This window comes from Gorilla gorilla, chromosome 4 (assembly GCF_029281585.2).
Source record: "Gorilla gorilla gorilla isolate KB3781 chromosome 4, NHGRI_mGorGor1-v2.1_pri, whole genome shotgun sequence".
NCBI classification, from domain to species: Eukaryota; Metazoa; Chordata; class Mammalia; order Primates; family Hominidae; genus Gorilla; species Gorilla gorilla.
Genome location: NC_073228.2, coordinates 129357388 through 129501566, shown reverse-complemented (window position 1 = coordinate 129501566; position 144179 = coordinate 129357388). Strand labels below are relative to the sequence as shown.

General features: G+C 35.6%; 1 long non-coding RNA gene across 1 annotated transcript; it reads right to left on the bottom strand.

Moving 5' to 3' along the window:
* Window positions 1–24533: 24533 nt before the first annotated feature.
* On the bottom strand, window positions 24534–133039 carry LOC109026890 (uncharacterized). Its single transcript, XR_002005943.3, has 4 exons — window positions 132965–133039; window positions 127318–127499; window positions 106711–106778; window positions 24534–25547 (listed from the first exon to the last, which is right to left on the bottom strand). It is a non-coding gene; the product is annotated as an uncharacterized lncRNA (long non-coding RNA).
* Between the last annotated feature and the right edge of the window lie 11140 nt (window positions 133040–144179).

Below are 144179 nucleotides of genomic sequence, written 5' to 3'. Positions count from 1 at the left end.
TAGGATTATATTTTCTTCTCCCTGAGTACAGAATCATAATCCTGCTCTTCCTGTGGCATCGCTAATTCACCGAGTGTTAAGTCAGTCCAATCGTCTCTCTTTTAAAGTAGTTAATTCTGATAGCTAATACTGGTTACTGCTGGGGAAAATGAGTGCCTACATAAAAATATTTTATAGTCAACTAGGCACTCCCAGCAAATAGATGGTGAAAAACAGTAGGAGGAATTTTGTGGTTTTCAAAGCAAAGCTTGCATTTTCTATTAGGATCTAAGTCCAAACTAATTTTTCTAGGCTTACATAATAGTAGTCTTCTATATGCTTCCTCCTCCTACCTTTGAGTTTAGTTTGCTGTTCTTTTCTTGGATTCTTATGGTGCAAGTTTAGATTATTGGTTTGAGATACTTTTCTTTTCAAACATAAACATTCAATGCTATAAATTGTCCTCTAATCAATGTTTTAGTAGTATTCCAAAAATTTTGATAGGTTGTATTTTCATTCAGTTTACAATTTTTATAAATTCTATTGAGATTGCCTCTTGGATCCATGGGTTAAGTGTGTGGATCAATTTTCAAATATTAGAGATTTTCCAAATAACTTTGTTATTTATTTCTAATTTAATTTGACTGTGGCCTGAGAATATACTTTATATGGTTTATACTTTTAAAAATTCTATTGAAGTTAAAGAAAGTATTTTGTATTTCAACCCTTTTAAATTGATTGAGACTAAATCATGTGCACATAAAAAGAATGTATATTCTTCTATTGCTCCTTGTAGTGTTCTGTAAATGTCAGTTAGGTGAAATTGATTGATATAAGTCTTCTGTTTTCTTGCTGATTTTCTTCAGTACTCTCAATTATCAACGTGGAATGGTGAATTCAACTATTATTTTGCATTATCTGTTTCTCTCTTAAATTCATTCAGTTCATGAGTGTATTTGTGTGTATATTCTGTTCACTATTTTAAGTACATATATTTATAATTGTTATAACTTCCTCATTAATATTTTCATTACTCTAAAGTGACCCTCTTTGTCTCTAGTAATATTTTGGCCTTACAGTTTATTTTTTCTGATATTTATGTGGCCATTTCATTTATCTATGTTTACTATTTGCATAGTATAAATGTTTTCATCATTTTATGTTCAACTTATTTGTGTATTTGAATCCAAAGTGTATCTTAATAATTTGCCTAGGAATTATAATATACATCTTTATTTCTTATAATGTCTTGCAATGAAAACTAATTGAATCAAGTAAAACATAGAAAGTTTGATCCAATATAGCTCTATTTCTTCTCCTTTCATTGTGATATTATTGTCACACATATTATATTTAACACAGTATAAGCCCCAAAATACAGATTTATAATTTTTAATGCTATTGACTTTTAAATAACTAAGAGAAGAAAAGAAAAAAAGGTATATCTATGCAGTATTTTACAATTACCTTCCTGTATAATTACATATTCGGTTGCTCTCTGTTTCCTTATGTGGATTGAAGTAACCATCTGATCTCATTGTCTTTCAGCCTGGAGTAATTTTTTAGTATTTTTGGAGAGCAGGTCTGAAAGCAACATATTACCTCTGTCTTTCTTTCTTTGGGAATTTCTCTGTTTCACCTTCATTTTTGAAGTGTAGTTTGCCGATAGAGATATCTTGGTTGACAGTTTTTTTTGTTTTTTTTTTTTTTTCAGAAATATATATATTTTTTATTATACTTTAAGTTCTAGGGTACATGTGCACAACGTGGAGGTTTGTTACATATGTATACGTGTGGCATGTTGGTGTACTGCATCCATTAACTCATCATTTACACTAGGTATTTCTCCTAATGCTATCCCTCCCCCCTCCCCTTACCCCATGACAGACCCTGGTGTGTGATGTTCCACGCACAGGGGTTCTAATTGTTCAATTCCCACCTATGAGCGAGAACATGCAGTGTTTGGTTTTTTGTCCTTGTGACAGTTTGCTGAGAATGATGGTTTCCAGCTTCATCCATGTCCCTACAAAGGGCATGAACTCATGTCCTTTTTTATGGCTGCATGGTATTCCATGGTGTATATGTACCACATTTTCTTAATCCAGTCTATCATTGATGGATATTTGGGTTGGTTCCAAGTCTTTGCTATTGTGAATAGTGCCGCAATAAACATACGTGTGCATGTGTCTTTATAGCAGCATGATTTATAATCCTTTGGGTATATACCCAGTAATGGCATGGCTGGGTCAAATGGTATTTCTAGTTCTAGATCTTTGGGGAATCACCACACTGTCTTCCGCAATGGTTGAACTAGTTTACAGTCCCACCAACAGTGTAAAAGTGTTCCTATTTCTCCATATCCTCTCCAGCACCCGTTGTTTCCTGACTTTTTAATGATCGCCATTCTAACTGGTATGAGATGGTATCTCATTGTAGTTTTGATTTTCATTTCTCTGAGGGCCAGTGATGATGAGCATTTTTTCATGTGTCTTTTGGCTGCATAAATGTCTTCTTTTGAGAAGTGTCTGTTCATATCCTTCACCCACTTTTTGATGGGGTTGTTTGTTTTTTTCTTGTAAATTTGTTTGAGTTCTTTGTAGATTCTGGGTATTAGCCCTTTGTCAGATGAGTAGATTGCAAAAATTTTCTCCCATTCTGTAGGTTGCCTGTTCACTCTGATGGTAGTTTCTTTTGCTGTGCAAAAGCTCTTTGGTTTAATTAGATCCCATTTGTCAATTTTGGCTTTTGTTGCCATTGCTTTTGGTGTTTTAGACATGAAGCCTTTGCCCATGCCTATGTCCTGAATGGTATTGCCTAGGTTTTCTTCTAGAGTTTTTATGGTTTTAGGTCCAAGATTTAAGTCTTTAATCCATCTTGAATTAATTTCTGTATAAGGTGTAAGGAAGGGATCCAGTTTCAGCTTTCTACATATGGCTAGCCAGTTTTGCCAGCACCATTTATTAAATAGGGAATCCTTTCCCCATTTCTTGTTTTTTGTCAGGTTTGTCAAAGATAAGATGGTTGTAGATGTGTGGTATTATTTCTGAGGGTTCTGTTCTGTTCCATTGGTCTATATTTCTGTTTTGGTACCAGTACCATGCTGTTTTGGTTACTGTAGCCTTGCAGTATAGTTTGAAGTCAGATAGCATGATGCCTCCAGCTTTGTTCTTTTGGCTTAGGATTGACTTGGCAATGCGGGCTCTTTTTTGGTTCCATATGAACTTTAAAGTAGTTTTTTCCAATTCTGTGAAGAAAGTCATTGGTAGCTTGATGGTGATGGCATTGAATGTATAAATTACCTTGGGCAGTATGGCCATTTTCACGATATTGATTCTTCCCATCCATGAGCATGGAATGTTCTTCCACTTGTTTGTGTCCTCTTTTATTTCATTGAGCAGTGGTTTGTAGTTCTCCTTGAAGAGGTCCTTCACATCCCTTGTAAGTTGTATTCCTAGGTATTTTATTCTCTTTGAAGCAATTGTGAATGGGAGTTCACTCATGATTTGGCTCTCTATTTGTCTGTTATTGGTGTATAAGAATGCTTGTGATTTTTGCATATTGATTTTGTACCCCGAGACTTTGCTGAAGTTGCTTATCAGCTTAAGGAGATTTTGAGTTGAGACAATGCGGTTTTCTAGATATACAATCATGTTGTCTGCAAACAGGGACAATTTGACTTCCTCTTTTCCTAATTGAATACCCTTCATTTCCTTCTCCTGCCTGATTGCCCTGGCCAGAACTTCCAACACTATGTTGAATAGGAGTGTTGAGAGAGGGCATCCCTGTCTTGTGCCAGTTTTCAAAGGGAACGCTTCCAGTTATTTCCCATTCAGTATGATATTGGATGTGGGTTTGTCATAAACAGCTCTACACCCTCCCAAGATTAAACCAGGAAGAAGTTGAATCCCTGAATAGACCAATAACAGGCTCTGAAATTGAGGCAATAATTAATAGCCTACCAACCAAAAAAAGTCCAGGACCATACAGATTTACAGCCAAATTCTACCAGAGGTGCAAGGAGGAGCTGGTACCATTTCTTCTGAAACTGTTCCAATCAACAGAAAAAGAGGGAATCCTCCCTAACTCATTTTATGAGGCCAGCATCATCCTGATACCAAAGCCTGGCAGAGACACAACCAAAAAAGAGAATTTTAGACCAATATCCCTGATGAACCATCGAAGCAGAAATCCTCAACAAAATACTGGCAAACCGAATCCAGCAGCACATGAAAAAGCTTATCCACCATGATCAAGTGGGCTTCATCCCTGGAATGCAAGGCTGGTTCAACATACACAAATCAATAAACGTAATCCAGCATATAAACAGAACCAAAGACAAAAACCACGATTATGTCAATAGATGCAGAAAAGGCCTTTGACAAAATTCAACAGCCCTTCATGCTAAAAACTCTCAATAAATTAGGTATTGATGGGTGGACAGGTCTTATACACACTTCGTATATGTCTTTCTACTGTCTGCTAGCCTCCATTGCTTCTAATGATAAGTCAGTTTTTAATCCTATTTTGGTTTCCTTGTATGCTGACTTATTTTTCTGTTGTTGCTTTCAAGATATTATCTGTATCTGTGACTTTTAACAGTTTGACTACGTTTTTGCCAGGTGTCATCTTTTTATGTTTATCTTCCCTGGGGTTCATTAAGCTTTGGATGTGTAAATTAATGTTTTAGACCAAATATAAAAATATTTTTTGAATATTTAATCTGTCTCTTTCTTCTCTTCGAGGCTACTGTCATACATATATTGGTATGCTTAGTGGTATTCAGAGGTCTCGGGTTCTGTCCATTTCTCTTCATTCTTTTTACTTTTTCTTCCTCAGAGTGGATAATTTCTATTTATCTATCTTAAAATTCTCCGATTTTTTTTTGCCAGCTTAAATCTTCTGTTTAAGCCGGCCCCTCAAGAAAATTTTTTATTTCAATTATTGTAACTTCAACTGTAGAATTGACATTTGGGTCTTTTTTATTTCTGTCTCTTTATTGATATTTTCTATTTGAGAAATTGTCTTTGTTGTATTTTCCTTTAATTCTTTAAATGTGATTCCTTGAGTTTTGGCTTTCACTTTATTCCAGAATTTTTGTGTCTTTACTGTGCACTAAGCCTCACATTCAGCCAGGGAAGAGTAGATAACTAGAGTTTTTGGGTGCTGCATTGACTTTTTTTTTTTTTTTTTTTGAGATGGAGTCTTGCTCTGTCACCCAGGCTGGAGTGCAGTGGCATGATCTCGGCTCACTGCAAGCTCCACCTCCCGGGTTTGTGCCATTCTCCTGCCTCAGCCTCCAGAGTAGCTGAGACTACATGTGCCCGCCACCGTGCCCCGCTAATTTTTTGTATTTTTAGTAGAGATGGGGTTTCACCATGTTAGCCAGGATGGCTTCGATCTCCTGACCTCGTGATCCACCCACCTCGGCATCCAACTATGAGATAGTGTCAATCAGTTGGACTTGGAGTTTATTTGGCTTTTTAAAACAAACTTTCAACAAATAGTGCTGGGACAATTAGATATCTGCATGTAAAAGATGAATTTGGACCACTGATACACACCAGACAAACAAAAAGACCTAACTCAAATTGAATCATAGACAAAAATGTAAAAGCTACAACTGTCAACACTTAGAAGAAAATTTAGGGGTAAGTTTTCATGAACTTGGGCTAAGGGATGATTTCTTAAATATAATACCAAAAGCATATGTAGTGAATGGTAAAATTTATAAATTTGACTTCATCAAAATTAAAAATCTTTACACTTCCAGAGACTATCAAGAAAATGAAAAGACCATGCCATAAATTGGGAGAAAATATTTGTAAATCGTATATCTGATAAAGGACTTGTGCCCAGGATAAATTCAAAAACTCTTATAACTTAATAAGGAAACAACCTCATATAAAAATGGGAAAGAGATTTAAATAGGCATTTCACCAAAGAAAATATACAAAAGGCCAGTAAGCACATAAAGAGATACTCAACATAATTAATCAGTAGGGAAATGCAAATCAAAACTGTGAAGACATATTTTTTTGCACACTAGAATGGCTTTAATTAGACAAAATATAACAAGTGTTGGCAAGGATATGATGAAACTGCAACCATTATACATTGCTGGTAGGTAGGTAATGCAGAGCAACCAGTAAAGAAAACATTCAATACGACCTGAATGTTGCCTCTTAGCCGCAGAAACAGTCCTGTCCCAACTGCTCCTTTTTGTATCTACTCCTGTCTCTTTCAATCCATAATCAGTAATCTTTTATTATACAAAAACACTTCTGATGATAGTGTCCTCCTTCAAGTTAAAGCTTTTCAGTTTTTTTCCATTGCCCTGAAGATAATGAATAAAATTCTTAAGTGTTTTACAAGGATTTGTAAGATCAGGCCTCTACCTGCTTTTTGTCTTCCATCGGTTGTCTTCTAGTTCTTTCTGCCGCAACTTCCTTTCCTTCCAGTTTCTCAAACATGCTTCTTCCCAACTCAATCCTTTACATGTTATGTGTCCTCTGACTTAAATAACTTCTCTACCCCAGTGAAGTACCTCTTTTACTATTTTCTTATTTCTGCTTAATATTCAGTTCTTCAGGAGAACTCTAATGATGCCATGCATGTTAATTTCACTATAGCCTTCACCTTCTTCTTGTTTATCAGTTTTGACTTTAGACTTATTTGTGTAATTTATTTTATGTATCTCAACCATTAGGCTGAGGATAGAGGCTATGTCTGGTTTGGATCACCATTGTATTTACAATACTGAGATGAGTGCTTCCCACATAGGTATTCAATCAGGATTTGTTGCATAAATGAGTCACTTCAGAGAAGTCCTATATCTCACTCAACATGTCTTAAGCAGAATTAATATAATCTGTCTTTATGATTCCAAATAGTAAGTACCTATTAGATGATTTTGGTAATTCAGAACCTGCCAATAAAGAAAAGCTTCAGTTTTGGCATACAGTTCATTTAAACATTTTAGCCGTTAAAATTTTAGCCAGACAGTTTGGGAATTTATTTGGCATCAGTATAATTCAGAAGATATTTCTAGTGCAGTGATGGCTCTTGATTCTCTGAGGTCTGTAAATGTGAAAGTTCTTGCATGAGTCAGAATACACTAAGTTATGCTGCAATAACAAATTCACCCCAGAATGTCAATCACCTAACACTAAAAAATTTATTTCTCACTCACGCTACATATTTAATGCAGCTTGGTGGAAAGTTCTCTGTTCCATATGGTTCCTCTGAGAAACCCAGATTGATTGAAGAGATTCTGCCATCTGGAACTCTACCAGTGGCTATGGGAGAAGGAGAGAATATGTTAGAAACTAACACCTACTCTTCCATGCTTTGACTTAGGAGTGACACTCATCCTTTCTGCTCATAGCTTATTGGCTAAATCTGGTCATGAGTCATGTAATTGCTAGATGACTAGGAATCTTACAGAGCACATGGATATTGGGTGAACAGTAAATGTCTCTTCCATGGTATTGATTCTGAAAGTAAATTATTCACTCATCCTTAAATTGAGATATTTCAAGTAAATATTTAAGCAAAGTACAACTGAATACATACATTTTTGTGCACATCTGCTCTATGTGCCTGTTTGTGTAATGACCCTGACTGATTCTCTAGCTCATTCTTTCCTCCCAGTGCAAGAGTCTTAAGTGTAGCTAAAACTAAGTTCCAAGTTTGTCTTCAAAGTTTTGCCTGAGATGTTTGAAGAGACATGTTAGAGTAATCATAATGTTATCAATTGTTTGATATCTTGTATTATATTTTCCTGAATTTTCTTATTGAGACATTCTCAAAAATTCTTTTGATTATTCTTAATTTGTGGTTTTTACTTCTATACTGTTGAATGTTTTATTGCTTTGAGATTGTACTGCTATTTTAGCTTTTCATTTTCTATGAATTTTCATTTTGTTTTTTATTCTGTAAGTATTGTGCCAAGGTTGGAGGGTTGTTGAGCAAAGCCAAAGTTACGGGTAACTAGATAGTAGTCTGTTTTGTCCTATGTGATGTCTTCATAATATGGCTTCCTTATTTTAGCTGTGTGACCTTGAAAGTTTTCTTAATTTCTCTGAAAAATTTCTTAACTTTCTAAACTTCTAAGCTTCAACTTCCTTTTCTGTAAAATGTGATTTATGATAACTTTCCTAAGGTTTTGTTTTTTAAATAGATATCAATAACATACATAAAATATGTAATGCAATGCTTAGCACATAATAGACACTAAATAAATATCATTTTCCTATTATCATATGGGTAATTCAAAGTGTGTGGTCATCCTGAAGAACTGGGCTGGAATCCATGCACCATCACTTAGGAAGTGGATAAAAAGGGCAAGTTATTTGATGTTTATAAAAGTCATTTGGGAGCAAAGTTGAATTTTCTTTTCTTCAAAGAAGCAACAAGCAAGACATTTCAGGATATCCAGACTTTGTTTGCCATTCAAAACAATATTATGTAACGTTCCGGTATTTCTATCCTAGTTTTAGCCCTCTGCTTATGGGAAGTCACCTAGCTCTTACTGTGCCACCGACTTTTTAGATGTTGGGGACATTTAAGAGTTTTGCCTGAAACAGGTCACTGCTTTTAAGAAGGGTCTACTGGCCCATTTGTAACGTTTCCTAGGTCAGAATTAAATGGCAGTGATGACCACAGATCACTCATTTTCCTCATTTGAAACAGGTTTAGTGAGCAAGTGTCTCTACGATTTTTAATAATAATATTAAACTACAAAATTTGGCTTTTTCTCAGCAGAGATTTTTTTCCCCCACAGAAAATGTGCAAGCTTTAAACATCTCATTTGCAATAAAGAAATTGAAAATGTATCCCTCAAATAAAGGTGTATATCTTAGTGTGGCTTTTCTTAGAACAAAACACCAGTCACAGTTTATTAAGTTCATTTCTTTCGCATGAGGAATGAAGCAGCATTAGTTGTAAGGTGAGGACAAAGGCCTTTATGGTTGTCAAAGAGGGAGACCTATGGGCAAGTTCCTTAAGTTCTTTAAGCCTCAGTTTTCTTATTTGTAAAATGAAGATAATGATAGTCACATTGTGTGGAGTCAATATGATAATGAGAGAAAAACTCTTCTCTGGTGCCTGGCACGTAGTAGATAATCACTAAATGTTGGTTAAATTTATTAGAAGTAATTGCAGTTAAAAAAATATTATATAGAGTATATATTATATATACAGTATATAGGTTTTTAATGCAATATCATAGTATATAGGCTATTTGATGCAGTATGTCTCATAATCTTAAAACTGTAAATGTCATATTATTTATCTGAGCTCCTTAAAAGTTGATGACCTACTCTGGAAATTTACTGTAAACCAACAGGTGGTGTTAGTGGTAGCTATATCCTACATAACATATATATCATATATAGTATATATATAATATATAATATATATTATAATATAGTATATATATAATATATAATATATATTATAATATAGTATATTATAATATATAATATATATTATAATATAGTATATTATAATATATAATATATATTATAATATAGTATATTATAATATATAATATATATTATAATATAGTATATATTAGATTATATATGATGTATAGTATATATAATATATAATATATTATATATAATATATTATATATAATAATTATATAATATAATATATAATATATATTATATATTTTATATATATCATATTATTATATACAATAATTATATAATATCATATATATTACATAATTATATAATTAATATATCTAATATATAATATATAATAATTATATAATATTATATATTATATATATTATAATTATATAATATAATATACAATATAATATGTATTATATAATTATAATATATTATTGTATAATTATATATTATAATTATATATTATATAATATTATATATAATACATAATATATAACTATATATTATAATTATATATAAATAATTATTTAATATAATATTAATATATTATATATAATATAATATATATTCTATTATATATTATACTAGAATATATATTATATTATATATAACATATAATATAATATATATAATATATACTATACATCATATGATATATACTATATATAATATATACTATATATTATGATATATCCTATATATAATATATACTATATATTATGATATATCATGTATAATGTCATGTATATCATGTATATTATGTATTATATATAATATAATATATATTTTATAATACAGACTATATATTATATTATAGACTATATATTATATTTAATATATATTATATAGACTATATATTACAAATAATATATATTATATATAATATATATTATATAGACCATATATTATAAATAATATATATTATATATAATATATATTATATAGACTATATATTATAAATAATATATATTATATATAATATATAATATAATATATAGTCCATATTATATATATTATATATAATATAGACTATAATATTATATATACTATAATATATAATATATGGACTATTATAGTCCATATTATATATAATATAGTATATATACTATATTATAATATATATTAATATAGTATATATAATATATTATATATAAATGTATAATATACTATATATAATATATATATAATATAATACTATATTATATATAATATGGACTATAACATTATACTATATTATATATAATATGGACTATAATATTATAATATATAATATAGTATGTATACTATATTATATATAGTAGAGTATATATACAATATAGTATGTATACTATACTATAGTATATATAGTATATATAGTATATATACTATGTATATATAGTATATATACTATAGCATATATAGTATATATACTATAGCATATATAGTATATATACTATAGTATATATAGTATATATACTATAGTATATATACTATATATACTATAGTATATATACTATAGTATATGTATATATAGTATATATATACTATAGTATATATAGTATATATACTATAGTATATATACTATATATACTATAGTATATATATACTATATATACATATACTATAGTATATATACTATATATGCTATGTATATATACTATATATACATAGTATATATACTATATATACTATATATATAGTATATATATAGCATATATATACTATATATATAGTATATATACTATAGTATATATAATATAGACTATAATATATATAATATATGATATATTATAATATAGACTATAATATATATATTATATATGATATATTATATATACTATATTATATATTATATATGATATATTATATATTATATATTATATATGATATATTATATAATATATAATATATGATATGATATATTATATATGATATATATTGTATATGATATGATATATTATATGTGATATATATGATATATATTATATATGATATGATATATTATATATTATATATATTATATATGATATTATGTTATATATATAATATATATTATATATGATATGATATATTATATATGATATCTATTATATATGATATGATATATTATATATGATATATATAATATAGATTATAATATAGACTATAATATTATATATTATATATGATATAATATAGACTATAATGTATATATTATATATGATATAATATAGACTATAATATTATATATAGTATATATGATATAATATAGACTATAATATTATATATTATATATGATATAATATAGAGTTTAATATTATATATAATATATGATATATAATATTATATGTATAATATATGATATAATATAGACTATATTATATATAATATATATAATATATAATATAGACTATATTATATATAATATATATAATATATAATATAGACTATATTATATATAATATATATAATATATAATATAGACTATATTATATATAATATATATAATATATAATATAGACTATATTATATATAATATATATAATATATAATATAGACTATATTATATATAATATATATAATATATAATATAGACTATATTATATATAATATATATAATATATAATATAGACTATATTATAGAATATATAATATGGACTATATATTTTAGAATATATAATATAGACTATATATTGTGTGATATATATATTATACATGATATAGCTACCACTAACACCACCTGTTTGTTTACAGTAAATTTCCAGGGTACGTCATCAATTTTTAAGTAGCTCAGAAAAATAATATGACATTTACAGTTTTAAGATTATGAGACATAATGCATTAAATAATTATGTACTTATTTTCTGATCTCACATTAGTTGAATTATAAAGGGTTGACTGTATATGTTTTGATGATATATGTTTGTCATCATGAAAACTCATACAGGTATGTCATACAAGTGTGACAGGTAATAGTATTTAAAAGTTATTGCATAATGTGTGATTTTATTAAATGATGAAATTATTTTTGGAATTCATGTATTAGCATAAATTATATACTTAATAAAAGAGAAGTGATATTGCCACTGCTTCAAAATTGTATTCAGAGCCTATTTGTAAGCTACCTAAGAATTTTCTTAATTTTTACAGATATATCTCATTCTTTGAGCAAAAATATTTAAGTTTGACTTTTAGATGTTTTCAGAATTTTTAAATAAAATATTGAATATTCTGAGGAAGTCTCAGGATGTTTCAAAAGTGGTTTTTGGAGAAGTAAAATTATCAAATAGTCTTAAGCTGAATTTTTTTGAAACAAAAAATTGCCACATTTCAGTGTATTAATTTTGGTGTGTATAAATGTACACATGTATAACAAGTTTTATAGTTAATGTACTAAGATGACATTTTATACTTTATATACGGTTAATGTATTTTGATAAAAGAGAGAAGCTTTCCTTTCAGACTTCTATTAGCAGGATTTAAAATATTAATTTTTACTCTTAACTCAGGTTTGATACAAATAATAAATGAGCAAAAAGAATAAATGATCTTAAGAAATTATTTCTATCTCACATGAATTATTATTCCTGAATTTCTTGAATCTTTTAGCACTCTTTTGTATGTTACAAATTTATATCCAAGTTCTTATTCCTGTTGATGAGATATGAATATTATATATTCCTCAGTGATACACCAGAAATAAGCTATTAAACAAGCCATAACACCAATAAAACATTTACTCTTCTTTCTAAATAAAGAATAAATAACCAGTACTGATAATCCTAATTTTGGAGACATGGTTTTAAATAAATTTTACTCATCCTGCTTTATACTAGAGGATAAAAAGTTGATGTCATATGGACTTCATTAGATTTCAGTGAAGTTTTTTTATTTATGACTTCCTCAGATGCGGTATTTTCCCTTCATAGCAGCTACTATCGCAGAAATTGTTTCTGAAAGTAGATACTGAAAAAGATCTATGGATTTATTTTTAACTAAGATTAAAATGAACCATATATATATATATGTGCTAGATATATATAAAATATCAACAGCCAATTATTTAACCATATCTAACTTAGGCATCTGTTTTTAAAAAAATAAGAAACCATCCCAATTTGACATCAAATAGTATTGAAATATCTGTCCTTCAAGAGAAATATTCAAGATGGGGGATTAAGGGGTGGGAGCAGATTTGATTTTACATCATTTTTTCCATGTGAACATTCTTCTTTTGGCTTACAAATCACTGAAGACAGATACAGTCATCTGTACACTGTTTCAGGAAGATATTTCCTCTCTTCTCTTTCCTATTTACAATTCCACTGGGTTCATAAAATGGTCAGATGCTACAGAGCCATGAACAAACTACAGTGCTTTTAATAGAGCCATTCATCTGCTCCTTTTGAAGGTTAGTGCTTTCTCTCAAGGGAGGGTTCTCAGATAATAAGAGGAAAATGAATGCCAGTTGAGCACCTGTAATCAAATAACTCTTAATTCCCTCAACTCTTGTCAGATATTGAGCTCCTCATATTGTTTCATAGGTGGGCATTTTATAGACCCCCGTGGTGTAATGCAGTTAGTTTCCTTTCCTGCTTCCCTTCCTCTTCCCTGTTCTCTAGCTACCATCCATCATGACTGGGTAAATCCTGTCAGACAGAAAGTCCCAGTCGTTCTAACAGTCAGATACTGCGCCAGCCTGGTCTACACTTGCACCTGTCACTTCCCGGCATTCAGCTTGTGAGGAAGGGAGCCAAAAGAACGTTTATCGAATGGATGCGGGCAATCTGCCTAGCATGTCAACAGGCATGTGGCCTCAGCCGTGGGTCTGGTAGGATGCTACTGGTCCTGAAAAGATTCACAGTCTGCCCCACCCCCGTTCCCCGAAGAAGGACTGATCTATGTAAAATGCTTGCTGCTTCAAACCTAGAGAAAACCATAATTTAGTCCGGACTCTCAAAGACCCAACCTGTCACATGTAACAAAACAAGAGCGGTACGAAGCTCTGAGCTTGAGTCAGCTGGTCCATAACTCATCTTGCTATAAAGTCTGCAGAGGGAATTTGTAGAATGGGGTGAAGTGTTCCGTTTCATTTGTATTGTATCGCTTGGGATCTGAGATGAATTCAGGATGCAGCCACAGACATGCTTGGAATTTCATTGATTTTCTTGTGTTGGTTGGAACTTAGATATGCTTTATGGTTTTTGTAACCTTAACTTTTATTGAATATTTTTCAGGCGTAACACATGGAAACTAATGGTGTTCTACAATTGCTGAAGCAAGTGTAACACTAAAGGTATTGCCTTTTTGGTTCTTTATCAAAATAACTTTTACTCTGAAAAATCCAGTCAGGAAGATATGCAAAAATACAAATCTAAGAATTATAGCATTGTAATGAAGATAATGCTTAAACTTTATTCCAAAACTATGTACAATGAGAAAACTCATTTATCAGTTATGGAAAAATTAATGTTAGTCTTGAAAATGTCTACCTTACTGGTTTGTTACGTGGACAAGTTACAACATTCCCCATCAGAAATATGCTTCCTGTTTTCCTGTTTTTGTCCACTCTGGGCAAGAGAATCAATCTCTCTCTCTCTCTCTCTCTCTCTCTCTCTCTCTCTTTCTCCCCCTACCTCCCTTTCTCCCCCTCTTTCTCCCCCTCTCCCCTCCCTCTCTCTCTCCCCTCCCTCCCCCCTTCCCTCCCTCTCTCTCTCTCCTCCCTCTCTCTCTCCCCTCCCTCTCTCTCTCCCCTCCCTCTCTCTCTCCCCTCCCTCTCTCTCTCTCCTCCCTCTCTCTCTCCCCTCCCTCTCTCTCCCCTCCGTCTCTCTCTCTCCCCTCCCTCTCTCTCTCCCCTCCCTCTCTCTCTCTTTCTCCCTCCCTCCCTATCTATGTACCTATCTTACACACATACACACACACACACATACACACACACACACACACACAGAGTTACTAAGGGCCAGGTACTGTACTAAGCTCTAGATTAATACAGTGAATGAAAAAGATTCCATATCTGTGCTTCTTGCACATGCGGTCAGGTGTTTTCTTAAGTATACTTACCAATGATGGAAAAAGATACACACACACACATATATGCACACTCACTGTTCTCCATACTATTCTCTGCCATGACAGCAATGCATATATTTTACTGTAATTTCTTTCATATAGACCCTCACACCTACATTCTGACATTAATATGCAGTTTATTCTCCTGGTGGACCTGGTATTAATTCTTTGGTAAAACACATAAGGCAATAATATCTTTGCTGTACAGATCCTCTGTATGTTACATACTCTTTATTTCATCACATTTTCCTGGCATGCTCACTTCTTGTTTCAAGGCCCTCTTTGATCTGTGTTTTGTTTTTTGCATTTGTTTAAAGAACTAAGGCTTTGTCATTTAATTGCAAAGAAAGACATTAATTCTTTCAGAACATTAAAAAATGCTAGATAACCGTTGATAGATTCTTACTGCTGCTTTGTGTCTCTAATCCAATGTTTTAGAATTTTTTATTACTCATGAACCATATGATAAGCATATAAATATTTTCCCTCTCTGTGAAAGACACAGCTGGACATTTACCCAGTAGACATTTCCTCCATGTTACTTGCAGACAGATAACTGCTTTTGTTCACCATTTTGAGTGTTCATGTAAGTCTAGAGAAATAGCTACAGGGGACAGTCTTTATTGGTCCTAGCTGATCAGTGGCTGTCTTTGCCACAACAATTCATTGCTCAAGGCGTGATCACGTGGGATGATTCTGGCCAATGAAAAAGTCTGGAAAGATTGTCATCATTTCTAAAAGAGACAAATGAGGGGGTTATTTCTTTTTCTTCGTCTTGACATTGTTATCTGTATGTGGTACCTGGAACTGAAATAGCCATCTGAGGACCTTTAAGTGAACAAGCCTAAAAGAAGTCAAAACTCTGGGGAGCTAAAGAAGACATAGAATCGATGTCTTTGAAAATGTACTTGCTTTTCCAGCCTTAGAATTACCCCACAACCATGTATTTAGTTATGTGAGGTAATACACATACTTACCCTTTGCTTTCTATATTTTCTGTTACGTGTAGCCAAAATATATCTTACTGTACACACCTGTCTTTAAAGAGTTCAAAATATAATGAATGTCATGACTAACATCAAATAAACCTAATTTTGAACTTGAAATATATATATATTCATTATATGTATTCATATATATATATGTATATATGTTTACTTTGATCACACAGTTCTATCAGTGTAAGAACTGAGACTATTTGCTTGCCATGAGCGTTTTCTTCCTAGGTTGTGTGGAAGGTAAACAAGATAGATCACTTCCAATAACACATCTGTGTTCTTTTTTGTTTCCAACTACATGTGTACTACTTTCTATACTCTTCTAGCTCCTGTCCTCTTGGAGAATTATAGCTCTAATATCAGGGATCCAGCTCTGTTGTTTCTAGCCCTGTGGTGATGAGATGAATACTTTCAACTTCCTTCGATAGGAAATCACATTCCCCTAGGAATCGAGCTGAAAACAGGATTTTCATGTTCATCTCCCAAACACTCAACACATATACCTCTTAACTGAACCTGTGTAAGCTGATAGCTTGTGGTGATCACCTTTCCCACCATACAGAAGGACCGAGTAATGAAGCCAAATCAAAGAAGCTGGTATCAAGATGGGGAGTCACAGAGTTCTGTGGATATTTTTGAGCTCATAAATTCATCTGTCTCTAAAGCTCAGTCTACTCATTAGATTTTTGCGGTTACATAGGCTGAGCTCCAGTTATTGTGATAGGCAGAATAATGACTCCTCAAATATGTTCACACCTTAGTTCCCAGATCTGTGAACATATTACATTTTATGGCAAAAGGGACATTGCAAATGTAATTAAGATTAAGCACTTTAAAATAGGGAGATTATCCTGGGTTTTATTTGTGGAACTAATCTCAATCACATGATTGATCCCTTAAAAGCAGAGAACCTTCTCTGACTAGAGTCAGAAGGATTCACACAGCAGAAGGGGCAAGTTAGATTACAAGCATGTGAGAAGGACTTATGACACAATTTCTGAGATGCAGTGACATGCACACAACTCCTTTAGACATAAAGGGTAACCCCTAAATAACAGCCAGCAAAAAAACAAGAACATCAGTTCTACAACTGCAATGAATGTTCTGCCAACAACAGCCTGACTCAGCCCCGATACGACTCTTCTCCAGACTCCTAACCAAAGCCTAGTTGGCTGACCACTTGATTTTAGCCTTGTGAAATCTACAATAGAGAAACCAGTCAAGACAACCTACCCTTTTCTGACCTACAGAAATGTGAGATAGGAAATCTGTTTTGCAGCTGAGTATGGTGACTCACGCCTGTAATCCCAGGACTTTGGGAGTCTGAGGCAGGAGGATCACTTGAGGCCAGGAGTTTGAGACCAGCCTGGCCAACATGGTGAAACCCTCTCTACTGAAAATATGGCATGTGCATGTAGTCCCAGCTACGTGGGAGGCTGAGGCATGAGAATCACTTGAACCTGGGAGGTAGAGGTTGCAGTGAGCTGAGATCGCACCACTGCACTCCAGCCTGGGTGACAGAGCAAGACTCTGTCTCAAAAAAAAAAAAAAAAAATATATATATATATATATATATCAGACATGGTGGTGCCAACCTATAGTCCCACCTACTTGGGAGGCTGAGGCAGGAGGATCACATGAGCCCGGGAGTTCAAAGCTACAGTGAACCAGGATTGTGCCACTGCACTCCAGCCTGTGCTACAGAGCAAGACCAGTCTCTAAAATAAATAAATAAAATTAAATTTTTAAGAAAGTAAATCTGTATTGCTTTAAACTGCTAAATTTGTGGTAATCTGTCACAGCAGCAAAAGACAACTAATATAGCTACTGAGAAGGATTTTGGGCTCTCTAAAACAAAAGTGTCTTGATGAAAATAACGGTATGTTTTGGCCCAAATATTATTGCAATATTGGAAGAAGACATACTGAATTTTCTTTTGAGTATAAAGTAACCATGGTCTTGGAGAAAAATAAATTTTATTCTTAAATATATTTGGGTTTTTAGGATGTTGTGGTTAGTTTTTGTTTGCCTCTTGATGGCAGAAAAGCAAATATCTTGAGAACAAGAACAAGGCCCTGGGTTGAAAATAAGTGAACTCTATTGAGGGTAGAAATAGAAAAAAATAATACATTTGGAGCACTGGTTTGACAATGGGACTGCTGCAGGAATGACTGAGCACATTAATAGGTCAGAGGCGAGTTAATCAGAAGAGACTTACAGGCTCACACACGATGCCTGAGCAGGTGAAAGGCCTGAGGAAAAGAAGGTTGATGAAAAGGGATTGGGCAGAACCAAAGGAAGACAAGACCTCTCAGCCTGATTAAGTGGCTTTGGAGGGAAGATTTTAAACATTGAAGTAAGGGATAAAAATGAAACTCTAGGAAACTGGATTTGTAACCCCAAAGCTGAAAGAAATAAGATCCTGGGAGAAAATTCCAGCTATGTCAAGTTAGCTTTAAATGTAGCAAAACAAAGTGTTGCCAACCAGGGAAGCCCACCTGAGCTTTGAGACTGAGGTTTTCATTGGGGTTAGTCACATAGACACACAGCTACTCAGGCTGTGGCCCTTCAGAGCAAAACTAGGTATTCACCATAAGTCACATAAAGCATCTCATCAAACTGATACTTCTCGGTCCAAAGCCTCAAGCATACAAAAGCATGGTTATAAGGTAGAATATTCCAAGGGCTCGGAGATCATCTCCCAGGAGCTGGCCAGGCCTTTTTTGGAAATGTGGAGCATTTGAGCAACCCAAGCCTGCTAGGTTAGCTCTTTTCTGCAGAGGGCCCTTGCAGTTGTGGATCAGGGCTCTTGGTTTATAAGCGCCTATGAAGTTATACTAAGAGTGATGGGACACTTTATAAGCAAGTTCACCAACATGCTGTGATGGCATCAGGAGACACTGCAGCAAGATCTTTCTCTAAGGGAGCCACATACTAACAGAGGAAGTTCCTTTCTGTACAGAGAAAAAGTGTGCTCCATGGGGCCATAGCCTCTGCCCAGGCTGGAGTCCATAATCCTGACTCTTACCACCAGCCCAGAGCTCAGTTTCTCAAATGCCTCAGATGCCTATGCAAACCCATGCAACAGCCTTAAAAGTCGTGGGAACTTCCTCATCTCTCAGTACTTCCTCTCCTTTTTCATGTAGTGACTCACATAGAATTTGATAATATTTCAAACACGCTGAACAGAAAAGGCCACTCTCAGTCCAAGGAGACCAATTTAAGGTCCTCCAGATGCCTCATCCCAGCCTAGCCAGCCAGGGGCTGAGAGAATTCTTAAGTTATGTATCTGCTAAATATTAGCAGGTTCAGAAGCTATAGCATGTTCTGAGGTTTGCCTCCTATTACTTGATATGCTAAGTCCTATCCCATGAAGAAAAATCACTTATTCTTTCTCTAAACTATGTCCCTTTTTAGCAAACTCATCTTATCTTCCTCGCACAAAGAAGAAAATTCAATTTTTCTCCCATTAGAAAACAATATTTTCCTGCCACTAGATTGATTAAAGAAGTAGTAGATTCCATCTTTGGAATATCCATTCCCCTGGAAAAATTACATGGGCAGAGGTGGGGGATAGAAATAGGCTAAATTGACTTTACTTTGGGGGATTCACGAAGGGTCGTGTGTTTATCTTTGTTCAGAATTAATACTGGGACTACAGCAATATAAGAACCTATTTCTACCATCTTCAAGGAGTTCATATTCTATTGAGGGTGTTGAGGGATAGGAGAAGATAAACAGTTAAAATAAGATATAATGAGTGCTTCTACAGTAGTGACCAAAGGCCAGAGAACCCGGACTGTGACATTCGAGGGCAGGAGGAGAAGAAGGTGTCTTGTTTTAGAAGGGAGAGAGAGTGGAAGAAAGAAAGCCAAGCAAGCTACATGTCCCCCTTCTTCTGTCTGCTTTGTTCAAGCCAAGCCTCCAGCTGAATGGATGGTGCCTGGCCACATTGAGAGGAGATCTTCCTCTCCCAGTCCACTGACTCACATTCATGCAGGGCAGGCAAGCCCCAAGTTGGGGCTTAGTGTGAGAGGGTTCTTTGCTTCACCCAGGAAAGAATTCAAGGTTGCAATGGTAGAAGCAAACAGTTTTATTGAAGTGGCAGTGTTACAGCTCCAGCAGTGTTATAGCTCAGGCAGTGTTACAGCTCCAGGACTGCTCCTGCAGAGCAGGGCTATCCCATAGGCAGTGTGCTGACAGCAGCAGCTCAGGGCAGTTCTGCAGTCGTATTTATACCTACTTTTAATTGTATGCAGATTAAGGGGCAGTTTATGCAGAACTTTTAGGAAACAGGTAATAACTTCTAGGACATCGGGTCATTGACATGGAAAAAGGTGGTAACTCCCAGGGGTTGCCTGGGCAATGGTAAACTGACATGGCACACTGGTGGGCGTGTCTTATGGAAAGCTGCTTCTGCCCCATTCCTGTCTTAGCTAGTCCTCGCTTTGGTCTGGTGTCTGAGCCCCGGGTATGGAGTCAAGTTCTGCCTCCTACCTCAGCATGTCAGACTCTCCTGGCAATATCCTCACAGACACACCCAGAAACGATGCTTTACCAGACATTTTAAGTATCCCTCACTCCTATCAAGCTGACTCCTATTATTAGCCATCACAGATAGTAAGCACAAAACTATTGTATGGGAGGAAAGATATCTATCTTTTCTTTGTCCAAAACAGCAAATTACATTGCACACGGTTAACAAGTTACTTTGGATTCCCTTTCTAGTCCTAGGCTTTGGAGTCTTAACAGCTTGAAAAATATAAGGCTGAGGCATCTTTGAAGATATTTACTGTCTACATGCAGTAGAGAGTCACTTACACTACAGCAACCCAGGACCCTACCCAGCTGAGGAGGAATGCAGCTGTGACCATGATTTATAAGCCTTCCTCCACTTCTCCAAAGCAGCATTCAAAGTTCTGCTCTCAAATTTAGCCTCCTTCAAGTCCAACATGTGTTGGAGCTATTTGCATAGAATGACAAGAGTGGGAAAAGTCAGAAGAAAATGCTGGAATATTATCTCTGGGCTGGCATGCATTTCTAAGTCACAGAGATACATGTGCAAATATGTGCCTTTTAAAATGTCTCTAACTTAATTTAGTTCCTGAGGCCATTTTAGCTGATGATAGAAAACATAATTTTGTCAATTCAGGGTAAGCTTAAGCTTATTCAAACTTATTTAAACATGCATTTAAACTCAGTCAATTCTTCATTTTTAGAATATTTTGCAGAGCTTCTATTAGCAACTTCATATTTTTTTCCCCTTTTTTTTCCTTCTGTCTGTGGTGAGCTCTAAGTTCAGAAAGGAGAGTGGAAGGGGCTTAGACTTAGTGGAGGGGCTGCTCCTAATCACCCTTGGAATCCTTGGACATCTGTTAAGATGTAGCTCACTTCTTTTGTTTCTTATTTTCCTGCTGTAATTCCCACTACTCAATTCTGAGGTTCACACGTTCTGCATTTTACTGATTGATAGCTCAAAATAATATTCTATTAAAAGCAGTATAGATCAAATAAATTAATTTGCCATTGTGACTTCACCCTTCATTTTATGGGATTCCTTCTCACTCCATTGTCAACTCTAGGCCATTTAGCAATGTATCCTCTTGACTGCCTGTATGATATTTCAGTGCCCTCTCTTTTCCAAACCCAGCAGCTGCAGATCTGTAGATTGGAAATACATTGATCCTACTTTCAACCAGGGAAATGGTGGAAAGCATTCCGAGTGAAGACTGTGGTTAGGATGTTCTGGGAGCACAGTCTAGTGTATACAGAGTAGCTTCTGCACTCTGAGTGAAAGCCCTCTAACCTTGCCTCACCGTGTGTTCTTATATTAGAAATTTCTTTTGTCTCTAAGGCATCCAGATGCTCACCATACTGAAGCTCAGCAAACTGCAGCAAATCATGCACCACATAACATTTTTGTCAACAATGGACCACATATACTATGGTGGTCCTATAAGACCATAATGAAGCTTAAAAATTCCTATCACCTAGTGACGTCATAGCTGTCGGATGTCATAATGCAACACATTACTCACATGTTAGTGGTGATGCTGGCGTAAACAAGCTTACTGTACTGCCAGTTGTATAGAAGTATAGCACATACAATTATGTACAGCACATAATGCATGATAATGACAAATGACTATGTTAGTGGTTTATATATTTACTTTTTATCTTTATTTAGAGTAAATTCATTCTACTTACAAAAAGTAAAGTAAACTGTAAAGCAGCCTCAGGAAGGTCCTTCAGAAGGTATTGCAGAAGAAGGCACTGTCATCATACATGAGGACAGCTCATGTGTGTTATTGCCCCTGAAGACCTTTTTTTAAGTGGGACAAGATGTGGAGGTGGAAGATAGCGATACTGATGATTCTATAGGCCTAGACTAATGTGTGTGTTTGTTAGTGTCTTCGTTTTTAATAAAAAAGTTTAAAAACTGAAAAAAGGGTAGAAAAAAGCTTATAGATAGAAGGATAGAAAAATAAGGATAGAAAAAAGCTTAGTTCTAAAGAAATAAAATATTTTTGTACACCTGTACAATATATTTTAAGCTAAATGTTATTACCAGAGTCAAAAGTCAAAAAGTTTTAAAAAATTAAAAAGTTTATAAAGTAAGAAAAAGTTTTAAAACATTTAAAGAGTTTATAAAGTAAGAAAGTTATAGTGAGCTAAGGTTACTTTGTTTTTGAAGAAATAATTTTAAAAATTAGTGTAACCAGATTGTACTATATAGTATTTATAAAGTCTATGGTAGTGCACAGTGAATTCCCAGACCTTCACATTCACTCACCACCCACTCAGTGACTCACTGAGAGCAACTTCTAGTCCTTCAAGCTTCATTCATGTTAGGGGCCTATGGAGATGTACCATTTTTTATCTTTTATACCATATTTTTACTGTACCTTTCCTATGTTTAGATATACAGATACCATCGTGTTATAATTGCCTACAGTATTCAGTACAGGAACATGCTGTGTAGCAGCGGTCCCCAACCTTTCTGGCACCAGGGACAAGTTTTATGGAAGATAGTTTTCCCATGCGGTGGGGTGGGGATGGTTTTGGGATAAAACTGTTCCACCTCATATCATCAGGCATTCGATTCCCATAAAAAGTGTGCAACCTGGATCCCTTGCATGCACAGTTCACAATAGGGTTTGCCCTTCTGTGAGAATCTAATGCTGCCATTGATCTGACAGGAGGCACAGCTCAGGCAGTAATGCTCGCTTGTCCACGGCTCACGTCCCTCTGTGCAGCCTCATTCCTAACAGGCCAAGGACCAGTACTGCTCTGAAGCCTGGGGCTTGGAGACCCTAGAGTACAGCCTATGTGTGTAGTAGGCTGCACCATCTAGGTTTGTGCAAGTACACTTTATGATATTTACACAATAATGAAATGGCCTAACAAATTTTCAGAACGTATTCCCATCATTAAGCAACACATGACTGTACTTACAGCATAAGAGATGAGTAACACAGCTACCATTAGGAAGTTAATAGAACGTGTGGAAAATTAATAGCATGGTAACAGTTTTGTGATTGTGCACTAATAGTAATGCAAGTTGTAATTATGCATTCAATGTGTGTGTGTGTGTGTGTGTGTGTGTGTGTGACAAGCCAAAAGGAATGGGACATGCATTTAAAGGAATTATTCTGAGCAGAAGCTTTCATAAATTTAAGCTAAATTACAAGCTACATGTGCCTAGGCCTTTGAGTGACTCCTCTGGCTATTATATTGCTTTGCTATGTTGGGTACAGGACAGATAGGTAGGATCTGTTTCTAAATGTGCTTTTCTTCACCTAGACCAGGGGTTTTCAAACTTGTTTTGTAAAAGGCCAAACAATAACTAATTTTAGGCTTTGTGAGCCATAATGCCTCTCTGACAACTACTCAATCTGGCCTTTGTAGCACGAAATCAGTCATAGACAATATGTAAATAAATGAGCATGACTATGCTCCCATAAAACTTTATTTACAAGAACAGAGAGCTGGATTTGGCCCAAGAATCATTGTTTGCAGGCTCCTTTCCTAGGTTTGAAAACAAAATCCCAGTTTTTGTCCTGCCCGGTGTGTTTGGGGAAAATGTACCCATGGACAACGCATCTCACTTCTTTATTTTTATTTTTTATTTTACTTTAAGTTCTGAGATGCATGTGCAGAATGTGCAGGTTTGTTACAAAGGTATACATGTGCCATGAACACCTCTCACTTATTAAGGCCAGGTTGCATCCCTCTTATTCCACTCTGTAATCCACACACATAATGTTCAGTACAGAGAAGGCATTTTAGTTCTTTTTTTGAAAATGATGAGCTTTCTTCTCTGTACATCTGTACAAATGAGGACACATTTCTTGTCTCTTCTTGGCAGGTGTCTGTGGTCAAGGGCAAATGTGAGACATATGGACTCCTTCCCAGTGAAGAGGTAACACACAGTGGTATTGACAGCAAGAACATTCTCTATGAAACAGACCAGATTCTAAACATGACACATATTCAAACACTCTATTTGAGTCTTTTCTGAAGTTGACGTTTTTCAAATATGTGTTCTTTGTAGATAACTTAAAGTATTTAGCACCTAAGAATTGTTCTGAATAGTGTTATTTCATACTAATTATGTGTTGCCATTTGGTGGCTTCTTTGGGGAGGGAAAACATGATGTCAACTATTGTTTCATTAACCCTAAAGAACTGGCTTATAGCCTCCTCCAAATTTTATTTTCCCAGCCTTTGTTCCCTCTAATTACCATTGTTACTAATAACACCTTAGAGGGCACACAATAATGTATTTCTGGTACATGTATCCATCCTAAAAATATATGTTTGTAAATTTAGTTGCAAACAATTGATTTTGTTGTCATAGTCAATTATCAATGGGACTAAAGGTCCTGAAAGATTGCAAGACATTTAAATTCCAAAATTTTATTCATAGGAGACACTGATACTTTCCACATGGGGCAAGATGAAAAGTCCTTATTTTCTTCGTTGTGATCCAAATTAAAGCAAAGTTTAATTAAAGTTTCATTAAAGAAAGGTCTTTTGTAGTCCTGGGAAGCATCTTTTTCTTTGAGCCAAATATGTTTTAGAATGGCATGCTTTCATCTCAAGTTTTTAATGTTTTGCTGAGGGAAGAAAGGGAATAGATACACCATTAATAAGGTGTGATGTGGCTCAGCCAAGAGTATAAAGCACCAGGTGTTCTATCAATTCTCATCTAGGCTGAATAGACTGCAGTGCAACACCTATAAGCTTTCTTGACTGACAGTCTTTTCACATGTTGCCACCTGAGTGACTTCTAATCAGGCGCTACTCCTCTGATCAGGCGCTACTCCTCTAATCAGGCTTCCCATTGCATTCTCATCATTTTAACTATTGTTCTTTCACATAAAACCTTTTTGATGCCAATTCTCTTCCCATATTCCTTTCTTTAATATCCCCCTACAACTCCCTCATCCATCTTCTGCAAACAAACACACTCTGCTAGTATTATTCTTCTTGGATACATTACATAACTCTTCTCACTTGCAGCATTTCACACAATCATTGATTTATCTTTTATATTTGGCCTCTGACATTATGGTGTTACTACTGGCAAATGAATTTCAGCGTTTTGCCTGCAATTAGGTGGGGTTTACATCAAAGGGGTATACAATCGGAAATGATTACAAATAAAGCTTACACATCTTCTTAGCTCAGCTTCCTTGGGAAACAGACCCTAAGACAGAAATGTGCATGCAGAGAGGTTACAGAAGAGTTCCCTGGGAGGCAGCATTTATGAGAACATAAGGGAACCAGGACTGGGCAGAGGGAGAAGTTGAATTGCAAGACAACTGAAACTGAGACTTAAGAAGATCCACAGGGAACTCAGGCACAGAGATGACCCTTTAGAGACATATCTCTTACTTTTCATTGAATGCAGAAGAAGGTCATTTCCTTGGGCAGGGGAGTTCTCCTTGGGGAAGAGTAATTCCTAGCACTTTCCCCATTACTTGAGGACAATACCAACCTCAAGATCTGTCGCACCCCTACCCACTGGCCGTTAGGGCTTATAACTTGGGTAAAGTCACTGTATCACCCAGCTAGGATCGTGTGAGCCAAGGGAAAAAAAAAAAAGATGATATTCTAAAGGAGCCACAAGAACTGGCCAGCATGTATAGGAAACAACTCAATTCTGAGGGTCCTTGATTAAGGAGGTCAGATTATAGAATTGCATAGGGGAGAGTTTGTACAGTAGCACTATCCTGAGATATACAAGATACAATATCCTTGGAAATACCCCAGGAGATAGTTAAGTAACAAGATGGCTCCTAAAAGCATTGGAAATTGATGACTTATATTGCATCATTGAAATGCCAGAATTGTCTTGGCAGGCAGTGGAGTAAGGAGTTCAAAGACTCAAGGAAGTGATTATACTAGAATAGATTCTTGAACAACATGGATTTGAACTGTGTGGGTCCACTTACACGCAATTTATTTTTCTGCCTCTGCCTCTGCCTCTGCCACTGCTGGGAGAGCAAGACCAACCTCTCTTCTTCCTCCTCTTCCTTAGCCTACTTAATGTGAAGACCATGAGGATATAGAACTTTACGACGATCCACTTTCACTTAATGAATAGTAAATATATTTTTCCATTCCTTTTGATTTTTCTGAATAATATTTTCTTTTCTGTAGCTTACTTTCTTGTAAGAATACAGTACATAATACATACATAAAATATGTGTTAACTGACTGTTATTGGTAAGGCTTGCAGTCCACAGCAGGCTCTAGTAGTTAAATTATGGGTAGTCAAAATTATGCAAGAATTTTCGCTGCACAGTGGTTGGTGCCTCTAATCCCTGAGTTGTTCAAGGGTCAACTGTATTAGGTAAAGCTGAAAGTCTCATCAAGTGATTATGTTTCATGGAGAGGTCATAACAAATGCACTGGTCAGGGGAGCACAAATATCAATAAAAACTCAGTGATATCTCTCTCCTGTTAGCCAGGGATGACAGTAGGAAAGGCCATTACAGAACATATAGGATACAAACAATAAGGACCAAATGGCAATGCTTGTATGCGGGAAGCCAATACAACTCAATACAAATGAGTTGCAGGTTTGGAATGACAATCAAGGGGACCTGACTTCTGGAGAACCATGGAGATGCAATTATGGAGATGCATTCCTAAAGGCAAAATATACGGGTAGCCAACTTGAATACTACTCATTTTCAGCCATCTGGAAAGAGCAAGAGTGGATGACCCAGAGGTTAGGAACTCTTGTCCTAATAATAATCCATTGTCAAGTTTCTGAATCAAGCTGATTTTCAGACATAGCATCTGAGAAAGGACCCCACGATACAGTGTACACTACAGTGTACACTGTAGTGATCCCTTCAGTCTTTTCGTAGTGAGACCTGCATTCATTTACTCAGGTAACTGTACACTGAGAAGGGACTTAGCCAAAAGTTTCTACAAGTGTTGGGCATAGAAGCCAAGTTAACACTGAAACCTTATGAAGCAAAGTGTCACCATGGCTCTCCAGTAGAGTGGAGACATATGGGAGCCAAGCAATAAAAAAAAGTCTTGACCAACATCTAGATGATAGTGGATCCACTGGGTTGGCTGGCCCATCCATTGGTCATATTCCTAATTTTTGAATGTTCAGTTGAGATTGACATACTTCATAACTGGTTCATCCCCCATATTGGATCCTTGGCCTTCAGTACATGAACTTTCATACTGGGAAAGTGCAAATAGAAGCCTTTAAGACTGCATTCTCTTCCCCCAATCAAAATAATAAATCTAAAACAATATTATGGGGCTGAGCGCAGTGGCTCACACCTATAATTCCAACACTTTGGGAGGCCAAGGCAAGAGGATGACTTCAGGCCAGGAGTTTGAGGCTGCAGCAAACTATGATTGCTTCAATATACTCCAGCCTAGGTGACAGAGCAAGATCCCATCTCTTAAAAAGTTAAAACATAAAAAATAAACAATATTGCATTCCAGAGTAAGGGAATGGCTGACAATAGTGTGCTATCATTAAGGATCTAAAGTCCAACAGAACATTCTAAAATAATGAATATAGTTATTGAACACTAAAAATATGGCTTAGTATGATGGAATAATTTTTAAATGTTATTTATTTAAATGTAAATCAAAATAGCTACTGGGTGTACTGAGTGGTTGTCTTATAGGATAGCATAGATCTAAAGATTCAGAGTGGTGGCCCCCATTTTGTTTCAATTTAAGTTAATGGTTTGGCCACTAAAGAAACATGTTGGATACTGAAGGATGCAGGAGGCCAACACAAACCCAGTTAAGTAGCAGCCTTAATTGCAATTGCTTTTCCAGATGTGTTATTTTTCCAGCACCACTTAACATAACCTCAGGTCTATGGTTTAAAATACTACTTTGGTGAATACTTTTATCTATTTTAATCAGAAAGTGAGATTATAATGTGTATTCACATGAAAGAGGCAACAATGTACAATTATGCATTTACTCCAGAGCTATGAAAACTCCCCTGCCTTCTGCCATAATATAATCCAAAGTGATCAGGACCATCTGGATGTCCTGCAAAATACATTGGTTAACTACATCAATGATATTAGGATAACCTGGCCAGCTAAATTGTAATTGGCTAACATACTGAAGAACTTAGCCTTTTTAGCTTGAGAGCTGAGAGAATGTGAATGAAATGTTATAAAGACTCATGGGCCTACCACATCAGTAAAAAATGTGGGAGTTCCATTGGTCAGGGGCGTGTTGAGATGTCCTCTCCAAAGTAAGAGACAAATTATTACATTATTCATCTCCTACCACAAAGAAGGAAGCACATTATTTGGTGAGCCTCTTTGCATTCTGGAGGGAGAATATTCCTGGAAGTAACTCGGTCATCCTTATAACAGCTGACACCAAATGTTACCAGCTGTAAGTGATGTCCAGGCTGTGGTGAATTCAGTCCTTTTTTCCCTGCCTGAAATGACTCATAGATAAACATTTCTAAAACTAAATATTGAGAATGTTGATGTTTTTGTTTTCTGATTTTTCCATAAACAAATGGAAATTTTCTAGCTAATCTTTCCTTTAAAAAAAATAAGTTAGACTTCCCACAAATGTGATTTTTAAATCTTTTTATCAAACAGGCAAAGCAAGCATAGTACATATAGAAAGAATGAATACAAAAGGAAAGAAGGAAGTAAAGAAAGAAAGGAAGGGTGGGACGCAAAGAAGGAGAGAACCACCAGAAATTTAAAGTGTAAAAAAACTTTATTTTCTCATTTAAATGTGGGTGTTATTGGGAGGGGGTGAGAAGCTGAGGCTCAGAGAGATTAACGAATTTGCTTAATATTCACACAGAGCTAGCATGCAGTAGAACTTGGACTTGAAACCAGATCTATCTCAAGTAAAAGCCTGTGCCCTTAAAGAAGATGCCATGCTGAGTCCTTGATGAAGCATTAAGACTAAATATATCAGCTAATAGACCCTGCTTATAAGTAAGAATTTCAGATTGAGTTAAGAAAAAAGACTTTAATATTAACTGCAATATACTTAACAAAAAGGCACTATTTTTAAGTAGTATTGTTCAAAATTCTCTTACAGAGAAAACTATACAACCGGTAATACTAATTTCACATAAAGTGAAACTAAATACAAACATTAAATAGCCACAAAGATTGCCAAACGATGCTATTAAAATTCACACCTCACCATGAAATATAAGAAAACTTTACAGAATATTTGTCAACTAACCAAGCTGTCAAATATATAATACAAACCTGGAATAACAGGAAATAATTGTTAAAATGCAATTATTATAAAATATTGGTGAGATGGGTGTAAACCAAAGAGTATCGGAGACAAGTCTCAATCAATTTAGAAAGTTTATTTCGCCAAGGTTAAGGAAGTGCCTGTGACATAGCCTCGGGAGGTCCTGAGGACATGTGCCCAAGGTGATTGCGGTACAGCTTGCTTTTATACATTTTAGGGAGACGTAATACATCAACCAATACACGTAAGATTTACATCGGTTTGAACTGGAAGGGCGGGACTTGTTGCCCAGGCTGGTCTTGAACTACTGGGCTCAAGCAATTGGCCAGCCTTGGCCTCCCAAGGTCTTATGATTATAGGTGTGAGCCATTGCACCCAACCATGTGTTTTTATGAATACCAGATTTGGTCTGACTTTTGTTTTCCTTGTATCTCTATACCTCACATCAAAATAACTGCGGGGAAGGCCTACGGCACTTACCTATCTCTTTCTGTGAAAGGATATGCTATCTGCCATACAGAATATGATAAAAGGAAATGAACAAAGTGGCTTTGGTCACTTCCCAACAGACTATTTATATCCAGAGTGGTCTGGTGTGATACTGCAGTGAGAAATTATATCTCTACTTCTGTAATATTTTTTATAAAAACAAAGTCCAGTAATTTAGAATCAAAGTACTTTTTCACTTGGATGTTGAATGATTTGCACTATCCAGTTCTTTTTTAGAATTACCCATTAGTCACAGGGACATTTTCCAAATTTTTAACACAGTTATTCTATACTTTATGCTATTAGTACAAAGATGATAATATATGTTTAATGTTTAGTGACACTATAATCATATTTTCTCATGTGAATTAAACCTTCTCTTCCAACATATTTCCAAATCTTGTGTTAGTTTCTGATATCCTTAGAAGTTTCCTTAGGTATCAAATCTAATCCACCTTGTAAAATTTTGAGATCTCAACCATTCAAGTTTGTATGGATATCTGTATTTTGTATATTCCTAATCTTTATTCCTTGAGTCAGTAGTGATTCCATTTGCTAGTCTACAATTTATGCATTAAAAATAGTATTGGATTAAACTGCAAAGTAAGGTTATTTTTTTCATGCTTTGTCTGCCTTTAGTCCATGTAAAACATCAGTTGTATCTCATTTTTGTTATACTCAAAGTCCCTTGAAGTCTTGTATTTTTGCAACTGTTCATACTAAGCATAGTTTCTTTTTCTAAAATGACCTTGTTAAAGCCATTGTTATGGAGGCATTCTGTGACTAAGATTCCGTTATACGACTGAGCTGGCTGATGGCTGAAGTTTGAGCAGACGCAGCTGGTTGTTGCAGCTGTGGGTCACAGCACGCTACATCAGACCAAATGTTCATTTTGTAGACACTGCTGAAATCTTGCACTGATGGAAGTCCCATTGACTTTGAACAAAATGTACCCAAGTGCCTCTTCAATGAGCATTCTACAATAGTGAACAAAAACCCAGCACTCGACATTTCTATGCTGTAGAAAGTAGTTATAACTAAAGTTTAAATTGGAAGGTTAAAGCTTGTGCACCAATGTAATAGTCACATCAGACAGGAATACAATCTTCCTTTTCAGAAACTAAAAGGTACTTAACATCTATGTAGAAAAGAATGAGAATCAGCTAGGATAAAATTTTATTGCTGTTTATTTTCCAAAAAAAAAAAAAAAAAAGCTTCTCTGAAGGTCCCCTAACCAATTAGTTTCATCAAAGGATGCAGCAATTATTTTTCCCAATACTCAAATTCCAATGTTTCCTTTTTATGAACACTTCAAGTGACATGTGCTTGAAAAGACACCTGTAAACAGAAATTGTATGTATCCAGCCCAATTTTACCAAACATTTATAACTGTGAAGTTAGAGAAACAGTTTTCTAGGGTTGTGAAGTTAAAAGTGAAGAGGCAAGCAGAGAAAAGTACAAGCCAAGGCAATGGTCATCTTTGTCATGTCTTTTCCTTCTCTAGAGTCTGACAGCATCCTCTTCATCACTCCTATTTTGCTACCTCCATCAAAGAAAGAACAAAGTGTGAACTGAGAGACCCTAGAAAGAGTGTTGAGATGGGTAGAAGGGCATACACCTTCCCAGATGAAAATGTCAAAGGAAACAAATATCTTTCAACATTTCTTCTCTTACTCTGTGGTGTTTTCTGGGCCAGTTTCCTCTCTGATACCATCTACTTACTCTATTTCTCTTTGCTTCAGCCACATTTGTCTTCCTGCTTTTCGTTGAATAAGTCATGTATATTCCCGCCTCAGGGCCTTTGCCTTGATTTTTTTGCCTAACTGGCCCTCCATATACCTATATAGATTGTCCCCTCAACTCTTTGTTAAGTCTTTGCCAAGAAGTCAGCTTCTCAATGAGACTATCCTGGCCACCCTCTCTTTAATACCACAACATGCTTCCACCCGCGCTCCCTCATATTGCTACCCTTGGAGCCATGTTCTACTCGCCCTCCTTCTGTATGCACACATTGTCTTCAAATTTTGCTTATCTATTATGCCAGTTTTCTTTCTCTACCTATGCATATGTGAGTTTCATGATGGCAAGGACTTTTGTCTGTTTAGATATTTAGCACCTGGATTGTTGCTAAGAACATGGCAGACGATCAATTTGTAATTGCTAAATGAATTGATAAATGGGATCCAGAGCCTTTCTCCCAATTATCTGTTGATCAAGCATACTTTTCTTGCTGGGTCCAATGGTTCTAATCATAACTGCACAAAATTCCTGCTTACTTAGTCATCCAAGAGAACAGCACTTTCCTTCATTAAATTTAAAATATCTATAATGTAAAATACATCATAAAATGTTTTCTTATAAATGCTTTTGAAGATGTCTGATACAGCATTTATTACTTTAAACTCTAAGTACCTCTATTAATTTTTAATTTTCATTTCTGAATTACTTAACCCCAAAATATTTAGCAAATTCTTATGTACTCTCCTGCAAATTTAAGACATGTTATCATTTTGACATTTTTGCATCATAAAATGGTAAAGTCTCTGGTATATTTCTACATTCCCATTTCAAGCTCTTTTCTCCCCAGTAGCAACTATTGTCCTAAATTTAGAGTTTTTAAAAAATATCTTAAAATGATTCTATACTTTCACTACATAGGTAGCCATAAAAATATATAGTATTTATAGTTACCATTTTTATATATACTGTCATCTGGTACATAATCTTTGATGAAATACTCATTTAGTATTATAGTTTGGACTTTTTCATTTTAATTACTTTAATATATTCCTCTTGATTAATCATTGGTAGTTTATTCATTCTTCGTTAATAAATAATTGTGTTCATTCCAATTTTCCACTTCGAATATGTACTAAAATTATCCTTCTTACACAAGATTCATTGTGTACTTGTGTTGGATTTTCCACATTGAATATATCTAGAAGTGGAATTGCTGAGTACTGTGGTTTATACATGTTTATTTAATTCAATAGGAATTGTCAAATTTCTCGCTGCTGCAGCTGTACATTCCCATCAGCAGTCAGACACTTTCAGTTTTGCCAGTGGGGTAAATATGAAATGGTATTTCCTTATTTAAATTTGTAGTGAGAACCAGTGAGCGTGAGCAACTCTTTGTATGGTTATTGGCATATCCAGGTTTCTTCTTCTATAAATTACCTCTCCATATAATTTCCATTTTTCTATTGGATTCTTTATATTGATTTATAGAAATTGTTTGTGTATTATGAATACTAGCTCTATGTCAGTTGAATTGCACATAACATTTTCTAGTGTGTGATTTGTCTTTAAACTTGGTTCATAGTGTTTTTTGTCATGAAGTTTTTTAAATTTTAACATCTAATATAAAATAATCTATTCTGTAGGTTTCCAACTTATATATCTTGTTTAAAAATATTTACTTTAACAAAGTAAAATTTCTTAATACTTTGTTATTAAAGTGAGTATGTAAAGTCCTGGTTTGAAATTGGGGAGAAAGCTGAATTATATATTCTATATCATATGCTGAATATATTTTCTAAAATGTAATTTTCTTATCTTTTTTTCCTGTGAAGAGTGGCATCAATATTTATAAGGCAATTATTATTTAAAATATTTTAAGAGCTTTTTCTCATCTGAAGTTAAGTTTAGAAAAATTCAGCAGTAAAGAAATTTGATAAAAACAAGAATTAATGGAGAGAATTTGTGAGTACAATGGAGAAAGTCAGTTGACCATCACTAAGTGACATTAAAGTCACTTGCTTCCTTTAAAAAGTACATGTGTATTTTGAATCTGCTTTTGTTGAGTGCCTACTTTTATGGCTCAGTGATCAGACTAATATTCAAATAAAAAATATGTGAAACCAAATTCATCAGGCATACATTTATATTTTTAAGCTTGAAATGGAATGCCTTAAACAAGTATGGCCTAACAGTATTAAAAATTAATCTTCTTTGTCCTAACTTTATCTTACCTTTGGATCAAGAAAAAACAAAATGAAAACAAAACAAAAACCAATAGTACTTTATAAAAACATATTTATGTTCATTTATGCAAACTAATAGTTGTTTGGTCAAGCAGTGTCTGACAATATCTTTATTTCTTCCATTCAGTAATTGCTGGACCAGGAAAGACCTTCATATGGGGCACGTTATTGCTTAATTAATTTAGCATTAAAGCATGACAGGGTGTGTTTTAGTGTCTATTAATGAACGCCTTGGGTGTCTTCAGCTGCTCGAGGCATATATTAATAGCCCAGCAAAGCATGCCCTGGAGTCGCTTACTGTCATTTTAATATGGTTATTTAATTTGAAATTTTATCTTTAAACCTGATTTTCCAGTGAATCTATACTCTCTATTCTTCCACCATTATAAAATAGTTCTTACAGTTTGGGTTTTCATATTAAGTTATTATTCAAGGGGAGAAAAGACAGCAGGACCATTTGACCTCCATTTGGTGAATGTAACATATAATTATAAACTTGCTGTGTAAATACAATAGAATAATAAAGAAAAGCTTTCTTCACCACATATATGTTTTTGGAAAACTTATCTAATGAGTAGTTATTTTCCACTCAGTAGCATTGAGTTTTCCATCACCGACAATATTTACTGTACTTTTGTTACCCCTTGCATTAATAATAGAAATAAAAAATGTGATAAATTGGCTCTTCCCTTCTTCTTTCTAAAATGCTACTTGTGATTGAATAATGGGAATATGGCATAACTGAAAAAATGGAATGAAAGCATGTGAAGAGAGTAACTCAAAATGTCATAAGTCACTAAACTGCACTGATGACCCCTTGTCAGGAGCAGCAACTACTCCATACCTCCAACCCCTCCCATCCTTGCTCAGACTGTGCCTTTTATGCTTGAAGTCCCTCATTTGACTTTACCTGGGGTCATCACCTTTGAGGAGGAAGCCCCACCTCCACTAGTCTTTGTGGCCTCCAGACCTATATCAAAAGTCAGATCACACAGAATGCTCTAGGAGGCCAATTACAAACTTGGGAGGAGACAGCTTGCACATCAAAATGCTTGTATGATTTCTCTTCTGAATATCAGCAAATTTAAAAAATGTGTACGACAAGTAATGCTTAGGAGGTCAGATGAGGAAAAAAGGAACATGACTTTTATTAGTTTGAAGTTTTTGAAAAGTAGAGAGACTGTGGCATCAGTGTCCTGGATAGAGAGTTGGAAGTGATTTGCTTGAGAGATAAATGGGTGAAGATTTCCACCGCAAGCCCACTTAGCTCACTTGGTTGATCTATGCAGAAGACACATGGGTCTGGGACAATGACAGAGATTATCATGGGCTTCATTATGTGATATCTTCATTGAAGCTGTTATTACATGTGTGGGCAAATTAGTACAGGCCCTAGTAACTGTTATGCTGCTGCTGAGCTGAGAAATGTTTTTCCCCTCTTTATGCCAATAAACAAAGAGCACTAGAAGCTGTTTGCTTTTACCTGACAGACTATTTACCTTCATCAACTTGCATCAAGGCTGCAACAGCTATACTGATATGTTTACAGAACAGAGAGAGAGTAGTGAGTATGCTAGAAGCCTCAAAAGATAACATGAATGCCAGAGAGTAGAAAAGAAATTACTTTAAAATACAGGGTTCTGATAACTCGGTGATATTTCTGGACTCTATTAATCTATGGTATGTCAAAATAGATCCTTTAAAGTGAAAACTACATTGCTGTATCTTATACCCCCTACCTTTCAAGCAAACAAACCAAAGAATGCTTGGTAGACCTCTTTGATGTTTGGGAACAGCTTATACTTGATAGGAGAATAGAGTTTAAGAAAGGCCTCCTGCTGGTCCTGCCTGCAAGGCAAACAAAATGAGAGCACTGTCATTTATGAACCAGTGGACTCAATTGCTGGGAGTGTTTCTAGTGGATTAGGAAGCTGTCAAAACTGGTGGTAAGACACAGTCAGAGAATTACAAGGAAGACCCTAGGATTTTAGAGCAAAGCCATGATCCTTCACCTAAAAACTCTTTTCCGTTTGAGAAACAGCTCCTAGTTTTGCCCTGGACACACATCAACTGAATGCCTGATCATGGAACAACATTTGACCATGTAACCTGAGATGTTCATTTTAAACCTGCCAGGAAACTCTAAGTTAGAAGACTGGCAACATCTTATCATTCATTATAGGTGGTATATCACCTATAATGTGTGTGTATGTATATCTATCTATCTATATCTCTATCTATCTATATATATAAAACATGGTTTGGAAGCATGAATAAACAGTGTGAGCCTTCCACTGGGCACACCTCTGTCATAAAGCCATCCCTGCTCCAGTCAACACCCATGGCTTCTTGGATAGTTTCCATGGCCTGAAGGGTATGCCACTTGATGTGGTTTGGCTGTGTCCCCACCCAAATCTCATCTTGAATTGTAGCTCCCACAATCCCCATGTGTCGTGGGAGGGACCTGGTGGAGGTGGAGGTAATTGAATCATGGGGATGGCTTTTTCTCATGCTGTTCTTGTGATGGTCTCATGAGATTTGATGGTTTTATAAAGGGCAGTTCCCCTGCACATCCTCTCTTGCCTGCCACCATATAAGATGTCCCTTTGCTCCACCTTCAGCTTCTGCCAAGATTATAAGGCCTCCCCCACCATGTGGAACTATGAGTCCACTAAACTTCTTTTTCTTTATAAATTACCCAGTCTCAAGTATTTCTTCATAGCCATATGAAAATGGACTAATACACCATTTAAACCCGGATTTTACAAAATGTTATGCTATATGCTGACATCAGCCAGAAGTGCACTGTTGTGACCTTTGTAGCTGTTTAGGGCTGAAGAACACTGGAAAGATTAATCCTTCAGGTGGTCATAAATCAAAATGGTGCATCTCATTGTTCACTTTGTTTGGCAAAAGAATGTCTGCTTCAGACCAGAAGCAACAGCGGTTAATTGTGTAATTGCGGAAAGAGTAAGATTTCCAGCAGAGTGGGAGTTTGGGTTTTGTTTAGAAGCAAAGAGGATTGAGTAAGAGTTATCTTGTTGAACTTCTCAGAAGTTAAAAATGTGTGTTTTCCATGTATGAATGAACATGGCAAGGCTCCACTGTAAAGGAGATTTTCTTTTCTCAGGTAGACAACATGATCTACTACATGGATGTCAGTGTGCCACCTTCTCTGGCAAGGAAGCCGCCTTAATGCTTTTTCAAAGGGATAATGAACAACATGGTCACAGTATAAAGGAGTAAAATTTTTCATTGGCTTGCCAATGTCCACTTACTGTGCCAAGGCTAATCGACTGTCAATCACAGGGGACCAGTTTGTTAGCACTGTGACCAATCCAGAGACCTGATATGGTCCCATACTTTACATGAGTCAGGAAACCATATGGTGATCATTTTAGTATAATTAATTATTCTTCTTCTGGAATAGACAAATATCTGTATTTAGATTCCCTTTCCTTGTCTGCCATGTTTCTGCCAATAACCTCACCTCTGGGATTTTTTAAACTAATTTATTATTAAATGTTTTACTTATCACAATCTATACAATATTTGGACTCATGGAAAGATAAAATGTCTACTGATGCCTTAATTTTTGCAACTACTAGAAGACCTTATGAGATTGGCATCCACTTTACAGAATTTGTTCTAGAACAAGCCAATGGCCAATATTTTGTGACTTTTCTCCCATGACCAGAAAACATAAATCCGGGCAACAATGGGACAGAAGTGAGAGTGGCTTCTTCATTCTTGCAGTTAATGATTTGCTTCCCAAATTTTTGCACCACATTTCCTTTTCCCTAGACTCTGCTGGTTTAGAGGTGTTAGGACCCAATGTCTGAATGTTTCCACCAGGGGATATAACGATAGTTCTGTTGAATTAGAAGCTAAGGTCATTATAGTTACTTCATGTCACTGAATAAATCAGCAAAAAGAGTTTCTCTCTGCTTACTGGGATTATTTCTTAGTTATCAAAAGAAATAGAATTGCTGTTATGTAATGGTAGCAGAGAGGAGTATCGTATTGGTGCAGGAATTGCTTACTCTATAGAAGCCTATAGAATATTGATAGAGACAGATTCCTTATTAATGAAGTATTGAGCAACCTCACCAGGCAAAGAACCTGAATCTGCTGAGATCATTCTGAAGGAAAGCAAACGTAGTGTAGAAGGGATAGTGGAAGAAGGAAGTTTTTATTACCATCTATGACCTCATAACAATTACAGAAACAAAAACTGTAGAATCAGTCAGTATTTTCTTTACTGCTGTGATGTTTCAACCCTTTCTTTTTTTGTTGTTGCTCTCAGTGTCTTATTTAGGATATCTTGGAGAGGATTTATATGAAAATTTAGCTCCCAGGTTAGAGTCTATTGGAAAGAATGCTAAATACATTAAATGATGAGAATTTTGATTATTCCTCTGGAGTGGAGGACAAGCACATTTGTGTTAAGCAGTAGCACTTTGTTTTTGTTGGAGTGTGATATGGTTAGGCTTTGTGTCCTCACCCAAATCTCATCCTGAATTGTAATTCCCATAATCCCTATAAACCGCACGTGACAAGGGAGAGACCAGGTGGAGGTAATTGAATCATGGGAGTGGTTTCCCACATGCTGTTCTCCTGATAGTGAGTGAGTTCTCACGAGATCTGATGGTTTTATCAGGGGCTCTTCTCCCTTTGTTTGTACTTCTCTTTCCTGCTGCCTTGTGAAGATGGTGCCTTGCTTCCCCTTTGCCTTCCACCATGATTGTAAGTTTCCTCAGGCTTCCCCAGCCATGCTGAACTGTGAGTCAATTAAACCTCTTTCCTTTATAAATTACCCAATCTTGGCCAGTTTTTTATAGGAGTTTGAAAATGGACTAATACAGGGTATTTAATGTATTTGTCTCTTTGGGCTGCTGTAATAAAGCACCATAAATGGGGTAGATTATAGACAACAGAAGTTTATTTCTCTTCATTCTAGAGTATGGGAAGTCCAAGATCAGCATGCCAGTATGGTTGGGTTCTGGTGAGGGCTCATTCCTCAAAGAGAGTGTCTGCTTGCTATGTCCCTATGTGGGGCATCTCTCTAGAGTCTCTTTTATAAGGGCATTAATCCTGTTTATGAAGGCCATGACCTCATGGCCTAATCAACTCTCAAAGGCCCTACATCTCAATATCATCATGTTGGGGGTTAGGATTTCAATGTAGAAATTTGGGGAGGCCACTTCCCCAAAGTGGATGTTTATTCAGACCACAGCATTTTAGACTCAAAAATGGAATATTTTAATGTTTTCAGAACGACAGCATGGACTATAGTTGACATTTGTCACATAGCCCATTTAACTAACTTTCCTATTTTAGGTGAAGTACTTTCCCTGTAAGTGCTGAAACAGAAGAGTTCCCTGATTCCTCTCGCAGGACGTCCAACAGGGATGTGGCTTGCCTGTTTGGTTGCCCCACTGCTCAAACCCCCTTACGAGAAGAGGAGCATGCAGATGGGCAGATATAGAGGCCGGGGTTAGGGCTTTGGGTTCTGGCCCTGCGTTAGTGTCTGTCTAGAGATGGGTGCTGGCAACCCCAGTGTTACGAAGCTACAAAGCTCTTTCAGCTTGGCCACCCGCAGACGGCTGGAGTGTTAACCAGCTCAATGGACCTTCTGCTTTTTCACAAGGGTAAAGGACCAGGGGACAGCTTTCTGTATCCCGAGCTCTCTTTCAGCATCCAGGAAAAATCGGGTCACACACGGACTTGAAGGATGTATGCGAGGTTTTATTGAGTGGTGGAAATGGCTTTCAGCGAGATGGATGGGGAGCTGGAAGGGAAGGTGATCTTCTTCTGGAGCCGGGCTGCCCAGCGGCCGGACTCCTCTCTGGCCCCAGCCGAACTCCTCTCGGCATCTGAATGTCCCTCCTCTTCCCTCTTTCTCTGCCACGTTGTTCCACTGTCCGTCTGCTTGCTTTCCTCATCTCCTCAACTGCTGGTCTGCTTCTGGAGCTTGGGGTTTGGGGTTTATATGCGTGCAGGATAGAGGGCATGGTGGGCCAAAAGGCAACTTTTGGGGTGCAAAAACAGGAATGCCTGTTCTCATTTAGGGCTGCAGGTATCCAGGGTTTGAGCGTGTGGCCTTTGCCAGGGAACTGCCCTCTTCTACCCGGTATTTCCTTGCCTCCTGTCCATATCAGTAGCACCTCCCCAAGTATGAAGCCCAAGAACCACCTTTCCTGGCTTCTTTGGCCCTTGTGACCAAATCCTTTCAGTGAAGATGGTTCTTATGCTTCTTACTATAAATTCATTATTCCTACCTATTAAGTTAATGTTTTTAACACTTCATATTTGATATATTACACTGGAAATAATCTATCAGGCTAAGGGAAGTGAAAGAAATATCTATCATGCTAAGGGAAGTGAAAGAAAGGGTTAGCTTTTATTAAAGCCTTAAAAGAAGAGCAAACTTCCTAGGGGTGAGCAAGGTGAGAAGCCCCAAGAGAAACCTAAAACTCACAGGAAAGGAAGACTTGGTCACAGCAACTGGATACTTCTTGGATGCATAGATTCTTTTCACTGCTTACACATTGGAGATCCTGAACTATAAGGAAGAGGATTGTTCTGTTACGCTTTCTCTTAAAATCAAGACAAACTTCTATGTCAGATTTTTCTAAGTGGAACTTCTATTTCTTAAGTAACAATATACTATTATTGTTAGACCCAGACATCTCCAAAGTGATCGAAGTCCTATAGTGAGAATTATATTGAGGATTTTTTTCTTCCAAAGATATTTTGCTTTCCAGAGAGTTTTCAAAGCTGCTCTGATTGTATTTGGAAAAGACCACAGAGTGTGAATACGTAGGTGTTTGCTTTTGAGTTACAGCAAGAAATAGTCTGGGATTTTAAAGTCCCGTGCAAAACAATTTCACAGGCTCTTGAATGTGACATGAACATGAATGTAACAAATCCTTTATTATTACTCTTTCTTCACTTACTTGACACAATTATTCAAATTGTTTAGAAAAAATGTATAATATTTCAGAATGCTTTAAGAATTCCGTGTTCTCCTGAAGGTTGATCTACTTTATTCATTTTGAAGATGATCTACTTTATTCATTTATTCTATTTTGGAATGGTTAATATTCAAATACTGTGTCAGGCTTTACATTAGAATATAGTCATTTTTCCAAAAAAAAGTGATTTTGGTATATTTATTTAGAAATCTAAAATATAATCTAGCCATGATATTGTATAAAGTGAGCAAGTTTTGGAGGTTGCTAGAATCAAAGTTGAAGGTGAGCTAATTGTTTTCCCAAACATAAAACTTTTTCAAAGTTAATTATAGAGGAAAAATTACCAACAATACCAATAGATTGTCAGAGTAAAAATCTGAGTTGCTCTGCTTTTGAACACTAGGAGGGCAAAATACTGGGTGGTTTGAAAAGAGAAATGTGAATGAGAAGGTACAAAAATGAATGTTAAGTTAATCTCTTGTTTTTACCTAGCATGTGGGGGTTGCAAAAGGTGCAGTCTGTGTCTTTATTTTCTTTAGATTAAAATGGTTTTTCTCAAAGGTCTCTCTCTCTCTCCCTCTATTTGTTCCTCTCCATTCCTGGCTCCTTCTCTCTCCTCTGGCAAACCAAAGTTTGAAGTTAAGTTTGAGTGGAGCCAAGAAATTTCTGGCTTAGGACACATTTGGCTTAGAATGAAGATTCCCATTCAACCCTTGGATCCGAAAATGACAGCTCAAACAAAACTAACACCACTTCAGCCTAAACCACATGATTGTGTTCCTCTTTAGGGGTCTGACTTTCTAGTTCACAGTGGGCAGGACAAAGTGTTATTAACATGAGCATGCAGAGAAGGGATAAATACCCATCTTGTGGTAATTTATGGACTGATCCAGTAGGGTAAGTGCAAATAGTTTGGCCTAACTACCTCCTTTTGTTATGGATAGCACCCCTTGGTAAATACAAATTTTATTTTTACTTAGAGCCCATTACAAGCCATATGGGAATCTTACCAATGCTACATGCCAGTAATGTTGGTTTAAATGCCTGTAAAGTTTCCCTAGATGATCAGACTTCTATTACGTCATTACATCGATGTCCTTGGAAGAATGTTTAGAGAACCAATGCAGAGGAAAGGGTAGGGAAGCTCTCAGGAGAGCTTCATTGTAAATATAACTCTCTCTTCTTTATAATAGACTGAATACTGAGGATAACATAGGAACTGACACACACATTATGTAATAAATTATTTTCATTTTGTCTCTTTGGCACGATTTTGGTAACTCCTTCTGTGTCTGCTCAAGCATCAGTTCCCCATATGTTGGAGGTGTCTATGCGTTTATTAGTCAGATTGGGTTGGCTGCGATTTGCAGTGTTTACCTTCACAATAGCCGTGTTCACTATATATTTCTTGAACGGGAACTTGCTCACTGCTTCCCATTTGCCTTCAATCATTAGCAGATGCAGAACAGTCAGATGATTTCCTTTTAACTGGCCTAAGGGATTAAAGGAATTCAGAGGAATTCTAAACCGAGTGGTAACTCTGTGTTGCCTGACTTCACTTCTTGAACCTTAAGCCTAAGAGGCTCGGGTAACATAAGTTGACTCTTCTAAAGTGTTTGCTTCCTTTCCTTTGTTTATCTTTTAAGCTTCAACCTTCACTTACTTGTTTATTCTTACACATTCATGCTATGAGTGAATTGGTGTTGGAAGAAGTACAGCATAAGAAATTAATCTTGGTATTTCTATTAATGCTTCTTCTGACATTTTTCAAAAGACTACAGCATTGCATAGCAGACAAGTTCTTGGAGTCAAGAGAGCCAGGATCAGGTTCTGGCTCTGCACCCAGCCCACAGATGACTGAAGGCTGAGAGTGCCCTCTTAGTCTCTGGTTCCTCGTCAACAGACAATGGCTTTTAGACATCATGACCATGACCTCCCTGTCTGTGGTTACCGTCTCCAACTTCTACCTTTTGAAGTTACCTTAATTTCAATTCTGTAGATATGCACATAGATGCATGTACACATACACACATATATTAGGTCCCAAAATAGATCTGAGAATCTAGAAACAGAAAGGAGAAAACAACACTGTAAGGAGCATATGATGAAGCAGAAACTAATGAAAATGAAAAGACTGGTCATGTTGAACATGAAAATTTGGGAAAACAGAAAAAGGAGAAAAGCAAGGCAGGACCTGGAAAATACAGAAGCAAATTATAAGGAAAATAAATACAATCTTAAACCTCACTTTTCTCCACTTTTTTCCTCTAACAGGGAAATTCTATATAGATATTTTTATGGATTTATCTCTAAGTTAGACCCCGAGGTCTAGTTCTGGCCAAGAAAATATTCCCTGCTGAAGACAGAGGCCACATTTCTTTGTGGCTGAGAGTGACTGATTAAACACAGAATGTGTTGGGGCTCCTAAGACTTAGATCATTCACTCAATATATTTTCCAAAAGAAACTCTAGAATGAGGTAAGTGTTGAATTAGGATTACTGTCAGAATCCCGCAATTATTGCAAAATAGGCTTTTGTGAAATAGGATTGGGCCAGCACCCAACCTTGTCATTTTGCCAAACAAATTGGCCATTCACTTTGAAAGCTCTCTATACTTATAAAAGAACTACTAATGATATATTTCCTATTCATTTTCTTTTAATTCTTATATGATTGCCTGTTAAATATTATTTGAGGTCCAGAGCTATTTCAGATGGTTTATAAGTCTTATTTTAAGAGAAAGAAAACTATGTCCTGCAGTTTGGACATTAGTTATAGGATCAGTGTGGATTGTAAGTCCAAATGTATAAACTTTTGAAAAAAAGTTTCAAATGTCCAGAGCTCTATTATGCAGTATTTCTAAGCAAAATTGTTATGGTAGTCTAGAAAACTCTTAAAAAAACAAACACTTACTGATGCAATAAAATATTATCTCTAGTATGTTTCTTATTTTCATTTTGCAAAAAGGAAAAACAAAAAACTCAATTAAAAATGCATGCAGTTTTGAGCAGCAGTCATGCAGCTTACTGAATGAAGCTTTTTTATTTCTGACAACTTTATGAAACAGGTTAACATTGAACACCACGTCTAACTTCTAATATTCAAGGGTGCCACAGTCTAGTTGCTTAAACATGCCCTTTCTCATTTCGTTAATTACAATGCAGAGACTGACCAGGTGTGAAAACTGGAACACTGGGTATCTCCATCAGTTTATGTATTCATTTGGTTTGTTACTATAAACTGCTGGCTGACATTGTCACACAGTTCCTCTTTCTCTCACAAGTGTGGCTATCTTGCTTTCACCATTGTACAACTGGATTCAGTAGAAACAAAATAGCCCAATAAAACAGATGAACTCTGCTTCTTCTTTCCTTGCCCTGCCCTTTTGGCAGACAGCCAAAATTTTTTCTGTGCCAGTATTATTTTGGGTTAGAACTTTTTTTCAATGACATAAAATTCATTAGAATGACAATCTGTACAAATAAATATTTTACTGAAATACTTTACCTATTACTATGAATTTATACATGGCAGGCACTCAGAACAGTTTCTGGCACACAATATGCTCTCAATAACATTAGCTGTTCTTGTTGTATTTTATTACTATTAACATGATTCTTTCTATCTCCCCAGACCTTATTCCTTCCAATGAGGAAAGCTAGCTGGAAATCGGTCTGCCAAACCCATAAAAGAGAGGTGAGAAGGAGGGTATATATAGCAGAGAGTGAACATGAGTTCATGGGACATTCTCAATTGCATATAACATTTTTTGAGCACTTTCTATGTGCTCTTTATATATTTTATCATAGACTTCTCTCAAAATCTCAAAGAAGTAGTTATTATTATTCTTGTTTTAAAGATGAGGAAATTGAGGTTGAGAAAGGTTAAATTGCCTTGGTTGCAGTCTAGAAATTTGAAGAGCTGGAGTCCAGGTCAAAAGTTTTCAAAACCCATGCTCATAACTACTCTTCTAGACTGCCTCCTTGTTCTGTGCCTTCAAGATGTACTCTATGTTCTCAGCCTGTAATTGAACTAGCATGATGCCTGGGACATCATAGGTCCTCAATGAATTTGTGTCAAATTGGTTTGGTCCCTATGATGCAGTGATCCTCAATCTTTTTGGCACCAGTAACCTGTTTTATGGAAGTCAATATTTCCACGGATGGGGTGGAGGGATGGTTTTGGGATGATTCAAGCACATTATATTTATTATGTACCTAATTTCTTTTATTATTACATTGTCATATATAATGAAATAATTATACAACTCACCATAATGTAGAATCAGTAGAAACCCTGAGCTTGTTTTCGTGCAACTAGATAGTCCCATCTGGGGTTGATGGGAGATAGTGACAGATCATCAGGCATTAGATTCTCATAAGTAACCTGCAAACTAGATCCCTCTCATGCACAGTTTACAGTAGTGTTTGAGCTCCTATGAGAATCTAATGCCACCAGTGCTCTGACAGGAGGTGGAGCCCAGGCGGTAATGAGAGCGATGGGAAGTGCCTGTAAATACAGATGAAGCTTCACTCGCTTGCCCACCACTGACCTCCTGCTGTGTATCCTGGTTCCTGGGGATTGGGGACCCCTGCTATGATGTATGTGGTTCTGTATTTATTGTTTTGTGAAACACAGTGAGCTGTAATAATAGATATGATTTATATGATGGTCACCGTATGCCAGTTACTGAGTCTTTCCATTTACACACATTTTCTCATTTATTTCCTGTAATAACACACTTATAGAAGAGGCATTGTTGGCCAGACAGAATGGCTCACGCCTGTAATCTCAGCACTTTGGGAAGCCAAGGTGGGTGGATCACTTGAGGTCAGGAGTTCTGCCTGAGCAACTTGTCAAAATCCTGTCTGTATAAAAAATACAAAAAAGAGCCAGGTATGTTGGTGCGTACCTGTAGTCCCAGCTACTCGAGGGGCTGAGGTGGGAGGTTGGCTTGAGCACAGGAGGCAGAGGTTGCAGTGAGCTGAGATTGCTACACTGTACTCCAGCCTGGGTGACAGAGCCAGGCCCTGTCTCAATAAATAAATGAATAAATAAATAAATAAATAAATAAATAAATAAGACATCATTATGCCAATATTGTACGTGAAGAATCGGAGATTCCAAATACTTATACAATGTCCCATAATAAATAACAGAGCCAGGATGGAACCTGGTTCCTGGGAATTGGGGACCCCTGCTATGATGTATGTGGTTCTGTATTTATTGTTTTATGAAACACAGGGAACTGTAATAATAGCTATGATAACAGAGCCAGAATGGAACCGGGGCCTGTCTGATGGCCATGCTCTCCCTGTTCTATGACATCATGCTGCCCAATAGAGCTGGCTTCTGTTGTTAGGGATCCTGGAATGTCAAAGACCTCATTGCCTTTGTATCTTCAGCAAACAGGATGGTGCTTTATACCTGTAGGATTTTAATAAATATTCGCCCATTCATTCACTTCAACAAACAGACTGTTTTCTCATGCTCGTGTCTCTGCTTTCATCTGTAGCATTCTCTACTCTTTACTGATCCCATTGCCTCCTGCCTGGCGTGCCTTTCCCATAATTCTTATTTACCTAGGCCTTTCCATTCTCCTACTTTACATTCATAATTTACCAGCTGCACAAAAGCTTCCCAGGCCACGACAATCCAAAACGATTTCCTCCTCTGAAGTTTGAGAGCCCTTATTCTCTACTCTACTTACTTGGTACTTATTACTAACTTTGGCTGGCTATTTTCCAAGTTTTATAAGCTTTTTTGCCTCCACACTAGTTACAAGCTCCTCCAGGGCCGGAACTATTTTATATAAATGTGTGCTTAACATAGTCACCAAATTAGTGCTTTTTACATAGTGAGTTTTCAGTTTACTACAAAGACAGCTTTATTACCTGTTCCATTTCTGTGGGAAGGAAAATCATTTGGTTCATATTGCTGTTCAGTTAACTCAGGTGCAAAATGAAATTTCCATTCTACAGAAGAACACATTCAAAGTTAGGCTGTGTGTATATATGTGTGTGTGTGTGTGTGTAAATATTCCAAGCATACATAGGTTAGAAAAATGTGAACCAAAATTATAGAATTATTAGAAAAAGCTTGTGATGAATGCCACATTGTCAGGACAGATTAATACTTAGTGATATGGGGAGAGGGGTGTGATAATAGCCCCAGTGATATGAAACTTGGGTCTGTATGACAGCATTTACTATGCCAGCAATCGCAATGGATAATTCACTGCCACATATGGTGAGAATGTGCTAAAAGTGACTTGTTAATCTACAGGGCAAATTTCCAATTGGGAGTGGGCAAAGCCTTGACTCATACCATGTCATACATTGCTGAAGAGTTTCTTTTTAGGGTAGCCTCAAACCACTATTAGTAAAATTACGTTAAATTCAGAAAAAATAAATGTGTCATCTTGATTGTTGCCCAAGCTCTATGCCATTAGTCTTTGTGTATTATTTTCTAGGGTTGGTGCCATTTACTTTGATTTATCTAGTCATTTTCTCTAGGAATCCTGCTCAAAACCAAGAGAAAGGGCATGTTTCTGAAATGGTTAATTCATCCATTTTTCTAGTTACCTTCTAGTGGAGTCTACTCCTGACAACTTTTTTAGATCATTTCTATTCTTTTATCCTGTAGCATCCTTCTTTCTGCTCTTATCACAAAGTCCTCCTACTAGAAAGCAGTAATTGTGCTGATTGACACCTTTACAAGGGGTTGAAGATTTTGTTTTGGTTTTGTTTAATTGGGATACTTTAATATAGAGTATATCGAAGTCTAGTATATAAAAAAGTGGATTAAAGTTTTTACATGCAGAAAAGCCTAATTTTGTATAAAGATGATCTATTTCACATATATCATCAATGCTTAAATATTATTAAAAGACAAATGCTGGCTTAGAAGGATCAAACATCACTTCCAAGTTTAAAACACAACGTTCTTATAATGCTGTTTGCAATATGTCATCATATACATACATTTCAATGATTCAGCTGCTTCCTTAGTTTAAATTAGCAATGGTTCCCCATCACCGTTATCCTCTTACTTGGCTCAACCCCCACTAACACCAAAAAAGTAGGAGATGTGATTGTTTTGTATGATGATGTATGCTCAAAATATTTCCTAAAGGTGGTAGGAAAGGTGTCTTCTCCCTCTCTTGCATTTTTCCCAGCCATTGTATTTCATGTTGCTTTGGGTCTGGAAAGCTGCTCTATTTCCAGATTAATATGTAAGTAGGGTACGGGACACCGTTTTTGGTTTTCCATTGCATTTTTATTATTTCTTAGATAATCTCTTGTAGTAGAAGTAGCTTCCAGGATCTTTATGCATCAAAAGCCTTAGAACCAGTAAGTACATTTGCATTTCAGTTCTTCAATAGTAAAATCATGGTGTGTTGTGCATTTAGAAAACACCAAAAATACATGAGTCTTTCTGATCTATTTTCCTTCCACATAAATCTAATGCCATTTGACCAGAAATGAAGAGAAAGACTGGAGCGACTTCAAAATATCTTTTGCAGAAAGTATGGAAGGATTAATAGAGAAAGACAGTACATTCCATTTAGCTTTCTCATGGTTTTTTTTTTTTTTTTTGTAAATTTACCCCAAATTATAGTTATAATGAAACATCACAATGCTATTATGTTAGAAAGAAGCTATTATTTCCATCCTTGCTGTGAAACCTCAGGGAAATTTACATCTTCTAAACATAAAAACCTTTCTGGTATTTTTTCAGCTATAGAAGAATAAATAATAAGAGTCACAAAAAAGATATTTGAAGTCTTTGTCAGACTAGTAAATCATTTGTCAGTAGAAAATATAATTGTGGCCATGAACTTGACCAAAGAAAGAAAAATATTAAAACCTCTCTGCTGCGACTGAATTAAGGAAGGACCAGTACTTGCAAGAGTTAACTGTTGCTCACAACCTTCCTTCAGATTGATCCACTGATCTGAAGCTCAGCCTCCTTCAACACAGCTCCTAGCTTTTGCTTTGCCAGTCTCTGCCCAGATATACCAGCTTTGGACAAAAATCAAGATTACAGAAAGCTAAAGGGAATGTGAGAGATAAGAATCCTAAAGTGACAAGGTCTTCCTTGGAGATGTTAATTGTCAACACATTCAGGAATATCATAGAAAAGGAGCCGATCCTTTGCCAGTGTGTAGCTCTATCTTCTACCTAGTGCCAGTCTTAATATTAAACATATAGACAGGCTTTAAAATCTTTTCCTTTCCTTTTGTTAAATTGGGATTTTTTTCAATGGACTGGCAAAAGAGAGCTGTCTAATTTTAGTAGCATAAAGGAAACTCCTTTGTGGCTGCTTTATGCTGAATTTTACTTCCTGAACTTGTGTGGGTTCCTGTGCATGAAAAGGGGCATATTTTATGTACCTCCAAAAACAGAATATGGGAGAGGAAGAGAGTGCCAGGGGAATAGATTCTGGAGACAGAACTAAACTAAAATGGCTTTGTCCTATTTTTTTTTTTTTAACAAAACTCAAGGCAAATAACCCTACTATTGGATTATTTTTAAAGAGACTAAACCTCAACTGAATTACATTAAAAAAAATCATCTCAATAGCCCAGCTAAAAATCTAAGGGTGTTGAGTGCATCAAGCTCTTGGGAAGCTTTGTCTCACAGTTCCAAAAGCATGTTCTTGGTGCTGAGGGGCAAGGTTTGCACTAGGATCTCATACCCTACACTGCAGCATCACAGCTGCCCCAGGCTTTGTCTCATCTTTTTGCTCTGTTCTCCTTAAGTCAGAAATAAAAGGAAGAGATGATGAAGCCTGTCCCCATGAGGCTGGTGTGAGGCGAGAGCGGGAAGGTAGAGGTGCAGGGGAGGAAGGACTTTATGCTGCAGCCAGTCAGCGCCAGAAAATGCCATTTATGTGGATCCAGTGCTCACTGAGGAAGCAGAAATAAAAGCCTCTGATGTGATGTGGCGCCGCCCCTCTCCTGCTGCACTCTCGCTCATTACAGCTCTTTCTTTAAACTGCTGGGTAGACAGCTGGCAGCCAGTGCCTCAGAGGAGGCAGGAGTAAGGGAGCATATAAATTACTGTTGCATTTTACAGCTAAGATAAACTCAAACTGCAGGGTTATAGCCTGAAATGACATCAAGGGGAAGCTCCAGCAGGCCTCTCAAAAGAACAAGGAATGGAAAATGGATAGAAAGAGTTATTCAGGGAATATGGGATCATGGAGAAGGAAAAAAAAAATCTAAACAAGTTGTGTAAAATCTGCTGCTTTAGTGAGTCTTAAAGAGCTTATGTCAGCTTAATTCTGTGTGGTAGCATAATGTAAATCTATGGGAAATGGGGCTGTAGGTATATCTATTCCATTTCTGCAGATTGCCAAACATGGCAATAAATGTCAAGTGATTATTTATTTGATCATTAGAAACTTCATTAGATTTTGATTTGATGCTCTACAACCTCCCCCCTCTCCACCACCACTAAAAAGAGAGCTCAATTTTGAAATTCAATCCAGCTAGTTTGATTGGGGAAAAAAATGTTATGAAATAAAATCTAGCAAATACCAACATGTAGATGACAACATTCTGCATAAATATAGAAACTCCTCTCCAACAAGTTTACAGCAATTTGCTCAAGCGATGAAAGATAGATTTTGGCAACAGTGGTAAAATTTTTGGAAGTCTTTTTAACATTTTATTAGATGAAAGGCTGTTTTTGAGGTGAGCTCAAACTCCCTGGCTACAGACAGAGTCTGATTCTATGTTCTTGGCTTAACAGCCTTAGCATATAATGTATTTGAACTTTCACTCAGCTTTCTTGAACTTGATTTATTTGCCATCATATCACCTGGGAAAAAAGTCTGTGGGTCCTCAGTTGGCCTAGGTAATTTGGGACTCAGCTGGTTGATGCCTATGTGTTTGTTTCACCCTAGCTCAAAGCATAGAACCTGAGCCTTATTATCTTCATAAAATGGGGTCTTTTTACTGTAGTGAGCAATGTCAGATATACTGTTTATAGCTGACTTTTTCATTGTGATTTTAGTTTCTCCGGTGCATTTCACACTACGGTTTTCCTAAGAATTATGTATAACATGGAAAACAAAGAGAGGATGAGAGAGAAAGTGCTGCAACTGGCTTTCTTCCTCAGGGAACAGTACTTGGATGTCAAAAGATTCACCAAATAGGCATTGGACTGACTTTCATAAAACCAGGGATATAAGCACAGTGTGAGGTGTGTATTATTGCCACAGAGCACATGCTAGAAAGCAGCATAAAGAGACAAGCTTTCTCTCTCTGCCTGAAACTCTCTTGGAACCTTCTGGGAGTGCACATTCTAAATCAAGAATCAAAACGTTTTCCCAGCACAACTGCAAATTGAAAATAGGCACTTGAACACAGGCAGAGATGTAGAGGAAGAATGACTTTGAAATGCCTACAATGCACCCCGAGCCACCCTGGGTCTTTCTGTAGACATAAGGAGTATTCATCTACGGTAAAGTGTATGTAGCACTTGGTAGAAACAAATGACAGCTGACAAAAAGATCCATTAGATGCCTGAACTTGCCCCTTGCCAGCACAGAGTATTTTTTCTTTTCCTATTTTTCCAGAATAAAGAGAGGGCAAGACATGTTTATTTCAAGAAGTGCCCCATAGCCATAGATTTTTGTTTCTGTTTTCCTCTAGCACTTTCTAGTATATTGTAATTGAAACAACAGCCTAAAAGCATTTCTTTTATTAATCTTAGTAGTGTAAAACATTGAAGAAAACAAACTTAGGAATATATTATTGTGCTGCATGGTTAACAACAACAACCACAACCACAACTTGCAGCTAAGGAAGTCATTCCCCTTTTGGGGGAAGTCTCTATCATAAAAAAAAAAATTCATTGCTGTGTATCAGTCAATAACACTTCCTGGGCATATTCCTGATGAATAACTCTGTACTAGGTGCAGCTGGCAAGCTGAAAAAGCAACACCCTTCAAAGGTCTGGGGTCCAGTTAGAAAAACTGGTCAACCTAGGGAGGGAAGGTGAATGTACCAACACACTCTTTGCTGAAAAGAGAAATAAAAGTTAAAGGATGAGCTTGAGGCCTCTGAGGCCTTTGTGAGTAAAGAATGAGCAGCTAGGTGAGTGGTTTCTCCTTTATGCAGGAGCGTTTGAAAGGATCTGCAGAGTATGCTGGTAGAGAAAAGGAGAGAGGGAATAAAATGTCTACGGCCCAGAGAAAGGCATGCTCTGGATGAAGAACTGGGAACGGGCTTAGATTTTGTTGCTTACAGATTATCTGTGAGAGAAGTGAGCAATACCAGTGAGTTCAGCTATGAGAAAAGAGAGTCAAGGGTCTTGGCAGAATATCTGGATAATCAGGTTGAAGAATATAAATTCGATAGGCGAGGCAATAGGAAGCAATTACGCATTTGCGTGCAAATGCAAGAGTGGCATGTCTAGAGAGATTATTCTCTTGCTGTAGGAGTGTGGGGCAGGGATTGTGAATCATTGAACTGGGCTTTTTAGGACACAGATGTGCTGCTACATCTACGTATTTTATTCTAGGTGATTTGTCGATGAATAGGTAGTGACCCTTACATTCAATCTTGTGGGGGTGAGAGCTGTGGACTTAACTAACACAGAAGATAAGTGACAGAGGGGCAGGGGCGAGAGCAGAGGGTGGTTGAGTGCTGGGAGAAACAGATTTGACAGTTACTCAGAGAACCCTGGGGCTTGGATGTGGAAAAGCAGTTCCTCACTTCTAGGATTCTGCTGCTTGGGTACAAAGATGAAGAGAGCAGCGTGATAGGAATGGTTAGGGGTTTTCAGTGTAACATACACCCACAAATAGAAACAGCTACGTAGCCTATATGGCCAAACAAGAATGGAAGCATGACTGGGTGCCAAACACAGTGGAGCCTGCCAGAGATAAAATTTTTATACATGTGTCTCTCTATGTGTGCTTTCCCTTTTTAGCCAGCCAGATTGCTGCCTGATTCTAGGTGATGGCAAAGAAAGAAAATCACCATAAGACAAATGTTCCTTGTCCAGTGAAAGGTCACTAGGTCACTTATTTATGTAAATATAGAGCAAGAAGGCATCATTGTCCTGGGAAAATAGCCTAACAAGAAACAGAATATTTAAGGTCACATGGATAACATATATCAGGCTAGGATTCACATGCCAGATTGACTGCCTCCAAAACCCAGGGCTTCTCCTTGTTTTAATCCTTATTCAGTAATATTTACTGAGCACCCTCTAGGTCCCCAGGCACTATCTTGGGTATAGAATTTTAGTATTCTATAGAATACTAGAGAAACTTTATCTTTGCCAAATGCAGATATACAAAAGGATATCTCTTCATTTATTGATATGAATGCTAGCATTCTTTTATTTTTATTATACTTTAAGTTTTAGGGTACATGTGCACAATGTGCAGGTTTGTTACATATGTATACATGTTGCCATGTTTGTGTGCTCCACCCATTAACTCATCATTTACATTAGGTATATCTCCTAATGCTATCCCTCCCCCCTACCCCCACACCACAACAGGCCCTGGGGTGTGATGTTCCCCTTCCTGTTTCCAAGTGTTCTCGTTGTTCAATTCCCACCTATGAGTGAGAACATGCAGTGTTTGTTTTTTTTGTCCTTGTGATAGTTTGCTGAGAATGATGGTTCCCAGCTTCATCCATGTCCCTACAAAGGACATGACCTCATCATTTTTTATGGCTGCATAATATTCCATGGTGTATATGTGCCACATTTGCTTAATCCAGTCTATCATTGTTGGACATTTCGGTTGGTTCCAGGTCTTTGCTATTGTGAATAGTGCCGCAATAAACATATGCGTGCGTGTGTCTTTATAGCAGCATGATTTATAATCCTTTGGGTATATACCCAGTAATGGGATGGCTGGGTCAAATGGTATTTCTAGTTCTAGATCCCTGAGGAATCGCCACACTGACTTCCACAATGGTTGAACTAGTTTACAGTCCCACCAACAGTGTAAAAGTGTTCCTATTTCTCCACGTCCTCTCCAGCACCTGCTGTTTCCTGACTTTTTAATGATCGCCATTCTAACTGGTGTGAGATGGTATCTCATTGTGGTTTTGATTTGCATTTCTCTGATGGCCAGTGATGATGAGCATTTTTTCATGTGTCTGTTGGCTGCATAAATGTCTTCTTTTGAGAAGTGTCTGTTCATATCCTTGGCCCACTTTTTGATGGGGTTGGTTTTTTCTTGTAAATTTGTTTGAGTTCTTTGTAGATTCTGGATATTAGCCCTTTGTCAGATGAGTAGATTGCAAAAATTTTCTCCCGTTCTGTAGGTTGCCTGTTCACTCTGATGGTAGTTTCTTTTGTTGTGCAAAAGCTCTTTAGTTTAATTAGATCCCATTTGTCAATTTTGGCTTTTGTTGCCATTGCTTTTGGTGTTTTAGACACTAAGTCCTTCCCCATGCCTATGTCCTGAATGGCATTGCCTAGGTTTTCTTCTAGGGTTTTTATGGTTTTAGGTCTAACATTTAAGTTTTTAATCCATCTTGAATTAATTTTTGTATAAGGTGTAAGGAAGGGGTCCAGTTTTAGCTTTCCACATATGGCTAGCCAGTTTTCCCAGCACCATTTATTAAATAGGGAATCCTTTCCTCATTGCTTGTTTTTGTCAGGTTTGTCAAAGATCAGATAGTTGTAGATACATGGCATTATTTCTGAGGTGTCTGTTCTGTTCCATTGATCTATATCTCTGTTTTGGTACCAGTACCATGCTGTTTTGGTTACTGTAGCCTTGTAGTATAGTTTGAAGTCAGGTAGCATGATGCCTCCAGCTTTGTTCTTTTGGCTTAGGATTGGCTTGGCAGTGCAGGCTCTTTTTTGGTTCCATATGAACTTTAAAGTAGTTTTTTCCAATTCTGTGAAGAAAGTCATTGGTAGCTTGATGGGGATGGCATTTAATGTATAAATTACCTTGGGCAGTATGGCCATTTTCACGATATTGATTCTTCCTATCCACGAGCGTGGAATGTTCTTCCATTTGTTTGTGTCGTCTTTTACTTCGTTGAGCAGTGGTTTGTGGTTCTCCTTGAAGAGGTCCTTCATATCCCTTGTAAGTTGGATTCCTAGGTATTTTATTCTCTTTGAAGCAATTGTGAATGGGAGTTCACTCAAAATTTGGCTCTCTATTTGTCTGTTATTGGTGTATAAGAATGCTTGTGATTTTTGCACATTGATTTTGTATCCTGAGGCTTTGCTGAATTTGCTTATCAGTTTAAGGAGATTTTGGGCTGAGACGATGGGATTTTCTAGATATACAATCATGTCATCTGCAAACAGGGACAATTTGACTTCCTCTTTTCCTAATTGAATACCCTTTATTTTCTTCTCCTGCTTGATTGCCCTGGCCAGAACTTCCAACACTGTGTTGAATAGGAGTGATGAGAGAGGGCATCCCTGTCTTGTGCCAGTTTTCAAAGGGAATGCTTCTAGTTTGTGCCCATTCAGTATGATATTGGCTGTGGGCTTGTCATAAGTAGCTCTTATTATTTTGAGATATGTCCCATCAATACCTAATTTATTAAGAGTATTTTAGCATGAAGGGCTGTTGAATTTTGTCAAAGGCCTTTTCTGCATCTATTGAGATAATCATGTGGTTTTTGTCATTGGTTCTGTTTATATGCTGGATTATGTTTATAGATTTGGGTATGTTGAACCAGCCTTGCATCCCAGGGATGAAGCCCACTTGATCTTGGTGGATGAGCTTTTTCATATGTTGCTCGATTTGGTTTGCCAGTATTTTATTGAGGATTTTTGCATTGATGTTCATCAGGGATATTGGTCTAAAATTCTCTTTTTTGGTTGTGTCTCTGCCAGGCTTTGGTATCAGGATGATGCTGGCCTCATAAAATGAGTTAGGGAGGCTATTCCCTCTTTTTCTATTGATCGGAATAGTTTCAGAAGGAATGGTACCAGCTCCTCCTCGTACCTCTGGTAGAATTCGGCTGTGAATCCATCTGGTTCTGGACTTTTCTTGGTTGGTAAGCTATTAATTATTGTCTCAATTTCAGAGCCTGTTATTGGTCTATTTAGAGGTTCAACTTCTTCCTGGTTAAGTCTTGGGAGGGTGTATGTGTCCAGGAATTTATCCATTTCTTCTAGATTTTCTAGTTTATTTGCATAGGTGTGTTTATAGTATTCTCTGATGGTAGTTTGTATTTCTGTGGGATCAGTGGTGATATCCCCTTTATCATTTATTATTACATCTATTTGATTCTTCTTCTCTTTTCTTCTTTATTAGTCTTGCTAGCAGTCTATCAATTTTGTTGATCTTTTCAAAAATCCAGTTCCTGGATTCATTGATTTTTTTGAAGGGTTTTTTGTGTCTGTATTTCCTTCAGTTCTGCTCTGATCTTAGTTATTTCTTGCCTTCTGCTAGCTTTTGAATGTGTTTGCTCTTGCTTCTCTAGTTCTTTTAATTGTGATGTTAGGGTGTCAATTTTAGATCTTTCCTGCTTTCTCTTGTGGGCATTTAGTGCTATACATTTCCCTCTGCACACTGCTTTGAATGTGTCCCAGAGATTCTGGTATGTTGTGTCTTTGTTCTCGTTGGTTTCAAAGAACATCTTTATTTCTGCCTTCATTTAGTTATGTACCCAATAGTCATTCAGGAGCAGGTTGTTCAGTTTCCATGTATTTGAGCAGTTTTGAGTGAGTTTCTTAATCCTGAGTTCTAGTTTGATTGCACTGTGATCTGAGAGACAGTTTGTTATAACTTCTCTTCTTTTACATTTGCAGAAGAGTGCTTTACTTCCAACTCTGTGGTCAATTTTGGAATAAGTGCAGTGTGGTGCTGAGAAGAATGTATATTCTGTTGATTTGGGGTGGAGAGTTCTGTAGATGTCTATTAGGTCTGCTTGGTGCAGAGCTGAGTTCACTTCCTGGATATCCTTGTTAACTTTCTGTCTTGTGGATCTGTCTAATGTTGACATTGGGGTGTTAAAGTCTCCCATTATTATTGTGTGGGAGTCTAAGTCTCTTTGTAGGTCTCTAAGGACTTGCTTTATGAATCTGGGTGTTCCTGTATTGGGTGCATATATATTTAGGATAGTTAGCTCTTCTTGTTGATTGATCCCTTTACCATTATGTAATGGTCTTCTTTGTCTCTTTTGGTCTTTGTTGGTTTAAAGTCTGTTTTATCAGAGACTAGGATTGCAACCCCTACCTTTTTTTGTTTTCCATTTGCTTGGTAGATCTTCCTCCATCCCTTTATTTTGAGCCTATGTGTGTCACTGCACGTGAGATGGCTTTGTTTACCTACTCAAGCCTCAGCTATGGTGGGCGCCCCTCCCCCAGCCTGGCTGCCGCCTTGCAGTTTGATCTCAGACTGCTGTGCTAGCAATGAGCAAGGCTCCGTGGGCTCAGGACCCTCCGAACCATGCACAGGATATAATCTCCTGGTGTGCCGTTTGCTAAGACCACTGGAAAAGTGCAGTATTAGGGTGGGAATGACCCGATTTTCCAGTTGCTACCTGTCACCCCTTTTCTTGGCTAGAAAAGGGAATTCCCTGACCCCTTGCACTTCCTGGGTGAGGCGATGCCTTGCCCTGCTTCGGCTCATGCTCAGTGCACTGCACCCACTGCCCTGCACCCACTGTCCAACAGTCCCCAGTGAGATGAACCCAGTACCTCAGTTGGAAATGCAGAAATCATCTCTCTTCTGCGTCGCTCACGCTGGGAGCTGTAGACTGGAGCTGTTCCTATTTGGCCACTTGGAACCGCCTGAATGCTAGTATTCTATACCCAACATAGTGCCTGGTGACCAAGCAGGTGCATCTATAGAGATAGAAGATGTGGCCTGAAAGAGCTGCAGCTGCAGCACTCGTACGTCCACTAAACTTCCCAGATTGTGTTTCATAGCTCTTTCAAATTTTATCCCAAAGGATCATATTTGAAATTGTATCTTGCTGTTTTGCATGGTTTTTCATAACTTATAATCACAGGAATAAAATTTCTTCTATAGATGCTTTAACACATAGCACTTAAAATCAATTACATATTCAATAAACAGTAATTTTTAAGAACTTTCAACTGGCTGATCACGGAGCTAGATACCACGCCATGGTAGGATCCAAAGGAGACTGAAACACACTCTGACCTTCAAGCTGTTCTCTGTCTAGGGAGGAAGATAGCAGTGACAGAGTTCTGATAGCTAAAAGTAGATATTTGGCAAGAGCCAATCGTAATCCAGAAAGACACAGTCCCAAACACCATAATCCTGAACATAGAAATGCTGAAAGATCAAAATCCCCAAAATATAATTCTAGAAAAAATAATTTAAAAGATTATTTTTAAAATGCTTATTTACATTTTTAAAAGGGTATTTTTTTGGGGAAACATAGAAACATGATAGAATACTTCAGAGGCTACTTTACAAAATAAAATAGGTGATAGTAACATACACATTTTTGTAAGCATAAAAACTCAGGTATACTAACAAGTCGTGTGAGTATAGGAGTTATAAGCAGACAAACTATATTCACGAAGCAATAGGTCAGGCCAAGCGTGGTGGCTCACGTCTATAATCCCAACACTTTGGGAGGCCGAGGAAGGTGGATCACTTGAGGTCAGCAGTTTGAGACCAGCTTGGCCAACATGGCGAAACCCCGTCTCTATTAAAAATACAAAAATTAGCTGGGCATGGTGGTGGGTGCCTGTAATCCCAGCTGTTAGGGAGGCTGAGGCAGGAGAATCACTTGAACCTGGGAGGCGGAGGTTGCAGTGAGCCGAGATTGCGCCACTGCACTCCAGCTAGGTGGCAGAGTGAGACTTCATCTCAAAAAAAGAAAAAAAGAAAAAACGTAAGTCAAACAGTAAAGTGTATAAACACATACCATTATGGTCATTAACTGCGTGCACTCAGCTTTGTAAGTGCAGTCCTCTGAAATGCTTTGATGGACCACCTAAGTCTTTTGATGAGATCAATTTAAAAAATCAAGATGGGTCACTACCACATCACCACTGCACAAGTCATCCAAAGAACTGAGATCTTGAGAAATTTTATCTTTCACAAACAGATATACAAAAGGATATCTCTTCATTTATTGAAGAAATTTCAGTGATTTTATATACACACACAGCGCTTGCACACAAAATCAACATTGTGATGATGCACTTTTTTTTTTTTTGAGACGGAGTCTTGCTCCGTTGCCCAGGTTGGAGTGCAGTGGCGCGATCTCAGCTCACTGCAAGCTCCGCCTCCCGGGTTCATGCCATTCTCCTGCCTCAGCCTCTGGAGTAGCTGGGACTACAGGCGCCCGCCACCACGCCCGGCTAATTTTTTGTATTTTTAGTAGAGACGGGGTTTCACCGTGTTAGCCAGGATGGTCTCGATCTCCTGACCTCGTGATCCGCCCTCCTCAGCCTCCCAAAGTGCTGGGATTACAGGCGTGAGCCACCGTGCCCAGCCTGATGATGCACTTTCGTAGAGTCAAAAAGTGCATAAAATGAGTTAGAACTCTGTGAAAATCTGTATACAACTTATACCTCCAGTATTGGAAATAATTCTAAGATCACACAGAAGAAAAAATTGTAAAAAAAAAAAATAATAATAATGGTGACAATTTAAAATATGGGAAAAAACTTTCAAAAAGAAAAAGAACAAAAAACTAAAACAAACAAAAAACCAAAACAAGAAAAACTAAAAAGAAAACCTGACATATGAAAAAGTGTATTACAGAGGGAGATTATGGGCAATTGCACGGAGATAGTCCATAAGAGCTGGTCGACCTTCATGATCATTAACTATAATTTGAAGTCTTACATCATGATGAATAGCTACTTTTTTTCTTTTAGGACATCGCTGTCCTCAGAGAAGAGTTTACATTCATTTCCTATGTGTCTCTGCTATTTTTGATAGTCTTCTGTGATTAGATATACAAGAACTTGAATGTCCCCTGTTAAGTTTTTTCATTTCTTGTGCCTTGTTTCTATGTTGTTTTGGGTACATGGAAATCCATTCCACATGAAATCATATGCAGATCACAGATTTGACAGAAACAATACAAGTGGTTAAACAGCAACATCGTTGGGCAAGTGTCTTTCTACTCTATGGTGCACATTATTTTTGAACCACTCAGTAACTTCTCTAGCTGCTTCAGGTAAATGCAACTTTAGCTCATTGAAACCTCCTGTAATGTCATCAGGTAGAAAAAATGTCAATGCAGACAAATGACCTATTTTTAAACTGAAGCTTTTTTCATTGTTGTATTGCATGGCCAATCTACTCATCTGAATTTTCCTCCAGATGCGTTGTGCTGAATCAAAAACAAAAAAAAAAGAATAGACTTTATTGGTAACACCTTGTAATTAACTTTTAGAAGCCTTGATCACACCTAATTTCAAATCTGTTACTATGATTTGGAATGCAATTGAAATCCATTCTCTTTGCATACAAATAATAACAAGGTAATATTTCTGCCTAACATGATGCAACTATTCTGTGATTGTGATGTTCTGGATTTTAGACATTAGGATTTTGATCTTTCAGAATTTCAGCATTCAGGATTATGATGCTCAGGACTGTATCTTTTGGGATTATGGTTTAAACTCCCTAACAAGATAATGTATTTTGATTGACTTTAAAAAAACTGCTTTATTGATTATAATTGAAGTTATGGGTAATGGGTACATGGATGGTCATTATACCATAACCTTATCTGATGTGTAGGTTTGGAAATTTATATTAAATCTATATCTATATATTTATCTATATCTGTATTTTTAGCCATATAGAGGAATTACTGAACAGAAAACAAAGTCTGTAATGGGCCTGGGAGCAGGCCCTAACTGGTGTGCCCCTTGGTTGAAAGCTATGTGTTGAAATGACAGCGTGATAACATTGGAGCGTGATCCTCAAGCACAAAACAGATTTCATTTTCTGAAAACAGCACTGGAGCAGGGCTCCTGTCACATACACTCTGAGCCAGAGCATCATGTTAGACGAAGGCAGCACTGTGGATTCAGCCCTCCCAGGCTGTTTCGTGAGCTGGAGCAGCATGGCCCCTCCCTATGACATGCATTCTCCCATAGACAGACTCAGCTCCTGCCCAGCTCCTGGTCACCTAGCATTTGAGCTTATTTGGAAAGTTTATATATGGCAGTTCAGCTCTTCCTTCCCCCATACCTTGGTATGACTCACACCAAAGCATCTCATTTCTACCATCAAATAAATCAGCCTAGTCTACAAGGATGTGACTGGAAAAAGAATTAACTGAGCCTTATCTGGAAGGATGCAAAGGCTGCATCCAGGAGCCTGTGGAACCAATCAGAGCAGAGGACATAGCCCTGCCTTAGTGCTCTACACCAATCTTCATGGATAGCTCCATTGGTTCATATTGCCTGTCCATTTACAAACTATTTAGGGTGACATTTAAGTTAACTGAGTAAAGGGCATCATATTCCACTGAAGGGATTTATGGCCAAGAAAGATTCTAAGAAAGCTACATGAATGAAGGGAAGGGAAAAGCTTACATACCTTTGTTGAAAGACTAAGTTAAAAATGTATCTTTCCTGGAGGTCTTTATCATCCAAGCTAGAAATGATTTTTTCTTTGTCTTCCCCTTTCCCTTTCTAGCACAAATATTCCATCCATTGGAACTACAACTCCTAAAATTTTAGTTATTATCGGGACTTCTTAGCCATCCCACCTCCCCTGTGTTGATTGTAAGTTCTTGGTTGCAGAGGTGTAGATTAAACTACTTTGTAAATGCCATGGTCCATAAATAATATGTTCTCAGTTTTTGTTATGAACAAGGCACTGTGCTAAGCACTTTTACATACATGAACTCACCTAATTCTCACAAACTCCTCAGAAATATATTTGATATTATTGTTTCCATTGTACAGATGAGAGGATCGATGCACTAAGCATATAATAAACTGTCCAAAGTCACAGGATTTGAACCCTTGTATTCTACCTTCAGAGCAAGCACACGTAAAGACGATGTTTTCTGCTCTTCTCACAACATGTGCGCACAGCATGGCTTCAATAAATATTGATAACAAACTGAATGAAAGCAGGATGAGTCATGGGTCTGAACAAGGCTCTAAGGTGGGGCTGTGGTGGCATGGATGATGAGTACCTTTATTAAGTTTCAATGTCAGAGCCAAAGTTCTTTCCTCCCTTCCTATCCTCAGATCCCTATCCGTATTTTACAGATTAGTGGTTGTAATGTTTTAGTATAAAGGCCCTATTGGCCAGGCGCGGTGGCTCACGCCTCTAATCCCAGCACTTTGGGAGGCTGAGACAGGCAGATCACCAGGTCAGGAGTTCGAGACCAGCCTGGCCAACATGGTGAGACCCTGTCTCTACTAAAAATACAAAAAATTAGCTGGGCGTGGTGGTGAGGGCCTGTATTCCCAGCTACTTGGGAGGCTGAGGCAGGAGAATTGCTTGAACTTGGGAGGCGGAGGTTGCAGTAAGCTGAGATTGTGCCATTGCACTCCAGCCTGGGCAATTCTGGTATCAATTTCAATTAGGCATTTCTGAAGGTGGTTAATTTGGTACAAAATTATTCTAGCACTTCTTTTTCCCCCTGATTTCTACAACTCTCAAATTCATGAAGCTGCTATGCAGTGATCCAAATAAGAGCAGGATACTTTTAGTTCTATAATCCTACAAAATTAGGCTTTTCATTCAACCACAATTGTAGGTTAGGTCCCTTCTCTTTTTATCAAGCCTTTTCTTTCTTATATAAAGAAGTCATATTTCTGAGTGACTTCTGGATTCAGCTGTTTTTCATGCTAGTATAAAAGCAAAATGGCCATATTTTTGAAGTAATTGCAAAACTACTAAATCAACAACCTATACAGTATATTAATGTATTATAGTTGTTGCTCTGTTCTGTCTTAGCAACTGAAGCATTGGCTTCTTGTTGGAAAGCTCTTCTCCTTTGTTCTGTTTTTAAAGAGCCCAGGTTTTCACTTTTGTATAGCAAGGGAAGAGACCAACAGACCCTGATGGTGCGGGTGGGTAAGGCAGGCCTCTATCCTTAAATGGCTGTTCTTTCAGTCTGAGACATGTAATAGACAGACCTAAAAATGTTATTGTACTTTATTTCTTTCATTCTCAGGGCAGAGGAACTAACAATTTGGGATAGTTCCTCTTAAGTCCTACATTCCAAACCCTACTGCCTCCTGTGTTCCTGAACCATCAATTATAACCTGACTCTTTAGTATCTTTGTGACTTTCTTCTTTCATTGATGATTTCATCTCAGACTACAAACGTTTTCAAATCTTTCTCATCCTAAAATTTCTTCCCCTGAATGTATCCTTCCCTTTCCCATTGCCATCAACTTCTATCTTCACATCAGTCTGTTTCAATTGCTCCTCACCCCTGTATAATTTGGCTTTCACTGGGTTAACAAATGCCAGCAAAAGGCTTGGATGGAGGAAAAGCCCCGGTGTGGACTCCACTTGGGAAAATCCGTTCTAAAGAAACAGAAGGAAGTCAGTACCACTGGGATATGTGGCAAGATCAGAAACATGTACCAGGATAGGCACAGGTGCAAGTCATTATATCCGTACCATGAGAGGAATAGTTACTGATGATAATCTCTGAGAACAAGGGAGGGTCATGTTAGAATTGTTGGAAGGAAGCTTAACTGCACCTCTAGGTCCAGCACGGTGTAGCTTGACCTATCTTAAGCACCTCATGTGGACCAGGTATATTTAATCAACATCAGTTTTTCACAAGTACAATATGAATATTAGAGAAAAAGGTATACTGGGAACACTCAGGCATTAACAAAAATTTCATTCTTTATCTTTAGTTTCTCAGGCTATTACAACATGGGCCAAACACATTTCTGAAGTCAGAGGTGGGAAACAGATTCAACTTAAGTATAATAATATTATATTATATACCCAAATGCCTCTGGGATTTATGATAACAAGCCCTTAGACTGGCTACAAGATTTATTCTGCAACTTATTTTCAACTTCAATTTATTCATTCTTCTGCCTGCACTTTCTGCTCCTGAATACACGCCTGTTGAAGCTTTCATTTCTTGTTTTTTTCATTTGACTATTTCTCTTCAATCTGTTTAACTGGCATAATTCTTAAATATTAGTAAAACTAGAAGAATAAATAGCACTTTCTGACATATGTAACTTAAGAGATAGGAAGGTAGCAACAGTTATTCACTGGACACTCAAAAAATGAAAGAGCTATATGTACACACCAAACTCATAAAGAGAATTGAAGAAGACTAGACTTGGAATGCTTATTTTCACCCTGAATTATTTCATCTAAGTCCCACAGGGTGTATTATTTTAGACTAAATAACTCAGATGTGCAGAAATGTTTTGCTGGAAGAGGAGGAAGTATTCCTAAGAGAAGACCAAACCTTTTGGGAAGCAAGTTCTATATTTTAAAAGACAGCTATAATCCATGTAGCATATTTAGGGGAGACTCTCTTGGAAAGAATGTTGAGCAAAGTTAGGAATGGGGGTGTCATCTTGAGAATACACTTCATGAAAAGTTTAGCTTCTAGACTGCTTTTCCCTTGAACAATGATGGATTCAAAATCTTTTCTTCATATGTTGTGAACTTGTTGTGTCCTTGAATGCCTCAGTAAAGCCTGATATACTCATATGTCTGTGTAAATAATAAGTGTAGAAGACACATGAAGGAACCCAAGAGAGTTGGAGGAGTCAGCATTGTCGATGAGTCAAATCCATGTCCTTCCTCTTTTCAGACTCAGTGGAGGAGCAGAGCAGAGTTAACACATTTCTCATTAGCATGGACTTGCTTTTTGTATTGTACTCCCTTCTCTGCCAATATGTGCTCCTGGGTAGTCTATTATAGGCTTGGCATGAATGGTTACCACTGTGTTGCTGACTCCCAAATCCTCAGTCAGTCCAGAACTTACCCCCAACCTCAAGCTGATCCCATTTCCACCTGCACGCACTCTCTCAATGTGCTTCAGGCCAATCTCTTTACCATATCTCTGCCACTCCACTAGCTTCCTCCCTAAAAGCAGTCTTGTTTACAGAGTAACTTGAGAAAAATCCAGACTCCTTTGTCTGTTATCTACATGACTCAATACTTTCAATTTCATTTCTAACATATTTTCCAATTTCATTCCTTCCCTTGCCTCTCATTCTCATTGGCCTCATTCATTCTGGAGAACTTAGTCAATTCTTCTCAATTCTTTTGTCATCTGCTTCCTAACCTCTTTCCATTGGCATTGTATTTCCAACACATGATTCAACTTACGTATAATAAAAAATAAGAAAAATACATAACAGTTTAAAATTTTCATGTCTTAGCAAGTTTCACCAACCACCTCTTTTAGTTTCATCCACCCTTCCTCCTCCATTTCAGCAATAAGTCCTATATTCCAGCACTCTGATGCACTAGCTATTCGTCTAATATAACCCATTCTATTTTGCGCCATGATTTTGTATGCACGATTCTTCTAACCAAAAATGCCTCTTCTTCCTTTCCCCTTTTGTCCAAATGTCAAGTTCTTAATCGTTCCACAAAACCAAATTCAAATGATAGTCCTCAGAAGCAACCTCTCTCACTATCAGACCTCCTCGGAAATGCCCTCCTTGGTTTCTCAAGCTTTTTGCACACTATGTTTACTATAACATTTTTGAGGGGGGGGAAGTATATACTTTTTAATCTAAGGGATTTTTTGTGCTTATGCTATCTTTAGAATTTGTATCTCTACAACCTAGCTCATAATACCTTGCACATCATAGGTGCCTAATAATTGTTGAGTAGCCAAAGAGAGTAAATTTAGGGCCATGTCATCAGGTGTGGTTACTAAGAGTGGAATTCAAACCATGGGTAAAGACATTTGTTGCTGAATAAAGAAAAATTGTCACCTCATTCAATGACAAGGATTATATACATGTGCATAAATGTTCTCTCCCTAAGATAGTTTTTCACTAGCCCATTAGGACAGACATATAGAATATCTGTCCAACAGAGATCTCTAATTTTTGTTTAGAATTTTGTGCATTTTTAATTCACACACAAGAACTGAATTTTTCATCAAGGTTGCTCATGGAGTCTTCAATGATACATTCCTGACACTTGCCTTCAGCAAGTAATGATTCATCTCCCTGGATCTCACTCTGAGTCTGTAGTAGATCTGGAGAATATTCTGAAGTTTCTTTTTTATCCAGCAAGACTGGCTGAGACTGGATATGAAAGCTGTCTAAATACTCTAATCTATTCCCAACCCACAGAAATGCAGGCTCCACACTCTCTCTGTTCACCGTCATGAATCATGATGCTGACAAGTAAGTCTGATTCATAACATTAAACACAAGCTGATAGGAGTAACTTCTTCCTGAATCCATTGGGAAAGGGCATGGGTGTTCTTCCACAGATGTGAGCTTCTGCTGCCAATGTAAATGTAAAGCTGGAAGAGAATGAAAGATAGCCAATCTTCGTTTCATTTTTCCTGGGATATACAAGATTCGTTTCTTGCCATGAGAGGTCCCTATCCGATTTTCTTTAAAGTTGCTTGCTGCCTTCTGGAAATTCCATTGTGCCATTGCTATAAAGTCTGTTAATATTCTATCATTGAGTTGTTATTACCATGGCCTTCATTATAATGAATAATAATGTGCTGCAGTTACATGGCACCTTTCTTCTTGGATCATCCTGCTTAGCCTCATAAAACAAATTAATCAAGTTACACCTTTAAGGAAAGCATTAAGCTACTTCATTGTAAGAGCAAATTGTCTTTGTTTGCTCTGACTGCAGTTGTGTACAGTTTTCTGAATGGGCATGTTAGAATACTCTATCAGGGAAATTTCAAATAGGCCATTATTTAAACTGACTGGTTTCCCCCCAAAATTTTTTAAAGTCTTTTGAAAATACTACGTGAAGAAACAGATATATTCTTCTAGAGCACAACAAAGAGATCAGTGCATATGTGTGTGCTTGCATATATGTGTGTGTGTGTGTGTGGATGTGTAAACAAATGTAAAGACACTCTTTATGCAGTGCACATTTTAAATGTCTGTCAAAAAGAGTACTGGTAATATTGGAGTGGCCTTGTTCCCCCTGTTTCGAATACTTGCAGGAGCCTGTACAGAAGCCACAGGCAGGAGCTATTCCCAACAAGACCTCGTAATATGACTCTTTCCCACTTCCTGCTTTCTCCTCCAACATACATAACTGTTATGATTCCATTCTCCGCAGAGAGAAATAAGAAGAAAAATAATTATTGTATTTAATTTGCATATGAGGAAATTTCTAATAATATCTCATTGCTGGACTTAGATTTAAATTTTGTGGGTATTTTTCCCCCAGGTGAGTTTTAGGTGTACTACCCCACCTCTCAAATTGATCTTTCAAATGTTCTACATCTGAGATAAGAAAATGATAAGGAGATAAAGACAGAATTTCTCTGTATCTAGAGCTATCTTTAGTGCCATCCATCTGCCATCTATAATCTTGAGATGTGTGCAGGTTTAGCACTGGAATTCACATCAATGAAGTCAGATCTGGCAATAGATTATTGTTATATTGGAGACTCTCCATGTACAGCCAGGCCTTTTGGCTGTGTAGCTTTTGGCTTAGGGTCTCTGTGTGTCTAGAAGCAAGCAAGAATAGTCTTCTTAAAAATAACAGCCATAACCATGAAGTGCATTACATGTTATCTAAGAATATCACAATGTTTCCTCATAGAAAAGAGAGAGAGAGTTGATTGAGTTTTATTTAAGAAGTGATTCATAATTCAGAGAGAGTGAGATCGACAGTCACAATAGTCACTTCTAATTGCCATATGTAATTTGGGTACTCTTGTTTCAAATTAATTGCAACTCACTGTGGTAGGGTGAATAATGTCCTCTAAAAAAATGTCCCTGTCCTAATCCCCCCAAACCTGTGAATATGTTATCTTACATGGTACAAGGGATTTCACAGGTGGGACTGAGCTAAAGATTTTTAGAAGAGGAGATGATCTTGGATTATCTGACCCAATGTGGTTATAAGGGTCCTTCCTCTTATAAAGGAGGAAGGAAGATCAGAATTTAAAAACAGAAGGCAATGTGACTATGGAAGCAGACAAAAATTGACTTTTTTTTTGGAGACCGAATCTCACTCTCTTGCCCAGGTTGGAGTGCAGTGGCGCGATCTTGACTTGCTGCAACCTCCACCTCCCGAGTTCAAGTGATTCTCCTGCTTCAGCCTCTCGAGTAGCTAGGATTACAGGTGCACACCACCATGCCTAGCTAATTTTTGTATTTTTAGTAGAGATGGGGTTTTACCATGTTGGCCAGGCTGGTCAAGAACTCCTGACCTCAAGTGATCCACTTGCCTCGGCCTTCCAAAGTGCTGGGATTACAGGTGTGAGCCACCATGCTTGGCCAGAAACGGACTTTTAAAAGTACTACCCTGCTGGCTTTGAAGATGGAGTAAGGAGCCACAAACCAAAGAATGTGGTTGGATTTCAGATGCTGGAAAAGGAAAGGAAACAGGTTTTGCCTTAGAGTCTGCAGAAGGAATGCAGGCTTGCCAACACCTTGATTTTAGCCAGTGAAAGCCATTTTGGACTTGTGATTTCTAAGGCTGTAAGATGATACATTTGTGTTGTTTAAGCTACCTATTCTGTTACAGTAGTGATAGGAGACTAATAAGTTTACTAATGATGATGAAGAGAAGTGTAGAGGTTAAGATCACACACTCTAGAGTGGGCCTGGCTAGGTTAGTGTCTTGGCTCAGCCGTTTATTAATTGTGTGACTGGGAGCAATTTCTTTATGTTCTTGTGACTCAGTTTTCTTTTCTTTAAAATGGGCACACCTATATCACATCGAATGCAGTAAAGACTCAATTAATAAGTTCATTTAAATAGCTGAGAATAGTGCCTGTTACAAAACCAATGTTAGCCACATCAGAAAAAAGAAAAAATAGCAAGAGTTAATCAGTGCATAGTTCAGGGGAATTTTGTCTCAGATAATAATTAGTGACAGGAATTTAAAGCTAGTCTTTCTTGGTCTCCATCTATTTGTATGAATGATATAGGTGCTAGTTCAGCGTATCTCTCAGTTTCCTATTCACTCTGATTCTCTGCTCATGTTGTGCTGAGATTACTACCTACTTCTGCTCAGTTCTTCAGTTTATTATATAGGGGTGGTTTGGATTCTGAGCTCTAAAATATAAACTGAAATAAGATATCCATCCAGAGATTTTATAAAGTTTATTAATACCCATATATACTGGTTTTAAATTCATTTTCTCAAAATCTTTTGTCTTTTATACAATATCACTTTAAAAATAACCCTTGATATTTATGCCATTTATTGATTTAATGAGGAAAAGAGAAAAAGTATTAAAGGCAATAAAAGCAAAAGAGTTCAGTTACCTACGAGTGCCTCTTTGGGGGGCTTATTGTTAGAAAATGCATGGTTTCTTAAAATGTTAAATGTCCTATGTCATGGACTTCAGAAAACTGGGTGGTAAAAAACAAAAAACAAACAAACAAAAAACCTAAAATATATCCTAGGCATGTTTAGAGAAAATGTTCAGAATCCTGAGTTGAAGATGGAAGAATGAAAGACAACCAATCATCTGAACAAAACCACTTTATAATTGCTTTATTAGTCTAAAAAAATGGAGACATAAAACAAAAAATAATCAAATGGGCATAAAGCGATCTTTTGTTTGCAGGACGGTAGATCATCCTGATTGGTGAGAGAAGAAAAAAGAATGAGAAGCATCAATCTTTTTTTCCTAAAAATTTCAAAGATGCTTTATTTTTATTTATTTTTAATTTTTAAATTATTTCAATAGTTTTTGGGGAAAAGGTGGTGTTTAGTTACATACATAAGTGATGATTCCTGAGATTTTGGTGAAGCCATCACGTAAGCAGTGTACACTGTATCCAATGTGTAGTCTTTTATCCCTAACCCGCCTCCCAACCATCCCCCCGACTCCCAAGGCTCCGTTTAGTTTGCCATTCCTGAGTTACTTCACTTAGAATAATGGCCTCAAACTCCATCCAGGTTGCTGCAAATACTATTTAATTGCTAACAAATTACCCATGTATTTGGTAGTAGTAAATATCTCCTCACTACCACCACCTCTAAACAAAACAGTCAAGGACAAGAATTAGGCTATGAAAGCTCATGGAAGAATGATGGCAATTAAACTGGACACAGAAGCAAAGTTCTGAGGAACTGAACACCCAGATAGGCACAGACCTTTCAACGAAGAGCCAGTGAATCCCAAGTCATTCTAGAAAATATGGAATGATTTCTCTGGATGTTACAGAAAACATCTAGACAGAAGGGACTTCATTTAATTTTCTATAATGTATTTGCTTTATGATTTCTTTGGAAGAATCTTTTTATCGGAAAGATCACTGAAATAAGTAATTTTACTTATTTCAACAAGTCAGTATTTGCACAGAATTATACTATAACTGATATTGAAGTAACCTAATTATTTACTCTGGTTTATTCCCAAAAGTCATACTCAATTTGTTCTATTGTCATGAGAAATTTCAGAGAAAGAAAAGATATAATAAAATTTTTATTCATTCACTGACAACCTATTTGTGCAGTATATAGTGTCAGGCACTGTGCTGAGCACTGGAAAGTCTTAGAATAATTCCTTTTAATAACGAATGGAAAAATCTAGCAAATATCACAAAAGTTCAATTTGTTTACTATTTGAGATTGTAGCAAGGCACCTGTATGGAAAGGCTAAGATAAAACAACAGAGTTTCCAAGCTGAGGACAATAAAAGGTGGTGAAACAGTTAGAAAAGTTTTGGAGACAGGCAGCCAGAACAGCTCAAAGATTTTGAAAAGGTCTTTTCAGGTATGAAATTACGAAATCCCACAAAATCGTACGGATACCATGGGTCACTACATTTCTTGGATTTCCACGATTATAGTTTATCTTATTTTTAATGTATGCTCTTCTCATTGAATGATTAGGAGTCAAAAATATTGACAGCATTGTCATATTTGTATTAATATTCCTCTAAGAGAAATAGTCATTTAGAAAATGTTCTAGCTGCTGCAAAGTGAATTTGAAAAAAGAAATACCCACTGAGATCCCCAAACCTTGTGTCAAATAAAAAAGAGCCATCAATGTGTTTACTGCTCCACTTGGCGCTACTCATCAGTGTGCTTCTCCTGCAGGATGGTCAGAGTAGTTAATTGAGAGCCAGGGGAACTCTATTCTACAGAGCAGGGAGCAGTTTACAGTGAATGCAGGGTGAGGTAGCTTATGGCCAGTGCTAACACATTAATCCCAAATCAGTTAACTAGCAGAGTTTAAAGAAAGAACAACAACATCCACATTGGGCTTTAAATAATCGATGACAGCAGCTAAACTATTAAAGAAAAATCTCTCTTTTTTTTCTAGGAAGTCTATATGCCTATAATTGCTGAGCTTATTTTCTCTCTGATTGGATACAGGTTCTCCCAAGAATATTTTCTTTCCCCTGAGACATGAAGAGGAAACTCCCATGACATATTTTTGATGGAAGTGATAGAAAAATAATATGCTTTAAATAGATTGCCAAATTAACTGAATCAACTTCAAAAAAAATCATGCCCAAAATTTTGCTGTGCCTGTAGGTACAAACAGGAGAGAAACATAAATTGATAATGAATTTTTTTGCCGAGGGTCATTGGGAGTGAGGATGGGATTAGGAGGGAGTTTGCAGTGACAGAGACTTTGGGATAAAAAGGAAATGCTTTTTAAATCAAATCAAAAGACAAACGGGTTTTTGAAAATCAGTGATTACAAATAATTTTACAAAAGAATTGAGTGATATTTATTTACAAACTTGTGAATCATTTCCCCTGATGAAAGAATGATCTTTCTAACCTTCTATCTAACTCTAACCTTCAGAAGAGTGGTATTCACAGAATTAGTTCTAACTGAGCTGTGAAACAGTGCATAATGCAGAGGACACTTATGAATCAATTTTTTCCTATTCCCTCTTTTTCGTGTGCATTACAGAAGTACATCTCTAACAGTTTCCATAGAAACAGTTAAAGTTAGACTTTTGAAAACGTAATGGTAGGGGGCAGAAGACCAAGTACATGGAGAGCAAGGAGCAAGTGAATGACTAGTGAATGGGTTAAAATAAAGGATGTAATATTTAAGTGCTGAATGAGAAACACAAACATTTCATAGATGCAACATTATGATAGGTTTTACAAATTTGATGAGTAAATGTTTGTACATGACACAGTTGCAAGTCAAAAGTCTGAGCATTCAATTCTAATCCTAAAAATATATACATGTATTTACATACCTTTACACAATGTCTTATGATTCCATAGTAGTCTTTTAGTGATCACATGCCTTATTCATGTACAAAGGTAGAACTGAAAGTAGTGATGCATTTGTTCATTTAATAAACATGTATAATATGCCTGTTGTATACCAGGCTCTCATCAGTGTGTTCGGAATACATTAGTAAACAAAGCAGAAAAGATCCCTTTGTAGAGCTTATATTGGGGTGGGGGATTGCAGACAGTAAATGATGTCAGAATATTATAAACCAATATTTTCTGTGGGGGTAGGGGGAAGAAGATTTGAGCAGGATAAAAGATCTGGGGATTTAGGTTTCAATTTGGAGGGGGGTGGTGAAAGGAAGCCTTGTTGACAGTATGAGTAAAGACTCGAAGGTGGTGAGGAAGTACACCATTGATATATTTGAGGGCTATCCCTCTGGGCAGAAGGAGCAGCTAGAAGAGGGCCTGCTTACTTCTGAGGCAGCAAGAAGGCTAGTGTGGCTTCAAAGGAGTAAGCAGGGTAGAGGTTTTAGGTCAGATATGTAGCTGTCAGCCAGATCATTAGAGTTTTTAGGCCATTAAACGATTTTGGCATTTCCTCTGAGTGAAGCAGGAAGCCATCAGATCATTGGGTCACAAAGTGTGGTCTCTGGACCAGCATCATTAGTATCAGCTGAGAAATTATTAGAAATATGAAATTTGCAGGCCCTATCCTAGACCAACATTTCTGGAAGTAGAACCTAGTCATCTGTGTTTTAATAAGTACTCCAAGTGATTCTTATGCATGTTCAATTAGGAGAAGTACTGACCTAGATGATTCCAAGCAAAAGAATGTCATGATCTAACTTGATCATTTGTCATAATAAGCTGCACTGAAAATTTTATATGATTATTTTTATAACATGGTAGAGATAATTCTGACCTTATTCAGGCCCTATGACTGAACAATATAATCATTAGTTTTTTCCATTGGAATTAATAAGCATTTCATTGCCAGGCTAGAAGTACTTGAAACTGTAAAAGACTTCTATGTATTGATCATAAGTAGAGTGGCCATGTGATTTATATTCCAAGTTTGGGCATGCTGGAGAATAAAATGGGGGCTAAAAATATTTAACAGTTATAGTTTATCTACAGCACGGTATAAATTGGAATTTCCCTGGGCAAACCAGCACATATGAGACCACATGTCACTCATTTATTCTATAAAATATCTCAGGCTATTTTGCAGAACTTTCTTCTAAAAAGAGATCTAGTCACCAAGGGAGACTTTTATAAACTGAAAAGAAGAGAAAGAGGAAAATGACACTAAGTGTAGCTTCCCAGTCCAGAAACATTTGTGTCTCACAAGCAATACCCAGCTTGAAATTGACAGGAAGGATATCTCACTTGAAAGTATAGTCAACTTACTAAACATAATCTGAAGTGATTTAAAGTGAAGTTGGAGCTAGAATAGGATTTTTACGGAAGCCCGACCTTTGGTCTTGCTCATTTCATTACCAAGTAGTTTACTGCTGACATTTAGTCTGGGCCAAAGTTTGTCTCTACGCATTTTGAAGTCATGCCATTTCATCAAATGGCATTTTGCTTTTGATTAAGGTGCTATAGCATTAGTTGCCTTATGAAGTTAATAGTATTTAAATATTTTATATTGACAAGCTATTTTTCAAAAATATGACTATGTAAAGATAATATCTAATTTAATCTAAAATATTTAAATGAGGAACCTCTCAAGAGTGAAATGTTGCTGTTATCAAGGGTGGGCTGAGATGCATTCCAAACAGACCCCACCACAGACATAAAATGGGAGAAGATGAACCGCAGAGCCTAGGATTAGTGTTGCTCTGGGCCTCTCACATGCTGTGTCCTTCTTATGACACTGTGGAATGTTTCAGGCCTCAGCAGAGCTAGCTTCAATATGGTTTGAACCACAATTACAAAGCTAAAGATGACAATCATCACTGTTACAAATGTTTTCAAAGAAAAATGTAAACTAGATAAAAATAAAAACACATCATTTAAGCTTGAAAAGAGATTAAGATTTGAATCTAATGCTTCTCAAATGAGTTCGCAGATCACCTGCATAATGGTCACCTGGGGATCACATGAAATACACAGAAACACCAGCTTCTTTGCTTGCCAGACCTGCTGAATCAGAATCACTGGGTGGAGGCTTAGAGAACTGCATTTTTAATAAACACCCCAGGTGATTTTTATTTTTATTTATTTATTTTTGAGACGAGTCTTGCTCTGTCCCCCAGGCTGGAGTGCAGTGGCGCGGTCTTGGCTCACTGCAACCTCTGCTCCCGAGTTCACGCCGTTCTCCTGCCTCAGCCTCCTGAGTAGCTGGGACTACAGGTGCCCGCCACCACACCCGGCTAATTTTTTTTTAAGTAGAGACAGGGTTTCACCGTGTTAGCCAGGATGGTCTCGATCTCCTGACCTCGTGATCCTCCCGCCTCAGCCTCCCAAAGTGCTGGGATTACAGGCGTGAGCCACTGTGCCCGGCCCACCCCAGGTGATTTTTATGCACACTAAAGTCAGAGGACCACTACGATATGAACAGAGTCCAAAAAGAAAATAATTATTCAGAGCTAATAAAGGTGAAGATAAGAACAATTAGGCAAAGATAATTTCCTATGTTTAATATATTTTTTGTTTGAATTACTGTAAATTAAGGAGAATGAGAGAATAAAGAGATAAAACAAAGCCCAGAGGAATCACTGCGGCAAGTCAAAGGAAATGTTTAAATACTTGAGAAGCAGCCAGATAATTACTGGGGAGTGGGAGGTAGGGGGAACCTGCTTGGATATCCCTTGGGACTAGCTTCACGTTGCTAATTTACAATCACATGCTGTATCTGTCACTTTTACAAATCAATGGGGATGCCCACTTTTTAACAGCATGGAGTTACTCGCAATGGTTGCTGGTGTTGGTCATACAGAGGGGACTTTTCATGATGCAAGAAAGAATCTTGGCGACACACATTAACACACACACACACACACACACACCCTTTTATGTCACTTCCAATTTACTTTATCTTAAACTGTCAGCAAGGAGAACTTATGCCTATACTAATAATTAGAGGTTTGCGTTTAAGCCAAAAATAATAAACCCCGTGGGTAGCTCTGCAGACAGCTGGGTTGCAGTAAGTAGAGCCAGAAGAAAAGACATGACTCTTTGTTATTTGCAGCAATTTTATAATATTTAGGGAAGGGAAATGGTAGAAGAATAGATTTTATGTCTTTGTTTACAAAAGGCATTTAGAGAAAATGATCGAGATTGTCATTAAACATGATTTTTACTATAAACAGCAGAAAAAAATGAAAAATTATTAGGATAAAAATCATCAGTTTCAGCCATCTGGGAATCTCATTGTGCTGAAGAAATAGGACCTAAGACTTTTTTTTTTCTTTTAAAAAACAAATGAAGAAATAAAGATGCTGCTTCTGTAAACTTCATTCTGATTAAAAAGGAAAAGTATTGATGATGAGAAATAGGTAAGTACTGTGGAGATTGTCATTTTGAAGAAAATAAATACTTGCTTAAGCCAGACATGGAACTAAGATTTTTTTTTAAAAGTAGATTTCAAAAGTACTTAAAGGAAAAATACAGCAGTTTTGTCCTTTGTATGAGCCTTAAAAGGGAACATTGCTCAAGGGGTGTGGTAGAAAAAATGAACTTCAGTTTATACAATCTATGTTCAAATGGAAAAGAAAGGACTTCTAAAGGAACTGATTTAACTGTGCAGGAAGCTTTCTCAAAAGCTTGGAATATAAAAAGACATGTAGAAGAGGTAGAAGGAGGGGCAGAGAGCCAGGAATGAAAACAGAAGCACAGCCTGGACTTAGAAGTACAGTGTCAGAAAGGTTAGAGGACAGAGGGCTGAGGCTTGCAGAAACAGTTGAAGAAAGGAAAAGGCTTTGCAAGCCATGTTCAGAGACAGACTATGAACAAAGGAGGGCCAAGATCATTGCCCAGGGAAAATGGCACAATGAACAGATGACAGGAAAGCTTACCAGATTATCAATTGATTAATCTTTCTATTCCCTAGGGCTAGCACAGTGCCTATCACCTATCAAGTGTGTCACACAAGTTGAGTAAATAAATAGATAAAAAGTTCAGGTAGTAAGAATGAATTTGAAAATTGAAGACTGGCAGGATAAACATAGCTTTTAAAGAGGAAATTTCAATACCAAGACAGGAAGTAAAATTAATAAAGAGAATTGGTTTTTTAAAATTAACATCTCACTTCAGTCTAAGAAGGATGACATGCCAAAAGGAAGCAAGAATCTGCAGATCTGATGTTAGAACTGTCATTAATAATGTTCAGGATCAAAGTGTAGAAGTTTCAAAGGTGCAATCAGAGTACTGATCCAAAATTTCAAAAGGGGAAAATAGATGGATTTGGGAAATTTCAGAACAGTGATCTGATTATTTCTGTCATAGTTCTATAATGTCTTATGAAGCAGAGAACTTGGAGTGATTTAGATAAACAATGATGTTTACAGCCTACTGAAAAAGAAAAGTGTAATAAAAAACTAATAGAATTTATTTTTCATAGGGTTAACTAGTCTATTTATCAAGAAAATACTATACTCGTGATTTCAGCAGCGCATCCTGCAAAATTTCTCCTTTATTATATTTTTCTTTTATTTTAGAGAAAATATGGAAAAAGATTAACTTGGTGATGGTATAAACAAATGGGTTCATAAATTTCCAGACATACCCCAAGAGGACCAAAATAGAGTGAAACATTTCCAAACTGTTCTGTAAGACTCTGTGATTGGCCTTGTATTGTTCAATATTTTGACCAATGACTTGAATTAAAAAACACAATAAGGAAGTAGTTATAAAGTTTGAATATATAACAAAGCTAGAAACAAAAATATCATGCTGCCAGTCAAAGCAAAATGGTGTATACTCATCTATTCCTGCTCCTCACCCCTAAGTGCAACTATAATCCTTGGAGACAACACAAGAGACAACCAGAGGAGAATTCTGAAAGGTGATACGACAGGCTGTATAATGTGCCCCTAGAGATATCCACATCCTAATCTCTGGGATGTGTTATCTTACATGCCAAAAGAAACTTTGCAGATGTGATTAAGAATCTTGAGATGCAGAGTATGATGAATTATTTGGGAGGCTCAATATAATCACAAGGGTCCTTATAAGAGGGAGGTAGGAGGAACAGAGTTAAAAAGGGAAGGCTATGTCATGATGGAAGCAAAGAGAATTTGAAGATGATATGCTACTTATGGCTTTGATATGGAGAAAGGAGCTACAAGCCAAAGAATACAGCAATCAGAAATTCTTTTGAAATAAATGAAAAATTAGAAAATCTTGGGAAAAATGTTATTTAAAAAAAGCCAAATGGATATTATAGAACTGAAAAATACAATAATAGAAATAAAAATAGTAAAGTGGAGATGACAAAAGATTTAATCAATGAAATGGAGGAAAAATCCACAAGAAAATGGAAAAATACACACATACAAATACATATATTTATATAAATAATATGTATACGTGTGTGCGTATATACATACATATATATGCGTATATTTATAAAGAGTGAATAGAGCCCTCAGGGACCAGAGGAAGGACAATGATAGATCTGACATTTGTAATGTCTGCATCCAGAATAAGTGGAGAAAGAGAGTGAGGCTAAAAGAATATTTAAAGAGATAATAGCTAAAATTTTCCCAAAGTTGGTAGAAGAGGTAAACCCATAGATCTAAGAAGAAAAGTGATCTCCAAATAAGATAAAATCAAATAAAACAATGCCAAGACCAAATATAATTAAACTTCTGAGAACTGCAAAGAAAAGTTATTAAAAGCAACTATAGAGAAACGACACATTACCTACGGAGGAACATTATCTTTAATGCTGGTGGATTTCTCATCTGAAACCATGGAGACCAGAAGGGAGTGGTATATTTTTCAAGGGCTAACAAAAAAAATAAATAACAACTGTCAACTATGAATTCTACATCCAGTAGAACTATATTTTATAAAAGAAGGATAAATAAAGTCAATCTCAGATGAAGAAAAATTAAAAGTTTTTAACAGAATGGCTTAAGGGAGTTTTTTAAACAGAAAAGAAAAAAGTATTAAAAATCTATTTTGAAACATCGGTAAGAAAGAACAATTTATAAAAGCAGAAATGTGGGTAAATAGAAGAATCTGTTCTTTTCATGAATTTTCTAAGTCATATGTGAAGATTAAAACCAAAATTATATCACCACATGATACATAGCATAGTAATATTTAAAAGTAGGGATGTAGAGGGAACTAAAAGGAAGTAAGCTTTCTACAATTCACTCAATGTTAAAAGGTTGGTTATAGAAGAATGATGATGTAGTAGTATACAAGGAAACCACAAAGAAAATTATACAAAGCAACACATTCAATAATACTATAACAAATAAAGTTAAAAATCCTAAAACAGTTAATGTAATCCATAACAAGAAAAGAAAATCAAAAATAAGAACAAGAAATAGGAAACAAACAAAAATCAAAGAATAAAATCACAGAGTTAAGCCCTAACATGCCAATAATAATCTTATATGTAAATGGTCTCAGTTAATCAATTGAAAGGTAGAGATTTGCAAAATGTATTAAGAAAAAGACAACATAACTATATCCTATTTGTATGAAACATGTTTTATTTTCAATAATATAAAGAGGTGGAAAGTAAAAGAATGGAAACATGGAAACATTATTTTTTTAAAAAGAGTGACTATATTAAATAAAGTAACAAAACACTTGGTAACTAAACAAAACACTTATAACACATGCGTCAAAAAAGAAGTCTCAAAGGAAATAAAACATTTTCTTGATTTTCTTGTCTTGTTATGGGTTACGTGAATTGTTTTAGGATTTTACCTTTGTTTATAGTATTATTGAATGTGTTGCTTTGTATAACTTTCGTCATGATTTCTTTGCATGCTATATCATCAATCTTCTATAACCAACTTTTTAACATTGAGTGAATTGTGGAAAGCTTACTTCCTTTTAGTTCCCTCTACAAAACTAAAAAACATGAAAATACAACATATCAAAATATGTGGGATGCAGCTAAAGCAATGCTGAGATAAATTTATAGTACTACATGCTTACAGAATAAAAGTAAAACCGTCTCAAATCAATAACCTAAATTCCTAACTCAAGAAACTAGAAAAAGAAGGGCAAAATAAATTCTAAACAAGAAGAAAAAATAAATGGAAAGTTAAAAAGCAGAAATCTATAAAATTGAAAATAGAAAAATAATAGAAAAATCAATGAAATAGAAAGCTGATTCCTCAAAAAAAAATCAACAAAAATAAGCTTCTAGCAAGACTGAAAAAATAAGAGGTACCACAAATCACCAACATCAGAAATAAAAGAAAGGATATTATTAGAGATCCTGAAGCCATTAAAAGGATAGAAGAAAATATTATAAACAAGTTTATGCTCATAAATTCAATGATTTAGAAGAAATGAGATAATCTTTCAAACACCTAAAACTACCAAAACTCAACCAGGATAAAAGGAAGAATCTGAGTAGTCCTATAACCATTGAATAAATTTAATTTGTAATTAAAAGCTCATAGAATACTATAGAAATTTCCAGGCCCATATAATGTCACTGTATAATTCTACCAAACATCCAAAGAACTAACAAAAACTTTTTACATTCTCCTCAGAAAATAGGAGAGGAGGGGACACATCCCAATTTATTTTATAAGGCCAGTATTACCCTGATACCCAAACCAGGCAAAGATAGTACAGTAAAAGAAGAGTAGAATCTCATAAACTTAGACACAAATATTCTCAGCAAATGCAGACAGTCCCTAACTTATGGTGCCTTGACTTGCGATTTTTTTAACTTTAGGATGGCGCAAAAGTGATACCCATTTAGTATACTTCTCCACTTAACAATAGATTTACATCTTGATAAACCCATCATAACTTGGATTTTTTTTGAAATATTGTAAGTTGAATTAAAATGCTTTTAACTTACAAAGGGTTTATCAGGAAATAACTTCATCATAAGTGTAGGGATATCTGAAATAGCAAATTGAATCTAATGAGGTTTAGAACATATTACCCCAAATTATTGCACCACAGCATTCGAGAAAACAGCAGAAGCACTAAGACTCCTCTTGTCTTCCCCTTGCCTTTCTTTCCTGATGCAGGCCATAAAACCTAGGAACGTCACTATGACCTTTTCTCTTCTGAAGACCCTCATGTGACAGGTTTCCTGGCCTGTACCCAGTGAAAAGCAATGTCACAAAGGAATGCCAAGAAAACCTGAACAAATGGGTCTTGCTAAGTTCCCCCAGTTTATTACCATTAGATCATACCCTTTTATCCTCCAATCATACTTCTACACAGCTATACATACAAATACACAGATTTCCTTATTTCTTTGGGTCTTTACTTCTGAAGACTCCTATGTCACATGAAATTTGTATGAAATAAATTTGTATGCTTTTCTCTTGCTAATCTGCCTTTTATTATGGGTGTCTCAGCCATGAACCATAACATAACCTTGTTATGAGAGAGGAAAAAATATTACTTCTCTCCTACAAATTCAAAAATGTATAATATTAAAAAAAGATTCACAACCTGGCCAAGTGGAATTTATTCCAAGTATATAAGGCAGGTCCAAAATCCAAAAATCAATCACTATAATCTACAGCAATAAGCTAAAAAAGAAAAATGTGATAATATCAACTGACATAGATAAAACATTTAGAACAACCAACAGTCATCCGTGACAAAAACTGCAAGTTAGTAACACAGTGAAACTACCTCAACTTGATAAAAGACTTCTACAAAGAGCCTAACTAACATCATGTCTAATGGTGAAAGACTAAATGCTTTTTCCTAAGACATAGACATGGCAAGAAAAATAAATATAAGGCATACAGATTAGAATGGCAGGAATAAAACTATTCCTACTTGAAGATGACAGAATTATCTATGTAGAAAACCCCAAGAAATCTACAAAAAAACCCCAAACCTCTTAGAACTAATAAGTGAGTCCAGCAAAGTGTCAAGTCACAATACATAATATCAACACATAAAAATTAATTATGCTTTTATATGTTAATGAACACAAGGAAACAGAAATTTAAAACAACACCATTTACAATATCTCCCCCCAATAATTATACATCTAATAAAAAAGGCACACGATCAATATCTGCAAAATTACAAAATGCAAGATTACAAAATGATGAAGAAGACCAAAATAAATGGAGAGACTACCAATGTTCATGGACTGGAAGACTTAGTATAGTAAAGATCTCAATTCTTCCTAAATTGAGCTACAGTTTTCAGGCAATTCCTGTAAAATCCCAGCAAGGCTTTTTATAGATACTGATATGCTAATTTTAAAACCTCTATGAAAAGACATGGGCCATCAAATAGCTAAAACATCTTGAAAAAGAAGAACAAAATGAGAGGAGTCCTCCAAATTGAGACCTACATATAGCTACAGTACTCAACACAGTGTGGTACTGGCAGAAGCACAGACAAATAAATCAATTTAGCAGAATAGAGAACCCAAAAATAGACTTTCACAAATATGACCCACTAATTTTTAAAGAAGAACATGGTAATTCAGTAGAAGAGAAATAGACTTCTGCTAGAACAACTGGAACATCAATAGGTAAAAAATAAACAAAGACCTAAAAATGAACCTCACATCTTATAAATAAATTAACTCATAATGGGCCACATGCTTAAATGTAAAAGGTAAAATTAAAACTAAAACTTTTGGGGAAAAAAAGGAACAGCAGGAGAAAAATCTTCAAGACCTAGGAGTAGGCAAATAATTCTTAGACTTTACACAAAAGCACTACCCATAAAGTTAACATTTATAAGTTGAATGTTATCAAAGTTAAAACAGTTTGCTTGAATAAGATCTCATCAAGAAGATGAAAAGACAAGCTACATAATGGGAGAAAATATTTGCAAACCAAACAACTGACCAAGGAATCATATCTAGAATATATAAAGACTCTGAAAACTCAAAAATAAAAATACCAAACGTCCAGTTAGAAAATAAAGATAGAAGAGAAGTCCATCAAACAGGATATACAGATTACAAATAAGCAGATGAAAGGATACTTTGGAAATGCAAATTAAAGCCACAATGAGGTATCTTTGCACACCTCTAAAAATGGCTAAAATAAAATATAGCAATGACACAGAATGTTGGTGATATATATAGAAACTGCGCCAATCTTACATTGTTTATAAAGATGTAAAATGTTACATCCACTCTGGAAAACAGTTTGAAGTTTTCTATCATACCGTATGTGCAAGTATCACACAGCACAGCAAAGCAACTGATCTCTGGGACATTTATCACAGGGAAATAAAATCATTCTCACATGAAAACCTGTACACAAATGTTCATAACACCTTTATTGAAAATAGCCCCAAACTTGAAGCAACCCAGATGTCTCGGAACAAGTGAATCGGTAAATTAATTGTGGTACATCTGTAGCATGGAATATATGGAATATTAGTAATAAAAAAGCAGTTAACTATTAATACATCCAACAACGATCTTGAGAGAATTATGATCTGTGTAAAGAGCCCATTGTGAAAGTTATGTTGATTCCATTTATATAACAAATTTGTGATGGCAAATTGTAGAAATGGGAAACAGATTAATTATTATGAAGGGTTAGGAATGGTGGAAGGAGGTGGGTATTGCTATTAAAAGGAATTATGAGGTATCTTTTTGGTGATGAAACTACTTTTTATCTTGACTGTACCAATGTCAATATTATGGTTGTAATATTGTAGTATAGTTTTACATGATCTTATGTTTGGGGAAAATTTGCTATGAAGTATACAGAATGTCTCATTTCTTAAAACTACATGTGAATTTATCTGGAAATACAGAGTTTAATTTTTAAAAAAGACATTGTGAGAAACAGAACAAAAAAATAACTTTCATAGATAGAATCAATATTCAGCATTCTCCTGGTAATGAATTCTTTCAGCTTTTATCTTTTAGAATTTTTTTTTCTCCTTTGTTTTTGAAAGATATTTTTGCTGAAAATAGAATGCTGGGTTGACTTTTTGTTTTGTCCCTCACTTTAAAGATGTCACTCTATTGTCTTCTGATATGTACCCTTTTTGATGAGAAACATTGTTCCTTTGTAAAGTTTTTTTTTTCTCTCCAAATGCCTTAATAACTGTCTCTTTCTCTTTGATTTTGGTTTTCAGCTGTTTAAATATGATGCATCAAGGTGTGGTTCTTTTTGTTATTTTTTTCTGCACCACTTGAGCAATTTATAAAACCTGAGCTAAAATCAGGTTTTTGGGAATAAGTCCTTCACTTAACTACAGAAGTCAGTTACAGAGAAGTACCTCCAGCTGGCAGAATAAAAACCTCTGAAAACATTTTTCTCCATAAAAACACCAAGAACAGTGGTAAATAGTCAAAATAAACATTTTCTGAACTCTTTAATCAGTCTTACAACAATGTGAGAGCATTTATTCAAGAAATATGGCTGAATCTTGGTATGAATAGTAAGATAATAGTAGATAAACTCGCCTTATATCCATCCTTGTCTTTCCAGCTTAGTGGAAGCCTTGAAAATTATCAGCCTTACAACTATGACAGCTATGAAAACCAGTAGCAGCCACTGTCAGGACAAAACTTGTTTGAAGGTCCCCTAAAATACTTGTCACTAAAAAATTACATGATAGCTCTCTGTAAAAACCCAATTTGCAGGGCTTGTATTTGTTTGACCTGACCAGAATTCACCCAATGTGAAAAGCCCTATCCGTAGGGTGTTTGTTAAAAATAATAAGCAACATTTGTTTAACTTTGAAGTTTTCAACAACTCAGTGGCCTGGGGGGCATTAACAGTTTTTTACAAACAAGGGACTAGTAAAATAATAGAAAACGAAAATCTGTCCACTGGGACTTTGAAAAGCTTATGCATATTTGGGGGGATCTAAAAAGCCACATGCTTGTGCAGGAATCTGCAAATTGTAGGGTAAGACCTGAATTTAAGATGCAATATCACATGCTGCCTTGACAGGCCTAGCTATGAGTTCCCCTCCTCTCATCAGGTATGCTCCCCACCAAACAGCAGGAAAGACTCCCTACCCACCAACTTGCCCTATCATCTGGACCAGCCGCACCTCACTCAGTTCTCAACCTAACCAATTTCACTTCCTTACCAGCCTGCTAAATCATTCAAACAAGCCAATCACAGCCTCCTGTGGGAACCAGAGGTCACCCCAACCACTTGTTATTGCAAAGCTCAGCTCCCAAAGTCCCTGCTTGTTCACTCTATCCAAGTGCAAGCCTGTGTGGCCCTGCATGGTGAGAGGTGTCCTCTCCTGCACATGGCATACGTGGCACTAATAAATTGCTGTCAATCTCATCTGGCCAGTGTCAGCTGTCATGTTTTCAGCCATCTTGTGCTATTTATTGGGGGTGACCCCTTCCTCACCAGATGGATGAATGGAAGGTGATCCAGAACACAGATACTCAGGGAAAGACATGAGAAGGCAGAAATTTCTTACGTCTGGCTCACCTTGAGGTTCTGCATAAGCACAAAGCGAAGGCGAAGCCAGCATTGTAAATTGACAGTGCCCTTTAACGAAGGGGAGGCATTGATTCAAAGCATTTAAGGAAATACCTGCCCAATCATTAGCTGACCATTAAGCTAACCAAGCAGATAGTTTGGTGACCACACACAAATTTGAAAATTAGACTTCACAAAATTAGTCCAGAAAAGTCACTAGACAAAGAGCAACAACAATAAAACACAGAAACCACCACAACAAACCTTGAAAAGGTGGAGAGAATTTGATTTCCAGAATTGTCACATTATAGTACTTAAAATGTCCAGTTTTTGACAAGAAAAGAAACAAAAGACTATATCCCATATGCAAAAAAAAAAAAAAAAAGTTAAAAAAAAACTGTCCTGAGGATGCCTAGATGTTGGGGATAGAAACAAATAACAAAATGGTTTAAATTGATCATATCAAAAAAACTTTAAGTTTGGACTAAACATTCCTAATAAGTGTCAGAGATTTTCAGACTGAATAAAATAGGATAATTATATGTTGTCTGAAGAGATACACATTAATTACAAAGATGTAAGAAGGTTGAAAATTTAAAATAGTCAAACCAAAAGCATAGAGAAAAAACAAAGATGTAGTTAAATACATAGAAGCTACTAACAAGATAGAAGATTTTAGTCCACTGATATCAATAATTACATGAAATGTAGGGAGTCTAAACACCAATTAAGACAGAAACTCTGATTAGATTTACAAAGTAAGATCCAATTATATGCTATCCACAAAGATTGACTTTAAAGTCAGATACGAGAAAATAAGCATATGTATGGCACAACCACTAATAAAAGCTGGAGTGGCTATATTAATATCAGATAAAATAGACTTTAAAACAATATTAGGGATAAAGAGAGACAATACATAAAGATTAAGTGGTTAAATCCTAGACATGCATGCACAAAGCAACAAAGCTGCAAATACATGAAACAAAACTGATAGAACTAAAAAGAAAAACAAACAAATTGACAGACTTCACTGGCGATAACACTCCTTTCTTAGTAATCATTAGACCAAGTCCACAGACAAGCAGTAAGGATTTAAAAAAGATCTGAACAATACATCATCCAACTTGATTTAATTGATATTTATGAAACATTTCACCTAACAGCAGAATATACATTCCTTTCAAATGCACATGGAACATCCACCAAAATTGACCATATTCTGGGCCACAGATAAGGTTATCAAATGTTTTAAAAATGGAAATTCCACAAAATATGCCCTCTGGCCACAGTAAAATTAAATTGACAATCAGTAAGAAAAAATATATTAAAAATTATCAAATATTTGGAGATAACACACAGACTTCTAAATAATTATAGACAAAATGTAACAATGAAAATTAGAAAAAAATTAAATGAATAAGACAAAAACAATAACAATTTGTGAAAGACAGTTAATATATGGCTTATGTTTTATGAAAGTTTATGAGAAGAATGATCTCAAATCAATGACCTACATCTTCACATTAAGAAACTAAAAAAAAAAAAAAAGGTAAACTCAAAGAAAATGAAATGTAATAATAAATATTACAGAGGAAACAAAATTCAAAGCGGAAAACAAAAAGAAAAATCATATAAATGTGATAAAGTTTGAATGTTTGTTCACTTAAGGGATCCTCCTGCCTCAGCCTCCCAAGCAGCAGACCACAGGTGTGTGCCACCATGCCTGACTAATTTTGTTAATTTTTTGTAGAGATTGGGGTCTCACCATGTTTCCCAGGCTGTTTTCAAACTTCTGGGCTCAAGCAGTCTTCCCGCCTCAGCCTCCCAAAGTGTTGGGATTATAGGTTTGAACGACTGCACCTGGCCAAAAATTCTTTAAGGACATAAAATAGAAGAAATCACTTTAGGACTCATATTTTTTAAAATCAAAATTATCTTGACAATAAATCTGGACATTCCAAAAAAAACTTACAGACAAACCTTATTTATGAAAATAGACACAAATCTTCAACACAGTAAATCTAATACAGTAATATATAAAAAGACCTTTATTATAGTGAGGAAATTTTCTCTATACTTATTTTGTTGAGAGTTTTTAATCACAAAAGAAGTTAAACTTCATCAAATATTTTCTCTCCATCTATTGAGATGATCATGTGGTTTTTATCTTTAATTCTGTTCATGTGGTATGTCACCTCGTTTGATTTGCATATGTTAAACCAACCTTGCATTCCAGGAATAAATCTCACTTGGTCATGGGGCATTGTTGAATTTGGTTTGCTAGTATTTTATTGAGGATTTTTGCATCTATGTTCATCAGAGATATTGGCCCGTAGTTTTCTTTCCCTGTGGCATCTTTGTCTGGCTTTGATGTCAGGCTGATGCAGGCTTCATAAAATGAACTTGAAAATATTCCCTCTACTTCTATTTTTCAGGAAGAGAAGAGGATTGGAAAGCTTGGTATTGATTCTTCGAGTGTTTGGTAGAATTCAGTCATGAAGTCATCTGATCTGGTTCTAGGTTTTCTTTGTTGGGAGGTTTTGGATAACTACTTCAGTCTCCATTTGTTATTTATCTGCTCAGGCTTCCTATTTCTTCTTGATTCAGTCTTGGTAGATGTGATGTTGTGAAGTGTATTTTTGGTCTTCAATCTCATTTCATGGCATACAATATACTCTTTTCCTAAAATCCTTAGAATCTCCAAAGAGATGTCTTTTTGTACACTTATGATTAACTAATGGCTGGCAGCCTCCAAGTAGCTTCAGGATGGGGCTGGTCACCAGAAAGACCAAGGCATGATTAGAGGATTTGGACTTTCAACTATACCTCCCAGCCTCCAGCGAGGGCAGAGGGCCTGAAAATTAAGTTGATCATCAGTGGTCAATGATTTAGTCAATCATGCCTACATAATGAAGCCTTCATAAAAACCCAAAAGGACAGGGTTGGGGTGGGAGGGCTTCCGGATAGCTGCACATGCAGAGGCTTTCAGGAATGTGAACAAAAACTCATCCACATGCCAGGAGGGTGGTGCACCACAACTCCACAGGGACAGAAGTTTCTGTGCTCAGGACACTTCCAGACCTTACCCTATGTATCTCATCATCTGGCTGTTTATTTGTAATATCCTTTATGATAAACCGGTAAACATAAGTACATGTTTAATTTCTGCTAGCTGCTCTAGCAAATTAATTGAATTGAGAGAAGAGATTGTGGGAACCCCAACTTGAAATCAGTCATCAGAAGTCCCAGAGGCCCAGATTTGAAACTGATGGGAAAGTGCGGGGTTGGGAGGGTGGTGGTTCTTGAGGGACCAAGCCCTCTTCCTGTGGGATCTGATACTTTCTCCAGATAGACAGTGTCAGAACTGAACTGGAGGACATTCAGCTGGTGCCCATTGCAGACCTGCTTTCTTGCTTGGTGTATGGGAAGAAATCCCCAAACCTTTGGTCACAGAAAGCTTCTGTATTTCTTATTGTTGTATTGTAAGAGCAGAGGAAAAAAATGGTTTGAGTTCATTTGGTTTTCTACTCTGTAGGTTTTATGTTTTAAGAAATTATTCATTTCTTCTCTGTTACATGCCATTTGTTGGCACGTAATTGTTTATAATAGTCTTTTATGATTATGTTTATTTCTGAGGCTTCCATTGCAATATCACTAATTTCTGGCTACTTATTAGAGTCTTCTCTCTTTTTCTTAGTCCTGCTAAGGGTTTCTCAATTTTGTTTATTCAAAAATCAACTCAGTTTTGTTGATTTTTAAATAGTTTTTCAATTCTCTATTTGATTTGCTTTTGCTTCAGTTTTTATTATTTCTTTCCTCCTGCTAACTTTGAATTTAGTTTTTTCTAGTTCTTTTATATATGTTGCTTAATTAAGATCTTTGTTCTCTTTTTAGTGTAGATTTTTTTATCATAAACTTTCCTCTTAGTACTGTTGTTGCTGCACCCCGTAAGTATTTGTAAGCTGTGTTTTTGTTTTTATCTTGAGGTTTTTAAAATTCTCTTTTGATTTTCTTTTTGACCCGTGGTTTTTCAGGAATGTGTCATTTAGTTTCCACATATTTGGGAGTTTTCCTATTCTCCTGCTGTTGATTTCTGGTTTCATTCCATTGTGGTTGGAAAAGATACTTGGTATGATTTCAAACCTATTAAATGTGTTAAGACTTGTTTTGTGACCTAACATATGATCTATCCTGGAGAATGTTCTGTGTGCGCTGAAGAAGAATACACATTCTTCTGCTGTTGGGTGAAAAGTTTTGTATATGTCTATTAAATCCATTTAATCTACAGTGTTGTTCATGTCAACTCTTTATTGATTTTCTGTTTCACTGTTCTATCATTACCGAGAGTAGAGCATCAAAGTCTCCTACTGCTATTGTATTTCTGTCAATTTCTCCTTTCAGATCAGTCCATATTTGCTTTATACAGCTAGTCAGTCTGCCATTGGGTGCACATATACTTACAGTTATATCTTTTTGTTGAATTGACCCTTTAGTCATTATGTAAAGACCTTTCAGACAGAGATAAAAATATTGTAGGATCTCACTTGTATGTGGTATCTAAAATAAGTCAAATACATTGAAACAGAAAGTAGAACAGTGGTTAGCAGTGTGAGGGCAGAGGAGGAAATGGAGGGATATAGGTCAAAGAGTATAAACTTGCAGTTATATAAGGTGAATAAGTCTGGAGATCTAATGTAGAGCATGAGGACTATAGTTAGTATTATATGGTACACAGAAAATTTGCAAAGAAAATAGACTTTAGATGTTCTTGACACAAAAAAGCAACTATGTGAGGTTATTAATATATTAATTTGCCTGACTGTAGTAATCATTTCACTTCATATAATAAAACATGTTGACATCTAAAATTTATACAATTAAATGAATGAATGAACCAGGGGGTCTATTTGAAAAATGGAAAGTTTTGTTTGACATTTGAAAATTAAAGTAATTCACGATGTCAGCGTACTAAAGAAGTAAAACCAAATAATCTTCAAAATAAATGCAGGAGAAGCATCTGAAAAATTTTTTTTTTTTGAGATGGAGTCTCATCTCACTTGGTTGCCCAGGATGGAGTAAAGTGGCATGACCTCGGCTCACTGCAACCTCTGCCTCTCAGGTTTAAGCAATTCTTCTGCCTCAGCCTCCCAAGTAGCTGGGATTACAGGCACCCACCACCATGCCCGGCTAATTTTTGTATTTTTAGTAAAGATGGGGTATCAACATGTTGGCCAGTCTGGTCTCGAACTCCTGACCTCAGGTGATCCAGCCACCTCAGCCTCCCAAAGAACTGGAATTACAGGCATCAGCCAGTGCGCCTGGACTAAAAAAATTTAATATCCACTTATAATTTAAAAAGAAAACCTCTCAGCAAACTTGAATTAAAGGTAACATCCTCACTTTAATATAGAACATTGACAAAGAACTTACATCTAACTTGAAACTTTCTGCTGAATGACTGAATGCTTTCTGCCAAAATTTTGGAACAAGGCAAGAAAGTCCATTCTCACCACTCTTATTTAGCACAACACTGGAGAGTTTGGCCAGTGTAATAGGCAAAATATAAAACAAAACAAAACAAAACAAAACACACACAAAAAAGTGAAAGATAGGCAAATGGGAAAGGAAAAAAGAAAATGATCTCTTTTTGCCAACAACATAATTGTATATATAAGTAATCCAGAGAATCTACAAAAGACTCCTAGAACTAATAGATGAGGTTAGCAAGCCCAAGGATACAAGTTTAATATTCAGAAATAAATTATTATATACACTAACAACAATTGAAAATTAAAATTTTAAAAACACCATTTAAAATATCATAAATAAGAATACTTAACATATATTTAAAAATATGTGCAAAATGTGTATGCTTAAAATTTCAAAACAGTGATGACAGAAATCAAATAAGACCTAAACAACTGGAGAGATGAAAAGTGTTCAGGGATTGAAATACTTAAATTTTTCATTTTTTTTCTATTTTATTTTATTTATTTTGAATTTTAAGTTCTAGGATTCATGTCCAGAACATGCAGGTTTGTTACATAGGTATACACGTGCCATGGTGGTTTGCTGCACCTATCAACCTGTCATCTAAGTTTGAACCCACATGCATTAGGTATTTGTCCTAATGGTCTCCCTCGCCTTGCTCCTCCGTGACCTGACAGGCCCTGGTATGTGATATTCCCTCTCTGTGTTCATGTGTTCTCATTGTTCAACTCCCACTTATGAGTGAGAACATGTGGTATTTGGTTTTCTGTTCTGTGTTAGTTTGCTGAGAATGATGGCTTCCAGCTTAATCCATGTCCCTGCAAAGGACATGAACTCATTCTTTTTTATGGCTGCATAGTATTCCATGGTCATATGTGCCATATTTCTTTATCCAGTCTATCATTGATGGGCATTTGGGTTGGTTCCAAGTCTTTGTTATTGTACATAGTGCTGCAATAAACATACATGTGCATGCGTCTTTATAGTAGAATGATATATAATCCTTTGGGTATATACCCAGTAATGGGTTTGCTGGGTCAGATGGTATTTCTGGTTCTACATCCTGGAGGAATCGCCACACTGTCTTCCACAATGGTTGAACTAATTTAAACTCCCACCAACAGTGTAAAAGCATTCCTATTTTTCCATATCCTCACCAGCATCTGTTGTTTCCTTTTTAATAATTGCCATTCTAACTGGCTTGAAATGGTATCTCACTGTGGTTTTGATTTTCATTTCTCTAATGATCAGTAATGATGAGCTTTTCTTCATATGTTTGTTGGCCACATAAACGCCATCTTTTGAGATGCGTCTGTTCATTTCCTTCACCCACTTTTTGATGGGATTGTTTGTTTTTTCTTGTAAATTTGTTTAAGTTCCTTGTAGATTCTGGATATTAGACCTTTGTCAGATGGATAGATTGCAAACATTTTCTCCCATTCTGTAGGTTGCCTGTTCACTCTGATGACAGTTTCTTTTGCTGTGCAGAAGCTGTTTAGTTTAATTAGATCCCATTTGTCAATTTTGGCTTTTGTTGCAATTGCTTTTGGTGTTTTAATCATGAAGTCTTTGCCCATGCCTGTGTGCTGAATGGTATTGCCTAGGTTTTCTTCTAGGGTTTTTATGGTTTTATTAAAGACATATAAGCCTTTAATTCATCTTGAGTTAATTTTTGTAAAAGATATAAGGAAGCAGTCCAGTTTCTGTTTTCTGCATAAGGCTAGCTAGTTTTCCCAGCACCATTTATAAAATAGGGAATCCTTTCCTCACTGCTTGTTTTTGTCAGGTTTGTCAAAGATCAGATGGTTGTAGATGTGTGGTATTATTTCTCTGGTCTCTGTTCTGTTCCACTGGTCTATATATCTGTTTTGGTACCAGTACCATGCTGTTTTGGTTACTGTAGTCTTGTAGTATAGTTTGAAGTCAGGTATTGTGATACCTCCAGCTTTGTTCTTTTTGATTAGGATTGTCTTGGGTATACGGGCTCTTTTTTGCTTCCATATGAAATTTAAAGTAGTTTTTTCTAGTTTTATAAAGAAAGTCTATGGTAGTTTGATGGGAATAGCATTGAATCTATAAATTACTTTGGGCAGTGTGGCCATTTTCATGATATTGATTCTTCCTATCCATCAGCATGAAATGTTTTTCCATTTGTTTGTGTCATCTCTTATTTCCTGGAGCAGTGGTTTGTAGTTCTCCTTGAGGACATCCTTCTCGTCCCTTGTAAGTTGTATTCTTAAATATTTTATTCTCTTTGTAGCAATTGTGAATGGGAGTTCACTCATGATTTGGCTGTCTGCTGGTCTATTATTGGTGTATAGGAATCCTTGTGATTTTTGCACATTGATTTTGTACCCTGAGACTTTGCTTAAGTTGCTTATCAGCTTAAGGAGTTTTTGAGCTGAGACAATGGGGTTTTCTAAATATATAACAATGTCATCTGCAAACAAAGAAAATTTGACTTCCTGTCTTCCTATTTGAATACCCTTTATTTCTTTCTGTTGCCTGATTGCCTATTTCTTTCTGTGGCCAGAACTTTGAATACTATTTTGAATAGAAGTGGTGAAAGAGGGCATCCTTGTCTTACACTGATTTTCAAAGGGAATGATTCCAGCTTTTGCACATTCAGTATGATATTGGCTATGGGTTTGTCATAAATAGTTCTTATTATTTTGAGATATGTTCAATCAATACCCAGTTTATTGAGAGTTTTTAGCATTAAGGGGTGTTGAATTTTACTGAAGGCCTTTTCTGCATCTATGAGATAATCATGGTTTTTGTCATTGGTTCTGTTTATGTGATGGATTATGTTTATTGATTTGCATATGTTGAATCAGCCTTGCCTCCCAGGGATGAAACCGACTTGATCATGGTGGATAAGCGTTTTGACGTGCTGCTGGATTCTGTTTGCCAGTATTTTATGAAATACTCAATATTTTTAAGATGTCACTTATTTCCAAATTGGTATAAGATGTGACATAACTCTAAACAATTGATAAGCTTATTCTAAAATGTACTGTATATGAAAATGCCAAGGAAATAGCATAGCCAAATCAATGCTGAAAAAGTTAAAACAAAGATGATTCACATTCTCTAATCTCAAAACTTACTAAAAAGCTACAATAACCAAGACAATGTGTTATCAGTGGAAGAATAGACACACATAGATAAAGAAACAGAATAGTGTGGAAGTAAATGCCCACATATATGGTCAATTGAGTTTTTACAAATGTACAAAGGCAATTCATGGAGAAAGGCTCTGTTTTCAACAAATGGAGTGATTCAACATAACTACATGCAACAAATAGAACATTGGCCTGTGCCTCATGTCTCATGGCACAGAAAACTAAAAATGGATAAAAACATAAATCTAAAACTTAAAACCATAAAATTCTTAGGAAAAAATACAAGAAAAAATCTTAATGCCCTTTACTTAAGTGAAAATTTCTCATATGTGATAAGAACAAAGAAACAAACAAACAAAAACCACAGTCTGTAAAAGGAAACATTGATAGTTGGACTTTAACTGATAATCAGACTTTAACAGAATTTAAAATGTCTGCTTTAGGAAAAACACTATTAAGATACTGAAAATTTAAAACATAGATGGGGTTAAAATGTTTTAATGTTTTGTATCAAGAAAATATAAAGGAAACAAAAATGCAATACAAACTGAGCAACCAATTTGAACAGATATTTCACCAAAGAGGACATGTAGATAGCAATTAAAGCATAAAAAGATGTTCAGCATTAGTCAATTAGAAAAATGATATTAAAACTATAATGAGATAACTCTATATACCTATTGAAATAACTAAAAATTTTAAAAAATAATTAAACTGACTGTACCAAGTGGTGATGTAGCTGCAGAGCAACTGGGATCCTTAAACATTGTTGGTGGGAATGCAAAATGCTTTAGTCACTTTGGAAAACAGTTTGGCAGTTTCTCATATAGTTAAACATATGCTTACCACACAACCTATAATCAAGTCCTAGGCATTTATCCAAGAGGAATAAAAACTTATGTTCACATAAAGTCCTGTATGCACATGTTTATAGTGGCTTTATTCATAATTGGCAAAAACTGAACACAACGCAAATGTCCTTCAACAGGTGAATGGATAACTATTACATGGAAAACTGCTCAGCAAAAATAAAGGACAAATTACTGATATATGTGCTGATATGGGTGAATTGCAACTGCATTTTTCTAAATGAAAGAAGTCAGACACGAAAGGATACATACGATGTGATTCCATTTACATAACATTCTGCAAAAGACAAAAATATGAGGACCGAAGACTTCTCAGTAGTCTCCAGAGTCTAAGGAAAGGTTTACTACAGAGGACCTTAAGACACTTTATTGAGTGATTGAGATATCCCATATCTTAATTATGGTAGTGGTTACATAATTCTTTGCATTTGTCAAACTCACAGATTAAAGTTTATTGAATGTAAATTACATTCAATAGACAAGACCCAACTGACAACATCAAATATTGGAGATATAGAACTCTCATTTATTGCTGTTGGGAATGTAAAATGTTATAACCCTTCAAAGAAAAGTTTTGACAGTTTATCTTCAAGCTGAACATACATTTATCCTTTAACCAATCACTTATGCTCTTGGCTATATATTCAAGAGAAATGCTGAGAATATAAAAACTCAAATATCCACAATAGGAAAATGTGATAAATTAACACAATGGACTGCTCCTCAGCAATAAACAGAATGAACTACTGATACACACAACATGGATGAATCTCACAGACATTTTTGATGGGTGAAAGAAGCCTGATACAACAGAGTACATATTCTTTAACTCTTTTTATATGAAATTCTAGAAGAGGCAAAATAATTCCATTGTTTAAAAAAATCAGACAAGTGATTGTCTTGGGAGGTGAGGATTGACCAGAGAACACTTGGGGTCTTTGTAGGGAGACACAATGTTCTATATGATGATAGAGGAGTGAGGTTACTAAGGTATATCTATTTTTTAATATTGTGCAGCTAACATTTGTGTATTTCAAAGTACATAAATTTCACTTCAGGAAGTATTATAAAATAACTGAGAGTCAGGTTTTAAAGTGTATAAAACTAACAATGATATAAGAATGGCAGCATGATGATTATTGGAGAAACTGGGTGATGAGAACATGGGTATTCACTTGTAATGCATTATATTATTCTACTTATTTTGCATATGTTTGCATTATTCTACTTACTTTGCCATAATAAAAAATTTAGAAAACTTGATAGAACTGGACACGTTGAAGAAGAGAAATAGGAGGAGGGAGAGAAAGAAAAGAAAGAGCGAGGGAGGTGGAGGAGAAAGATCATCTTGACTGCTGTAATGAGTGTAGAATTTGCAGTTATAAGGGTGGAAAGAAAGTGGAGTTACATTAAGTAATAAGAAAACTGAGAATAGATCATTGGATTTAGCCAAGTGGAAATTATCATGTATCTTAGCAAGAGCAGATTCAAAGCAGGAAAAGCAAAAACCTGATTGGAGAGAGAGGATGGAAGAAGAATTACAAACAAATTCAGACAGTCTTAGAATCATAATATTTTTGGTCTCCAAAGTGTTTTAGTCACTTCGTTTTGTAGGTATGTAATAAAAAACCCTAAGATATTGACTAGAAAACAATGGCCAGTTAGTGGGAAAAAGGAAACTGACACATTTACTCACCATTTAAAAATCCTTCATTCATACAAGCTTGCCTCCTTTTCAGAAAAAATAGTAAATTACTTTTATTTATTATTAGTTAAAAACCAGAATTTCTATTTGAAATAAAATATTTTCCCCTTAAGAAGAAGCCAGACGTTAAATAGTATTATCTTAACATTTCCAAATTCCCTTTTCCATTACCACTTTATTTTTCAGAGAAATGGCAGTTGATTTGCCCGTCAGCCACCATTATACAAATAATGTCTTCAGCTATTCTTTGAACTATGCATGTTAGCAGCAAAAGTACAAATTCATTTTTGTATTTTGGTCACTCTGTTTTTCATGGACCTAAACTCACAAAACAATATTATCTCTGATTCTCAAATCTTTTGCTCAGAGTGAAATGTATTTTATTCTGGAATAATACAAATTGAACTTATCTTTTTCCTCAAATTCAAAGTGTTCCAAAGGTATCCTCCTCCTTGCCTCATTCTCATTTTTGAGGTTCTGCAGAGAATATAGGCAAGTGAATGACAGCAAACTTTTATCTATGTATCACCCCAGCTCAGCATGATCTCATAGAAGAATGGAAAGAGTAATCCGCAGTGGTCAAGGAGCTAAAGACTGAACTTGATCCATAATTAAACAACACATTCACATGGCTGAGCAAAGAGCTTGCAGCTATTGCTCATCTCAGATGTACTTTTACAAGGCTTCTCTCCTTTGAAAGCTTTTTTTAAAAAAACATTTCTTTGGTAAGTAGTCTAAATTATTCACTGCTTCCAATATTAATTTTTGTTAGGCATTCCTGTGGTGTATTTTATACAATGGGATAGAATCATTTTATGCAGATTTTTAATTAAGGCTAGTCAAAGCCACTATGCTAATAATAATAAATAGACACATACCACACATATACACTGTGTAGTTCTGGCTCATTAGCTAAAATATGTAGCAAATAGCAATCAAAGCATCATTTCTTTGAACATTTACATTAATTATACTATATACAACATATAATATTTATTCCAGGGGTGTGTAAAGGATTTTAAGATGAAAAAGTATAATTACGGTAATTATGATTTGGGAGCTTTTCTTTTTTGAATATTTCCTTTGGAGGTTTGTGTGCTATAAAAAAAATATTAAGTAAGAAAAGACTCTGGGAATGAACAAACACTTTGTTTTTAATAATCCTCATCGTATTCAATGCTGCTGCCATATTAGCATATTGTCATTTCTGCTTTTTACTTTTAAAAAAAGATCGATTTGCATAATTATGTAGAGTGCAATCTCTCTTTCAGGTTGTTCTTGGGTATGGAGTACTTAGCATTGCTTATCACTATGGGAGATAAGCCTCTGTAGATATTCATGACTTTTTGGAGCTGAAAAGAAAATAAATGTGTGTGTTTTTCTCTCTTTTTTTCTAGTTTCTTTATGAAGAGAAAAACTTTGGCATATTAGAATAATGAATATAAAATTGTCTTCTTTCTGAAATGCCATATGTGCCATATAAAAATACATGTGTATATATAGGTTTAAATTTTTGTTGTGATGAGAAATAGGCATATAAAATTATGACCTCTACATTTCTCAAATTCTGTTCAGGTACATAAATGAGATATGAATACATAATAAAGAATAGAAAAAAAACTAGTCTAATAGTGGACTAGTTTCCGATGATCCTTAACTAACACATACACACAAAAGCACACTCATACAAACACGAACACACTCACACTCACACGCAAGCCTGCACCTACATATGATGAATTGCTCGCACAGAAGAAGATATTTCTTAAATGTGCAATAAATATTTTGAATGAAACTGTTCATTTACATAAAATGTAGTATAAGTATTTTGTGCCCTTTATAAAAAATATCTACTCATATGTTTAAAAAGCCGGAAAAAGAAAAAGTAAAATGGAAAGTTACAGAAAAGATGACAAAAATTTACTGTAAATCTCATCAACCATCACTCAACAAACAGCCTAAAAAATAGGTTAGACAATGAAATAGTATCATGTAAAGTATTGTGAACTTAAGCTTAATTTTACTTGACTTTGATGAAAAGGAAACTGAGCTGAGACCTAAGAATTACTGAAGCTTGTGTGTGTTGCATACACATATATGTATGCAAGATGTAGCTTTTAAAGCCAGCTTTTTATTGGGAATAATAACATTTGGGTTGTTTTTATTTTAACAAGCTTTCTCTGTATACTAAAAGATAATACACAATAATTGAGAAGGCCGGAGGACCAGGTTTATGGCTAATAGCCAATGAAAAATACACAGAACCATATCAAGTTCCAATGTGATTAAGAAGTGAGTACCAGCACTGCTGTCATTCACATCTGAAATGTCAGAAATACTACTTGATAACCTTGTAAGTAAAAGCTGGACATATCTCTGGCCATCATTCTAAGACAAAACAAACCAACCCAACAATAACAGTGACAATAACAACACAGCTAAATACAGCTGGGTGTGTTCCATTCCTTGCTTTGGAGTAGAAGACTCACAGAAAAGCTTCTGTTTAGTAAGTCCTGGGCCATGTGCCTGCACTCTAGCTGCCAGGTGGCTAGAAAAGCAAGGCTTCTGCATTCCACCTCCAGGAAGATAGGATTCAGAATGTGGGAACTTATGCTATCATTGGAATGTGAAGGATTGGGCTGTCATATATGACAGTTATCCATTCCATGTCTCTTGTTCCCTGATCTGATAATTCCCTTTTTCATGTTTTACTTTGTCCTTTTTGTGGAGCATATCCAATAATAGTTACTGAGAAAGTGTACATGAGAGGTAAAATTTTGAGCACTTGTATGTCTAAAAAGAGTTATTTTTAACTATATATTTCAAATTTGAAAAATATTTGACTCCCTGCTAGAACTATGAGGAAAATATCACTCATACTTCCTCCCACATTGTTCTTTTAATCTCCACTTTTAATTATATTGTCATCTTAACATTTCCAAAAGTGTAACATGCACCTTTGATTGCATAACTGTGAATACTTCAGTTCTCTCATCTTCAATGTTAGTATAAGTGGATTCAACTCTCCCTGAGCCTTGTTTTCAACAGTTTCTATTTTTCTACATTTTAAAAATTTTCTGTCATTTCCTGTTTGGCATTTTTTATTATATAAGAGTGAGAAGTTATACCTTTTACCTTAAATATGAAGGACAACTTCCTCAGATATAAATTTGTGGTAATAGTTAACTTTTTAAAGAAACGTGTAGACACCTCTACACTATTTCTGCAACTGAATATTTCTTTGGAGACCTCTAAAGACCACTTGATATTCCTCTTTGTATATGACTTGCTTGTTCATTCATTAATGAATGTCCATACGATTCTTCCTTTATCCTTAAAGACCAGGGAATTTACCAAAATGCATGCACTTATATCAATCCCTCTGTATCCATTTTTCCTGCAACATCATGAGACTCAATCTGCAGAGTTAAGCCTGACATATTTCAGAGAAGTTTACCCTAACTGCATACTTGAATTTTGTAATGTTTTTTTCTGTTCTTAGAAACACAAGTTATATATAGTTCAATATCCTTTGCTGTATCCATAATTTTCTCCATAGTCATGTTCGTGTTTTGTTTTTTACTGTTTTATTTATGTAATTTGTTACACTCTGTCTAATACACTTTTGATTTTGTTTTCAGTGATACTTATTTTATGCATTATTTTTAAAGTGACTTTTAGAACCATCATATTTTTTATTCACTTGCATTTCTTTCCTAAGATCTATAGGCTCATTTTTCAACCATTTCTGTCTATTATATCCCTTTCTTTGAACATGTATAACTCTTTTCCCACTGTTTAAAGTATTATCTCATCTATAGCTTATTTCTATTTTTCTGACTTTACCTGTGTTTCTTTAATTCTTTTAATGATATTGCTCCTTCATTTTTCTTTTTAAGTGCTTCATAATTTTCCTTTTTATCCTCTATAACAAACATGTTTTAATGAGTGGTTTTTATGCTAGAGCTTTTGTGTTTATTACCTGTTGAGAGACATGTCTGGATGGCTCTAGAGGCTCATTTCCTTCTAACTTTTGATGTCTTAGCTGAGAGTTCAGTAGACTGAACTGGCCTTCAGAGAGCCAAGGCCTTTGGCTCGTGTCAGCATTCCTGACATGTAAGACCATTTCCAGGGCTTTTGGTTTGCATGACTTGGACTTTACTATGCATATTCCCTAGTGAAGTTTCCGGACCTAGAGATAATTTGATATATTTCTTATTGTTTAGTAAAGTGATCAGGAAACACTATAACCACAAACCATGAACCACACCCAGTCTGCTGCCTGTTTTTACATGGTACCTGAGCTAAGAATGGTTTTTATATTTTTATATGGTTTTAAAAAATGCAAAGAAGAATGATAATTCTTGAAATATGAAAGTTATATGGAATTCAAATTTTAGTATCCATATGTAAAGTTTATTTGAAACACAGCCACGCCCGACTTTTTATGTATTGTCTATGACTGCTTTTGTGCTACCACAGCAGAGTTGAGTAGTTGCAACAGAGCAGAGGCCATATGGCCAGTGAAGGCTCTCTCCATATAAAATATATGCTATCTGACCCTTGACCTTAAAACGTGTCCTTTCCTGACTTAGAGAAACAAGGTGTTCTGTAGTCTCCATCTTAGGCACATCCATAAACACATACCATAGTGTTAGGTACTCAGCCTCGGAGTGCTCAGTTGCATGTCCAGTGTGCTGATCAGGTCACACCCTCTCTCTTAGAACCTTGGTTTTAATGTATACAGAATATCTATGCCCATCCTATGGTAGAGAAAAATGGGACTTTGGGGGCTACAATCACCCTGCTATTTCTCCAGCTGTAAAATTTTCCTTAATAAATGCTATGTTATATTAGGACTGTGTGGCACTTGATGTGTGCCTATGACCTTCTTGCATGACATTACTTATCTTTGAATGTTAATAGCTGCTAATGGAAAGATACGTGGGGTCAAAGTGGGCATGGAGTGGGCTAGGGATCAGGAAGAATTTGAAAATCTGAAGAAGTCTGCAGCCTCTATTTTGATGTTGGGATTTTTTGGTACACTTTTTTTTTGATCTTTTATTTCTAGCTTCCTCACTATTCTGAGATACCAAAATGGATCTCTACTGGGATGATTTTTCATTTTTAGAGACAACCCTAGATCTCATCTAATAATTAATCTAGTTAATCCTGATGATTTTTTGTGTCATCTAACTTTGAGGAAGTCTATACACTGTCTGTGATCCCTCATTTTGATTATCATTTAACAATATTTGGCAAGTGATCTTAATTTTTTTTCTTAAAAATTTGCTTCTTTCCCTTGTGATAGAATATCTTCTTCTTTATTTAGTTGTTTTTTGTTGTGGTGAAAGTTGAAGAAGCAGAGGGAGGAAAAATGTTCTTCTGCCTTTATAAACTAGAAATTCCAGTTTGTTTTTATACCCTTAAGTATTTTTAGAATCATGTATAATTGATCTTGCTCTCTGCTCCTGAATTTAATTTCTGTTCTGACATTAAACTACTAATGTTTTCAGCTGTGCAGAAAAAAATCACTAAAATTTATTTAAACTTAATGATTTGATATTCTTAGGAGTATCCTTTCAATTTGAATACAAGACTTATGCTAATAAAAGTGAACAGCAAAGTCCTTCGTTAATACAACATCCATTATTTCTTCCACAAAAAAAGTTGACTTTTAAATAAACCAGAATCATAATTATAAAATACTTCTCTCAATTCCTCAAAATCAGCTACCAAGAAGTTGCTTTCATTTATTCTTTCATGCGAAGTTAACTTATTCTAGTTTTGCAGGTTGCATTATTTTTTGGGAAGATTGGATGTGCCCTCCCAAATACCCCTTAGAAATTGCTTGTGTGAAATTTTCATGTGAACAATTTCTGAATAAAATTTATTATGAATTCTCAGTTAGACAAGGGTATCGGGATTTTTTCTTCTTATTTGAAAAAAATAATTTTGTTGATGAAATGTTTTAGGGGTAGTCATCCGAGACAAAAGGAATAAAATGCTTGGGAATGTCAACTATATGTAGGACAACAATTTGAAAACCATAAAATAGAGTGCTCCTTTAGGAAAACTGCTTCAACCTCAATCACAATATACAAAGCTGTATATATCCAAGTTATAGTAGCAGCATACTCGAAAGTTAGGAAAATTCCACCTTTAGAAATTTATGTATTCTTGAGTACAAGGAAGAATCAAAATATTGACAAAAGGATGTGAGCCATGCTTGGAAATTTTTAAAAATTGTTTTAACACTGTTTAGGAGCCTTTAATGTCTAATAAATATCATTTTCTAAGAAAAGAAAATGTTTACATTTTAAATATGAAAAATCAAAACTTTTGGTCAGCTGTTAATTATTCTAATTTTCAGTTAAATAGAATTTGTGTGTATAAAGGAGAAATTATTCATAGATGATACAACACAAAAAAACCTCTTATGACTATTTTTAAAAAGCCAATGTTTATTGGATTCTTTTATTCCCAACACTTTAATGAGTAAGAATGTTGAAATAAATTATTTTTTCCCTACCCTTGTAGTGGTAAATCATTATAATGAAATAAAAAATAATGCATACTACAAAGATATTAAAAAAAATTCTGCATTCCTACGGATACAATTTTAAAGTGATTCTTGATGTACTCTTACAATGCTACTTCTTTAATGTAGTTTTTCTTCTGGTATGGATAGCATTATAACTTATACTCCATTATTAGCTACCATAATCAACAATTTCTTAATATACCTAGGAACTGTTTCCATAATTTAAAGCTAGGATTTTAAATATTTCCGTACATTTCAAAAAGTTTTATACTCTTTTATGTGTTGAGTTAATACAAACATAAGTTAACCTCTTGTTGATATGATGTGTGATTCCTGGGATATATTGCTTAAACGAACACCCTACTTTGCTTATTTGTCAAGAACTACTACATAAACACTATGCCATTTCTAGGTCATAAAGGTTCCATTATCTTCATTTACATTTCATTCTCCTATGTAACTCACTTATGTATCATTATGAATATGCAGAGATGATGTTTTCTATCTAAGAATCAATCCCTACAGAGAAAACATGAGAGAGGGAATGAAAGAGAAGATAATGTATTCATTTGATGGTAATAATTAAAGTACTATTAATAAACTATCCCATCCCCAACGTAGGAAGAAATATTGAAATAGTCGTGTTGCTATTTAACTGTCCATAACTGAGAGGGAAAAAGTATTTGCACAATTGAGAACAAAAATGCATGTAAATACTTCCAAGTTCTGATAAATACTATAATTCTATTAAAGCAAAATTATGCTCTTTGGGGTCCCAAAACTTTCTTTTCCCCACTATAAGACAGAATGTATCATATGAGGCAGTTCCCTAAAAGGCACTTTTGAATCTCATTCATAGCAATAAATCTATAGCCATCAATTCTTTGGACTTATCGACAAAATATTAAATTCCTGGATTGAACAACTTTCAACTTCAAATATAGTGAATTACCATTCGGCAGAAGATTTTTCCCTTCTTGGATTAAAAAAAAAAGTCTAAATCTTCTGTTTGAAGGCATCATAGAAATGCTCAGGCAACCAAGCATTAGAGAGCCAAGATTATAGGTTTAAAGGAATCGAAGACTGGGAAACTCACATTGTGCTGGCCACTTTTCTCATAGTGGTACCTGTTGATACTTGGCAAAGATGGAAAGGCTAAAGACATGCGAATGGGCCCACAGATAAGAATCTGAGCAGCCAGCCATACCTCTGGCAACTTCACAGGGCTAGGGAGACAAAAATTAGAGTCTAAAGTCTAGGACTCCCAATATAGTTAGGACTTAAGGGACTAAGGGCCAGAGGGAAGGAAGATGTGGAGAACTAAGCTTCATACTTGTGGTTTTCCTCAAAATACATTTTCCAAATATATAAATCTCACAGGGAAAATTGCTGAGAAGGTAAGCAGAAAGCTTTTGAAAAGGTGAATGAGATTTCTGTAGTCTCATCATGCTGAAAAGAAATATATTGATTAGAATCTTCCAAGTAGAAGGGACCCTAGTAAACAACCCAGGATCTCAGTTGAAATCCAGAGTACTATGTAATACACAAGGGGATAATGTGAACCAATGATAGACACAGTTTTTACAAAAAATATAATCTAGCCTGGTGCCAACATAGCCCCTGGTTTGATTGAGGTAAACTGACCTCACTTTATCTATCTAATCATCAAGATCCTCAATAATTTTTCATGTACAATATCTCATATTCAATCAGAATTTACCAGGTATGCAAAAAACAAAAACAAGGTCAAAAGCAAAAATGGAAAAAATAATAGAAAAATACACAGAGATGATCTTTACCACCAGCATAACCTCAACACTAAAATCTGATGAGATATTACTTTGAGTTACTTGATGTTACTCAAAATTATAGGGCATTTCATGGCTGCAAAAAAATCTAAACAAAATATCTCATGTCAAAGGTAGTCATTCTAATAATGTAAGATTGATTTAACATCACAATACCATTAGTGTAATTTGCCACATAATGAAATGAGAGAAAAGATGCAGAAAATATGATTTGAGGAAATTGACTATCCATTCAAGATAGAAACTCTTAGCAAACTTGAAACAAAAAGAAACATCTTTAATCTGATTAAAAAAAAAAAAAACTTACAGCAAACATTATACTTCACTGTGCACTATTAAAACCTTCCCCTAAGACCAGAAACAAGACAAGAATGCCTGGCATTATCATTTCTCTTTACATTTTAGTGTAAGTTTTAGCCAAGCAGCAAAATTCCCACATGTTGTAGGAGAGACCTGGTGGGAGATAATCGAATCATGGGGGTAGTTTCTCCCATACTGTTCTCATGGCAGTAATTAAGTCTCACGAGATCTGATGGTTTTATTAGGGGTTTCCCCTTTCGCTTGGGTCTCATTTTCTCTTGTCTGCCGCCACGTAAGACTTGCCTATTGCCTTCTGCCATGACTGTGAGGCAGCCCCAGCCATGTGGAACTGTGAGTCCATTAAACCTCTTTTTCTTTATAGATTACCCAGTTTCAGGTGTGTCTTTATCAGCAGCATGAAAATTGACTATATATTGTTATTCAGAGATGACATTATCTTCCTGGGAACAATTTCTCCACAATGTCAGAGCAACAAAAAAACCAAACCAGGCCAAATATGGAAAAAAATGGTTTTAATGAGTCAACAGAGAGGAAATTTCAAAAGAGAAATGTTAACTGTAAAAAAAACAAAAATGAAAATGCTAGAACTGAAAAGTATAATAAATGAATAAAAATGTTTAGAGTATGATCTTAACAAAGTATAGATGGTAAATGTTAGTGAACTTAAGGGCAGATAGATCTTCTCTAATCTGATGATCATTTCTTTTTGACAAAAATTTTTAAAATAATCAGAAATATGGGAGAAGTAACAAATGATGTAAAATATGTAACATGAGGATAAATAACCAATACTTGATGTCTTTCTGAAGAACACTATGCCTGCTAAATCAATATGTCAGTGTCTCAGTGCCTTCTACCAACTATTCTGAAGTTTCATCAGAAGAGAAAGAAATTGATAACCCAGTTGTTGTAGCATCCTTATCACCCAGCAATAGATTTTAGTTTAATGTCTCAAGCTTCAAGTCCAGTGGACTTTCAACTCTGTAAATTAATGGTGAGCACCTACACAACCATTCTGTTTTTCACTTTCAGTACAGTATTCAATAAATTACATGAAATATTTAAAAATTATTTAAGATTTATTAGAAAATAGGCTTGACGTTCGATGATTTTGCCCAACTGTAGGCTAATGTAAGTGTTCTGAGCATGTTTAAGATAGGCTAAGCTATGATGTTCTGTAGTTTAGATCTATTAAATGCATTTTGAACTTAAAATATTTTCAAGTTACAATGAGTTTATCAGAACATAACCTCAACATTAAGTCAGAGAGGATCTGTATTTCTTTGTTCTGTGCTGCTAAAACAAAACTGCAGACTAGGTAATGTATAATGACTAGAAATATATTGGCTCACAGTTCTGGAGGTTGGGAAGTTTGGTATCAATGTGCCAGCATCTGGCAAGGGCCTTCTTACCATGTCATCACATGGTGGGAGGTGGATGTCCATTCTTGCCACTTCTCTTGAAAATTGTACTGGAGGTCCTAGAAAGTATAGTAAAAAAAAGAAAAAAATAATAAAAGTTAGAAACTTAGAAAAGAAGAAATAAAGCAGTCTCTATTCAGAAATGATATATGTGCAGAGAAAATCCTTAAAAATTACCAGAAAACCCTACTAGAAAAAATAAGTAAATTTAGTAAAAATCACAGAACAAACACTAATATACAATGATCAATAGTATTTACATTTACTAGCAAGAAATAATGGGGATGAAGTTATGAAATAAAATTGAAACTCAAAAAGAAATATCATGTCTAGTAGCACTAAAGTCCAAAATATTTTGGAACAAATTTAACAAAAATATGCAGAATTTTTATACTGAAAACTGGAAACATTTCTCAGAGAACTTACATAAGACATAAATAAATGCTGAGATTTACTTTGTTCAAGAGTTTATTAGAAGATTCAACATTGTTAACTAATTCATTCTCCCACAAAAAGTCTATGTAGATTTAACAGAGTCCCAATCAAAATGTAAGCAGACATATTTGTAGAATTTGTAAAAGCATAGGACATAGAAGAGCCAACAATGTTTTGAAAGTGAATAAAGTTAAAACAATCACATTTTCTAATTTGAAGATCTCTATAAAGCTAAAGTTAAAGTAATCTTGATAAGTATTATTGGTACAAAGACATAGAGTGTCAGTGGAGCAGAATAGAATCCAGAAGTAAAGCCATGTATGTATGGTTCATTAAATTTTAACCAAGCACCAATAAGTTAATGAGATAAAATGAGTCTTTTCCATAAATGATGCTGGAATGTCTGTATAGCCATATGAAAAAAAAAATAAAACATGTACCCCTATCTCATACTCTACATAAATATTAATTTGAAATAGGTCATTGGTGAATAGATTATTTATTTTTATTACCTAAAAAAAAGGTAAAACTGTAACATTCTAGAGGAAAATGCAGGGGAAAATCTTCATAGATTGGAGTATGCAAAGATTTTTTTTGGGGGGGGTAAGAAAAAGCACTAAGCAAAAAAGAAAATTTAAATTGAACTTCCTCAAAATTAAAATCCTCTGTTTCTTCAAAAGCCTGCTAAAGAAAACCCAAAGGCCATTTACAACCTGGGAAGATATATTTACATGTGCATGTATCCAACAAGGACTTCTATGCAGATGATATGAAGAATTCTTACAAGTCAATAATATAAAGGCAAACAACCCAATAAAAGAGGGCCAAAGGTTGAAAAGAACATCTCACAAGAGAAGATTAACAAATCACCAGTAGAATGTTTAAAGTCACTTTGAAAATGTTCAGCATAATTACTCATGAAGAAATGCAAATTAAAACCATAACAAAACACAAATTTGCACAATTGGAATGGCTAACATTAAAAAATTGTCAATATCAAATGTTGGCAGGAGTGTGGAGTACTTATGACTCATATATTGCTGTTGAGTGTCTAAAATGTTATAATCACTTTGTATAATCACTTTGGAAAAGAGGCTAGAATTTTCTTGTAAAATTAAATATACCCTTGTCATATGATACACTTAATGAAGATAACCACACAAAGACTTGCATGTGAATGTTCATAACAGCATTATTGTTAACACAAAAAAATTTGAAACAACTTTAAAGTTCATCAATAGGTGAGTGGATGATAAACAACTTGCAGTATGTATCTATATAATGGAAAACTACTCAGCTATATGAAGAAATGAATTACTGATATGCATAAAAACATAGATTAACTAAAAACTTTATTTCTAATAAAAGAAGTAAATACGAAAGAGTACATACTGTATGATTAAATTTATGTAAAGTCTAACATTAAGCAACACTATTCTACATTGACATAAATCAAGTCATGGCTTCCTGCAGTGAGTGTTGAGGGCATTGACTAAAAAGGGGCACAAAGGAATTTTCGAGAGTGATAGATATGTTCCCTGTTTGTATTGATATGATGATCACACAGATGTATAAATTTGTTATCAACATCACTTTAAATGCATACATTTTATTGTGTCTAAATTGTACTTCATTAAAATTGATTGAGAATTACATTTCAAAAATTACAATAATTGAACTGACAAAACATACTGGCTAAAAATTGTTCAAGTGACATTATCAAGTGTTGGTGACCATGTGGGGCAGTTTGAATTCTCCTACAAAGCTGGTGAGTAAATTGATAAAATCACTCCAGAAAAGAATTTCACAGTATTTACTTTACCCAGTCTTTTTCATACCCTAAGACCCAGTAGTTCTACTTCAAAGTGAATGCCCCCCAAAATGCACAAGAATGTTTACAGCAGGACTGTTTGTAAAAGCCAAAAAGTGTAAACAATCCAAAAGTTCATGTATAGAAGAATGGATAAACAAATTACAATGGAATGGTGTTACACAGCATTGAAAATAAGCCATTGGTACACATACTGTGGATAAATCTCAAAAAAAAAATCAGTATTTAGTTGAAGAAGCCAAATCCTCCCAGAAGAGAATATACTATGTAATTCTGTGACGCAATGATATGCTGTTAGAAGTCATGATAATGGTTTACTTGGTGGAGATGGTGACTGATAGTGACATGGAGGGATTCGTGCTGATAATATTCAAGTTTTGGGTCTTGGTCACCTAGTATGTTCACTTTGTGAAAATTAGTGAAGTTTTATTGTTGTATTCATGTACTTATCTATGTTACATTTCAATAAAAATCTTAGAGTATCTATCAAATGAATGAAAAGTAAAATGTTCAATCTTCTAGCTGTTGCCTCTATATTTCTGCAAATTCTATTATGTTTAGGAGAGACCCATTAGCCCTGGGACCTTCAAGAAGTCATAGAACTTATGGAATTCCTTCTTTGTAATCAATGCTGCACTGGGGAGAAAATTTAAAACAAAGCAAAACAAAACAAAAGACAAACTTTATTCCAAAGATGTTAACGAATTTTATTGGAAGACAAAACCGACTTAAGTTTTGTCTTTCAAAAAAAAAAATAAAAAAGACAAACCTTATTCCCAAGATAGTAACAGATTTTTTGAAAGACAAAAGCTGACTTAAGTATCTTTAACAATTGTCAGTGGTGTCCAAAAACGCAGCAAAAGGAAATACCATATTTAAATGAGACTATATGTACTTCCCAAGGAGCAAATAACAATAGCCAACATGATTTCAACTTTACATTTTAGAAAATAACCTCAAAGGTACTTGGTAGTTAAATCTTCCAACCAGTGTTTATTATCCACAACATTATGACAAGTTAGGAGCATGCCCAGTGAAAACATTGGGACTTGAAGTACTGAGTGACTTCACACCCACTCATACACACATATAAACATGCATATGCACACACAAATGTAAGTAATGCATAGGGTTCTCAGTGTCAAAAAATAGCATATCAATTTTTAAAAGTTAGAGTAATACCATCATCTTATTCCCTTTTCTGTTTGTTGCAAGCATTTTCTGGATATTAATAATTTGAGGGAAAATCTTGTAATAATCTCCACTACATGCTAATTCTTACCGTTAAATCTTAGCCTTCACAGTAGCCCAAATCCAGCATAACTCAAATGTTAACTTTGATGTAAATATTATGCTTTTCAATAAAGCTTTATGATACTTCTAATTAACCATATGTGCAGCTTAGTTAGTGGCTACAGACTTACTTTATGGACTTGATCGTAATGAAAACTCAGATGCTGCTGTTTGTTTATTAAGTTGATATTTGCAGAAACACTTTTTGAGGCACTCAAAAGACTAACTGCAAAGGTTTATAGATTTGATTTACACCCACCTACACCTCCAAAGGGATGTGATGCAGCTACAAACTTGAGTACAGTATAAATCTGGAAAATCTTCCAACCAGCTCTGTGTAATATTAGCTCCACAGGAGGATAAAAAGTATAACAAAGGAGAGAAAAGACATCTCTTTTAAATTTTATATTTAAAATTAGTCCATAGGTTGAATTGGCTACCCTGATTTCTTTAGCATAGCTCTTCATAATGAAATGTACATTGTTACTCTACAATGGGTACAGGACATGTTATGTTTCTCATATATACTTGGTCACTGAAAACTTTTTATTTTTTTTTTAACTTTTAGGCTCGGGGACACGTGAAGCTTTGTTACATAGGTAAACTCATGTCACTTGGGTTCACTGAACAGATTATTTCATCACCCAGGTATTTAGTTCAGTATCCAATAGTTACCATTTCTGCTCCTCTCCCTCCTCTCACCCTATACCCTGAAGTAGACCTCAGTGTCAGTTGTTTCCTTCTTTGTGTTCATGAGTTCTCATTACTTTGCTCCCACTTATATGTGAGAACATATGGTATTTGGATTTCTGTTCCTGCATTATTCTGCTAAGGATAATAGCCTCCAGCTCCATCCATGTTCCCTCAAAATACATTATCTCATTCGTTTTTATGGCTGTATAGTCTTCCATGGTGTATATGTACCACATTTACTTTATCCAATCTGTCATTGATGGGCATTTAGGTTGATTCCATATCTTTGCTATTGTGACTAGTGCTGCAATGAACATTTGCATGCATGTGACTTTATGATAGAATGATTTATATTCCTCTGGGTATATACCCAGTAATGGGATTGCTGAGATGAATGGTAGTTCTGCTTTTAGCTCTTGGAGGAATCACCATACTGCTTTCCACAATGACTGAACTAATTTACACTCGCCCCAACAGTGTATAAGTGTTCCCTTTTCTCTGCAACCTTACCAACATCTGTTATTTTTTTGACTTTTTAATAGTCATTCTGACTGTTGTGAGATGGTATCTCATTGTGGTTTTGATTTGCATTTCTCTAATGATCAGTGAAGTGGTTCAAGTGATTATCCTGCCTCAGCCTCCCAAGTAGATGGGATTACAGGAATGTGCCACCATGCCTGGCTAATTTTGTATTTTTAGTAGAGATGGGGTTTCACCATGTTGTCCCAACTGACCCCAAACTCCTGACCTCAGGTGATCCATCTGCCTTGGCCTCCCAAAGTGCTGGGATTATAGGTGAGAGCCACTGCACCTAGCCAATAATTATACATATTTATGAGGTACATGTGATATTTTGATACATGCATACAATGTGTAATGATCAAATCAAGATATTTAGAATATCCATCACCTCAAAAGTTTATCATGTTTGGTTGGGAATGTTTCAAATTTTCTTTTCTAGCTATCTATCTTGAAATATACAATAAATTATTGTTAACTATAGTCACCTTATTATGCTATCAAACACTAGAACTTACTTCTTCTATCTAACTGTATATCTGTACCCATTAGCCAGCCTTTCTTCATTCTCTCCCCACAACTTCCCAGTGGTGGTAAATTCTCAGTCTCAAGTAACTATCATTCTACTCTCTACTTTCATGAGATCAACATTCTTAGTTCCCACATATGAGTGAGAACGTGCAATGTTTGTCGTCCTTTGCTTGGCTTATTTACTAAAAATGACCTCTAGTTCCATCCATGTTGCTGCAAATAAACTACTTTTAATTTTAAATGCAGCTACTCTTGGATCTCTTCTGATGTCTGGTCAGGACTGCAACTAACAGGCAAAATAGGGCTGGTCTTCCAGAGCTGTTCTCAAGAGGCCTACCATTGTATGGTATGGCAGAGGAGAAAATAAATGTAGCTTTTGAAACCTTTTGACTTTGTGGTACCCAGGCTTTCTTCTCCAGACCTCTGCCACTACCACCAAGTAGCTCTTCAGTCAAGATCTTGGTGCCCAGGACACAAAGCTGTGCCTTCTCTCATCAGTCTTAAGTTGGCTTTCATTTTAATCCTCAGCTTTACTGTCTTCTCTTTTTCTCAAGGCACTGTGACTGTATGATTTAGTGAGTGTCATTGGACAAACATATGTGGAAGAGGCCACAGTGTGTAAATGGTATCAAAAGTACTAGCAGAGAGCATTAAAGCAATTACCTGGGATATGAAATTACAAGTGTTAAGGCAGTTTGAGGTCAGTGAAAATCTCCATCATATTTCAAAGGCTTTGGGGCTTACTATTGCTCTGTGGGAGTATTGTGATAATAAAAACATAATATAAGCCTAAGGACCTTTAAATGCTATTAATTAGATTCACCATAAAAGGCTTGTGAAATTAGAATTATTGTGCCCTCAATTATAATTTAATTACATTAAGATGACACAATTTTGTTTTACAGTGAAGGTTCCAGACAGTCAATAGAAAGCAATGCTTTTCCACATACAAAAATTTGTTGTATAAAAATCTGTTAGGAAGGTATGACATTCTGTATGAAGGAATAAATCTGATTATATGCACTACACACAATCACATGCAGAGACAGAAATGTTTTTGACCTGTGAAGGGACATGTGAAATCAGATTGTTATCCTTTTTCTAAGAAAGCTTTTTATGTAGTTAAATATAAAAAAGTGAATAATATAATTTTAATGTGATTAATTACAACTTACAAACATAAAATTCATTATAAAAGCAAAAGGTAAAAATTATAACTCCTCAGTGATTACCTTCTAAAACTGTTAATAAACATTTCCAATACGGGCTTCTGTTCAGAAAATCTTTTGATTGCTTAAAAATTGTCACAGCTTTAAAAAAATGCTCTATGGCTGATGCTTTGGTAATCTTTACACTTGTCAGCTTTAGTTAGAAATAATAGAGCAAACTAAGGTACTATATAAGTGTGATAGCATAAAGGGAATGCTAGAACAATAAAAACATCCTAAATATCAAAAGAGGTACTCAGTTTTGGAAGGAAGGAAGCAGAGAGAGAGAGAAGGAAGAAAGAAAGAAAAAGAAGAGAGGAGGAAAAGAAAAGATGAAGAGGAGGAAGAAAGGAAGGAAGGAGAAAGAAGGAAAGAAAGAAGCAAAAGAAAAAAGAGAAAGAAGAAGGAAGGGAAGGAAGAAGAAAGGCAACAAAGAAAGGGAAAGAGAGAGAGAAGGAAGGAAGGACTTATTTATAAAAATTTCACATGTGACAAAAAGTTATATCTCCAGTCAGCAGGAAGAAGATGGGCTTTTAAATGAGTGATGGTGGAACACTGCATAGCTGTTTGGAAAGAGATGAAACTGCCTGAGTGCCTCATGTCTTACATCTTAAATTACGAATGGACCAAGATATAAAAAATAAAGGTTAAACCCTAAAAACTACAGCAACATTTGAGTGCATATATTTATAATCTGGAGTGAATATATTTCTCACTAGAATATATAAAATTTAGAAGCAAAAGGAAAGATTAATACATTCTACATCTATTTTAAAAAATAGTTTTTGTATGGCAAAGGAAACCAGTGAAGTTAAAAGCAAATACCAAGCAGATAAAAATATTTGCAACATATGTCACAAAGGGCTAATGTCTCTAATACACCATGAGCTCCTAGAGATTGTGAAGAGGAAAGCCAAGAAACTAGTAAAAAATTGTGCAAACATTTTGAACAGGCAATTCATAGGAGACAAAATAAAAATGGCTATTAAACATATGACAATGTTTTCAACCTGACATATAATAAGCAAAAATAAATTCAAACTTTATTGGAATACCATTTCTCACATATTAGATTAGCAGATATCCAAGAATTTGACAATATACTTGGCTAATGAGACTACAGAGTGACACACACACTCATGAATTTCTGGTCAAAATGCAAAACATTACCACCCCTCTGTAAATCTGGCAAAATCTAGCAAATTTGCATATGGGTTTATTCTTTAATACAAAACTCACTTATATGACCATATCTCAAAAATACACCAGAAAAACTACTAAGGAACTAGGTTGTTAATTGCAGTATTATTTGCAGTAGCAAAATACAGTAAATATCCTCAACATCTTTTAAGAGGATACTGTTTAAGTAAATCATGCTATGTTCTTACAGTGGGATACTATGTAGTCATACAAGGAAATATGGATGGTTTCTATGTAACTGCTCTCCAGAATATATCATTAAGTGATAAGAACAAGAGGCAGAAAGTGGGGAGAATACAAATATACAAATAGTCTGTATAGCTGTATCGTCAGTATGTCCTATGAATATGATAACCAGACATATTGTCCTCCTAATACTATATGTTATGAAGAACAGAGAACCGCCAATGAAATATGATATGCTTGTCCAACATGAACCTGAATTCAATCAAGCCTTTAGTACTAATATCCAGTGCATATTAAATGCCTAGAATAGAAAGCTACAAAATTATTGACCTGATTTCTTCAAAACCTAATATAAAAAACATTAAGAGAAAATCCCATTATAGATTATGGAGATCCAAGAGTCATAAGAACCTTGTTTGAATCTCAATTAGAACAAACCAGTTGAAGACATTTTAAGACAATTAGTGAAATTTTAATATGAAACATTTCTTAATTTGTCTTGAAAGATGTAACATAAACTGCAGTTACATGAGAAAATGTCCCTAAATTTAGAGATGCATGCTAAAGAACAAAGGGTAGAAATGACATGATGAATGAAATTTGCTTTAAAATACTTCAGTCAAAAATATGGACTAATTAAAACAAGTAGAGCAACAACAAACAAACAAAACCATTATTCAGTATTTAGGATCCAAATACAGAGAAACAGAACCTTGCAACATTTCCCTAATCCTTGATCACACAGATTTCATAGGAAAAATTTTTGAATGCCATCTGTTGAGAAACAATTTTTCCACTTATTGGAAGCTTTCAGGGAATGCAGAGCTAGAAAATTCTTTCTTGCAACACTTTGCTTGCTTTGTTGGGATCTCCTAAACAGAAATGTTCTATTTGCCTGTATGAAGTTGTGCTCTCAAAGTGACTGCAAACTCAAGAGAGCTGGCCTCTGGAGCCACTGAAATAGAGTTCCATTTCCCACTTGCTTATCACTTCTCTAACTGAGATGATTTCATTTGAAACAAATGTTTCATGTGAAAAGAAACTAAGAGGTAAAATTAAGGAAGTGAGGATAAAAGAGGAAATTTGTCAAATAATAAACAGCAGAAGTCTAATTAACTCCACGAGATTTTGGCCTTGCTTACTCTATTCCTTTTACTGTGAAAATGAAATAATGAACTCTGTGTGTGGAACATTACCAAAAAAGAGTAGAGACTAGGTCAGTTCTGTTAATTGCTGTAAATTGCCTTATTCTTTCAGTAGCTAAGCAAAGGGGTCTCTTAGCAGTTTGAGTTAAGAGAAGAGAATGATAACCTAACAAACACTGAACTAGGGACGTGTGCCCTCCTAACGAGGCCACGTTACTTACACAGGAAACTCCACTCTTATTGTTATGTAGATGTCCTCCGCACTGCATTTCCCCAAAACACCCCTCAACATGTATATGCCCTGTGGGGACAGGGTCTCTCTCCTGGAGGATTTTCCATGATGACGCACACAATTTTGAACCAATTCACAGAATTAGTTCAGAAAAGTCACTATACATATCCAAATGTATTATACATTTATAAATGTGAGAGTTGAAAATATAAAACCTCTGGAAGACCATGTAAAAAAAACCCTCTTTGTTCTTGTTTTAGCAAATATTAATATTTCTTAGGTAGGACTCAAAATTCAGAAATGATAAAATAATTGATAAAACTTCATCAAAATTAAAATCATATGCTCTTCAAAATATAATGTTAAGGCAGATCAACATGCAGGCCACAAACTAGATGAAAATATTTGTAAAACCTACATCTAGTTAATAACTTTGTTTTTAGTGACCAATTCTCACTTTGTTGCCCAGGCTGGTCTCCCAAGGTGCTGGGATTACAGGCATGAGCCACCGCGCCCGGCCATGTGTGATACTTTTAGGGTAGCCCTAGAAAACTAATATATAACCCAACAACAAAATGGCCACATCCGAAGAATTATACAAATGCCAAATAAGCACATAGAAAGAGGCTCAAAATTAGTAGTCATTATAGAAACGTAAATTAAAACCGTACTGAGAAACTACCATATGTTCACCAGAATAATGAAAATTTAAGCATGTTATTAAAGATGTGGTGTTAATAGAATTCCCATATATTGCTGGTTAGAATGCCAGATTTTACAACCTCTTGGAAAAACAATGTGATAGTGTTCTATAAGTTAAATAGATCTATAACTTATATCCCAGAAATACCACTTTTTTTGTATTTACCTAAAAGGATTATTCATATGTATATATGTATATATATCCATTCAAAATCCTCTCAAATGCAGCTTTACTTATAAAAAGCTAAAACTGAAAACAACTGCAACAACTGAAAAACCTGCAAACTTTCCGTAACTGCTGTATGAATGTACGGATGTGTGAGATATCCATACAACAAAACAATGCTCAGCAGTGAAAAGGAATGAACTAGGAATTCGTGCAACAACATGGATGATTATTAAATGCATTCGGCTAAATAGAATACCCAGACACAAAGCCAGCATGCTCTATGATTTGCTTTTTGTGAATATCCATAAAAGGCAAAACGATAGTGGCAGAAAACAGAACAGAGTGGACAGTGGATAGAACTGACAGCAAAGGGACACGAGGGAACTTTTTTAGGGTGACAAAAGTGATCAATATCATGACTATAGTAGGAGATCCATGACCCTAAATATTTGTCAAAGCACATAAAAATGTACAAAGTTGGTGAATTTTATTCTATATAAATTATACCTTAGTAAGAATTACGAAAATAGCATAATCCCATTTTTATATAATCATGTACATATTCCTATCTACCTACCTATCTAATATTTCAGGTTTATGTGCTGAGAGAGATGTCTGAATAAAGTATATGCAGGGTTAATAGTCATTTCTGGATAGCATAGTTTGAGGACTTATTTTTTTAACTGTATATATTTTGCTGCATTATTTGAATTCTTCCTAATATATCTTTTCATAAAAAACAATACTCTTTTGGAACAAATGTAAAAAAATTGCTAATGATATTTATATATATTGTGCTAAAATATACCTTTAAAAATTTTGTACTCAAATGCCAGACAATCAGACAAGGGAGCATATGATACATGATATTCAATCTAGGCATTAGTGAGTTAGGAAGCATTTACTTTCCAATCTTCTTGGTAAGATCTGGTCACTGTTATATGAATTATTTTATTTCAGCATATATTGGTAACATTATCTGATGTTATCAAAATAGAAATGCTTTCGAGCATTACTCACAGAATAAATTTATCTCTGATACCATTATTGTACTTGCAACTTTAATCCAAAAGTAGATCATATCTCATCATCTCCTTTAGTATTTCATCAATGTATTGTGTTTTTAAAGAGATTCCATGGTGAAATGCATTTGGGTAGCTCTATTTTAGAAAATAGAGCCCATGTCCTGAAATATACAATATCACTAGTGTAAAACCTTTCAGTGTTACTCAATTTTCCAAATAGTAGCCTATAAAAATTGGGAGTAGCCACACTTGAAATCTACCCTCTTAGATCCTGCGATATAACAGATATTAAAAGTTCTTCCAAAGGTTATCACGTTTATTAAGGTATTCTCTTCCAATCTCTCTCTCTCTTTGTATCTCTCTCTCTCTGTCTCTCTCTCTCTCACACACACACACACACACACAATTTCCATTATCTCACTCAAATCCTACTTGCAGCCAAATGACTTATTCAATATCTTTAGTGGGAAATATTATCCATTGTGCAGGTTTAGGTTTCTTTAATGGCTTTTCAAAATTATGTTTTCTGTTTCCCTTCAATTACTCTATTTGGTCAAACTTTGTTATTAACCATAGCATTGTATTCATTTATTTCTTTCATCTTCCACCAATTCCTCCATTTAAGAGCTTTATAGATTTAGATCTTGTCATAAAAGGTTTTAATAGAGACTATTTTCTAAGATAGCTTGTGATATGGTTTGGCTGTGTCCCAACCCAAATCTCATATTTAATTCCCACGTGTTGTGGGAGGAACCCAGTGGGTGGTAACTGAATCATGGATACAGGTCTTTCCCATGCTGTTCTCATAATAGTGAATATGTCTCATGAGATCTGATGGTTTTAAAAAGGGAGTTTCCCTTCACAAGCTCTCTTCTCTTGTCTGCTGCCATGTGAGATGTGCCTTTCACCTTCCTCCATGATTGTGAGGCCTCCCCAGCCACATGGAACTGTAAGTCCATTAAACCTCTTTATTTTGTAAATTGCCCAGTCTCGGGCATGCCCTTATTAGCAGCATGAAAACAAACTAATACAGCTTGCTATCAATTTTTAACATGTGAAAATTTTTTTTTAAAAACTTGGATGTGACTACTTTGTTTTTAAATTATTTTACAATGTTTTTTTACTTTGAAAACTGAGAATAATGCTAAGATATCTATAAGAAGTTATAAGCGTTAACTAAAAATCAGTCCCTTGAAAATGAGATCACAGAATCAACAGTGTGTGTTTTACACCATGGAATACTATGCAGCCATAAAAAAGCATGAGTTCATGTCCTTTGGAGGGACATGGATGAAGCCGGAAACCATCATTCTCAGTAAACTAACACGGGAACAGAAAACCAAACACCACATGTTCTCACTCATAAGTGGGAGTTGAACAATGAGAACTATGGACACAGGGAGGGGAACATCACACACCAGGGCCTGTCTGGGGGTGGAGGGAAAGGGGAGGGAGAGTATTAGGACAAATACCTAATGCATGAGGTGCTTAAAACCTAGATGACAGGTTGATAGGTGCAGCAAACCACCATGGCACATGTATACCTATGTAACAAACCTTCATGTTCAGCACATGTATCCCAGAACTTAAAGTAAAATTTAAAAAAATGAAAAAACAGAATCAATAGTGTGTGTTGAACAGTAGTGTATATAAAATACATGTTCATGCACATATATACATATATGACCCCATTATATATGTGCACTAAACACTAAAGAGACTTAAAATACAATTACATAAATATGGGATATAGGTGTATCTAAGTTATAACGAAATCTGTGCTTTAGTAAGAACATTTCACATATTTGTGCTTTGTATGTAAGTATATCCCCATGAGGTTATATGTTACTGAAATAGAAATACTGATTTGAGTAGCATATTTACACACTAATAAATTGCCTATATTTCCCTTGTCTATCTTTATACAATAGTCCCTCTCTTGTCTGCAGGGCATACATTCCAAGACTCCCAGTGGATTCCTGAAACTGCATATGGTACCAAACCCTATACATATTATATTTTTTAAATCTGATAACTGTGACTAATGTGTGGGGATCATCTAAATGTAGATACACTGGTCAAGGGAAGATTCACGTTCTGGGCGGGATGGGGCACGGCATGGGGTGAAATTTTAGCTCCACCCAGAATGGTGCACAATTTAAAACTTATGAATTATTTATTTCTGAAATTTTCCATTTAAGAATTTTGGACTATGGTTGACTGCAGAAGTTGAAACCACAGAAAATGAAACCAGGAGTAAATGGACTGGGGAGGGGGGGCTACTGTACATAGGAATACATTATCCATTTCTTAATCGGGTCCTAAGTGTACTCCTCTGCTTAACGTTTTAATTGGGAAGAATTCTAGGTTTGCTTTCGGGGCTCAGGGATTCTCACATATTAATTCTCCTTTAGCCTTTCGCCTTATTTCAGTGCCTCTGACTGATGAAGTGGACAGTCATGTAGCTTGGGGCTTGCTTGCTTCGGGGGAACAACTTCTGAAAGTGGAGGTGACACAATTTTGTGTTCCAGAGTATTTATATTTTGAAGAGAAAGCAGGCCATTAATGCTAAACACACAAACAAAGACGTTTTGTGGCATTGCAGATCCTGTAAAACCTATACAGAGATTTTGTGTGTGTGTCTAAGAGAGACCTTTTAGTCAGCCATCCAAATACTGTAGTGGTGTCTCGAACCACTACTGACTGGAAAACTTGCCCATGTTAAAACTTTGCAATTGTAAAAAGTAGAATGTGGTAATTCACTGCTTAATTAAAAGTAGTAATCTCTAGCCATACACTCACACATGGCAAAACAATAGATGCCACCTTCTACCACCAGATATCATGTGAAATGTATTCATGAATCCGTATATCCATACAAACTATGGAGATTTTTTCATAAAAGCAACAACGTTAGCATAAAGCAATCCGTGTATCAAGCATGAAAGGTTTTCACTGAATATGCAAAAAGACAAATGATAGAACTGGAAAATGAGATACGCAGGTTAAACTAGTGTGTCTTTGGAGCTGGCTGCATATGTAAAGCTTTCAACAGAATAATATTACACTTTACTGACAATGAAATGTCCATTACATAGAAGAATAATCATTATCATTAAGTGAATTTCCTGCTGAGTACATTTTTCACTGTGAGCAGGCTCATCTCTTGGGACATTTGCAAGGTAGCCTCTGTAAAATTGTTTAGATCAAAGAAAGTAAGAGCACTGGTTGTTTGATTTAGTTGTCAAATAAGAAAATAACTTGAAGAGAGATTTTAAAGCAAGCTGAGGTGGATTTTTTTACTGGTTCTTTAGGACAAAATTACGTACTTCTTTCTCATATTTTCATTGAAGTAATCTAAAGGATAAATGCATACATGTTGAAATTTTATTTGAAATAATCAAATCCTATTATAGGTGACACATTCCCATCATCCTTATATGCAGAGATATCTACGTATCAAAGTAACTGCTCAGGATGTCACATTGGTCAAAGGAAAATTAGAAAAATCTATTGTAAAGTACGCATTTCTTTTAATAATATTTAAACTATGAATAGAAGCCAGTTTTTAAAATTTAGTCACGGAAAGTTTAATTTTTCTAAGTTGTGGGTATTTGATGTTGATTTCACACCTTTTGTTTGTTTCTACCTTTCCTGAGATTTTCATACATACTTCATATAAAGACCTCTCAAAATACCTTTATTTCAGGCTCCAGTTTTAAAATTTGGCTTTGAATTAGCAATGTTAAATAATTACGGGAACAAAAATCATTCAGAATTTGCTTATTCCTCAGCTTCACTTTTCCTTGATAAAAATCTAATTTGAAGAGTAAGGAATGTTTATATCTGGTCGAAGAGAAAATTCATGAATACTATGGATTCATAACATCATATTCCAAACATATATTTTCTGAAGAAAAAGCATTATAATAATAATAAACATAATAAGTTAACATTTTATGAGTAATTATTATGTCCAAGGCTAATTTTAATTAAGTCCTCACAACCATCATGTAAGGTACTATTTTATCTCTGTTTTTCAAAAACGGGAATTGAAGCCCAGAAGAATTAGGTAATTTTCTGATAAACAGAGAAGCCAGGGTTCAAATTCAGACAGTCTGATTCCGGAGCCCATATTTATACCATTACCCTCTGCTGTCTTACTGTGAATGAGCAGCCAAACCATCGCATACACAGGGAGAGGAAATGTTTGCTGAGTATATACTTGCACTGATTGGGTGTGTGAGCGGAATTCTTTGATCTTGACCTATGTTGGTTTTTCTTATTTGTGTTGTATAAAGGAATTGGAAGGAAAGTAGATGTGAACAAGCCAAACAGTTTTCCTAGAATAGGTGGCTCTTAAAATCCAATTTTCTATATTTAACCAAATTGCTTTGTTTTGTCACATAACTTTTTCTTTAAGGACAATATTAATAGCAATAGCTAATAATGAGTGTTCTTAATCTGTAACAGGTGGTAAGCTCAGTGCTTTATAATCATATCCATGTTTACTATGCAGGGCTCCAAGGCCCACCTATATTTCCAAATGTGCCGTATCTTCTTTCAAGATGAAGTATATTTTCTAAGAACCAAGATTGAATCTAGAAAACCAAGTAGATCTATTGTGTGTATGTGATGGAGGTAGAGGGTTGGAGTGTAAAACAATTGGTAATTAATGCATAACCCAATTAATTTGGTTAAAAGATCATCAGTATGACCAGCTCAGGAAACAGTTCATTTTATTATTTCAATCAGCAATTGAATTAGATCCGTTCTGCAATTACCTAATCAATTTCTCAGCAGTAGACTGCATAATAGCCAAAAACTATCAGCCACTTAGCTAGAGCTATATTGATAGGTATTATTTTAATTACACATCACTAGCTCATTTCCCAGGATGTAAACTGTGCTTTTTTGTAACTATCATAAAATATATATGTTCTAGTATCCAAAATATGAATCCATGATTTAATAATTTCCAAGTCTTATTTGCAAAATAAAAGTCAGTGTATTTCCTAATTATTCATTCTAATCAACTGTCGATTTTAGTACACCAAGCGGTGTTAGTGATTATACTTTCAATATGGTCCACTATTATTCCATATCTTCTCTCATAAGAATGGCTGTGTTTCAGTTTTCTATCAAGTTTTATTGTACTTTGCATTTCCACTATATTCGTTGCCTTAGAATTAGATTTTCATGAATATCACTGAATTTTATATTTAGATCTTCAAACAGTAGAATAATTCACTGCATTAAAAAAATTCCTAAAATTAAAACACAGTAGACAGAATATAACACTTCATTGTGCCTAAAATTAAACATCTTTAATTTTAATAGATCATTTGTTGCAATGCTAGTTCTGTATTGAGTCCCACTCTTTATACACACAAGGTTTTTAATAAATAAATATTCAGAGGACATTTAATCTGCTATATCAGAGACATTTCACATCCTCAAGAAGAACCACATCATAAAGATAGCTATTCATATGCCAAAGAGACAGGAAAGGTTCTCAAGGAGTTACCTAATCCATAGTTTTACAATTTAAACCTGAGTAGAAAAATACTAGTGGTGTAACATTTCCTTCTCCTGTTCTTTTAAATCACTGAGAACAGTATCATTTGGTAACATACAGAGTAACTATCCCCTTTATCTTAGGAATGCTCTGCACAATTCTCATATATCTCTGTATTTAAATTCAATATTCACATTAATCTCAACAGAGACCTAAAATCCCGTCTTCTACCAAATTCTCACTGTCTAGCAAATATTCCAGAGAAAATTATTGCCTCTCTACAATCTGCCATCAAACTGCTTTTCCAGGCTTCTCTCACATCTACTGTTACTCTAAATGAGCCCTGACCCATATTTTCCCTAGTACACACTATACACTCACATAGTCCCCAGGCCTGAAGACATTTCCTCTTAGCTCAGTCTGCTAAAATCAAGACGGTTTCTATTTTACCTCCTTTGTAAAGACTTCCTTTATCACACCATATCCAGAAGTGGCATGCCATTTCTGCTTTTCTCTGGCATTGTGCATCTCCTGCATATTACTGATCATGTACAATGCCATTCGAGTACAATTTGATTGAATATGTAAACTGTAAAACACGTAGAAGGTAAATGACAAATGTTTGTTGAAAGCATAACTGGGGGGCCGGGACAAACCAGCCTAAGGGAGGCCACCATTCCTTGAAGGTACATTCTTGCCATCAGGAATGATAATTCCTTTTGTAAGACAGAGTGTAATTCTGAGTAGAATAAGAATGGCTCCCATATTGCCCAGTAAAGACCAGTGTGGTTACATGGTCAGAGCCTACCTCAGCATTGACTTTTACTAAGAGTACCTCAGTTTAGTTTTCAGGATGGTGTGTCTTAAATTGTGGACTATGGACATCTTTCATCAGAATCCACCTGAATGCTTGTTGGAAATGAGGCTTTTTGACTTTGCGAAAGTAGACCCCAGGAATTTAAGATTCTAACAAGTACCCAACATGTACCCAGTTGATTCTTATCCTAATTTAAAGTTTGAGAATCATGATTCCAGTCCAACATTTAGCTTGGTAGATGTTAATAAGGAGTAATTTTTTAAAGGCTCTCTGGTGAGAGATATTTAAGAAACTCTATGTTAGAAGTAGTTAAAAGGGTTTACAGCAGAGCTTTTTAGAGCTTTTAGTAGCTATGTGTTGTGAATATTCACAAGGGGAGCATAGTTTATTGTGATTTTCTATGGTAGGAAGCATCCTCTCCAACCGGTTTCTGGGAAAATAAGCCTCAGGAATTTGGCTCCAGCAGATGCTTTTCAATCCAGAGTCAGCTGTATGTGATTTGTTGGACCAATGAAATTGATCCATCAAAGGGGATGAAATGGACCCCTAATGATCTCTTAATGTTAGTATGGAGATAGGATGAGAGAGAAAGGCTTTGGAGAATGAGAGACACTCTCTTCTTTTAGGTAGTCTCTTTCTGCTCATTTCTTAATAATGCTATTTGCTTTTCTTTTTTATCTTACTTTTGAGGCATTCTATCTAACTTTTAATTTCAGCAATACTGAGTGTAAGTGGTGTGTATTTGCGTGTGTACTTATATATATAAGAGGGGAGAGAGAGGGATTAAAAAACTATATACTCCTCATAATCCTAATAATATTGGAGTATAGCTTTTTACATAGAAAACTGGACTTAATATTCCTGCTTTGTTACTATGCATATGAGTCAAAATTGCATAACTGTTTGCCTCTAAAATAAAAAACTAGCAAGACCTCATGACATACACAGAAAAGTGGAATAAATGTAGTTCCTAAAAATGTCAGAATAAAAATTTATAATCTGATGATTTACAGTTCATTCCATGGTTTTAGTGTGTAAAGGATAAAGATACCTAGTGGAAACAGATGAATTGGGTCAAGTAAGATTGGAACCCATTAAAATTCTAGCCTGAACCTTGGAGGTCTGGAGAAGCTTGGCCACCCGAGTGATATATTATATAGGCCATTATTTGCCTCTGAGTTTCCTAATTTTTTCATCTGACCGAGAAAATGGAAGCCTCAAAAATTCCCCCCTAAAGCCCCTCATTTTGGAATCCGTGTTGGAACACTTAAGAAGGGATTGAAAATCACTGAGTAGTATTTGCCTATTTGAGGTTTAAAACAAATCCTTAATGCAAAGAATTTTGAATAAATCAGATTCTTAAATTTATCCCAAAACTCACTTTGTCATATGTTGCCTAACCTCTACAGGTATGTTTCAATTCAAGATCATCACTTCATCATTAAAACAAAGGCATCAAAATGAGCCTGCATTCACTAAGTATTCAAAGAGGGAAATCTGCATCCTTTTCACTTGTTTGGAACAACTAATTTCAAAAGATGCAGTATATTTATGTGCACAAAGCAGTATCCCCCTAATTATAATTTATTTTTGCCTATTCAAGAAAAACACAACAGATGTATTTCTACCAACTCTTGGATGGTCACATGGCAAAAGAACAATTGCATGAATTGCTTCAAATAGATCTTCAAGCATTCCGACATAAATACTTGTTCAGCATATCCTTGTTGCCATATTATAGCATTTAACCCTAATGCTATCTTTGTTGGGAATGCAGATGATGAACAAAATGGTTTACATTCTACTCAGATCTCTTTCCTCTGTGATCAGTAAGTATCAGAAACAGAATCATCTACAGATAGCAGAGCAATTGCATTTTAAATGTCACATAGCTGCCTTTATTATTCCAGCTGGCGTGTGGAAAGAAAGGTCCCTCTGTTAATGAGACTAACACTGCCAGTCCCATTATAATAGATTTAAGCAAATAAATAACATGTTTGCCATTTCTGCTCTTGTTTTTCAAGCACTATTTTTGTCACTGATCTCATTGCTACAGACATTTCAGTGGAATAACTATAATTGTTGCAGGGCTTAGGAAATGAAAATTACACATGGAGTCCCTATTTATTTTAGATAATTTAGCATATTAATCCAAATTGTCCTCAAAGCCTGTCCTCCCCAGGGGTCTTGCTCACACTTGCCATTAATGCTAACATGACAGAAAGATACAATGGGTTAGGTTCAGTGGTTCACTAATGTGTGGCAATACCTACTGCACACTTGACAAGAGAGAAATAATAGCCATGTTACTTCAAAAGGCACAAAGTCTCCTGCAAGCCAGAAAAGGGATAGTACAAGATCCATCCAAATTATTGCCAAAATTGATTCAAAATTAGGACCACTGATCTCTGGTGTTATGTAATTCAGAGAAATTTAAAGTCCACCAGGAAAAAGTTCCCCTCTGTATTGAGAGACCGTAAATATCATTTTATGGAAAAGTCATGCTTTTCTAAATTCTTCAGTAAGTCAGGATGTTTAGACACTGACTCTGTGGCTAAATGGGCAAGCCACACTATATGATCCATTCAATCTTACTCCTTTCCAATTTAGCCACTCTCATCTAGGCACTGCATGGTCACATTATAGTTCTTTGACATATTGAGCTTTCTTTTCACTATCTACAGGTTTTCTGTGGGTGACCTAATGAGAAGCACATGTTTTAAATATCATCTTGTACTGATGACTCCCAAATCTAGAGTTCTAGCCGTACCTGTTCCTATAACTCCAAATCCAAATATCCAACTGCTTAGTTGATTTTGCTACATGAATGCTTAAAATACATCTCGAATGAGTGTCAAATGAGTCAAAACACAGCTCTTTATTTACACATTACCAAAACTTCTCTTTACTCACCATTCCTAAATTGGTAAATAACTTATATCCACCCACTTGTTCAAAGCAAGTCTCAGAAGAATCCTAGGCTTCTCTATTTTCTTTCTTCATGACTTCCCAACACCCACACAAACATATCAGCAACACACAGACCTGTTTGTTCTTTCTCCATCCTATCCCTCAGTCTGTTCGCTTTTCTTACCTCCACTACTAACAATGTGGTACCAGCTACAGTCTTCTTTTACCTGGACTCCTTCAAATAGCTCTTGTCCAGTTCCTCCCTTCCTCTCTTCTCTCCCCTTCCTTCTCTCTCCTCTCTTCTCCCCTTCCTTTCAAGAACAGAGAGCTCCTGTAGATCATTTTATAATCAATGAAGCCAGTCTCCTAAACTGTTTTGAACAGAAAAAATAATAGTGGAAAAGGCATAGTAACATTTTTATCTTACAGATAGCTATTAAAGCTCAGAGAATAAGAAGTGTTTTGTACACACAGTGATTTAAATGTAGAGTTAGAGAATGCATCAATATGTTTCTTGAGGTACAGTTCAGTGAACCTGGAAACTCTTCTATATAACATAATAACAAGCATAAACTTTGTTAATTCTAAGTATTTTTAAGTCCGTTCTAATATAATGATCAGATAGCTAAGTATAATATTATATGGCTAAGTCATATATCATTTTATTTTGGTTTAGCAAGGATATAAGCACTCCATAATTCTAAATATTTAAGGGCTTTCAGAGTTATTCGTCTATCTTAAGACAGAGAAATACATACTTTCAGTTATCTTTATTGCTCAATAATTTAAAGAACTAATGCAACTTAGAATTACTTAATTTTAAGAAGGAAACTAATATTATTTCATCTACTTGGGACCAGGAAAATGTCAAATTGGTTTACAATCCATAAGTAAATAGCCTTGAGGAGATCATTTTGCACTCCAAATACTAAGTTTTTTCTAAATGTATTATCTATTTTACTTTGTTGTGGTTATTATGTTGTTTTGAGGTATTTGTTCTGGAGCTTTTTTTTTTTTTGGTAGGAAGAGGCAGGAGATACAGAAATAGTGACATTTGTGCACATTCCAAAGCTGAGAAGTAAAATCAATATTACTCAAGAAGCAACTCTGAACATGTTTATCTCAGTGTATTTCCTTCTAAGCTTCAGTAATGAGCCTCTAAAATTGTTATAGTATACACAGATAATAATCAGTGAGTTTTTTCACATAGCTTCTGGAAAAACTGCTTTGTGTTCCAGTTTTAATTAGTGTATTATTATCCATTGCTAATTTGAGGGGTTTAGTCTAGAATTAGTGCACAGCTGCAGAGAATGCAAGCACATGAATTGCTGGATTAGCTGGAGTTCAAACAAAGGGGAAGGAGTAAATGAGGGGAGATGCAACAAACCGTATCCCCCAAATAAATTCCAAAATTTCCCAGCTATTACCTATAATTTAAAAGTAAATTCCTCGATGGGAAGGAAGCTGTGTTTCTAAATCTGGATTGTTTTATAATAACAAAATATAGAATTACCTCTTTCTTGGTTTTTTTTGAAAGATTTAAGACATTCAGAAAACTAAAGAGAATAACTTAACACAGACTCACTTACCTACTATCAAGATTTAACAAATGTCAAAATGTTGCCATATTTGCTTTACATTTTTCTAAAAGCAATAAAATTCTGCAGAAGCAGTTAGGCCCCTTTGGAGTCCTCCTAAGCCTGCTCTTCACCCCATTCTCTTCTCCCTTATCCCAGAGGTAACCAGAAATCCAGAGTTGGTACAAGTACTCCCCACCTAGGTGTTTATATTTTGCCAGATGTTTATAGATTTACAACACATACAGTTTTTCTTCATGTTTACACCTTACATAAATGATAACATGCTATATATATTATACTACTGCATCTTATTTTTTTATCCAATCTTATGTTTGGATGATTTCTCAGTTATGAAACATATACAATTGAGTTTGTTCATTTTAACAGCTGTAATAAAAATCATGTTTTTTTAGTGTACATGTGCTGTGATAGGAATCATTTATAGCAGAGTTTCTCAAGCATGGCAGTGCCACCCCAGGAGCATTTGGAAAGGCAAGAAGCATTCTTTCGATGACAAAGTATTAGTTTTCTAGGGCTGCCATGACAAAGTGCTACAACTGGGGTAGATTAAAGAATAGAAATTTATTTTCTCCCAATTCTAGAGGCTAGAAGTTCGAGATCAAGGTGTCTACAGGATTGGTTTCTTTCAAGGCCTCTCTCTGTGGCTGTAGAGGCTGTCTTCTCTGTGTCTTCACATGGTCTTCCCTCTGTAATATGTCTGTGCCTGTCTCCTCCTCTTATAAGGACACCAGTCATGTTGGATCAGACCTTACCCTAATGACCTTAGTTTAACTTAATACCTCTTAAAGACCCTATTCTCCAAATACAGTCATATTCTGAGGTACTGGGGGTTACAACTTCACCATATGAATTAGGGGATAGGGACACAATGGACCCCACAACACAGGTTGCTACTGGATAGAGGGGCAGGGGCCAAGGGCCAAGAAACCTGAACATCCTGCACTGAACAAAGGCATGGTCCTGCACCCTGGAGTGTCAATAGGAAACTCCTTTAGGATGTAAACCAACAAGTAGAATTCTTGGGTTGGAAGCATTCATCTGTTGTTCTACTTTGTTAGATACTATCAAAATACTCTTCAAATAATTGTACCAATTTAAATTCCCAAAAGCAGCATCTGGAAACTCAAATTTCCTCCATCCTTGCAAACAATTGGTGTGTTCTCACACTTTTAAAATATATGCTAACATCATAGGTATGACATCATTGCTTCAGTTTTATTTGATTCCAAATGAGGTTAGATCTATCTATGCATATGAGTATATATATATATATATATATATATATATATATATATATATATATATGTATAGGAATCATTCTAGTTGTCTGCTCTGTGAACTACTTTTTTATAACATTTACCCATTTTTAATTTTATGTTTATTCTTTAGATACTGTCTTTTTGTTGCTTCTACATTTTTCAGATACCTTCTTCCAGCATGTAACTTACCTTTAACTTTGCTTCTGGTGTCATGCTGAAGAATAGTTCAATGTAGTAAAATTTATCAGTAATTTTCTTTGTGTAAGGGGTGTTTGAACCATACCTAAGGAAGCGTTCTCTATCTCAAGGTCATAAAGACATTCTCTTCTATTTCTTTCTAAAAAATTCAAAATTTTCCCTTTCAAATTTAGGTCTTTACCTAATTTTATTTTTGTTATTGTGCAAGGTAGGAATTTATTTAATTTTTCAATATGAATAGACAATGGTCCCATCATCAATTAGTGAATATATAATAATTTTTCTATCTTTCTCAAATAATAATTTCCTAATTAAGTATGATTCTATTTCTGAGTCCTCTATTTTGACCCATTTGTCTATATGTCTATACTATCATCTGGAATGTCATAACTGCTATAACTCTTTCATATGTCTTAATGTCTCCTAGGGAAATTATCTCTCCTTATTGTTCTTCAAGATTGCCTTGGCCCTTACTCCTCCATCTGAATTTTCAGATTAGCTTGTCATGTTAATGATAAGGAGAAATACATGGGCATTTCCTTGAAGTACATTAATTTTATAGTTTAATTTGGGGAAAAAGTAGTCCTTAAACATTAAGTCTTCCCATCATGAGCATCTTATATTTTATTAATTCAGGATTTTAAAAAGTTATGATTTTAAAATAAAATGTTATAATTGATTCATGTATTATGCATCTTTAGTTATATTTATGTATATTTATCTTAAAATATATGTTGCTATTATCAATGGTATGCTTTCTTTGATAAATTATTATATTGGGTGTTAATGGGTTCCTAAGGAGGTACTCTTGATTTTTGAATGTTGGTCCTAGATTCCAGCACAGTTACTAAATTTTCACTTTAGTTCTCACAACTCATCTTTAGAGCTTCTTTCTTTCTCTTTCTTTCTTCCTTTCCTTTCCTTTCCTTTCTTTCTTTCATTTCAATAGCTTTAGGGGTACAGTGGTTTTTGGTTACATAGATGAATGGTATAGAGGGGAAGTCTGGGCTTTTAGTGTAAATAGTATACGTTGTACCCAATAAGTAATTTTTCATCTGTCACCCCTTCCCCTTCTGAGTCTCTAATGTCTGTTACACCACTCTGCATGCCTTTGCATACCCATAGCTTAGTCCTCATTTATAAATGAGAACATGCAGTGTTTGGTTTTCCATTTCTGAGTTTCTTCACTTAGGATTCTATTTCATATGTATATAATCATATCAAACAGAAATTATTAAACATTTTCTCTTTTAAATTCTTATTCCTCTTTTTCATATTTGTACCTTTGCTAGGGCTTTTGTAAAAATGTTGAATTGTGTCAACTGGTATATTTAATTTTATCTGTCTTTTAATGGGGGTGCTTTCAAGTTTAACCATTAAGTATAATGTCTGTTATAGGTTTTTAATAGAGATCCTTTAACACTTCCTAATCATAGTTTGCAAATATTTTTAAAGATTAATCACTTTTATTTTAACCGCAAAATTCTGTATATATTAAAATTATCGCATGGTTCATATCATTTAATCACTTAATGAGGTGAGTTTTATTATTGGTGCTTGAATTCTTAGGACAAACCTTCACTGGTAAAGCCATATTATTTACTGTTTTTTATTTTGAGATAGATTTGTTTTCCTCATATTTTATTTGCATGCATTTTCATTAGTATAATGTATCTACATTTCCTTTTCTTGTATGTCCTGTTCAGTTTTGATTTTGTTAACAACTAAGTAATATCAACTTTGTATCAAAGTTTTACTAGTTTCAGAAAATAATTTGATTAGTACAGCAGAGACATCTACTTACTTCATAATATCTCTCTCAATCTATATTTTTTCTTTCTTTCTTGATAGGAGATCTCTGATGATATTCCAGCATATTTTCTGCTCACTCTTACCTAGGTGTGACCATGCCATTAGCTCCGGGAGGGCTGTTGTGCTCTTATGTGAAATGCTTCTCATGACGTTATGCATGGACAATATTGAAGCGTGATATGATGGCTTTGGGTCTAGTCAAAGAGATATAAACAGAAGTGCTACAAGAGATCTCTAGGAAGGTCTCTTAAAAGAGAAGGTGTGGACTTTAAGTCTTCTCCTTTCCTTCTGTGTGTGGCACATTGGATATGATTGTTAGAGCTCCGCCAGCCATATTGAGCCATAATATGATCTAGAAAATGGAAGCCCATATACTGAAGATGGTGGTGGAAAAAGATTAGAACCTGGTTGTCTGAAGACACTGTAAAGTTGGCCTGACATGCCAGCCATGAAAAGTGTATGTGTATTTGTACATAATGAACTTCTGTCTTGTTTAAGCTGCTGTGTCTTTAAGGTTTTTAGGCATATACAGCTGAATCTAATGCTTATTAATACTGGTAGTGTTTGTATTCCTTTTATTTTAGTCACTGAAATAATGGATTTAAAGTAAGAATGACCTATTACTTAGTTTGTTAACAATTTTCTATAAATCCTTTGGCTTTCAATATGCAGTTTGTTTCCTTCTCAGGAAAAGGGGCTCAAGGTAAATACAGAGTTACTGCTCTTCAAACTCTCATGGAGAAGTAGGTCTGCATGGCCCAAGGGGTGGACTGTGGTGCTCAAGGTTGTAAGCTACTCAGATAGAAATGATCTACTTAGAAAATAATCAGTAATAAACCCATAGAATTTCAAAGTATGAAGTAGAAAGAGATCTGAGAAATTCAGAGCCACAGCAGTAGAACTAGAATATCATTTTCTGCAGTTGGCCTCCAGTGCACCAGCCACTTTGTGCTCATCCTACCTGATCAGCATGATGTTATCGATGAAATGGCTTCATGTGATGTTCTCCAGGGCATCCATTAGAGGAGTTTCATACTGGGCAGAAATAGTCTTGCCCTAATACCTTCACCATGCTCAGGCATTAGCTGGGTGCAGTTCAGAATGAATGGCCTTGGCATGAATCCCATGAGGGATCTGAAGATGCAACAGCTGTAGGCTGGCAGTCAATTATCTCACCTCCTCCCCTGGCAGCAAGTTCTTTTGAAGGAAAATCTGGAAGGCATAACTTCCTGACTGTCACAGAGCCTAAATTCCCTTTTGTCTGATAGTAGCAGTGGAACATCTATACATAAGTAGTGTATTACACATGCTATATTACAAATGCTATATCTGATAGTATACTTGATATTAAAACTGCTATTAACACCACAACTAATTATCTGGTTATTAGATTATTATCTAGATTACTTAGTGAATTATTTGATCATTATGCATGCTATTTTTCTTACTGTTTCTTCTTCAATTCTATTTTTTCTGTTTTTAGTTTACTGTGCTGTATTCAATCTCAGTTTCCTGGAATTTTATAAACACAGCACACTTCTTCATCAGTAAATGTTAGATTTTTTTTTCTCATTTTCAAGGATGTAAAAATAAAAGTTGAACAAACATTCAAATAGCAGAGTTCTTACAATCAGGCATATTCAACCTGAATTTCATAAAATAAAAAAAAAGTTCTCAGCAAACAATTTGCAAGTATGAAAGATAATAATAGAGAGAAAAGAGGAGGAATCAGTGTGATAATAAAACATCCATATCTCCCATTGTCTTTTAGTGAAAGCGCAAAAAGTATTCCTGCCCATATGTGCAGAAAATGCAGGAAGTACAAAATGTACACTTCTCATCTTGTTTTGCCTCTGCCAAGACCAATTCTGAAGGGAAATAAAACAGAAACTGAAAGATAACACCAAATCTTAACATCTTCAGAGTCTTTTAGGGACACTAACATCTATTTGTGTCGATTATGTGTATAGTGGCAGGATGTTATAGAGTACGTGGGAGTAGAAGTCAGGAGATAGGAGGGGATTTGTCAGAGAAGCAAAGTTTTAAGCTCTGCTGTTGTCTCTTTCCCGCATTGCCTTGGAATAGTCTTGGCTAGCCTCATCTTCATATAAATCAGGCTCACCTCGCCTGTGTTAGAGGAATGTTAGCAGGCTAGCACAAACAAGCTATTGGGTAAAGAGCTAAGAGAACTGGTACAGTTTCACAACCCTTCAGCTCTCTGCCAAAATTTCAAATCCTGTCTTTCATTTATTTTGAAGATATTATGTGTAGATTTTAAAATTATGTATCTGTTAATGCTTTAAGAGTCCTTTTGAGTGCATTTTCATTGTCTGCAATTCTTCTTAGTTTTCATTCAAGCTGAATTATTTCTTTATGAGTATAGTTATTTTTATTAAATAGCAGACATTGTATATGAACAATTATTTTTAATTGATTTCTCAACAAAACAACCGGCAAATCAAACCTGGAAACATAGGAAAAAATAATATATCAGGACCGAGTGGAATGTATCCCATACATTGCCAAGTAGGTTCAATGTTTTAAAATAATCAATATATTTTACTATATCAACAGGCTAAAAAAAAACTATATAATCTCCACAGAGACATAAAAAGCATTTGACAAAATTGAATATGTTAATGATATTTAAAAAATATTTTCTCAGTCAAATATGAATTGAAGAAAACTTCTTCAACTAAAAAAACATTGATTTTAAAAACATGCAGCTAACATTATACTTAAGGGCAAAATACTGAATGCTTTCCCCTTAAGATTAGTACTAGGGCAAAAAAGGCCAATGTTTTCACTTCTGTTCAATGCAGTTACTAGCTACTGCAATCAGTAAGAAAAAGAAATAAAAGGCATCTGGACTGGAAAGGAAGAAATACAACAGCCTCCATTCACAAATAACATGACAGTCTGCATTAAAAATCCTAAGGAATGTATAAAACAGCTCCTAGAACTGGTGGGTAAGTTTCAAAAGATCACTGGGGACAAAGTCAATATATAAAAATCAATTATTTTCAATATACTAGCAATGAAAAATTAGAAACAAATTAAATAAAACAGTGCCTTTTACAGTAACATCAAAATATGAAATACTTTGTGAGAAATCTAACAAAATATACATAAGATTTGGCTGTTATGAACTATAGAACAATTTTCATAGATTAGAAAAATCAATATTGTTAAGTAGCTAATTCGCTCCAAAAATGTTGTATAGATTTGATGTAATCCCAGTTAAAATGCCAACGCACTTTTCCATGAGAAAATCAATCAAAAAGCTAATTATAAAGCTTGAATGGAAAAAGCAAAGAAAGAATAACACTCCCCACCAAAAAATGGAAAAAATCAAAGTGGGTGAACTAATAGTACCCAACCTACTGAAACTCTACAGCAATTAAGACAGTGAGACAAAGTGAAAAGACAAAGAAAAAGATCAATGGAACAGACTAAACAAACAGTCCAGAAATAGACCCACACATATATGGTCAATGGACTTGCAACAAAGGTTCCAGGCAATTCAATAAATAAATTAGTATTTTCAGTAGGTGTTATTGGAATAATTGGACAGCTGTATGCAAATAAAACCTCAACTCATATATCACATCATGAATGAAAATTAACTGGAAGGATCACAAACTTAAAACTGTAACATTTTGAGGGGGAAAGCATAAGGAAGAAATCTTAGTGGCCTTGGGTTAGGTGAAGATTTCTTAGAGCAATAAAAAAGCAGAAACCATAGAAAAGTGATAAATAGGACTTCATCAAGATTAAATATTTTACTCTTTCAAAGGCTTTGAAAAGACAAGCCATAGACTAAGACAAAATATTTTCAGAGCCTATATCTGATAAAAAAAAAAAAAACTTGTTTCAGAATATATAAAGAACTCTCACAACCAAACAGGAAAACAAACAAGCAAAACATTAAAATTATAGGCAAAAGATTTGAACACCTAAGAAGACAAACTGACAAAAAATAAGTAAATGGAAAGAAATTCAACATCATTAGTCATGAGAGAATTGAAAACTAAAACTGCAAAGAGATACCACTACATATTTAGAATAGCTGTTTTTCTGTTTTTTTTAAAGAAAAAAAAAAAAATCTGACCACACCAACTGCTAGCCAGTATGCAAAGCCACCAGAACTCTCATATATTATTGGTAGGAAGGCAAAATGATATACTACCACTTTGGAAAAACAGTAAACAGTTTAAATTTAAACATATAATATGCTTCAATAATCCCACTCCTAGGAATTTACCCAGGAGAAATAAAAGTATGTGTTGACACAAAAACCTGTACAAAAACAAATTTATCAGCTTTGTTTAAAAATACCAAAAACTGGAAAGCATTTAAATATCCACAAGCTAATGAATAATAAACTGTTGTACATCCATACAATGGAATACTACTTAGTGACAAAGTAGAACAAATGATTGCTTTGTGCAAACACAGACATGAATTTCAAATGTACAATATTAAGTGAAAATACACAGATTCAAAAGGCAACAACTGCAGGATTTCATTAATACAACTTCCTAGAAAGGACAAAACCATAGTGACAAAAATTAAATCAGTACTTGCCATGGACAAGGTGTGGAGGAAGCAGATTGATCACAAAGGGACATGAGGGAACTTTGGGAGATGACAGACGTGTTCCATATCTTTATCATAGTGGCAGTTAAATTAGTGTACGCATTTGTCAAAATTTATAGAACTGTCCAATAAAAAGGGGGAATTTAACTGAATGTAAATTGTACCTCAATAAGCTTCATTTGAAAAAAATCAATCATTTAAGGACAAATGTAATTTTTTACATTTGTTTTTAGCACACAACTAGTGGCATTAGCAATCTGGAATCATTGCCGTCACTAAAATTGGATCAAAGTGACTGGAGGCTGGTGTAAGTCCCTGCGACAGCTGGGCTCCAACTACATCAGCCTTACCACACTAGGGGATGGAGGAGGGCCTTCAGAGTTCTAGCACAAAGTGTGTGGGTATCCTAACCCTTCATGATCCCTGGACTTCAATTTTTGTCCCTATCATTTTGCAAGTCAGTCACAGTTCTGCTTAGCTTCTTAGCTTCTCACTTGACTTTTAGAATTGGCAGCTGCTATTGGGAGAAACTGTCTCCAAGCACTGGGCTCACTTATCTGGGTTTCTTGTTTTTTCATTGATCTTATTCCTAAAATTCTTCACAGTTTTGTTAGCTATTAGATATCTTCAAGTAAAGATAATTATTTTAAAATGTCCAGTTTGTACATTTTCTTTTAATTATTTTTCTGCTTTTTTCTACCCTCATCTCTACTCCAGTAGTCAGTCTCCTTGTGAGAGCTAATTTACCTATTCTATCATCATGCAGCAGAGCTCTACCTTTCCGATGGTTATTTTCCAAGGGTACTTTTTCTAATCCATAGAAAAGTGGATGTCCAGAGCAAGAGTTTTTGGGAGGTTTTGTTTGTTTTTTATAATTTTTAATCCAGTAACAGCCATTCATTTACTTTCCACCGAAGAAAGCTTAGTCTTAACCATGTATCTATAAGGGAGTTTGAGTAATGCAGTTACATGTGCCCAGCCTAGGAAGAATGAGACACCAACTGCCTTTGTCACATGAAGCTCCCAAACAATATGCTCAATTAATATTTCTGTTCTTGTAGTTCATGGACTCAGAGGTCTGCTCTTCATCTGAATCCTTAAGATGACAAATATTTTTTCTTGTTTTGCAGTATTTTTTTCATTATTATTATTATTATACTTTAAGTTCTAGGGTACATGTGCACAACGTGCAGGTTTTGTTACATATGTATACATGTGCCATGTTGGTGTGTTGCACCCCTTAACTCATCATTTACATTAGGTATATCTCCTAATGCTATCCCTCCCCCATCCCCCTACCTCACAACAAGGGGGTGATGTCCCCCTTCCTGTGTCCAAGTGTTCTCATTGTTCAATTACCAGCATGAGTGAGAACATGTGATGTTTGGTTTTTTGTCCTTGCAATAGTTTGCTGAGAATGATGGTTTCCAGCTTCATCCATGTCCCTGCAAAGGACATGAACTCATCCTTTTTTATGGCTGCATAGTATTCCATGGTGTATATGTGCTACATTTTCTTAATCCAGTCTATCATTGTTGGACATTTGGGTTGGTTCCAGGTCTTTGCTATTGTGAATAGTGCCACAATAAACATACATGTGCATGTGTCTTTATAGCAGCATGATTTATAATCCTTTGGGTATATACCCAGTAATGGGATGGCTGGGTCAAATGGTATTTCTAGCTCTAGATCCCTGGGAAATCGCCACACTGTCTTCCACAATACTTGAACCAGCTTACAGTCCCACCAACAGTGTAAAAGTGTTCCTATTTCTCCACATCCTCTCCAGCACCTGTTGTTTCCTGACTTTTTAATGATTGCCATTCTAACTGGAGTGAGATGGTATCTCATTGCGGTTTTGATTTGCATTTCTCTGATGATTACTTCATGATTAATTTTAATAATGTGTCTTACAATAAAGAAATATCTATCTGGGCTTACCCTTTGGACATCTTCATGGCTTCTGGCCTATTCCTCCTCCTACAGAGAAGATCATGTTTAACTCCTAATCTAATTCCCAGGGTTTATCAAATTTTGTCTACTGCCATCCTGCTGGCCTGAGGTGAATTCTTTGCTTGGTCCTGACCCTCCATTTGCTTTGCGTTTTAATTCTTGAATGTTCAACACCACCTCCCAAAGCAACCCACTGACTCTCTGCTTGGATTTCTGCGAGTTTTAGTGGACAATCTCTTTCTGTTCACAGTCAGAAATCACAGATGTTGTGAAAGGAAGGAGGAGACAGTATTGTGCTGCTTCGGAATGAAACTCCCTCAGTCCTGAGAACAGCTGCCTAACTGGCTTTAGTAAGGACAATTTTCTGAACCAGGGGTAAAGCAGTAGGGAAGAAGCAAAGGTCTTCAAACCATTTTGGAGTGGACTGATCTCCACACTTTCTAATTATATGGAACTTGGAAGTCATTTTTAGTTTTTGTCGTTTTAATTCTAAGATAATTGAAAGCTCCTTCATTGTAGTATTAGTTAACTTCGAGTTTAGTTTTGGTGGCAACACGAGAATTCAACTTTTCTGAGTTTTTAAATAATATTTTAGTGGTAAAATTGGGATAAGCTGGGATAATGACTATTTTCTTCACTCTGTTTTAAATCAGAATATTTTTATGTTTGGCCATATTTTACATGTTTTCTTTCATCACTTGATTTTGAATTATCTTTTGAAATTTTTTTCCAACTCTTCAACCTTCTCTATCCAGTTTAAGATCACTAAATTTAATACTCCCTAATGTCTATAGTACTTGGATAAGCAAGATAAATAAAATCAAGGGCATAGCATTGGAATGTGAATTGCATTATGCATTGAGAATGATTCAGGATCTGACAAGCCAGATGAATACTAAAGCAGCAACAGAAATACTTTCCACTGGTATCTTCACAAATTCAGAAGACCACATCACATGCACCGAAGGCCACATTTTATGCCAGTCTGTTAAACTCTAAATGCAAGCTTTTAACATAAAAATGAAACAGGGAGTTACATGACTATGTAACCATATAATTTCTTCTTTTGTGTGGGTGCTTTTGTTTTTGTTTTGCCTTTAACCCAGTGAGTTATTACTAGTTTAATACCTTCTGTTGGGATAAAAGAAACAAAAAGGAGAAAGGACAGGTTAGCCTCTTAACACAGTCCCCAAAAAAGGACAAAAATGGAGCATCTTTCATCTTTCATGGTTATTATTTGTGGGACTATAATTAGATCCTCCAGAATAATCATTATAATTCATATACTACATATAAGTCACTCGCTCTTTTACGACATAAAACATAATGGTCCTTTCTATATCTATGTAAATAAACCTCCCCCACCCTGTATCTTTAAGAATCAGTGTGACATAGCTCCAAAATTAGATACTCCATTAAATTGATGAGTAAATAAATTATAAAGATCAGCAATCCTTTCTAATTTATATGCTACTTAAAGGTGTTATAATGCAAAACTTGCTTGTAACATTTCCAGGCATTCCACTCATCTAAATTAAATACAATTCACATATTTGATGGATAGATTTGCTATTTATATTTATATATCAATGACTGCTTCCTTTACAAATGGCTAAACCACCCTCAAGTAAAGCAAACACAGAAAATGCATGATTATTCCACATTTTCAGCAAACCTATGGATGCATTTGATTTTATACACATTGGCAGAATGTAGCCCTTATGTCTTGGAATAGGAAATTCACAAGCCGCCAAAGAGGAAGAGACAGCTCTCATTTTTTGTCTTTAAATACACTCTGTGTCTTTTCTTTGCGATTCATCCAGGCTTTTGCTTCTTATTTGTATTTTGTTTGTTTGTTCCTCTGTGAGGTGGAGGTTTTGTTTTTGTTTTTAATACTAAAGGGATGTCCATAAAAGGTCATATTACCGCTGAAAATACTTAAGCTCTGTTTTTCCCCTTTCAGAACAATATATCACTTCATTTTCCTAAATTCACTCAGCTTTTGTGGGTTTTCACATGTGTTACTTGAGAATGTTGGCAGATCTGGAATTTTATGAGGAGAACTGCCCTAGAGGTTGCTTTTTTTCAAATCTTATGGAGAAGTTTCTCTCCGCAGCTCTCCAGGCTCAGGTCACAAGCTTTCTTTGCAGCATGTCAGGAGGCAATTAGAGCATTTGTTCAGGCTGGAATGCTCTCTTCTCTCAGAGGCTGCTCTTACTGAATTTGTTGGGCTTTTAATGTAATGTTGAAATCTGTTCCTGCTTGACTCCTACAGCTGGTTTTGATCAGGCTCCTCTAAAGAGGAAGTTTCAATTAGCGCAGCTCCAAATGTGCTCGGGAGGTATATTTTATGACTACTCAACTAATAGCAGTCTTTGTTCCTAGTGGTGTGTGACTCCTTAACAAACACAGCCATTCGTGTGAGTCACGGAGTGACTTTATAGCAAGGCTAGGCTTTGCCAAAACCAGAAGAATGAGACAGCCAAATTGAATTAGTGGTTGAAACACATTAATTTATGCTAGATAAATGTTATTGTGGTCCCGTGGGCAAGTACTCAGGTCATAGGCTTTATGAACTATTTGCAGCAAGAGGGCTTGGTGGCAGTAAATCAGCTCTAGAGCAGAACTTTGCAGAGGACTTACAGCCACTTACTCTCCTGTTTCCTTAAATTGCCTCTGCCATTTTCCCCTCCTTCCACTGAGATAGCTCACCATTTCGTACACATTTTGTGATATTTAACATATAAGCAGTTGGATTAATGATTTGTGTAGGCTTCGCTTGACTCTGGTTGAGATGTGGCCATCTATTATGCCTGTGGCCCTCGCCACAGGCAGCTGTGTGTTTATCATTCCAGACTACAGATCTCAGTGGGTACAGAGCTCTGGCTTAGCACCAGCTTTCGGAGTCCGTGCAGCTGTGCCGTAAATGGAAACCTTGATGCCTCAAACACAGCACACACAACCAAGTCCTGACAAGGCTGTTTCTCTTCTGGGAAGGAATTAGATCCACTTAAGGCTGGATTATTTCTAGAGTAAGAAAAGTAGAAATAAGTGTTTTCTGGCTGCAAATTGTGGCAAGTGAGAGATGATGCCAAGAAAGAATTATGCATAAATGATAGTGTTTAAACTTGTTTTTATGTGTTTAAATGTGTCTCTGCCAAAAATCCGACAAGGCCTTTCTGTTGGCATTTTTTCAGAGAGAGACCACTCACACACTAAGCATTTTCTTAATAAAGAAATAATTGTAAATCACTAGCGTCTAGGCAGGTGATAACCAGTTTACCTTAAACATGATCTCTTGCAAAACCCGGGGAAAACAACGGGCTGGGTAAAGAGTGATGAATCACTGCCTCCCTCCCTCCAAACCACCAAAAATGCCAGTGCATCAATCAAGTCCCTGGAAATTTAGTGCCATGAATAAGGGACTAAGCTTCAGACTTACTTCTAGGTTTAAATACTCATGGAACCCTTATTGGCTTGGCAATCTTGAGCAAACTGCTACTCTCTGTCTGTGTCCTCACATATGAAATGGAGAGAGTGGTAATATCTACTTTTGCAGGGCTCTTTTTAAGATTAAAGAAGTTCATGAATGTAAGCCATTAACAAAGGGAATGAGGAACAAGATTAGCCCTCAACAAACAATAGCTTGCGTTAATTATTGGTATTGCTGTTATTACTGCTGTGGTTCCAAAAGAAGGCCATCTTTACCTTTTATTTTAATTCCCCAGTGGCTAGTGGAAGGAGCTGCTGGTGCAGTAGAGGTTACCTTTTCCTGGTATAATCTCTCCTTGTAGATGGAAGAATACCCAAGAGCCACTCACCATATTCTGTTCAGCCCGTTGACCTTGACCTGCGTAACCCTTTAGGCTTACACTGCTCTGATGTTTGCTTTTTATGTTTGAAGACAGCTGCTATGACATTTATCATAAATATTTAGCATACAGCAGAAAGGCTTGACACATGTCAGGTTCTCATCACATTTCTCCTGAATTCAATTTTGTGTTAATGAATGCCTATGCATGTGCTTAAAGCTCTATGTTTAGACTTTGGGATAAAACTTCCCCCAAATTCAGCACAATTTCCTAAGATTAGATAAATGATATCTTTTCCAGATTTAGAAAAAAAAATGCTGTGTACCCTTTAATCCTGGAAAAACAAAAAGGAAAATAAATACAATCTAGCCTCGGGCCCTTTAAGTTTTCTGAATTAGTTGAATCCTACATATGTTGCTCCAGCTCAGTTCTCAACTAAAACCCATTTAACTGTTTGGATTTAATGTATCTGTTGCTATGCATTCATTACCTGGTTACTTGGTTGATTTAAATTTTTAAAAAACACACACAAATTTAGTCAAAACTTTTTAATCCATCTATGTGTATAAGCACATTAAAATATGTTTTTGTTCTGCTTCCCATTTTAAATTAGAGTTCCTTAAGAGCAGGTCCTGTGTCTTCTCAAACTCCAAAAAGTGTCTATAGCACCTTTTACAACATGTACCTACTGGATGTTAAATACAAAATGATATATGTGGCTTAATTTCCCACGGTCAATTTTACCTTCTAAGTCTCAAGCAGAATTTCTTATCCTATGGATTTTTTTACTGAGTTACTAAGAAAAAATAAGTATAAAGAATGTCTCATCTTCAATATTAAAAGCTCCACAAGAGCAAGGACTCTGTCTCCTTAGTTCTTCCTCCCTAGTTCATCCGAGTGCCTAAAATAGTCCTCTGGCACACATGCCCTGAAATATTTGTTGAAATAATTATTTTATTTATTTATTTATTTATTTATTTATTTATTTATTTTTTGAGACGGAGTCTCCCACCTGTCAACCAGGCTGGAGTGCAGTGGCATGATCTTGGCTCACTGCAACCTCTGCCTCCCAGGTTCAAGCGATTCTCCTGCCTCAGCCTCCCGAGTAGCTGGGACTACAGGTGTGTGCCAGCACGCCCAGCTAATTTTTGTATTTTTAGTAGAGACGAGGTTTCACGATATTAGCCAGGCTGGTCTCAAACTCCTGACCTTGTGATCTGCCCACCTCGGCTTCCCAAAGTGCTAGGATTACAGGCGTGAGCCACCGCACCTGGCCGAAGTAATTGTTGAGTTAACAAAAAGTGGCTGAACAATAAATTAACTCTTATTTCTTCTTTGTGTTTTTTACTTCCTTCAAGTCACGTTTTCTTCTTATTTTCTTCTCTACTTATTAACCATGTATTTTTTATTATTGAAATTACCTTCTCAAGGATCAATTTTCATGGAAAAAAGTAGAACTGATAGGATTAAAACAGTTTTATAGTAAACAAATGGTGAAATTTGCTTAACAAGTTGTCTTATGCCAAGGCTACTGGTTTTTAAACCGCAACCAATAAATGTGTTTTTCTCTGGCAGTTTCTGAGTAGCTCAAAATGCTAAGACGAGTCCCTGGTATATTAACAGACTGGAGTCAAGTGTGTGACATGATGAAGAGCATCTGTCTCGGGCCAGGAGTCATGGGGGTTCATAAGCTTCCCATGAAGATGGCTAATCAATAAAAGTTCTATGCTTAAGATTTTGTACATTTTGTTAATTAGGGCAAAGCAATAGGCCTTTGTGGCAATTACTCAGACAGTGATGTAAAAAGATAGC